This window comes from Chiloscyllium punctatum, chromosome 26, assembly GCF_047496795.1.
Source record: "Chiloscyllium punctatum isolate Juve2018m chromosome 26, sChiPun1.3, whole genome shotgun sequence".
Taxonomy (NCBI): Eukaryota; Metazoa; Chordata; class Chondrichthyes; order Orectolobiformes; family Hemiscylliidae; genus Chiloscyllium; species Chiloscyllium punctatum.
Genome location: NC_092764.1, coordinates 71,710,822 through 71,855,000, shown reverse-complemented (window position 1 = coordinate 71,855,000; position 144,179 = coordinate 71,710,822). Strand labels below are relative to the sequence as shown.

The following is a 144,179-nucleotide window of genomic DNA, read 5'->3' as shown; positions in this document are numbered from 1 at the left end:
TATCTTTAGCAGACAGGGTTAAGGAAAATCCCAAACTCATTTTTTCATACATAAAGAGCAAGAGGGTAACTAGAGAAAGGGTTGGTCCTCTCAAGGAGAAAGGAGGAAAGTTATGCATGTAGTCAGAGAAAATGGGTGGGATTCTTAACGAGTACTTTGCATCGGTATTCACCGAGGAAAGGGACATGACAGATGTTGAGGTAAGGGATAGATCTTTGAATATCCTAGATCAAGTCGCATAAGGAAGGAGGAAGTTTTGGGTATTCTAAAAGGCATTAAGGTAGACAAGTCCCCAGGTCTGGATGGGATCTACCTCCAGTTACTGAGGGAAGCAAGGGAGGTAATAGCTGGGGCTTTAACAGATATTGTTGCAGCATCCTTGAACACGGGTGAGGTCCCAGAGAACTGGAGAATTGCTAATGTTGTCCCCTTGTTTAAGAAGGGGAGCAGGGATGCTCCAGGAAATTATAGGCCAGTGAGCCTGACATCAGTGGTAGGGAAGCTGCTGGAGAAGATACTGAGGGATAGGATCTATCCCCATTTGGAAGAAAATGGTCTTATCGGTAATGGGCAGCATGGTTTTGTGCAGGGAAGGTTATGTCTTACAAAACTAATAGAATCCTTTGAGGAGGTGACAAATTTGATTGATGGGGGGGAAGAGCTGTAGATGTTATATACATGGACTTTAGTAAGGTGTTTAATAAAGTTCCCCATAATAGGCTGATGGAGAAGATGAAGTCGCATGGCATCCAGGGTTTTCTAGCTAGATTGACAGAGAACTGGATGGGCAACAGGAAACAGAGAGTAGTAGAGGAAGTGAGTTTCTCAAAATAGAGACCTGTGACCGATGGTGTTCCACAAGGATCCGTAGTGGAACCACCATCGGTCTGTGATATATATAAAATGATTTGGAGGAAGATATCGGTTGCCTGATTAGCAAGTTTGCAGATGGCACCAAGATTGGTGGAGTAGCAGATAGTGAAGGGGACTGTCAGAAAATACAGCAGAAAATAGATAGCTTGGAGGGATGGGCAGAGAAATGGCAGATGGAGTTCAATCCGGGCAAATGTGAGGTGATGCATTTTGGAAGATCCAATTCTACAGCAAACTGTACAGTAAATGGAGAAGTCCTGGGGAAAATCAACATACAGAGAGATCTGGATGTTCAGGTCCATTGTTCCCTGAAAGTGGCAACGCAGATCAGTAAAGTGGTCAAGAAAACATATGGCATGCTTTCTTTCATTGAACGGGGTATTGAGTACAAGAGCTTGCAGGTCATGTTACAGTTGTATAGGACTTTGGTTTGGCCATGTTTGGAATACTGCGTACAGTTCTGGTCACCACATTATCAAAAGGATGTGGATGTTTTGGAGAGGGTGCAGAGGAGGTTCACCAGGATGTTGCCTGGTATGGAGGGCACTAGCTATAAAGAGAGATGGAGGTTGAGGGGGCACCTGATTGAAGTCTACAAAATCTTGAGAGGTATAGATAGAATGGATAGCAAGAAGCTTTTTCCCAGAGTGCGGAACTCAATTACTAGGGGTCATGAGTTCACAGTGAGAGGTGAAAGGTTTAGGGGAGATATACATTGTAAGTTCTATAGCAGAGGGTGGTGGGCACCTGGAACACGTTGCCAGTGGAGGTGGTGGGACGGGAATGATAACGTCATTTAAGATGTATCTAGACAGATACATGAATGTGCAGGGAGCAGAGGGTTACAAATTTTTAGAAAATAGGCGGCAGGTTTAGATAGAGGATCTACATCGGCACAAGCTTGGAGGGCCGAAGGGTCTATTCCTGTGCTACAATTTTCTTTGTTCTTTGTTCTAACTTATATACATATTATTAATTCATTTGTTTTGGTCTTAATACTGCCTGTATTTAAGAATCATTAATATGGGCTTTTTATCCTTTTTTTCCCTTTGACACTATTTTCTGGGTTTTTTTATGTTTCTGTGCTCTATCCCACTGTGGGATCCATTATCCAAATAGCTGCCCTGCCATAAACTTTTGCTTTGTAAACCTAAATATCAGCTGTCTTTGAACCTACCCACCTCCTCTAGTTTAAAACCCTCTCAATCATCACCTCATTCTCTAATCATCACCTATTGTATCGACTGTCATTTTAGCTATAGACCAAGAATTAAGTGACAGAAGCTATCCCTCCTTTGTACCATATGATGTTAGAACCCTGTCTGAAATAACACTACTAGGCAAAAGTGAGGACTGCAGATGCTGGAAATCAAAGTCTAGATTAGAGTGGTGCTGGAAAATCACAGCCAGTCAGGCAACATACGAGGAGCAAGGAAAATCAACGTTTCGGGCAAAAGCCCTTCATCAGGACTCCTGATGAAGGGCTTTTGCCCGAAACGTCGATTTTCCTTGCTCCTCGGATGTTGCTGACCGGCTGCGATTTTCCAGCACCACTCTAATCTAGACCGAAATAATATTACTCTTTCCCTAACATCTATCTGAACATAATATTATGTCAGTCTTGAATGTGAAAGCATCATACGTTTGCACCCTTCAAGCAGTTGGTAACATTAACTTTTATTAAATGACAGTAAATTAAGGAAAGGACAAATTTTGAAAAAAAGACTGCATTTTCTTTTGGAAATAAACTGGATCTGTTTGTCTTTAGACAAGCTGCAAATTTACAGTTAATGAAATTCACCCAAGATCTCTTGGAGGTGGGATTCAGAAATCCTGTTACATCTGATGCTGCATGACTATCATGGGTAAGATGATATGCCTTCTGTTCAGTGTCCTTATCGTTCTCCTCAGAAGACTACTGCCACTCCCCCAGATATTCAGTGCCCATCACATCCCTTGTTTGCCTATTCCACTTGTGAAAAATATAACATGGAAGGATTAGGTGACAGACTTGGTGCTACACGGCCCCCCCCTAGATCAATCCAAGGATCTGAACTGCCTCTTCAGGAGCCCTATCATCAGCTCCATGATGCCATAATGTAAGATTGGGCACAGCATGCACTTCAGTCATGGGTTACATAACAGAATAATCATGAAGGGGTTAGCCCTTGTCTCCAAATAACCATCTTTATATGGCATCCAGCCCTTGGAATGAAGCAGGAACCTGAGCGTTATCTAGCACATGGGTATCATGACAACTTCAAGTGATGCAGACTTCTAACATGTGGCAGTAATGATCACAGATGACTTGGATAAATCAAGCATGTAATGATATGATGCTGTCAAGAGATGCATGTGCAGTCTACAATGCTCCTGTGCCTCAGGGAAGCCAGGTAAGTAAAGCCTGGATTATGGTATTGACTCATAGGGAAATTAGATGAAGCAGTGAGATCTTGCATAAGTTGCATCAGTAACAGCCTTGATACATTTGTGGGCTAAGGATTGGGAGATTCCACACCTGTCCACAGTGGATCCTTGGAAATTGTCACATAAAAAGTGTGTGCTGCTTTCATCTTGACAGGCACTGGGTTGGGAAGGCCTTTGACAGTACATATCCTAATCAAGCAGATGCTACAATTCTGTAACAAAATCCAGTGACATCCTCAGTTTGGGGCAAAAACTAGGTCAGATCATCTGCAGAAATTAGCACTGAGAATGATGAACTGAACCTCCTCCACCTCATGAGGGGACTTTCTGCTGTGACTTCTTCATGTGGAGGCATCCATTAGATGGTAGTGGTTCTGGGCTTGCTGACATCTTTGTGCCTACTTGATTTCTATACACTGACTGTCTATTGCTGTGACAGCAGGTCTACTCTCTATGTATTCTGTCATAAATTGTTGGGCAATGCATGAACTGTACATGCTGATTGATGTAGTGGCAGATGAGTGTCATTTTGAATCTGACTGCCTGATTAATGCAAATACCCTTGAAGGGGCTCATAGCACTCACGCGGACCATGCTCCATAGACAATTCAAAACAAACTTTCTCCACTCCCCCACACAGCCAGCTATATTGCACAATCAAAATTTCCAGATTATGCACTTGAGAGTAATTTTCTTGCTCTGTCTGTTATTCTCAGTGTCCCCCGAAACCTTCATTTTCCATTCTGTTATAATTGTCGCTATCAACCCCAACAGCTTTGAGTCACCCCATGTTTCCAACCAACCTTTTATTTTACCTATTAATATCTGCAATTTTCCCCTGGTCCAGGCCTACTCAATATCCATGCTCAACATAGTTATCCACTGTTCCCCAATCAAAACCAGGGTGTTTTCCAATACAATACCATCCTGTAATACCTCCCATGCTGTAATGACTCCCACCCTTATACCTGGAGTTGCCCCATAACTTTCAAAGTCATTGTCCCTGTGTGTTTCCGTGTACTGGTTCCAATCCCCATAGTTGGGTTTCCCACTTTCTCCAGCATAGCATGCACTGTACCCTGCAAACACCCCTTGATGTCTACCACCCAAACCCCAGAATTGACCATGGCATACCTACCGGACAGACTTTGGACAACAACCCCAACTCAGGATGACACAACCTCCTGATTGATTCCTGCCCAGCTTCCTGGCTCACTTGCTTGTTATCCCCAGACGGATTGGACTTGACCTACAGGACAGATCGTGGCCCAATCTCCCTAGACTGGAAGTTCCAATGTAGTAGACATGCTCTTAAAGGTATGGTAAAAATGCTGTGAGCATTCAAGTAAATGCAAACTGAGTAAGTGCTAAGAATGCAGACCTTGAGCCTAGGAAGAACAACATGACAGGAGCATTATAGTATAATGAACTCCAAAATGCAGTATTGAAATGCTGAAATGTATTATCAGGTAGTTCAAGATGTGCCATGTTGATGTGGTGCTTTGCCAATGCCATCCTTCACGGATGAAGGGTAAAGTTGTTTGTTGCCCAGCGGGTGTGCCATGAGATGTTGGGGAATGACACAGAGGCCCAAAGTAGATGCCAGCGAGCTGCAACCGCTAAGTATCTGCTCTGACTTACAGTCAGGAATGGTATGATCTAGTTTCTCTCTGGTACCTGGGAATAACAACTTTCATAGAAATTAAGCGAGATTAGCTCATAATGAAATGCAGATGTATGGAAATTGGATCCTAGCAACATCCTGATCTTGCTTTTGAAACTTTAAGGGGAAATCAGACTTTTTTTCTCAACATTGTGAATTTCATATCTTTTCACTGTCGCATTTTTCCCCAAATTTCTCTTCATTACCCACATCATTTATATTCCCATAAAATTTCCAGCATGATACAGACCAATCAGCTCTTTGTCAATATTTATTTTCAACACATGACGTCTCCTGCCTTCTCAGAATACTCTCGTTTTTATCTTGTGTTCATCAAGTTTCCTCTTAAATGCATCATAGTACTTGCCTCTAACCTTTCCTATGATAGAGGATTCCAATTCTCCCCACTCTCTGGATAAATACAATTTTCCTGAACTCTGTATTAGATTTATTTGTGACTACCATAATTTGCTGGCCTTTAGTTGTGCCACTCTAATAGTGGTAGCATTCAATTTATGTCTATCTCATATCAAATCCCTGCATTGTTCATCAAGAACTCCCTCAGTCTTCACTATTTCAAAGATTACAAAAGATAGCAAGTTATGTTTAATCATTTTGAAATGCAGTTTTAGCTTTATCTGATGTGTTGTGTCCTATTCTGGCCACCATATTTTAGAAAGGATGTCAACTGGTGCAGAGGAGATGGTACCATGGGTGAGGGACTTCAGTTAGTGTGGAGAGACTGCATAGCTATTGCAGAAAAGGTTAAGGAGACATTTGATAGATGTATTTATAATTAGGGGGCTTTTTTTAGATTTTCTCTGCGATCTTCCTTATGATCTCTCCCTACAATGCTTCTCCATGCTTTTCCTGCTTTCAGTCATCATGATCTCTCAAACACGAGATCTTCCAATGATCTCTCCCTTCACAATTTCTCCTCAATGATCTAATAATATGATTCCACTCTGTGACCTCTCCCCATGATCTTTCTCCCTCACAATCTCCTTTTATAATCTCTCACCATGTAGCTTAATCTATCTCCATATGGAGACTGTTATTGTAGTATATAGATTTTTCTTGAAGAGAGTATGTCATAAGCAAGGATGTTGTCTGGGATGGAGCTATGAAGAAATGCCTGGGTTATTTTCTTTGGAGCAGAGAAGATTAATGGGGGACTTGATTGAGGTACATAAGATTATGAGGGGCATAAACAAGGTAAATATAAAGCAGCTGTTCCCATTAGTCAAAGGGTCAATAACAAAGGGACATAATTTTAAAGTGAAAATTGAGAGGTTTAGGAGGGATTTGAAGAAAAATTCTTTCATGCAGAGGACGGTGGTGAACTGGAATGTACAGCTGGGAGGGTAATTGAGGCGGGAAATGTCACAACCTTTAAAAAGTATTTAGATAAGCACTTGAAGTGTCAATATTTAAGGCTATGGGCCGAGTGAGGGAATGTGAGACTAGTGTACACAGTATGGGTGCTGGAAAAGCACAGCAGGTCAGGCAGCATTGGAGGAGCAGGAGAATCGATATTTCGGGCATATGCACTTCATTAGGAATCTTGATGAAGGACTTATACCCGAAATGTCAATTCTCCTGCTCCTCGGATGCCGCCTGACCTGCTGTACTTTTCCAGCACCACACTCTCAACTCTGATCTCCAGCATCTGCAGTCCTCATTTTCTACTAGTATACATAGTAGTTTACTTAGGTGGTACAGACTTGATGGGTTGAAGGACCTCTTCTGAGTTCTGAGGAAGGGTCACCAGACTCAAAACCTTAACTCTGATTTCTCTTCACAGTGCTGCCAGACCTGCTGAGCTTTTCCAGCAACTTCTGTTTTTGTTTTTGATTTACAGCTTCTGGAGTTCTTTTGATTTTTGGTAACTGATTGGTGGGCTGCTTTTAAAGTGAATATTTAAGGTATGTTCCTATCAGGAAGGTAGATAGAGAAGAGAAGTCTAAATGCCTCTGATTGATAAAGAGAAAGATTAAAATGAAGCAGTAAAAGATGCCAATGACAGATGCATTAGTCAATAAAATGGAGGATCCACAATGCAGAAGATTCAGAGGGGAATTACAAAAAAAAACTCAGATTCGCATAAAGGGAGTGTGAAAACAGCCAGCATAAAAGGAAATCTGAAAGCCTTCTATTGACACATAAATATTAAAAATAACAGGAAACATGTACCCATTTAGGGACCAAGAGGGTCGTGGTAGGAGGATGGCTGAGATGTTAAAATAACACTTTGCATCTGTATTTTTTTAAGGTAGATTGTACAGTGCAAATCATGGTGAGAAAAGAGATAGCTCATAAAAGGATCTAAAATGGATAAGGAAGAACTATTGGATAGATTGATAAGTCACCAGGACTGGATGCGATTAATACAAGAAAAGGAGGAAAACGTTGGAAATCACAAAAGGCATTGGATATAATTTTCTCATCTTCCTTAGATACAGTGACAGTGCCAGAGGACTTGAGTATTACAAATGCTACACCATTGTTCAAATAAAGGATCCAATGAAAGCAATCTCCCTGAGGTAACAGTGGCTGAAGGGCCTGAACTTAAGGGAATTTCTATTTGCCAGGATTTGGTGTTGGAGAGACTGTTAGGTCTGAAGGTTGATAAGTCTCCGGGACCTGATGGCCTGCATCCCAGGGTACTGAAGGAGGTGGCTCGGGAAATCGTGGATGCGCTGGTGATTATTTTCCAGAGTTCAATAGAATCGGGGTCGGTTCCTGAGGATTGGAGGGCGGCTAATGTTGTGCCACTTTTTAAGAAGGGTGGGCGGGAGAAAGTGGATAAATGTCTGGTTATCCACTTTGGTGGCAAGAACAGGAAGGCAGATTACTACCTCAATGGTATCAAATTAGGTAAAGGGGCTGTTCAGAGAGATCTGGGTGTTCTTGTCCACCAGTCAATGAAGGCAAGCATGCAGGTACAACAGGTCGTGAAGAAGGCTAATAGCATGCTGGCCTTCATAACAAGAGGGATTGAGTATAGAAGCAAAGAGGTGCTTCTGCAGCTGTACAGGGCCCTGGTGAGACCACACCTGGAGTACTGTGTACAGTTCTGGTCTCCAAATTTGAGGAAAGACATTCTGGCTATTGAGGGAGTGCAGCGTAGGTTCACGAGGTCAATTCCTGGAATGGCAGGATTGCCTTACACGGAAAGACTGAAGCGACTGGGCTTGTATACCCTTGAGTTTAGAAGACTGAGAGGGGATCTGATTGAAACGTATAGGATTATGAAAGGACTGGACACTCTGGCAGGAGGGAACATATTTCCGTTGATGGGGGAGTGCCGAACCAGAGGACACAACTTAAAAATACGGGGTAGACCATTTAGGACAGAGATGAGGAGAAACTACTTCACCCAGAGAGTGGTGGCTGTGTGGAATGCTCTGCCCCAGAGGGCAGTGGAGGCCCAGTCTCTGGATTCATTTAAGAAAGAATTGGATAGAGCTCTTAAAGATAGTGGAGTCAAGGGGTATGGAGATAAGGCTGGAACAGGATACTGATTAGGAATGATCAGCCATGATCATATTGAATGGCGGTGCAGGCTCGAAGGGCAGAATGGCCTACTCCTGCATCTATTGTCTATTGTCTATTGTCTATTGAAAAGAGCAGAAACTATAAGTCTGATAGTTTAGCCTCTGCGAATGGGAAAATTTTAGAGACAATAATTCCAGACAAAATGAACAGTCACAATAACGAATGCAGGTTAATTAAGGAAAACAAACAATGCATTGTTAAGCATAAATCATATTTAATTAACTTGCTAGAATTTTTTGGTGAGGTAATAGGAAGGGATGATATGGGGTGTTTATGTGATGCAGTTGGTTTCCTGGATCCTCACATTGAGGAACCAATGAGAAAACAAGCTATCCTAGACTTGGTATTGTGTAATGTGAAAATAATAATTGGCAATCTAGGAATAATTGACAATCTAGCTCTGTGAGGCCCTTTGGAGGGCCCTCTTGTAGTGCAGTGGTAGTGTCCCTACCCCTGAACCAATCCAACCTGGGTTCAAGTCCCACCTGTTCCAGAGGTGTGTGATAACATCTCTAAACAAGTTGATTAGAAAAATACGTTAGCTTCACCCCAGCAGCTGAGAAAAGAGTGTGAGGCCCTTTAGAGAAGAGTGTTCGGGCCCTTTTGTGGCACAGTAGTAGTATTCCTACTCCTGGACTGGGAGGCCTACATTCAAGTCCTTCCTGCTCCAGAGGTGTGTAATAACATCTCTGAACAGGTTGGTTAGAAAAATAAGTTGATGACCTATAAGCCCAGTGCAAACTAGGTTCCTGGTGCCCGAAACATCGATTCTCCTTCTCCTTGGATGCTGCCTGACCTGCTGCGCTTTTCCAGCAACACATTTTTAAACTCCTGGTGAAGAGGATTGTTAATGTGATAGAATTCTTCATTAAAATGGAGAGTGACAGATTTGATTCTGAGATTAGAGTCCTGAATCTAATTAAAGGGAACTATGACATACAGTATGAGGTGTGAGCTGACTTGAGCAATGTTACTTAAAGGGATGATGATGGACTCACAATGGCAAACATTTAAAAAGTGCATGGAGGAAGTGCAACAATTGTTTATTCCTGTCCAGCACAAAAATAAAACAGCAAAGGTGGCTCAACCTTAGCTAATAGGGGAAATTGGGGATAGTACCTGTATTAGATTCAAGGAAGGGACATTCAAATTGGCCCAATAAACCAGCAGACCTGAGGATTGGGGGAACTTTGGATTTCCACAAAGGAGGACAAAGGGTTTGATTAAGCTGGAGAAAATATAGAATGAGAGTAAGATTGTGGGGAACATACAAACTGTTGAGTATGCTAAAAGGGCAGCACGGTGGCACAGTGGTTAGCACTGTTGTCTTGCAGCACTAAAAACCGGGGTTCAATTCCCGCCTCAGGCGACTGACTGTGTGGAGTTTGCACATTCTCCCCGTGTCTGCGTGGGTTTCCTCTGGGTGCTCCGGTTTACTCCCACAGTCCAAAAGTGTGCAGATTAGGTGAATTGGCCATGCTAAATTGCCTGAAGTGTTAGGTGTAGGGGGTGTGGACTTGTTGGGCCTGTTATCCACACTGTTAAGTAATCTAATCTATATAATAAAAAAAAGATTAGTCAAGGCTTATGTAGGCCTCTTACAGTCAGAAACAAGATGAGTTATAATGAGAAACAAAGAGATGGTGGACCAATTAAATGTATATTTTTGGTTTTGTCTTCACAGAGGATGACACAAATAATGTACCAAAAATTTTAATATGCATGTTGAATCTTGGATCTTTAAGTAGTGATGGTAAAAGCTTCAACGTCCATTTCATCATGTCGCAAATCAGGAATCTTTCCTGTTGTTACTGTCTGTCATTGGTGTGTGAGATGTATTTGCAGATTGATTCTTAACCTGTTTGGCTGTATTGAGAATGTACCATCAAGTCCTGGGGTGGGGCTCGAGCCTGAAGCATCTGAATCAAAGGCAGTAGTACTACCCACTGCGTCCGAAGACCTCAAAGAGTTGGAGTAGTGGTATTGATGAAGGAGGACAGCACATTTCTGAAGAGAGATGATATCCTAAAGAGATCAAAAGTAGAATATATTTGGTTAGAGCTAAGGAATCTTTGTGACACCATTACAATATGGGGTGTATTCTAGAAGAAATATAAATTTCTTCCTTGAAATAAATTTGCAAGGGGAATGCAAGAATTTTCTGTTGGTTATAATGAGGGACATTATTCCAATAGATAGCAATAGCAGAAGGTGTAAGTTTGTGGAGTGTATTCTAGAAAATGTTCTAAATTGATGTGTTCCCAATCCAATGAGAAAGGAGGCAATGGGAATGAGGTAGCTCAAGGGAATCAAGTGTTAATCAGGGAAAATTTAGGGGAAATTGATCATACAATCATGAGATTTAGATTAGCTAGGGAGCAATCAGAGTAGCAGTAGTTATTTGAGGGAGGGCCAATCTCAATAGTATGTGAGATTGATTCAAGTTCACCTTGGCTAGATCTAAGGTTGGTAGGCAAAATTGCTGCCTTTAAAAAGAGGTTAGCTGCAGTTGAGATAGATTCTCATAGAGAGGAAAGGTAAGAGAAACAAAGGCTAGGCTGCTTGACTGATGAACAAGATAGACAATAGAATAAAGCAGAAAAAGTGTGTGTGTGTTTGGTAGTTATCAGGTTGGCAATATATGTGAGTATTAGGCTGCATTGAGGCCAAATCCTTTTTAAAAAAGGAAATAAATGAAACCGAGATAGTATGAGATGATGCTTGCAGCTAATATAAAAGGGAATGCAAAAGTCTTCCATAGGCATATAAATAGTAAGTGGCTGATTAAAAGGAGAAGTGGAGCAAATTAGGGACCAAAAAAAAATTTACAGGGGAAAGCAAGGTCATGTCTGAGGTATTAAAATAAAGGCTGCAATTCTAAATGTATTGCAGAAACAACAGAACTTGTGTTCACAACTTGTTGATGATAGCAGATTGAGACAGTGATTAAAATACATAGAGGGTGTCTACTGAGTCCACACTGACTCTCCAAAGAGCAGCTTACCCATGCCATCTTTTCCCTGTACCCTGCATTTCTCATGGCTAATCCACCTAACCTGCACACCTTTGGACTATGGGGGGAAACTGGAGAACCCAGAGGAAAGCTACACAAATATGGGGAGAATGTGCAAACTCCACATAGACAGTCACCCAAAGATGGGTATGGGAATTTTAAACTGGGAGTAGAATACAAGACCAAGCATGTTATGCTGGATCTTTATGAAACACTAGTTTGATCTTGTCAATACCAAGATCTCCAATATTGGGCACCATGCTTTCAGAAGGATGTGAAAGCATTAGAGTTGTTGCAGATAGGATTTACAAAAGTGCTTGCCAGGATGGGGGACTTTCAAGGACAAATTGGAGAAACTAACCTTTTCTCCTATCAGAAAAGGAAGTTGGAAGGAGTCTTAACACAGGTTTTCAACATCATGACATGGAGAGAACTTGTTTCCTTTAGCAGAAGGATTGAGAATGGGAGGGAATTGATTTAAGGTGATTGGAAAAGAACCAAAAACATTTCCATCCAGTGAGTGGTTAGAGTCTGAAATTCACTGTCCAAACAAGTGCAGGCAGTTTAATTGTGACAGGATGTACATATATTTGGAAAGGTAAGGACTGATTAGGGATAGCCAACACGGCTTTGTGCGTGGGAAATCATGTCTCACAAACTTGATTGAGTTTTTTGAGGAAGTAACAAAAAGGATTGATGAGGGCAGAGCGGTAGGTGTGAAAATAATTCCAGTCTTTTTAACCTTTCCTCATAGCCAATATCTGTGTTTACTGTAGAAAAGGACAAGGCAGATATAGAATGTTGGGAAATAGACAGTGACATCTTGAAAAATGTCTATATTATACAGGAGAAGGTGCTGGATGTCTTGAAATGCATATAAGTGGCTAAATGCCCAGGACCTGATCATGTGTACCCTAAAACTCTTTGGGAACCTAGGGAGGTGAGTGCTGACCCCCTTGCTGAGATTTGTATTATCTATAGTCACAAGTGAGGTGCTAGAAGACTGGAGGTTGACTAATATGGTGTCACTATTTAAGAAAGGTGGTGAGGAAAAGCCAGGGAACTATAGATTAGTGAGCCTGACATCAGTGATGGGCAAGTTGTTGGAGGGAATCCTGAGGGACAGGATTTCTATGTATTTGGAAAGGCAAGCAGTAATTAGGGATAGCCAGCATGTCTTTGTACATGGGAAATCATGTCTCATGAACTTGATTGAGTTTTCTGAAGAAGCAACAAAGAGGATTGATGAGGACAGAGTGGTGGATGTGATCTATATGGACTTCAGTAAGGTGTTTGACAAAATTCCTCATAGAAGATGGTTAACAAGGTTAGATCTTATGGAATATAGGGAGAACTAGCCATTTGGATACAGAACTGACTTGATGGCAGAAGACAGAGGGTGGTGGTGGAGGGTTGCTTTTCAGACTGGAGGCCTGTGACCAATGGAGTGTCACAAGGATCCACTACTTTTAGTCAATTGTATAAATGATTTGGATGTGAACATAAGAGATATAGTTAGTAAGTTTGCAGATAACCTCAAAATTGGAGGTGTAGTGGACAGCAAAGAAGGTTACCTCAGAGTACAATGGGATCCAGATCAGATAGGCCAATGGGCTGAGGAATGGCAGATGGAGTTTAATTTAAATAAATGTGATGTGCTGCATTTTGGAAAAGCAAATCAGCATAGGACCTATACACTTAATGGTAGGGTGCTGGGGTGTTCTTGAACAAAGAGACCTTGGAGTGCAGATTCATGGCTTCTTGAAAGTAGAATTGCAGGTAGGTAGGATAGTGAAGAAGGCATTTGGCATGCTTTCCTTTATTGGTCAGAGCATTGAGTATAGGAGTTGGGAGGTCATGTTGCAGTTGTACAGGACATTGGTTAGACCACTGTTGGAATATTGCGTGCAATTTCCATCTCTTTCCTATCTGTGAAACTTGAAAATGTTCAGAAAAATTTACAAGTATGTTGCCAAGGTTGGAGGAATTGAGCTATAGGGAGAGGCTGATTAGGCTGGGGCTGTCTCCCTTGGAGCGTTGGAGGCTGAGGGGTGACGTTATAGAGGTTTATAAATTCATGAGGGGCATGGATAGGATAAATAGACAAGGTCTTTTCTCTTGGGTGGGGGAGTCCAGACGAGAGGACATAGGCTTAGGGTTAGAGGGGAAAGACATAAAAGGGACTTAAAGGTGCAACTTTTTCATTCAGAGAATGGTGTGTGTATGGAATGAGCTGCCAGAGGAAGTGGTGGAGGCTGGTACAATTACAGCATTTAAAAGGCATCTGGATGGGTATATGAATAAGAAGGGTTTAAAGGGATATGGGTCAAATGGTGGCAAATGGGATTCAATTAGGTTAGGATATCTGGTCGGTATGGACGAATTGAACTGAAGGGGTCTGGTTCTGTGCTTTGCATCTCTATGGTGAACCTTCTCTGCATTATCTTCAAAGTTTTCATGTCCTCTTGGTAATGTGGTGACCAAAACTACACACAATATTCCACATGCAACCTAACAAGGGTTTTATGTAGCGGCAACATGGTTTGCCGACTCTTGTATTCCATGCCCTGGACAAGGAATGCTTTTACTGAGCTTTTTTCGTTTTCAAGGACACGTTGTGTGTTCTATAGAAGTGTTAAATTCCAACTTCTTCAGAGTAGTATATCTTTGAGTAACCAATAAGTAACCACACAATTCCACTTCTCTTTGAATTATATAAAGCAAATTCTTCATTCTCTTCAACAAAGCAGCCAGAACTTGAACTTTTTTCCAGTTTATATTTCCAAACAAAATATATGTAGTCCTTACAATGTGTATATTGAATTAGAGTTTGGAGTATATGCATTTTCTAAATATAAAAATAACCTTGGTGATCTGAAGGTTATGGATGACTGCACTGAACTCTGAGAATTTGGTTGTGGTTCTGCATGACCACTTAACAAGGGAGATAGTATCACATTTTGCTCTTTTGAAAATGGAATATATTTTCTTAATGGCTTTTCACATTGTGTCAGTATCCAATTGATAGATATTGGTATCAAGCAACACCTTGAATTGCTTTGTTCCAGCTACACATGTTGAAAACATGTAGTTTTGATTTTTCTTTTTGATGCAAACCCAATCTCCAGCTTCATATCATGGTTTGTTTGCACATGTTCATTTGTCAAAGTATGCTTTGGATTTACCTTTTGACTTCATGATTTCTTCTCTTTTCACTCTCAAATTCCCGTGTTGCAGTTTTTCTCCATTTAAACAATACTCTGTTCTTTTGATTTCCCTTCTAAAAATTGAAATTTTTTTCTTTTAATTAGTAAACCAATTTTGACATTTGTTAAAGAATATGTTATGAAGTTACAATAAGCTGTAATAGTTATTCTGCTGTTAAAGGTGAAAACTGATGTGACTCACGTTTGTCCTGAATAACAGTCAGGCAAATTGATCACCTGCTGGTTTAATTGGGTAGTTACAAATTTATTACTGTGTGTGGAGCAGTGGGACTCAATTATCAGTACATGTTTCCCAACTGTGTCACAACAAAAGTAACACTGGTATTCCCAATCACAGTCCTTTACAAAGTAGAATAACCAAAGGGCTCTTGTGACATAGTGGTAGTGTCCCTACATTTGGACTGAGGGATCTGGGTTCAAGTCCCACCTGCTCCAGAAGTGTGCAATAACATCTCTGAACAAGTTGTTTAGAAAAATAGGTTAAATTGAAAACAAAAGTAAAATATTCAAAATTTGACTGGGCAAGCAAATATAAGGTATTTGATAGGACAGTTCATATGAACAAACACAAACTTGATTAGCTAAATGGTGTGTTTGTACCCTGGAACATCCAGTCATGAGTATTGTTGAAATATCCAGAGTGCACCTAATCTTCACTAAGTAATACAATTCAATAGACCTATATGAAGTAATGTCTGACAATTTTTCAATATTTAAATTAACAATGTTGGCAGAGCATTTTGTGATGCTTTGATTCTGTAATTGTGATTTTTAATGGATAAATTAGACTATAAATTCCCAAAATCAATTATACTGAATAAAATGCAGGAATTTTAACTATAAATATTGATGGAAATATATTTGGCTATTCAATTGTTATTAAAATAAGAAAAACAACTCTGTCTATTAATAGTCCAACCTTGCAAATAATGTCATAGATTCATTTGTCATAAGCATGAATATTTTCCTTCATTGAACATAAAACATAGAAAAGTACAGCACAGTACAGGCCCTTTGGCCCATGATGTTGTGCCGAGATTTAATCCTAATGTAAAATATAATAACAACCTATGCACCCCTCAACTCACTGCTAACCATGTGCATGTCCATCAGTCGCTTAAATGTCCCCAGTGACTCTGCTTCCACCACCACCACTGGTAAAGCATTCCATGCATTCACAACTGTGTAAAGAAAAAACCTACCTCTGACGTTTCCTTTATCCCTTCCTCCTAATATCTTCAAACTATGACTTCTCGTACCAGTCAATCCTGCCCTGGGGAAAAGTCTCTGGCTATTGACTCTATCTATTACACTCATTATTTTGTACACCTTGATCAGGTCTCTGCTCTTCCTCCTTCTCTCCAGAGAGAAAAGTCCAAGCCTATTCAACCTTTCTTCATAAGGAAAGCCCTCCAGTCCAGGCAGCATCCTGTTAAACCTTCTTTGCACCCTCTCCAAAGCCTCTGTATCTTTCCTATAATAGGGTGACCAGAACTGGATACAATATTCCAAGTGTGGTCTCACAAGGGACCTGTAGAGCTGCAGCAAAACCTCATGGCTCTTAAACTCTATCCCCCTGTTAATGAAAGCCAAAATACCATATGCTTTCTTAACAACTCTATCCACTTGTGTGGCAACTTTGAGGAATCTGTGTACTTACACCCAGATTCCTCTGTTCCTCCACACTGCCAAGAATCCTGTCTTTAATCCTATATTCAGCATTCGAGTTCCACCTTCCAAAATGTATCGCTTTGCATTTATCCAGGTTGAACTTCATCTGCCATTTCTCAGCCCAGCTCTGCATTCTGTCTATGTCGCACTGCAGCCTGCAGTAGCCCTCTATACTATCAAGGACACCTCTAACCTTTGTGTCATCTGCAAATTTACTCAACCTCCTCATCCAAGTCATTTATAAAAACTACAATGAACAGAGACCCAAGAACAGAGCCCTGGGGGACCCCACTCAACACTGTCCTCGAGGCAGAATACTTTCCATCTGCAACCACTCTCTGCCTTCTGTCAGCCAGCCAATTCTGAATCCAGATAGTCAAATCTCCCTGTATCCCATACTTTCTCAAGTGTTTTTTTAAATTCATTCATGGGATGAGGGCATCTCTGGCTGAACCAACATTTATTGACATTCCTGAGGAAGAGCTTATGCTTGAAATGTCGACTCTCCTGCTCCTCGGATACAGCCTGACCAGCTGTGCTTTTCCAGCGCCACACATTTTGACTCTGATCTCCAGCATTTGCAGTCCTTGCTTTCTCCTAATTAGTCAGAGGGCAGTCAAGAGTCAGTCACATTACTGTGGGTCTGGAGTCACATGTCAACCAGACCTGGTAAAGATGGCAAATTTCCTTCCCTAAGGGACATCAGTGAACGACAATCAGCAATGGTTTTATGGTCATCATTAAACTCTTACTTCTAGATTATTATTGAATTCAAAGCCAACCATCTGCTATGGTGAGTATTCAAACCCTGGCCCCCAGAGCATTGCCTGGGCCCCTGGATTACTAGCCTAGCAATAGTAGTACTAGGCCATCGCCCAACCCTTTAGATTGTAAACCCCAGGAGTTTAACCTGATATTCCAAGTTAAATAGGGCATCCTTTACATTCACAGCTGGTGTGACAACATTCTGTCATTTCTGGATTTCTTTATGGGCTCCTTCTAATTTTGACTGACCTATAGAAATACTGCGCTCATGAGTGGCAAAAAGAGCTGGTATCAATAATCAAAGGTCATAGGAGGCTCAAGCTTTCCTCCCACAGTCCAAAAAGTATAGCTTAGGTGGATTAGCCATAGGAAAATGCAGAGTCAGGGGTTTATGGTAGGAGGGGTGTGGATCTGAGTGGGATGTCCTTTTGGAGGGTCAGTGTGTACTCAATGGGCTAAATGACCTGCTTCCACACTGTAGGGATCCTATGATTTTTAAAAAGTACATGACCATGAGTTTCTATGGTAACCTCATCACTAGACCATAATAATATGGTGGGTATAAATGTATAGCAACATGTTAATGATGCTGATTGAGGGATAATTACTGGTCAGGACAATGGGGAGACATTACCTCCACTTCAGTGCCATGGGAATTTTCTGTCTACCTGTGAGGGGCTTGATTTAATCTGTCATTTGAAAGATAGCACTAATGCAACTGCATCGCAACATGGAACAGTACAACATAGGAACAGGCCCTTTAGCCCACCATGTCTGTGCCATCCATGATTCTATTGTAAACTAATTCCATCTGCCTGCTTATGATACTCATCCCTCTGTTCTCTGCCTGTTCGTGTGTCTAAATGCCTCTCATACTTTGCTGCTATTTCACCTCCCCCATGTTCCAGAGCGATGCTACCTTCTGTGTGGAAAAACTTTCCACGCACATTTTCTTTAAACTTTCCCCTCTCACCTTAAACATATTCCCCTTAGAATTTAATATTTCCAACTTGGGAAAGAGACTTCAACTATCCATCCTCTCCATACCTTTCATAATTTTATATACTTCTATCAGGTTGCCCCTCACCCTCCAACGCTTTACTGAAAACAATCCAAGTTGTCTAACCTCTCCTTATAGCTAATATACTCCAATCCAGGCAACATCTATTTAAACCTCTTCTGCACCTCTCTAAAGCCTCCACATCCTTCTTTTGGTGCAGCGACCAGAACTGTGCACAGTACTCCAAATGTGCCCCAACCAAAGTCTTATATAGTTGCAACATTACTTGCCAATTATTATACCCATCTGACTGATGGCAAACATTCTTTACCACCTTCTCCACTGTATTTCCACTTTCAGAGAACTATCGATTTGGACTCCAAGATCCCTCTATGTCAAGACTCCCAAGAGTCTAGCCATTCATAGGATACTTTTCCTCCTGCATTAAACTTGCCAAAATGCTCTCAGTTGTCCATTTACCATTTCGCTGCCCAACTTTTCAGCTGATCTACACCAGACTGTATCCTTTGATATCCTTCCTCACCATCCACCATGCCACCAATTTTCATGATGTCTGCAAACTTACTCATCCAAATCATTCATATATATTGCAAAGAACAACAGCACTAGTCACAAACCTTCAGTCAGAAAAGCACCCCTTCACCTTCTGTCTTCTCTGGACAAGTCAATTTTGTATCCACCTTGCCAACTCACTCATGGATCCCATGCGATTTGATCTTCTGGAACAGCCAGTACATGAGGAATTTTCTCAAACGCTTTAGTAATGTTCATTGTTACATTCTCTATGATGATAACGGTGTGAGCAAGAATGCTGTGCTAAACAAGATCAAGCTTCTTACTTGACCACTGAGGTCACAACTTTATTTTAGCTGCCAATTTCAATAAGCAGCAAACCCTTGAACCCATCATCATTGGCTGACCCTTGCAGACAAGGGTCTCTTCCACTCTCAAGGTGAGTCCATAGGTGGTTGTACAGTCCAGTGTGGCTTCCACAGATTCTGCTACACCTGGAGCAGAAGGTGGTCATGGGATGGGATGAGTGGGGCATTGGTGTGACAGCATGCTCCTTCCGCTGTTTTCGCCTGGCTTCTGCTTTTTCCTGACGGCAAGTCTCGAGGTGCATGACACCTTCTCAAATGTGCATCCTCCATTTTGGACAGTTTGGGTCAGTGATTGATGTATCCGTGGGAATGCCACACTTTGCCATTGAGGCCTTGAGGGCATCCCTGAAGCATTTTCTCTGTCCACCTGGGGATCACCTTCCGTTTTGAAGCTGGGAGTAGAGCACATGCTTGGAGTCTCGTCTGTCATATAGTTAAAAACAAGGACTGCAGATGCTGGAAACCAGAGTCTAGATTAGAGTGGTGCTGGAAAAGCACAGCAGGTCAGGCAGCATCCGAGGAGCAGGAAAATTGACGTTTTGGGCAAAAGCCCTTCATCAGGAATAGAGGCAAGGTGCCTGCAGAGTGGAGAGATGCTGCCTGACCTGCTGTGCTTTTCCAGCACCACTCCAGTCTAGACTCTGTCATATGGTGCCCAGCCCGTCGCATGCGATGGTCAGTAATTTGATGCTGAGGAGGTTGGTCTGGTCAAGGACACTGGTTTTGGTGTGTCTGTCTTCCCAGCAGGCAACGTCGGTGGTATGCTCCATATCCTTGAGATCTCTGATGGAGATATTGCTCTGAGACGTGGACTATAGGAGGGTGGGAACTACCACAGCTTTGTATACCATGAGCGTGGGTTTGGATCTGAAGTTGTCCTTGAACACCCATTTCCTCAGGCAGCCCAAGGTGGGGCTGGATCTCTTCAGCAATAACTGCTTTGATCGATAGGAAACTCCTGAGGTCTTGGAATTGGCCAACATTCTCTCAGACCTTCCCGTGGATCTTGTTGATAGGGGGTTACTCCTCAATGCTGGTCCAGGTTGGTGGAGAACCTTTGTCTTGAGATTTCAGCATGAGACCCTGCTCTCATATGCTTATATAAATGTGCAGAAGATGGTCTGGAATTTGTCCTGAGTTTGCACATGCACAAGCATCATCTGCGTACTGTAGCTCAATGACAATGGTTGGGGTGACTTTGGTTTTGGTTGGAAGGCAGCGGAGGTTGAATAATTTCCTGCTGGTTCTGTAGGTAAGCTCTGCCCCAAAAGGGTGCTGCTCAGCAGTGAGCTGAAACAATGTAGCAAGGTAGATCAAGAAGTGTTGGGGCAATTAAAAATCCCTGCTTGACATCAGTCCAAAGGGGGAATGGGTTGGTGTGGAACCATTTGTCATTACCACAACTTCCATGTCATCATGGAGTAGGAAAAGCTGGTGACCAAGTTTGCGGTGCAGCCAAAGTGGAAAAGGACACTTCTTTATGCTTCCTGGTTGATGATGTCAAATGCCTTCATAGGATCTAAGAACGCCATAAGAAGGGGTAGGTTCTTCTCTCTGCATTTCTTATGCAGCTGTCGCCTGCTGAAAACCATGTCCATTGTACCCCTCCGTGGCCAAAAGCCACACTGTGATTCCAGGAGGAGTTCCTCCTCCACAGGGAGGAGACAGTTGAGCAGGACCTTGGTAATGATTTTCCTAAGGGCGACATCAGGGAGCTTCCCCTGTAGTTACCACAGTCAGATTTGTTCCTTTGGTTGAAAATATTCACAACTGTGACAACTGAGTTGTCCCATGATGTTCTCCTCCTTCCAGATAAGGCAGACAAGGATGTGAAAATGCAACAGGAGCTCTGTTTCCTCACTTCAATGCTTCAGAAGGGATACTGTCTGCTCCAGCAGCCTTGTTGTTCATAAGTTGCCAGATGGCCTTCTCTGTTTCACGCAGGGCTGAGGTATTGCTGAGCTTGTGGCATGTAGCCTGCTGTGGAATGTGGTCAATGACACTCAGATCGATGACAGAGCACTGGCTGAGGAGATCTCTGAAGTGCTCCCCCAAGTGTTGTTTATTGGCCTCTTTACCTTTGAGAATCACTCCGTCCTTGGCCAGCGGTGATATTGAGCCTTGGGTGTTTGGTCCATAGTGGTCTAACAGGACAGAAGAACCCGAACATCATGGTTCTTGGCTATTCATTGGGCCTCCAGTGTTTTCTCCACCCACCACCTGTTTTTTATGTCGCAGGATCATTGTTGGACCTCTGCCTTCAGTCACCTGTATGCCTGCCTTTTCTCTTCTGAGTTTGCACTCAGAAATGCCATGTGCTTCTGGCTTATCAGTTTTTGGATCTCCTGATCATTGTCATCAAACCAGTCTTGGTGTGTTTCCAGGTTAAGTGACCGACTTGAGTTTTTGCAGACATTGATAGTGGCCTTTAAAGTGGAGCAGAGGCTGTTGGAATCCTGTGACATGTGTTGTGAGGGTTATTAGGTTTGTGGAGAGGAGCTGGTTGTATGAGGCTATCTTTTCCAGGTCTTTGAGTGCCTCAATGTTGAACTTTTTGCAGCACTACTGCAGTGGGACTTTATTTGATCCTGGCTCAGACAAGGCGATAGTCTGTTCGGCAGTTGTCCGCTTGTGTCATGGACTACGCCTTGAACTACATCTCTTCCCAAGTACCTGCTTAACATTATTGATGGAAGTATTTAACTAAAGACGTCCTGATTAAAACTGGATATGTTTAAACTCCCAGCAACCATTTTGCATCATTTCAGACATTGAGGGAATCACACAATTCTCCCTGAATCAGACATTCAAAATGGCAAAGGCTGAAGTGAAAAGAACAGGACTCGTAACAAAAATCCCAAAGCTTGGAGCTCTGAATAGGCAGGTGGCCAGTGGGCTTCTGCATCGTGGTGGTGTTAATCAAAACGCTACCACCTTTTAGATTAGATTAGTGTGGAAACAGGCCCTTCGGCACAACAAGTCCACACCGACCCGCTGAAGCGCAACCCACCCAAACCCATTCCCCACATATACTCCTTCACTTAACACTACGGGCAATTTAGCATGGCCAATTCACCTAACCTACACATTTTTGGATTGTGGGAGGGAATCAGAGCACCTGGAGAAAACCCACGCAGACATGGGGAGAATGTGCAAACTCCACACAGACATTCACCTGAGGCAGGAATTGAACCTGGGTCTCTGGCGCTGTGAGGCCACAGTGCTAACCACTGTGCCACCCATAAAAGTAACTGATGTTCTGTTAATCCTAATTTATAACACATACTTTCTATGTTAGAGAAGATCATGTCACAGAGTCCTTCAAAGAACCCATTCGGGGACTGTCAAGGATCAATGAAAATCTCTTCAGAGATAGCTGTTTTAATTGGAAGAGCAGCGGTGAATACTCTGGTTCTGAGTCTGGAGCTGCCACAACGCATTCTGGATGAAAGGGTAAGACAAAAGGGACTTCAGTATTGCCCACTGTCACACCTGAACATGTCTCTGCATTACCAAACAAAGATCTTCATGGAAAATAGGAATAGTGTGGATCTTCATAGAATCCCTACAGTGTGGAAACAGGCCATTCGGCCCAACAAGTCCACACCGACCCTCCAAAGAGTATCCCATCCAGACCCATTCCACTACACTATTATTCTATATTTACCCCAGGCTAATGTACCTAACCTACATATCCTTGAACCTATGGATAATTTAGCATGGCCAGTTCACCTAACCTGCACACCTTTAGATTGTGGGAGGAAACCTGAGCACCTGGAGGAAACCCATTCAGACATGGGGAGAATACTTTACTTTGGGCTTAAACTTGGATTTTTTGGGGGGTAAATTCATTGTGCTTTTATTTTTGAAGGTACACACCACAAGGCTGAGTGAGATTTCTCACCTTATCTTACCAAACTTGCCTCATTAAGTATCTACCCTGCCCAGGTGATGCCATCCAACTTATTTTATTTTCCCTCTATCTTATTATGCACCATTTCCAAAAACTTGCTGACAGCGATAGCTGTGAAAAGACTGGCATCCCTTGCACCCAGACTATCTTTAAAAGCTTGTTGTGCGTCTGGACCAGCACCATTGTGTGGAGCTGCACAATTCTTGACATTTTGCCCTGGACATAAGTTAGAGAAATTGGCACCAGTTCTTGTGGACAAAAATCTGGAGGTCCTGCTGAAACAGGCTGGTTGAGATGCAAAACATTGTCTTTCCCCAGGACCTACAGTGAAAGCTGCAGGACCACATCATGCCAGCCTAGTCTGCGGTTTCCACTCAGGTCAGTGTAGTCTCGGTTATCTAGAGAAATGACCAGCAGCGTGGAAAGAAGGTCAATGACCTTCTTCCTTCAGCCAGCCCTCTCTAATACTATATAATCACATTGTCTCTATCTTTGTTAGTGTAACCATCTCCCACCAATCCTCATGTTCTACTATATTCACTATTGCCTGCAACATTTTCCCTACTTGCTGTTACCCATTCAAACCTCTGACATCAGTCTGTCCCTGCCTACTCACTCAGTTCAGGAGACCTCCCTCATCTGCACCAAAGATAACTTTCACTCCTGTAATATCTGCTCTCTTTCTTTCCAGGTTAGAAAGAGTCAAGCTGAGTGGTGGACTGCAGAATATTTGGTTCATCATCGATTATGAGGAGAGGAATCTAACCCTGACCACCCCAAGTGGCTGATTATCCATATCCCAGCTCTTGGTCTGGTATCAGAGGCTGCCAGGCACTTACTGTGCTGGGACCCCTGAACAAAAACTCTAAGACATTGGAGCAGAAATTACTCCATTTAACCCATCGAATCATGGCTGAGAGGTTTTTCCACCTCATTATTTTTCCCCATAACTTTTGATCCCCGTGGCAACGAAGATCTCTATCACTGTTTTAAGTATAATTAATGACCTGGCCTTCACAGCCTTCTGTGGTGATGAATTCCACAGATTCACTGATCTCTGGCTGAAGACGTTTCTCCTTATCTCAGTTCTAAAGGGTCTTCCCTTTACTCTCAATCTTTGCCCTCAGGTCCTCGTCTCTCCTGCCAATGAAGATATCTTGAAAACATCCACTCTGTCTAGGCCATTTAATATTCTGTAAGTTTCAATCAGATCTTCCCCCACCCCTCCCCCCACCCTTCCTTCTGTATTCCATCGAATATAGTCCCAGAATCCTTAAATGTTCCACACATGTTAAGCCTTTCATTCCTGCGATCATTTTTGTGAACTTCCTGTGGATCTGCTCCAGGGCTAGTACATCCTTTGTGGTATGGGTCCAAAATTGCTCACAGTATTCTAAATGTGGTCTGACCAGAGCTTTATAAAGCCTCAGAAGTACATCCCGGCTTTTACATTCTAGTCCTCTTGAGATGAATGACAACATTGTGTTTGCCTTCCTAACTATCGAATCAACCTGCAAGTTTACCTTAAGAGAAACCTGGACCAGGACTCCCAAGTCCCCTTGCACTTCAGGTTTCTGAATTTTCTCCCCGTTTGGAAAATATTCTTCCTACTCAAAGTGCATGACTTCCTACTTTCCCACATGATATTTCAACTGCCACTACTTTTCCCACACTCCTAACCTGACTTAAATCTTTCTAAAGACTCTCTACCTTCTCAATACTACCTGTCCCTCCACCTTTCTTTGTTTCATCTACAAACTTAGCCAGAATGCCCTCAGTTCCTTCATCCAGATCACTAATGTATGAAGTGAAAAGTTGTGGTCCCAACACTGACCCTTGTGGAACACCACAAGCCATCGGCTTCCATCCCAAGAAGGACCGTTTTATCCCCACTTTTGCTTTTTGCCAGACAGCCAATCTTCTATCCGTGCTATACCTTGTCTCTAACACCATGGGCACTTATCTTACTCAATAGCCTCCTGTGTGGCACCCTATCAAAGGCCTTCTGGAAGTGCAGATCGATAACATCTATTGGCTATCCTTGATCTAACCTGCTCGGTACTTCCTCAAAGAATTCTAACAGATTTGTCAGGCATGATTTCCTCTTGATGAAACCATGCTGACTTTGCCCTATTTTACCATGCACTTTCAAGTATTCATAAATCTCATCCTTCACAATGGGCTGAAATCTTACCAATGACTAAGGTCAGGCTAATCGGCCTTAAATTTCCAGTCTGTGGCCTTACATGCTTCTTAAGCAGTGGGGTTAAATTAGTGATTTTTCCCTCCCTGACTCCAATGACTCCTGAAACATCACTAGTAAAGCCTCCACTATCACTTCAGCTATCTCCTTCAGAACTTTGGGGAGTAGCCTATCTGTTGCAGCTAATTTATCCACTTTCAAACCTCTGTTTTTCTCTCACATTCTCCTTGGTGATGGCCACCATACTTATTCCCCCCACCCCCTACCACTGTCTTGAATTTTCTGTATATGAATCGTGTCTTCCATTATGAAGACTGACTGAAAGTACTTATTCAGTTCCTCAGCCATTTCATTGTTCACCATTACTACTTCTCCAGTGTCATTTTCCAGTGATATACTGCCCACTTTTGCCCTTCATTATTTACAGGATCTCTTGCAATCGTTTCTACTATTACTGGCTAGTTTACCCTCCTATTTAATATTCTCCCTCCTTATTTTTTTTTCTGCATTGGTCTTTGTAGGCTTCCCACTGCCCTTTGCCACATTATACGCTTTCTCTTTTGCTTTTATGCTGTTCCTGATTTCCTTGGTCATCTATGGTCCCACTATCTCCACTGACTTTATTGAGAACTTCACACAACAGTCATGCACGGTTACCTTTCCAATGAACTGATCGGTGAACCAATATAGGCAATCCACCTAACCTGTAGATTGTGAAGAAATTAGGAATCTATGGCACAATGTGGAAGGAAGCAAGATATTAGCATATTTTCCCATGTTAATGTTTATATTCAGCAAATGCTTACCACTCTTCTGCAGCAATATCCTAATGTGAATGTCTCATTGCCCAACAGCATCAATATGTCAATTCACATTGACAATATGGTGTGCTTGCTCAATCTGTACCCAATGCTCTTAATACTTCACTTCCTCACCAACCAATTAAATATACTTAGAATTCTGCTGATATATGTTGGCATGCCTTTGATGTGGTTGCTGTGTTCCTTTGCATGTGGTTTGACACCATTCCCTGGTGCACGCTCCAAGCTCAGCCTCTGCCATCGCCCTACCCATTGATTCGGCATACCACATGTTTGTGTGCCACACACATGCTACACTGGCTCTGGTGCACAAGACATGTGCAAATTGTGTGGGTCAGGCCACACTTACCACAAGGCTTCCTTTACCTCCACTACCTTGACTGTTATTACAACTGTCATGGCCCACTCCCACATCTCCAAAAACTGTAATGTTGATGTGCAACCATGATAGTTTCAAATTTCCTTCTGTCATGAAGTAATGCATCAATGCAGTACCCTTCTGTAGAAGGTGTTTTTGAAAGACCTGTTCTGGGGTAAACATGATGACTAGTTCTAGAATCCAGTCTGAAAATTGAATAACCGAAAAGGTGGCAATCCTACGTTTTTGTTTGATACCTTGACATAATTTGGTCAGTGGAATCATCTTGATGCTGATATGTCATTAGCTCTAACCTGTGGAAGTTGATTATTAACTTCAATTGATCTTCCATATCTTATTTGCATCCTTCAGACTCTCACCCATTAATCTTGAATGTGTCAATCCAGTGCTGTCCTTCATGCTCTATTTAAACTAGTTTTGTAGGTTCACTCATTTCTTAATTCAAGAATCACAATTGCAACCATAGATGAAATAATGCAAGTTCTTGTTCTACATCTGCTGACTTCAATAACTCTTCATGAATTGGAAGTGTCATTTTCTTTCAAAGGCTTTCCTTTTACATCAGCCTGCTTTTTCTGTCAGGCTTTTTTCTTCATGGGCTGCAGTTTCTTTTAGAAGCAGTTTTTTTTAAGCTTCCAGTCTTTTAAAAAGTTTTTATAGTGATGCAGCCTCAGCCACATGGCTCTGTGAATCTGCACCCATACTTTCAGAATAAGCTCCACACTCAAAGCAATTGAGCAGAGAAATGGCATATTCAAGTCACTGTACCCCAGTCTCTGATTCACTACTGGATCAATCAACCACGCCAGTCCTGTGGCTCTTTGGCAGTGCGCAACCACCAATCCAGTTGCTGTTTGGCTGTGGTATTCATCAGTTCTTTAGTCCCCCAGGGTCCTGTCTATGGTGGGTTCTTTTAGTAATACTGCTGAAGTATCTTCAGCCAGTCCAGGTAAGCAATCAACACATTGGTTTCACTGGAGAAATTCTGAAAACAAACAGTTGTACGTACTGTTACTCAAAAATCCTCAATGTTATGTAATTTGCTTGTTTATGTATATGACTGATATGAGTCACAAGAATACAAATGAAATACAGAGCCCAGGTATTGCTGTATTGTAACACAGGAATGAATGGAGTACATTTTCCACTCATCTTAACTGTCAACCTACACCTACATCTCTGGTAATGTGAAATCGGGCATCATCTCCTTTGGCTACCTGCTTAGACTCTTAAGCAGGTTCCTCATTGAGTCTAACTAGCACCTCCGTAGGTACATATCGAGTGAACAAGGATGGACTGTACACAGAGCAAGAAGCAGGACATCACAACCTCTATCTTCAAGCAGATGTACTTCTAACTGAACCTGTAAACTACTGCTCAAATTCTGTAATGTGTTAAATAATTTGACATTGTTCCAACTGTCTGAAACCAGACTACAAACACAACCCAATCCAAATGATGGAACTGACCAATATAAGACATTATTCTATGGTCAGGATTCTCAAGGGACTTCAAAACTCAGGTAAGGGGAGATGTTGGGATGTGACACCTCCAAGGAGGTGGAGTATGGGAAGAGACAGTACAGGGAGGGATGGTGTATTAATGTGTCAATTTAGGGCAGGGATTAAAATGGGAATGGGGAGCTGTGGGAGAGCGGAGATGTGGGATTGTTGTGGGCTGTAAGGGGAAGAGGGAGGTGAAGGTATAGTGGAACATCTGAGGTTTGGAATTGGAGTGCAGGGTGTGAGGGAGGGGTAGTGCAGAAGTTGTCTTGGGAGTTAAGGTTGTTGAGAGGGGAATGAGGTTTGCCTTGAATAACAGAGCGCATCCAAACAGTTCTTTTCAGTTTTAGTTAAATGTAATTAAGAGAAGGTTCATCAACAGCAATTTACTTAAATATGAATATTTAAGTAATGATCAAAGTCAAAATAGAAAGGAACATTTATTAAGGAAATAAAAAGAATGAAAAAGAGAGGAAAAAGACAATAAGCCTTACGCCCTTCAGGATCCCCTGTATCTTCTACAGGCCGAGTTTGTTCCTGGCACCATTCACGATCCCGGTCCAATGTGAAGTCCAACGACTTGGAACGAAACAATCTCTCAAACAGCAAGGCCCAGAAAAACACACTGATTTTGCTGGCTTCAGCAAGTATAGCAATGTTCACCGAACTTATTTAAGGTCACACAGCTGTCGAATATTATCAACAAGTCTAGCCCTACAACCCATCCTGAACTATGTTGTTTGAGAAGTGAGGTGGTCTGTATTGGGAGGTGTGGTGAGTGTATGCAGAAGCATTTTGACCAGCTCCTTTTTAACACTCCTATGCCCCACTCTCTGCCATGTCAACTCCTGTGAGAGGAAAACAGAGATAAACATGGAGAAATAATGGTACAACTAATGACTGTTATTAACAGTAGAGCCAGGTTTATAAAGAATGTTCAGGTCTAGTGTGTAGCATATTACAAAATGAACATTTTATGGTAGAGATTAAAAAATAATACCCCAGGTATGGACCAATTTGTAATGAGATAATGCAAAGAATCAGTAGTAAGTTAAGAGGCAAAGGGAATAAACCATAAAAAGAACAACAAGCAAACAATAGATGAAACTCTCCTGGGCTGGAAAGTTTGAATTACAAACAGAGATTGGACAAATTGGGTTTTCCTTAAAGCTGAGGAGATTGGGAGGCACATGATTGAGATATACAAAATCATGAGGGGAATAGATAAGGTAGAAGTTTCCCCTTGATGGAAGGATCAGTGACCAGGGGACATAAATTTAAGGGAAGGGACAGAAGGTTTACAGGAGTTGTGAGGAAAAATGTTTTCTGCCAAGACTGGTGGGAATCTGGAACTGACTGCCTGTCTTAGAGGTAAAAACACTCATAACATTTAAGAAGCATTTAGAGTTACATTTGTGATGCCAAAACATACAGTTATATAGGCTAAGTTCTGGAAAATGGGATTAGAATATTTTAGATTAGATTAATTACAGTGTGGAAACAGGCCCTTCGGCCCAACAAGTCCACACCGACCTGCCGAAGCGTAACCCACCCACACCCATTCACCTAACACTACAGGCAATTTAGTATGACCAATTCACCTGACCTGCACATTTTTGGATTGTGGGAGGAAACCGGAGCACCCGGAGGAAACCCATGCAGACACTGGGAGAATGTGCAAACTCCACACAGAGCCCCCTTTCCCCCTTTCCTGCTGGTGGTTCCTGGCCTGACCTCTTGGTAGCGTGGTGACTCTCAAACTCATGTCTCAGTGGCCCGTGGTGGGTTCCACCTCATCTCTTGCTGGTGCTCAGTCTGGTTGTCTGTTGCTGGTCTCTCAATGGCTCATGACAGTGTCTCAGCTTGGTATGTGAGTGGATCCTACCCAGACATGTAACTTGAGGCACCAAGAGAGGTTGGAGAGGCAGCAGTTTCAGCAGCAGCAGTGGTATCTGCGGCAGTGAGAACAGACAGGGCAGAGGAAGATAAGTGGAGGACTCATCAAGACTTGTAACTTATTCCTTTTATATTCTCAGTTTAACCTATGAAAGACTTTAATGTAAATTATTATGTTCTTTATTTATCTACTATTCTGTGAAATAATGCTCATCTTTCTAACTCTCATTTGTCTTACTACTTTTTACCTGTTTTTTTTGTGCTTTGGTACCTAAGATGGCACTGTGTGTGGTAAAATCATACACTTTTCCCTGTACTTCTGCACTTGAGTATGCATGACAATAAAATCTAAAAATCGAATCCAGTTCCATCTGCCAGCATTTGGTCCATATCCTTCCAAACCCCTCCAATTCATACCCATCCAGATGCCTTTTAGCTGTTATAATTGTTTCAGCATCCACCACTTCCTCTGGCAGTTTATTCTGCGCACATACCACCAACTACATGAAAAGACAGATCTTTAGGTCCCTTCTAAATCTTTCCCCTTAAACCTATGCCCTCTAGTTTTGGACTCCCGTACCCTGGGGAGATTATCCCGAGTACCTATCTAAGCCTCTCATGAATTAATAAACCTCCTACAAGGTCACCTCTCAGCCTCCATTGCTCCAGGGAAGATAACCCCAGCCTATTCAGCCTCCAACCCAGGCAACATCCTTGTAAATCCTTACTGAACCATTTTAACTTTAATAGCATCTTTCCTATAGCAGGGAGACCAGAATTGAACATAGTATTCCAAAAGTGGCCTAACCAATGTCTTGTACAATCACAACATGACCTTCAAACTCCTATATTCAATGCACTGACCAGTAAAGGCAAGCATGCCAAACGCCGCCTTCACTATCTTATCTACCTGCAATTCCACTTTCAAGGAATTATTAACCTGCACTCTTTGTTCAGCAACACTCCCCAGAACTTTATCAATAAGTGTATAAGTCTAACCCTGATTTGCCATTGCAAAACGTAGCACCTTGCGTTTATCTAGTTTAAACGTCATCTGCCACTCCTCAGTATATCTGATCAAGGTCCTGTTGATCTCTGGGGTAACCTTCTTTGCTGTCCACTACTCATTTATAAGTATCTGGAAAGACACTGCTTGATTAGGGACAGCCAGCACGGATTTGTGAGGAGTAGGTCTTGCCTTACAAGTCTTATTGAATTCTTTGAGGAGGTGACCCAAGCAAGTGGATGAGGGTAGAGCAGTGGATGTAGTGTACATGGATTTTAGTAAGGCATTTGATAAGGTTCCCCATGGTAGGCTTATGCGGAAAGTCAGGAGGTGTGGGAAATTTGGCCAGTTGGATAGAGAACTGGCTAACCAGTCGAAGTCAGAGTGGTGGTAGATGGTAAATATTCAGCCTGGAGCCCAGTTACAAGTGGAGTTCCGCAGGGATCAGTTCTGGGTCCTCTGCTATTTGTAATGTTTATTAATGACTTGGAAGAGGGAGTCAAAGGGTGGGTCAGTAAATTTGCAGACGATACGAAGATTGGTGGAGTTGTGGATAGTGAGGAGGGCTGATGTCGGCTGCAAAGGGACTTGGATATGATGCAGAGCTGGGCTGAGGAGTGGCAGATGGAGTTCAACCCTGTCAAGTGTGAGGTTGTCCATTTTGGAAGGACAAATAAGAATGCGGAATATAGAGTTAACGGTATGGTTCTTAGTAAGGTGGAGGAGCAGAGGGATCTTGGGTGGTCTATGTTCATAGATCTTTGAAAGTTACCACTCAGGTGGATAGAGCTTGTAAGAAGGCCTATGGTGTATCAGCATTCATTAGCAGAGGGATTGAATTCAAGAGTCGTGAGGTGATGTTGCAGCTGTACAGGACCTTGGTAAGGCCACATTTGGAGTTCTGTGTGCAGTTCTGGTCGCCTCATTTTAGGAAAGATGTGGAAGCTTTGGAGCGGGTGCAGAGGAGATTTACCAGGATGTTGCCTGGAATGGAGAATAGGTTGTACGAGGATAGGTTGAGAGTGCTAGGCCTTTTCTCATTGGAACGGCGAAGGATGAGGGGTGACTTGATAGAGGTTTATAAGATGATCAGGGGAATAGATAGAGTAGACAGTCAGAGACTTTTTCCCAGGGTACAACAGAGTGTTACAAGGGGACATAAATTTAAGGTGAAGGGTGGAAGGTATAGGGGGGATGTCAGGGGTAGGTCTTTTACCCAGAGAGTGGTGGGGGCATGGAATGCACTGCCTGTGGAAGTGGCAGAGTCAGAATCATTGGCGACCTTTAAGCGGCAATTGGATAGGTACACGGATGGGTGCTTAAGCTAGGACAAATGTTCGGCACAACATTGTGGGCCGAAGGTCTGTTCTGTGCTGTATTGTTCAATGTTCTATGTTCTACCTCTAATTTTGGTGTCATCTGCAAACCTATTGACCGATGGCTCTATTGATACAAAACATTAACTCTCTTTCTCCCTCCACAGATGCTGCCAGGCATTTTGAGTTTCTCCAATACTTATGATTTCATATTTCCAGTACCCACAGAATTTTGCATTGAATTAATCTACAGGTAACATTTCTGTTGTTCACACTGCAGCATTTCATGTTACACTTAGCCACATTGTGCTTCATCTGCCATGCGTTTTGCCACTCCCTCAGTTTGTCTAAATCACCTAAGCACCCTCCACTCAACTCTCAATCCTATCTAGTTTCCTGGGTTCTGGGCTCGTCTTGTCAGGGTTTAGCAAACAGTGCCAACTTTTTCCCCACAAAAACGAGGCTAGAAAGGCACAAAAGGTCAGGCAGCATCTGTGAAGAGAACAGCAGAGTTAATGTTTCAGAGAGACTACCTTTTATCAGAACTGAAGAGAAATGAAAATGAGTTATTGAACCAGTGGAAGCTTACAGTGAAGCTCAACACAAACTTGAGGTACAATACCTTATGTCTTTGACTCTGTAGTCTATAGCCTTTGCAATCAGTAACTTTTAAATTAAAACCTCTGTCTTCATAGTGTTTTATCTTTTTCCTCTTAGTTACTGAGTTGGTCTTGACTTGTTTAGAATCATAGGATCCCTTCAGTGCAGAAACAGGCCATTCGGCCCATTGAGTCCACACCAACCCTCCGAAAATTATTCCATCCAAACCCACTGCACTACAGTATAACCCTGAATTTTCCATGGCCCATTTAGCCTGCACATCCCTTATTATGGGGGCAATTTAGCATGGCCAGTCCACGTAACCTACACACCTTTGGATTGTGGGAGGAAGCAGCCAGAGAAAACCTGCACAGACACAGGGAGAGTGTGCAAACTCCACACAGACAGCCACCCGAGGCTGGGATCGAACCTGGGTCCCTCATGCTGGTAGGCAGTGGTGCTAAACACTGAGCTACTGTGCTGTGCTTTACTTTGTCACCTTTACTCTTCAAACAAAATATCCTCCTTTGAGTTTGTCAGCTGCAATGTGATTGAACTTCCTAAATGTTCAAACTTCAGTCAGGGAATGGGAAATTCAAAGACAGCATGGCCCATAACAGGCTACTGGAAGTAAGTGAAGCAGCGAAGACAGCTGATTGAATTGTCTCCATTTCAGTGTCAAAGAAGCTCCGTGAGCTCCTTGCACTTTTTGTTGGAGGTGAGAAAGGAGGAGACAAGGGAAGTGGCAGGGCGGAGCCCTTTGAAAAGGAAATATTTTGTGTGAGAGATATTAAAAAGTCTCACAGATGTGGGAAAGCACTGGAATGGAACCCATTTGTGTTGCTTTGATAATTTTCAGTGTCTTTTTTTTTATCCCCCAGAATTGCTCACCGGTCCTGTGAGTGAGAGAGAGAAAAAAATTGAAATGTGGTGCCTCGAGCTAAAAGATTGGACAACATTGTGATCCAAAGCTGATTGTTATGCTGAGTATTAGCCCCTGCGACTGGGCTGATATTAGTTAGTTAATTAGGAAAATTGTTCTTTTGATCGTGGTTCAGGTCTGCATGTGATTAACAGCAAAATCCATCCACTGCAATTACTTGTAAACTCAGTAGGGCCAGATGACTGAGTGAATCCCTTCCCACATTCAGTACAGATTAGTGACCTCTATCCGGTGTGAACTCGCTGGTGTACAGTGAGCTGAGATGATCCCTGACCTCAGTTCCACAGTAATTGCACCTGAACAGTGTCTTGTCAGAGTGATGCCCATGTTGATGGGATTTCGGTTCTCCGGAATCTTTGTAGGATTTGCTGCAGTCCAGGCAGTTGAAAGACCTCTCCTCAGTGTAACTTTAGCCATTCATGAAGCATTTCGAATTTTATATGTAATAATATAAGCTTTTTTTAATTCACTATATTCATTGCCACCATTTATTGCTGTTGTCTCATGAATTTTTTTGTGATTTAATAATGTATCCCTAACATGACAACAATGCCTATAATTAAAAGGCAATTGGCACACTGGGGTGTCTTCTGGATGTGAATGGTACTCTAAAAATGCAAATATTTCTTTCTATGTACTAATTTATCATTTTCATGGCCAAAAGAGCAATTACATAATGGAATGCAAGTGTCCCCTCGATTTGAAAATGCTGCCATCAATGTGAGTCACTGGAGCCTGTTTGACTTGTATAAGTCATACTCAATCAACAGAGTAACAAAGGTTCATATCCATCAACAGGTAATTCAGATTTGGCAACTGGGAAGATCTATAATAACAACTTCAATTTTGAATTAATTGACACTTTGAAAGAAATGTTTGCATCATTGTTGATGGTGATCTTTTAAAAGTATGTTACTCTGTAAACATTTCAGTTCGCTCTGAGGCAACAGTAGCCATAGCTTAAGAAACAACAACAAAATCAATCTTAACTATGTGTAAAATTAATCCAAAATCAAACTGCATTTATGTATAGGGGCAAATGTAAAGGGAAGAGAAGAAAAAGGAAGAGGCAGGAAAGAATTTAAACCAATCAACTAGAAAATGTCAGGCAAGTTCAAATGTAAGGAAAATGGCTAAGAATACAGGCAATGTGCATACCAATCAAAAGCAAAACACTTCAGATGCTGGATATCTGAAATGAAAACAAGAACTGCTAGAGGAATTCAGTAGATCTGGCCACTTCAGTAGAGAAACCAGGTTAATATTTCAAGTCCAATCTGACTCTTCTGCAGAAGACTCTAAAGTAGAATCAAACTGGTCTCAAAAACTCTAACCATGTATCTATCTCCACAAATGATTACAGACCTGCATAAAGAATTTTTTTAAGTATGTGCCAAAGCCATTATTGAATGGCGGAGTGGACTCGATGGGCCGAATGGCCTTACTTCCACTCCTATGTCTTATGGTCTTATGGATAAAGTTGGGTTAAATAGACAAAAGGGTTAAAAACCAAATGATCAATTAAACCCATCCCATCTATGCTGTATCTTCATGTGCCACACAGTTTTTCCATTCCCCTATATGTTCCATCCAACAGTCTTGTATCTGTAATCTCACATGAGATTCAAAGCATGAGAACAAAACATATGACCACAAAAGCACTTAAGGAAATCAAAGAGGTTCCATAAAGAAAATGTGATTCTCTTCGCAGACGTGCAGAAAATTGCTTTTCATAAATCTAGTTATACAGAAATTAAAATTTCAAGTTGGCACAGTGCCTCCAGTGGTTAGCACTACAGCCCCAGCATCCGGGTCCTGGGTTCAATTCCAGCCTTGAGTGATTGGGTGGAGTTTGCATGTTCTCTCCTGTCTGTGTGAGTTTCCACCAGGTGCCTCCTGTTTCATTTAGGTAAGTTGGATTGGCCATACTAAATTATTACCTCCAGAGGGGTAAAGGCTGGGTGGATTAGCCCAGGGAGATGGAGGGTTTTGGAAATAGCATAGGAAGCTGAGTGGGATGCTTTTTGGGTATTGTGTCCAGACTCATAACAATGTTTAAGTATTAATTCATTGTTGTCCTTTGCTCTCAGGAACTTGTTTGAGTGATTGCAAGGAATCAATACAAACTGACGCAGATTTAGTAGATCTGTTCCAGAACTCTGTGAAAAAAAACGCTTCCTAAAATCTCCTTGCAACCATTCAATAAGGCCCTAGCTGATCTCCATGAATTCCACTTCTCTGGCTTCCACCTGCCCATAACCTCGACTCGCTTCTGAGTCAAAAATCTGTCTAACTTAGCCTTGAACATATTCAATGTCCCCAGCCTCCAGTGCTCTCTGGGGAAGAGAATTCTAAAAACTAACCACACTCTAACGCAAAATTCCTCCTTGTCTCTGAAATGGGAGCCCATAGATTTGGAAACTGTGTCTCTTTAGTTCTAGATTCTCCAAGAGGGCAGAGCCTGTTCAGCCCTTCCTGCTTCAGAATATAGTTTGAATAAGATCACTTTTCATTTTAGAAAAATGACAATGAGCCTCTCTGAAGTTTTCTGTTTTTAAATCGTTTCATGTCAGCATCATGGAAGTAACAGGCTAGTGTGCACACCTAATATTGTGTTTTTGTTTTACCACCAGGCTACATTGTGGTATTTTCCCAAAGACAGACGTTAAGCTAATGAGCTTATATTTTTCTGCCTCCTGTCTTGCTCTTTTCTTGAATAGTGTTTGCAGTTTTCCAATTAATTGGGACCTATGTAGAATCTAGGGAATTCTAGAAAATTGCATCCATTAAATCGATTAAAGATGGTGGCAGAGTGGGAGGGTTGTGTGTGGGGTCTTAACCAGGGCTTATCTGCTCCAATCTGCTTTCTTTCTATTCTTTCCCCCTTTGCTTTTGCTATTTATCTTTCATTTTTCTTTCCTCTTTTCTCTGTTTGTTTTTCTTTTCTGTGGCGGATTGGTCAGTAGCATCAGTGCAGCAGTGAGACTGAGCTGCGTGCAGAGTGGCATTCACGACTTTTCCCAGTCATTGGAGGCGGTGGCAGTGAGGGTATCTTCCTGACATTTGGGACAGTGCCAAAGGCAGCACACACTTCAAGATGGCAGGGCCAGCAAGGTGACAGCTAGGACTCTTGATGTGGCAGTGGCCTGGCCTGGCAGCAGAACCAAGGACTCCTGGGGTCATCAACGCAGCAGTGGAGCAAGGGGCTCCTGGTTGCGGGGCAAGTGTGGGTTCCGTGGCAACAGCAAGGTGGCCCAGTAGCAAAGAATTGGTGCCTAATGTGTGGTGACTTCTATGCTGTGGGTCCAGCACAGTGGAGATCTCCCTTTCAGTTGCTGGAGGCTAGGTTCAGCCATGGACTGGGTTGAAAAGATTATTATTCTGAACTTTTTATTTCATTATTTTTCTAATTGTTTCCTATGATTTGTAATGCTAGATTTTATTTATTTCTTTACTTTTCCAATTTCTTTTCCTGAAGAAGTTGTCCTTAAGAATCTATACCTAGGTATCTGTGTAAGTAATATGGCTGCTTGTAAACTTTTCACTGTACTCATTTGAGTACATGTGACAATAAAGCTAATTCACATTCTTTGTCTTTGCAATGCTATGACTCATCAGCGTAGTAGGCTGAAAATCAAGGTCCATTTTACCTGGAGTGTCACAAAAGTTTACGTTTTTAAAGGAAATACAAAACAATTTCCACGCCATCAGATTTTCAGACCCAGGTTGATGGAAAGCTCGGGTCAGGTTTCTGAGAGGACATTAGCTGTCATGAGATGTCCAGTGAAGAGCTGCTCGATGTTGAGAGCAAACAGTCCCATTTTGCAATCAAGTATTTGATAGCAAGATGAGATTCTCGCTATTTATATGCATCAATTCCCAATTTCACTCGTTAATATCCAGTTTCCTATTATCTCACCTGCTGGATAGAAACAAGATGCTGAGGATTCCTAGCATGAAAGTCATAGCTGTTACCTGGTGAGTCCAGCTCAACATGTGCATCCCAGACCACTGTCTTGGATAGCACACACTAACACATCAGGGCATGTCTTATATGCAAACCACATCAATAGACTTTTGGATCCAATGTATTCCAGCTTCACTGCATCATCATGGCATATCTTTGAACCACTTACAGTGCACATCTGCAATTCACTTCGGAGTGCACCATTACATTTCACTTCATTGCATGCTGTTGCCAGGACATTTTACATATGAAGGGAAGCACCCAGCTCATGGATTAGACCAGGCTGTATCTTAGGCCTGCTTGCTTGCTCTCTTAGGACTCAGTGCCTTCATTACTCCCAGCTTCCCTATATTGCCCCCATCGGATAATCTTTCTGTGCTGCTTAGTACAGACACAAGGCAGGGTAGTTTGTCATGGTTCTCAGCAATGATGCAGTCAAGAGGTTGGACATGTTGCAGTATGGCACCTTGCCACATCAATTACACACTTCTCTGTTGGAACCTACATCATGTGGCAACAGCCTATGTAGCAAACACATTGCTTGTGCATCAACCAAATGGGCATGTCTCAAGGACTAAGTCATGTAGACCTCAGTCATGTCAAGGGGAGCTGCCATCAGTCAAGGCATCCCATTTCAGTAAGTCAAGGGTATCATTCAATATCAATTCTCATGTTTGGACAAAGTCAGTCAACCATTTGGGGCAGGCATGGCTGGGGTACGTATTGCCACAGTTTGAGGATTAGGCCACAATCAGTCCTCCAGGCTGTCTAAGGAATCTCAGGAAGCTATGCAGAAATCAGTCAGAGGTTGGACCACGGTCAGTCCAAGGGTTCGTCTGAATGAACAAGAGAGTGATCAGGGTAAAATTCTGTGATAGGGAAGTTGGGGGAAACCAATGCAGGGGATGAGAGTCAAGATGTTGGGAGAGTAGCACGACTGCATTTGGGCTTCTGAGCCCGGAGATCATCCACACCCATCTGCTTTTTCTCTTTTTCCTTATCCTTTTGTTCTTTTTCATCTTTTTTGTGAATGCTGCATGAGCACTGAGAGCGTGACCCAATCAGTTCCCTGTCACCCAAGAAGAGCATCCTTGCAGAGTCAACACATGGGTGAATATGTACAGTTCAAGGTGCAAGTACCCCTATGCAGCCTCTGAGATCGTTGTGCAGAGCCTTTTGAGGTGGAGTTATCAGCATCAGCGTGGCAGCAAGAGTGAGCTGTCTGCAGAATGGATTGGAGGCAGCGGAATCCAAGGTGGCACCAGCAGAAATAGTCTTCCCAGCAATTAGAGGTGGCAGCAAAGCTTCTTCGGGTGATTGCAGGTGGTGGCAGCAACCTCTTTAAGAAGGTAACCAAACAGGTGGATGAGGGTAAAGTGGCTGATGTGGTGTATGTGGATTTCTGAAAGGGGTTTGATAATGTTCCCTACGGCAGACTATTGCACAAAATACGGAGGCATGGGATTGAGGGTGATCTAGCAGTTTATATCAGAAATTGGCTAGCTACAGTGAAAAGTGTACAGAGTCACCATTCTCCAGCACCATCAAGGTTACAAAATGAGAATTAAAACAAAAATAAAAAGCAGGAATAAAAGAAACAGGAGACAGAGGGTGAGGGGTTGATGGGAAATATTCATCCTGGAGTTCAGTTACTAGTGGGGTACTGCAAGGATCTGTTTTGGATCCACTGCTGTTTGTCATTTTTATAAATGACCTGGATGAGAGATGGATTATAAATTTGCAGATGCTACTAAAGTCGGTAGAGTTGTGGATAGTGACAAAGGATGTTGTAAGTTACAGAGAGACATAGATATGCTGCAGAGCTGGACTGAGGGGTGGCAAATGGAGTTTAATGTGGAAAAATGTTAGATGATTCAATTTAGAAGGAGTAACCGGAATGCAGAGGACTGGGCTAATGGTAAGATTCTTGGGAGTGTAGCTGAGTAGAGACATCTGTGTCCAGATACACAGATCCTTGAAATTTACCACCCAGGTTGATAGGGTTGTTAAGAAGACGTATGGTGTGTTAGCTTTTATTGGCAGAGGGATCGGGTTTTGGAACCATGAGATCATGCTGCAGCTGTACAAAACTCTGGTGTGGCCACATTTGGAGTATTGCACACTGTTCTGGTCACATTTATAGGAAGGATGGGGAACCTTCAGAGGAGATTTACTAGGATGTTGCCTGGCATGAAGAGAAGGACTTATGAGGAAAGGCTGACAGACTTGAAGCTGTTTTCATTAGAGGAAAGAAGGTTGAGTGGTGACTTAATAGAGACATACAAGATGATCAGAGGGTTACATAGGGTGGACAATGAGAGCCTTTTTCCTCGGATGGTGATGGCTAGCATGAGGAGAGATAGTTTTAGTTGAGAGGTGATAGGTATAGGACAGATGTCAGAGGTAGTTTACTCAGAGTCGTAGGGGCATGGAATGCACTGCCTGTGATTGTAGTAACTTTAAGGGCATTTAAATGGTCATTGGATAGGCATATGGATGGAAATGGAATAGTGTAGGTTAGATGGGCTTCAGATTGGGTCCACAGGTCGGTGCAACATCGAGGGCCTGTATTGCGGTGCTATGTTCTAAAAGAGTACAGGCCGTGGCTAGGCCAGGTTGCCTACATCGGAAGCTGAGTGTTCCATACACCTATATTGAAAAGGGACTTTAAAATCATGATATTTTTGTTTCTTTTTCAGATCTGGACGTTTTTCTTTTGGCTCTGTTTCTTTTATTCCTGCTTTTTATTTTTGTTTTAATTCTCATTTTGTAACCTTGATGGTGCTGGAGAATAGCGACTCTGTACACTTTTCACTGTACTTCCGCATTCCTATACTTGAGTACACTGGACAATAAAATCTAATTCTAATTCTGGAGGTAGCATGCTGGGATGCAATGGGGACAATAATTGTGAAGAGGGCAACTTGACATATTGAAGGGGAGACAATAGTGCATGGGATACTGCTGGGAACAGACACACAGAAAAGCTCACCTCGCCTCGTAATCTGTTAAAGTATGAGTGACAGAGAACTACCCAAATTCCACTATTTAAAGAAAAAGTAACCATTTGTTCATTAACTGCAAAAGAGAACATTAAACAACTATCTACATTGTAAGCCTCCTTTGTCTTAACAATTTATCTACCTCCCAGTATATAACAATATACTGATCCTATAAAGCCCCTATTAAATTTACAAAATATCAAGTTTCAAAACCAGTGAGGTGTCTTGATCCTCCTCTGTAGATTTTTCCTGGGTCGTCTTCGGTCTTCTGCTGTCAAGATGTTTCATATGAAAAAGGTACCTTTCAGAGAGAATGTTTTCGAATAGCAGTCATTCGATGGCAGAAGATGCTGTTTCTCTGGCTAACTATCCAAAATGCCTGCTTTTATCCCCAAAACATCAGATCACCTCATTGGTTTGATGTTGCCGAGACAGTAAAATTCCAATTCAATTGGGATTTAGTATCTTGGGCATAATTAAAACTGGTTGGCTTTGAATGTTTGTGAAAACAACCCATCACCTGAGCTAAATCTCAAATGTTACATCTTTAAATTTTCCAGCATACTCTGAGTGCATTCAGTCAAATGACAGGTGCTTGCTAGCTTTTCAACTTTCACTCTGAATTAAAGATATGTTACATGCCTTCAACTCCACAATGGTACAAACTTGAGGAGGGTTAGTACTGGTGGGTAACCAAGGAGGATCAGGAATGAAAGGACATTGAGGCCTGATTACCATACTGAGCCTGAGACTCACTGCACCAAGATGTGATCTGCATAGCCTTCCATATTCAATCAACCTGAAATGGCAGAGAGTACACTCTGAATAGGTGGAGTCCATTCATTATTCTGGCTGAGCATTTGAGTTCTTCAAATGAGCAATGTGAGTGCCTTCAAGGGCTAATTGCATTGATCAGGCACTTACATAGCACAGGTTGAAGTTATCTCTAATTATAGCATCATGCACATGAGATTCTGCAGTATCCAACTGTGTGGACTACAATGTCTAAAATAATCTTCACCATGTCATTGGTCACTACAGATTGAAGATATTCATTTCTGTAAAGCAGAAGTTATTACAGGCAATTTTAAAATGGCAACCACATGATGCAACACACAATGATCTCACCGGCTGCACAGGAGTGCTTTGATCTTAAATTGTATGTATTCACCAATGTGTTAAAGCAGCCTCCTGGGCTGCTAAAACACGGATTGCTAGCTTGGCCAAACAGCAAGGGATGCTGGGTACATTGGCCAAATAAAACTCTGAAGTCACAAAACCCACACACCAGACACAGTGCAAACATGCACCCAGGTGCTAATGACATAAATGTAATGTAAAAATCAACCGTTATCATGCTTCACAAAGAAACGAATTGTAGCAAGCCATAGAGTCAGAGTCATAGAGATGTGCAGCACGGAAACAGACCTTTTGGTCCAACTTATCCATGCTGACCAGATATCCTAACCTAATCTAGTCTAATTTGCCAGCACTTGACCATATCCCTCTAAACCATTTCTATTCAAATACCCCTTCAGATGCCTTTTAAATGCTGTAATCGTACCAGCCTCCACCATTTCCCCGGCAGCCCATTCCATACACGCACTACCCTCTGTGTGAAAAAGTTGTCCCTTAGGTCCCTTTTAATCTTTCCCCTCTCAGCCTAAACCTGTACCCTCTAGTTCTGGACTCACCCACGCCAGGGAAAAATACTTTGTCTATTTACCCTATCCATGCCCCTCGTGATTTTATAATCTTCTATAAGGTCACCCCTCAGCCTCCGATACTATAGGGAAAACAGCTGCAGCCTATTCAATCTCTCCCTATAGCTCAAACCTCCCAACCTTGGCAACATCCTTGTAAATCCGAAGATTGACAATGTTTCAAACTATTGTGTGTTTCCCTGACTGGCCAGAACTATAGAAAGTTCCAGAAAACCATCCAAAAAGTATAAGAAAAAAGGTTCACCTACAGACCAATCTCTTTTCAATATTCTACAGGTCTTCAGAAATCTCCGGCATGGCAAGAGGCAGAGACCAGCTGACCATCCAGCGAGAGAGAAAGCAGCTTCACAGCCCCAGAGACCTAGCTGCAGAGAGAGAAACTGCATAAATCTACAAGAGATTCAGCAAGTATTGTAAGCTTAAGGGACTAATAGCATTAGAGATAGTATGTTTAGTATTAAAGGTTATTGTAACTCTTTTCCTCATAAAGTTGGGACTCCTTTGCATTGGTACTGCCCTGTGTACATGGTGATTTGACCGCTGCACTATTGCAGGACACCTGGGCAAATTCATTCATAACATTCTGGTCAAAGATGTTGAACTTGTTTAAGGAGGACTTAGAAACAGTATTGACTATGGGGCTATGAGGACAAGGTCTCAGTGCTTATGCAGCACTTACTATCTCTTACTGCACATTTATATCATGACTGGTGTTGCATTCATCCAAATAAGGCCCGCTGTGTCAAAATTCCATACAGAAACATTCCATGGCCCACCATGTTAGAATGCAGCATGTTCCACCATATGGTGATGTATGCAAAACCATCGTTTGTGAATGCTGCAAATTCTAACTGCTCACATTGCTTAGGCTGCTCAACAGCCTGTTCTGTCTTTACATTCCCCACTCAGGTTCATTGTAAGTGTGACTGATGGATCCAGCCCCTGCAGGGGTTATCATCCTCAACAAAGATGTAGACAAATGGAAGAGTTGCATTTGTGCCAACAAACCCAGGGACCAACAGCCACATGGAAAAGGCCACCTCAGGATATGCAAGAGGGGCCAGATTCTATTATTGTCAATGCCATTTTCTCCAGAGAAGCAAGGCTCAAAGTCAGTGTAATCTGAGGATATGCCAGGACACAGTCACAGAACTATGCCAACTGCTGGAATGGGACTTGTGACCTGAAAGACTGGGTGGCCATCTTATCCCAATGGTGATCAAGATGAAAACTACATTGAATTTTTATGTTACTGGCTTCTTCTAATGCAACTTATGTGGGATCTCTCAATGATCAACCCCACTCAAGGCTGTTAACAATGCAATTTGTACCACATTGCACAGCCATGACAAGGTCAATGCTGCAGTCTGGGCAGTAGGCTTTGGCATCATAGCTAGCTTTTCCCCAAGGTACAGAGACATTAGGTTTACAGCCAAATTTCTCATCCTCAAACTGAATGTGAGATTTTATCATGTTATGTGACTCTTGCCTAACTGTGAGTTTATTTGTTAATCTGCTTTAAGTGTAAAATAGCTTGTTCCCTGGTTGGTTCTAGAATAGCAAGTGCTGGAGAAACTCATGGAGTTAAAATTTCAGTTTCAAAACACTGAAGAAGTGACCTTAGACTTGAAATGTTAATTCTGTTCCTTTTTTCCACAGAAGCTGCCAGACATGCTAAGTTTCACTATCATTTTCTGTTAGCATTTCAGATTTGGTACTTGGTAACGAACCGGGACAAGTGATGGGCTTGTTAGTGGGTGAACATTTTGGTGATGGTGACCACAATTCTGTGACTTTCACCTTGGTTATGGAGAGAGAAAGGTGCGTGCAACAGGGTAGGTTTTACAATTGGGGGAAGGAAAAATACGATGCTGTAAGACAGGATTTGAGGAGCATACGTTGGGAGCATAGGCTGTCAGGGAAGGATGTCGTGGAAATGTGGAACGTTTTCAAGGAACAGATACGACGTGCCCTTGATATGTATGTACCTGTCAGGCAGGAAAGAGATGGTCGTGTGAGGGAACCTTGGTTGACGAGGGAGGTTGAATGTCTTTTAAAGAGGAAGAAGGAGGCTTACATAAGGTTGAGGAAAGAAGGTTCAGACAGAGCATTGGAGGGATACAGGGTAGCCAGAAGGGAGCTGAAGAAAGGGATTAGGAGAGCTAAGAGAGGGTATGAAAAATCTTTGGCGGATAGGATCAAGGATAACCCCAAGGCATTTTATGCATATGTGAGAAATATGAGAATGACAAGGATGAGGGTAGGTCCGATCAAGGACAGTAGTGGGAGACTGTGTATTGAGTCAGAAGAGATAGGAGAGGTCTTGAATGAGTACTTTTCTTCAGTATTTACAAACGAGAGGGACCGTATTGTTGAAGGGGAGAGTGTGAAACGGACTGGTAAGCTAGAAGAGATACTTGTTAGGAAGGAAGATGTGTTGGACATTTTGAACAACTTGAGGATAGACAAGTCACCCGGGCCTGACGGGATATATCCTAGGATTATGTGGGAAGCAAGAGAGGAAATTGCAGATCCGTTGGCAATGATCTTTTTGTCTTCACTGTCAACGGGGGTGGTACCAGGGGACTGGAGAGTGGCGAATGTTGTGCCCCTGTTCAAAAAAGGGAATAGGGATAATCCCGGGAATTACAGGCCAGTTAGTCTTACTTCAGTGGTAGGCAAAGTAATGGAAAGGGTACTGAGGGATAGGATTTATGAGTATCTGGAAAGACACTGCTTGATTAGGGACAGCCAGCACGGATTTGTGAAGGGTAGGTCTTGCCTTACAAGTCTTATTGAATTCTTTGAGGAGGTGACCAAGCATGTGGATGAGGGTAGAGCAGTGGATGTAGTGTACATGGACTTTAGTAAGGCATTTGATAAGGTTCCCCATGGTAGGCTTATGCAGAAAGTCAGGAGGCATGGGATAGAGGGAAATTTGGCCAGTTGGATAAAAAACTGGCTAACCGGTCGAAGTCAGAGAGTGGTGGTAGATGGTAAATATTCATCCTGGAGCCCAGGTACAAGTGGAGTTCCGCAGGGATCAGTTCTGGGTCCTTTGCTGTTTGTAATTTTTATTAATGACTTGGAAGAGGGAGTCGAAGGGTGGGTCAGTAAATTTGCAGATGATACGAAGATTGGTGGAGTTGTGGATAGTGAGGGGGGCTGTTGTCGGCTGCAAAGGGACTTAGATATGATGCAGAGCTGGGCTGAGGAGTGGCAGATGGAGTTCAACCCTGTCAAGTGTGAGGTTGTCCATTTTGGAAGGACAAATAAGAATGCGGAATACAGGGTTAACGGTATGGTTCTTAGCAAGGTGGAGGAGCAGAGGGATCTTGGGGTCTATGTTCATAGATCTTTGAAAGTTGCCACTCAGGTGGATAGAGCTAGTAAGAAGGCCTATGGTGTATTAGCGTTCATTAGCAGAGGGATTGAATTCAAGAGTCGTGAGGTGATGTTGCAGCTGTACAGGACCTTGGTAAGGCCACATTTGGAGTTCTGTGTGCAGTTCTGGTCGCCTCACTTTAGGAAAGATGTGGAAGCTTTGGAGCGGGTGCAGAGGAGATTTACCAGGATGTTGCCTGGAATGGAGAGTAGGTCGTACGAGGATAGGTTGAGAGTGCTCGGCCTTTTCTCATTGGAACGGCGAAGGATGAGGGGTGACTTGATAGAGGTTTATAAGATGATCAGAGGAATAGATAGAGTAGACAGTCAGAAACGTTTTCCCCGGGTACAACAGAGTGTTACAAGGGGACACAAATTTAAGGTGAAGGGTGGAAGGTATAGAGGGGATGTCAGGGGTAGGTTCTTTACCCAGAGAGTGGTGGGGGCATGGAATGCGCTGCCTGTGGGAATGGCAGAGTCAGAATCATTGGCGACCTTTAAGCGGCAATTGGATCGGTACACGGATGGGTGCTTAAGCTAGGACAAATGTTCGGCACAACATCGTGGGCCGAAGGGCCTGTTCTGTGCTGTATTGTTCTATGTTCTATCGTCCAAATAGACTGCACAGTTTGTTAAACCAACCACAACTCTGTTCATGAGTTTTTGGAATGTGGCATTGTGTTCTTCATTCCAAAGGGCATCACTTTAAACTGATATAGCCCATTTGGTGTAACAAACGCAGAAATTTCTTTCGCCGTCTCTGATAAAGGTATCTGTCAGTAAACACGCACTCAGTCTAACTAGGTCACGCAACTGGCTTGTCTGACCTTCTCGATACAGTTCACCAGTCTAGGAATTGGATATGAGTCCAACTTTGTAACGGCATTGACCTTCCGATAATCCACGCAGAATCGTTGAGTCCTGTCTGGTTTGGGAACCAAAACAATCGGCGAACTCCACTCGCTCTGGCTTGGTTCGATGATGTCCTCGTCGAGCATGGCCTCCACCTCCATATGGACCTGTCTGGCTTTGAAAGGATTAAGCCGATAGGGGTATTGTTTTATCGGAGCAGTATTCCCTACGTCTACTTCATGTACAATAGCATTAGTCTTCCCCATCTGATTCTTACATATGTCCTTGTACTGCAGTAACAAATCTTTCAGCTGCATTCTATGCTCCTCAGACAGATAGCTTACTAACCTGTCCCACTCCTCAAGGACTTCTTCAGTTTTTAATCTATTTTGAGGCACATCAAAATCCACATCATCTGGATTTGATTCCTCACGGAATCTGCGGGGCAATAACTAACATCTGTTTCTCCAGTTATTTCTCTCTAGTATTATACGATTTCAATATGTTCACATGACATACCTGATACCTTTTTGTTTCTATCTGACATCCGATAGTTCACCTGACTCAGCTTTTTCTGAATTTGATAGGAACCACTAAACCTGGCTTTGAAAGGATCTCCTATCACTGGTAACAGTACTAACACATCATCCCCTCGGGAAAACGTTCGAGCCTGAGAATATTTATCTGCCACCTGCTTCATTCTATACTGTGCCCTCTTTAGGTGCTGTTTAGCTCTCACCTACTCGAGTTAATCTCTCCCACCCCTCCGTTACATAATCTAAGTGTGAGATCTCCAACTTTGGTCCTGCCAATTTTTCTTTAATTAATTTCAAAGGGCATCTCACTTCATGCCTGAATATTAACTCGAAGGGAGTGAACTGAGTAGATTAGTTTGGAGCATCTCTGATGGTAAACAATATGAATAGGTTATCTTTATTCCAATCATTTGGATAATCCTAATAGTATGCTCAAAACATGGTCTTCAATGTCTGATGCCACCTTTCTCAAGCCCTCTGGGATTCAGGATGATAAGCACTGGATTTAGCTGTATACTTAAGCTCCCCATAATCTCCTTAAACAGCCTAGCAGTAAAATTTGACCCTAGGTCCGACTGAATTTCTCTGGGTAAAAAAGCTTCTAACTCCTCTACCACCTTTTTGCCTTGATACTCTGTAATGGAATTGCCTCAGGAAATCTGGTTATGCACATCCATTCTCGTTAACAAGTACTGGTTCCCACTTTGAGATCTCGGGAGGAGACCTCTACAATCAATTATAACACGTGTGAAAGATTCTTCACATGTGGGAATTGGCAACAAAAGTGCTGGTTTTGACTCACCTATCGTTTGGCATGTATCACATACTCAACAAAAATTAACCATATCCTTGTGCATTCCAATCCAATTAAAATGTTTTTGTGCCTTACCCTGAGTCTTTTGTACCCCTAGGTGACCTCCTATATGTAGTTCTGTTTTAATTCTTCAGTTTCTTGGTCTTTCTTGGGCTTCTCCACAACAAAGGATGTCACTCCCACCTTAAATCCTGCCAAATCACTCCAAAGAACAAACTGAATGTCTGGAACTGATACTCTATCAGTCACTCCCACTATAACATCCCCAGTCTTGAGGTGGCACTCCAACCTGATCTTACATAGGGGAACACTAAATTTCTGTCCATCTATCTCACAAATTACCACAGTCTTGGGTAATAGATCAGAAGGAGTGCATATTCGCTCATCCCTTATTATCAGCGCCTATATCTCTCAAAATTATGACTTCTCGTCCTTCTCCTCCATTCTTGCTGAATAAACTTTATCCACAGAAGCGAATTCTTTGTAGAGATCAAGTACGAACTCCATACCCAGCCCCTGCCTAGGCTGTGCACTCTCCAGCAGCTCTTCTTGGGGTCTCCTTTACTATCTTCACTAATACCACTGGCTTAACTTCTTTTACCACAATATTAGAACCTGTGCTTTTTCTCTGATTACCATGCATTGTAAAATTTAGTCTTACTGTATATTAGTCGTAATGATGCCTAACCCTGAAGACTCATTCTTGGCTTTGTCTTTCATTTTGAATTCAGACTCATTGATGTGGCATTAAACCACATATTAAAGAAAAAACTCACTTTGAGCCAGCTAAAGATCACATTTTTGTCAGTCTTTAGCTCAAGTTAGTAAATTGCCACAGAAGCATTGACGAAGATTACATTGCAGGTACCCATGTCTAAATAGGATTGGGTCAAAGAGATTAATAAATATTTGATTAAAACCCATCTTTGAGTACATTGCTTTGCATTCTTGCTTATTTGTTCAATTTAAATTTAGCTGTGATATCAGAAAAGCTTGGTTCTCTGTTGCACCAAGGGTCGAGCTCAAGGCTTGGAGACCACAATCTTTGAATAGCAAACGAGTCAGAACATTATTCCTGCATCAACAATTATGCCGAATCTTTCCTGATGAGAATAAAAACATGGTTGAATCCTATACTGAAAAGAAGATTATTCTTGGACTGAGAAACAAGGCCGGGCAGTGCTGGTGACAATAAATCACGTGGTTGCTGAATGCGTGAGGGGTTTGTAAGAGAAGATATGTGTGTACATGTCGAGTAGATGGGCTAATTTACAATCTGTGCATGGCTGTGTGAGGCTGAACAAATAGAGTTTATTTGATCTTTAACTTTTTGGAAATGCTCAGATTTATTCCATTCTTAATTTGTTGTCAGATTCTCAAATGGGAACTGCTGCATTAGTTCATCATCCAATAAATTAGAATCACTCAACTTCAACTGTTTTGGTTTAGATTTCCCCTGAAAAAACAGTTTGTGGGGGATATATTGTCGTAAATTAACAAAAACATCTTATTTACAAATTCCAAGTTGAAGGATTTAATCATGTAGTCGTTTGTATACAATCTCTGATATTTATAGGACAATATTAGATTAGATTACTTACAGTGTGGAAACAGGCCCTTCGGCCCAACAAGTCCACACCGCCCCGCCGAAGCGCAACCCACCCATACCCCTACATCTACCCCTTACCTAACACTACGGGCAATGTAGTATGGCCAATTCACCTGACCTGCACATCTTTGGAGTGTGGGAGGAAACCGGAGCACCCGGAGGAAACCCACGCAGACACGGGGAGAATGTGCAAACTCCACACAGAGAGTCGCCTGAGGACATAGAACATAAAACAGTACAGCCCAGAACAGGCCCTTCAGCCCACAATGTTGTGCCGACCACTGATCCTCATGTATGCACCCTCAAATTTCTGTGACCATATGCATGTCCAGTAGTCTCTTAAATGTCCCCAATGACCTTGCTTCCACAACTGCTGCTGGCAATGCATTCCATGTTCTCACAACTCTCTGTGTAAAGAACCTGTCTCTGACATCCCTCTATACTTTCCTCCAACCAGCTTAAAACTATGAGCCCTCTGCTAGCCATTTTTGCCCTGGGAAATAGTCTCTGGCTATTGACTCTATCTATGCCTCTCATTATCTTGTATACCTCAATTAGGTCCCATCTCCTCCTCCTTTTCTCCAATGAAAAAAGTCCAAGCTCAGTCAACCTTTCTTCATAAGATAAGCCCTCCAGTCCAGGCAGCATCCTGGTAAACCTCCTCTGAACCCTCTCCAAAGCATCCACATCTTTCCTATAATAGGGCAACCAGAACTGGACGCAGTATTCCAAGTGCGGTCTAACCAAAGTTTTATAGAGCTGCAACAAGATTTCACGACTCTTAAACTCAATCCCCCTGTTAATGAAAGCCAAAACACCATATGCTTTCTTAACAACCCTGTCCACCTGGGTGGCCATTTTAAGGAATCTATGTACCTGCACACCAAGATCCCTCTGTTCCTCCACACTGCCAAGAATTCTATCCTTAATCCTGTACTCAGCTTTCAAATTCGACCTTCCAAGATGCATCACCTCACATTTATCCAGGTTGAACTCCATCTGCCACCTCTCAGCCCATCTCTGCATCCTGTCAATGTCCTGCTGCAGCCTACAACAGCCCTCTATACTGTCAACGACACCTCCAACCTTTGTGTCGTCTGCAAACTTGCTGACCCATCCTTCAATCCCCTCATCCAAGTCATTAATAAAAATTACAAACAGTAGAGGCCCAAGGACAGAGCCCTGTGGAACACCACTCACCACAGCCTTCCAGGCAGAATATTTCCTTCTACTACCACTCGCTGTCTTCTGTTGGCCAGCCAATTCTATATCCAGACAGTTCAGTTCCCCTGTATCCCATTCCTCCTGACCTTCTGAATGAGCCTACCATGGGGAACCTTATCAAATGCCTTGCTGAAGTCCAAATACACCACATCCACAGCTCGACCCTCATCAACTTTTCTAGTCACATCCTCAAAGAACTGTCTCATCTATCTAAAGAAAAGACACCAAAAACAGTCATCATAAATACGTAAGGTAATATTGCTAAGTGATAGCAACATCTAATAAAAGAATTCATGAGAGCCCTGGCGGGAGACTAAAGGAGCACCTGAAAACAGAAATGATGTCTTGGAATGTCCCTGAGCTGAGCCACCTACGTTAGAGACACTGTTCACAGATATGTTGTCCTGAGTCAACTTCCCCTTCTCAAAACTCCTACATCATGCAGGAACTGCATGTCACAGGCTCTGCCTGTGTAGTCATTCTTCTTAAAAATTGCTAAAGTTGAAGTTCATGTTAACTTAAGTTGAAACTGGACCATAAGACTGTAAGACATCGAAGCACATGTAGGCTATTTGGCCCATCAAGTCTGCACCACCATTCAATGAGATAATGGCTGATCTGATAATCCTTAACTCCACTTTCCTACCTTTTCTCAATGACCCTTGATTCCTTTACTGATTAAAAATCTGTGTTTCAGCACTTAACAAACCAGCCTTCATGGCAATCTGCAGTAAAAATACGCAACAGATCCTTTACCGTCTGAGAAAAGTCCTTATCTTGGTCTCAACTGTGCGACCCCTCATTCTGAGATCATGCCCTCTGATTCTAGACTCTTCCATAAGGGAAACAACAACATCTAATAAAAGAACTCGTGAGAGCCCAAGGAAAACTAAAGGAGTACCTGAAAACAGAAAGGTGGCTGCCAAAAAAAAAGCAAGTAGGCCTTGAGAACATCTTACAAAGGGCCCTCAAAAACAAGTGTATTTTAAGCCCCGTAGCAATACTTCTCTCCCTTGTGTGTATGTACCCTGCACACAGTTTAAGAATTACGTTATCATTATTCCAATGTATGGGTAATAAAAATCCAATAGAACCATGAATTGTTACTCTCAGTATGTTTCCTGACTTGTATAAATGTTATTTCCTCTAAATTACTCCTTTTTTCTAATTACAGATTCTGTCATACATCCCATAATGTCACAGCCCCTGTTATCTTTGCTCTTTAATCATATTGACTGCTGGAAGCTCTTTTGTGCTGTTGTCAGTGCCATGAACTTGGTTTGTCCTGAATGTTGACATTCCCCCTCCTTTCTTACCAACCCATCAAACTATTATAATCCTGTTTTAATTTTCCATTCCTGTGCAGTTTGCAGCCAAGTTTCTTAAAGAGCTATTAAATTTATACCTTCCTGGGATATAATTGCTTCCTATTCCTTTTTGTTTTTCATACTGATGCAATAAATGTACTTTATCATTTTTTCATAAAAGGTTCTTAAAGCTTCACTTTTAACCTTGTTGATTTTTTTAAAAATTCCATGCGAATATCTCATGTGTTTACTCAGTCCTTTACCACCTTAAAGCACACATGTTTTATGTTCCTCCTATATTAATCCTGTTTGCTGTTTGAATGTGTATTTTCACCTATTTCTAGCTACTTCCTCTTCCTGATTTTTTAAAAATCTGCCACCTTGTCAGTTTAAATTGCTCATCACTGAATTAGCCTTTTTTTTTGCAAATTCATTAATACTTGTTTGTTCACACATTTTTTCACATTCGTGGAATGGCTTGTCATTTTCCCCGTAATAAGTATTGAAGCATTCTTAAAAGTAAGCCTTCTTCTTCTTACCATCCTTTGAGCCTATGTCAGGCTGTTCATCTTTCCCCATTGCAGTACTAAAATTGCAGAGATTACAGTCCTCTAGTCCTGTTGGTAAGCCTTTCTTTCTCCTGAATAAAAACAGAGAATGCTGGAAAATCTCAGCTGGCAGCATCAGTTCTCCACCAGCGTTTCTCCACTGGGGTCGTTTGACCTCTGGAGACTATTCGCCACCGGATATGTATATATATATATGTACTGATTGTTTTCCCTCCCGCCTGTTCTTTCATACTTCTCAGTCCCCTTTAGTTATACAACTACATACTACACATTGATTAAAAAAAAAGGTAAAATAAATATCATTTTATTGGTTTATATATAAAAATGAGTTACAAACTTTAACCAGAAAAAGGAAATATATTTTAAAAATTTTTATAGTGGCAGTAAAATCTCACATTAATATTAAACAATGAAATTTCAGTTCGTTTGTTAATTATGCATTATTTATCTAAGATATTCCAAACAATCTCTTTCACCGTATTCAAGAACAATTTTTCTAGTTCTATCATCTGCTTCTCATATGTTTTAGCTTTATTTGTGGTGGGTAACCCGCTATCAGCTGTTCCATATATAAATCTCGCCCCTTTTGCACTTCATTAACGTTCCAATAAATTTCCATATTGTTGGGTGGTGAGCTCCGAGTACAAAAACAATTCTCCGGTGAGCGGCTTCAGTGTGATTATTTATGCGATTTTCATCGTTTATTGTTGTCTCATAGACCGACCACTTATCATGGGGAAACAAAGGTGCCCTTCAGCTACTGCCACGTTTATTGTAGAGTCCAATATAATTAAATTCAAACCAATCTAGTATTAGTTGTAGTTCTTGAGACAAAAAATCTGCAAGTGTTTCAAAATATACAACTTTTTGCGGTTGCAAATTGTCTTCAGTGGCCGATGGGCGGTGGCTAAGTGTCCTCGGCGGTCAAAGGGCAGTGGCTAATTGTCGGCGGTGAATTTGCTGTGGCAAATGGTCCCATCCTGCTTAAGACAGCCCCTCCAAACCCTGGATCAGCCAAATTAACCTTGTCTGGATTGCCTGCAATACCATTATAGCTTTCCTCAGAGAAGGGGCCCAAAGGAGTAGCCACTGGCGCCATCTTGGATCTGACCTGACTCTGAGGAAGCCCACCCCACCCCAGGAGGCCCAATCAACCCAGGAACAAGCGACTATACCAATCGTGCCATCTGATCCACAGACCACAATCTGAGAATAGGCAACAACACCTGCTCCACGACAATTATCAACGCTCCACAAGGCTGTGTACTTAGCCCCTTACTATAGTCCATATACATTACATGGCTGTGCGGCCAAATTTCACCCTAACTTCATCTACTAGTTCGCTGATGACATCACTGTTGTAGGCCAGACCTCAACAATGACGGAATAGAATTCAGGAAAGAGATAGGGTGCTTGGTGACGTAGTGTAACGATAACAATCTCTCCCTCAATATCAGCAAAATGAAAGAGTTGGTCATTGACTTCAGGAAGCAAGGTGGAGGGCACGCCCCATCTACATGACTGGGGCTGAGGTGGAAATGTTCCAGAGTGGCAAGTTCCTAGGAGTGACAATCACCAACAATCTGACCTGGTCCACCCATGTTGATGTGATGGTCAAGAAAGTACAACAATGCCTCTACTGCTGCAGGAGGCTAAGAAAATCTGGCACGTCCGTAAAAGCTCTTCCCAATTTTTATAGAAAGCATTCTATCCGATACATCATGGCTTGGTATGGCAACTGCTCTGCCAAGACAATAAAAAACTACAGTGAGTTGTGAACACAGCCGAATCCATCATGTAAGCCAACCTTCCGTATATAATTCCATCTATATATGACTCCATCTACATTTCCTGCCACCTTGAAAAGGCAGCCAACATCATCAAAGACCCCTCCCACCCCGGTTATAATCTCTTGCAACCTCTTCCGTTAGGCAGAAGATACAAGAGCTTAAACCTACATACCAACAGATTCAAAAACAGCTTCTTCCCCACTGTTAATGGACTTCTGAATAGACAGCTTAAATTTTAAATTTAATGTTGATCTTGCTGTTTGTGCCCCTCCTCTGCAGCTGGTAACATTGTATTCCATGCTCTGTTCTATTACCCTAATGCACTTTGTATGGTATGATCTGCCTGTATTGCGCCCAAAACAAAATTTTTCAGAGTACCTCAGTATATGTGACAATAATAAATCAAATAAATGTGTTCACAGGTCCAGCGGTAATCTGAAACTGAAACTGCCCTGTTACAATTACATAGCTCATACCCAGTTTTGTTCAGGGAATTATTCAAGCTGCAGAATTTGAGAAGGGCAGAAGTGGTGATTCCCCAGTGGAATGAGTTACAGGGAACAATTTTTAAAATAACTCTTACTTTTCAGAAAGATGAATAAGAAATTCGACTTACTAAGATGCTAAAGGAAATAGAAAAGGTTAGTCCAGAGGACCACTTAAATTTAAACATAAGGAACGTAATGTGTAAGTCAACAAAGGATAAGTTATGATTAACACGAGGAAGTGCTTTTTCACAAGAATGATTAATGTCTAGTCACAAACATAGGGAGCAGCTGGTTTTATAAGCTGTTGGCCTGGTTCAGCAATGGTTACAATAAGACTGAAAGTTTAAATACCTTAGCAGAATGCTGGTAACAGAGAACGAGATTGAAACCTTTCACTTAGGTGGGCTGAGAGCAGAAGACCGGTCCTTCAAAATAAAATAAATTGATTGAGATAAACCATTAATGAAGGGGGAAAAAAAACAAGTGGAATAAATCAGAAGAAAAGTGTGGTCTACAACTTGTTGACATTTGCTGCAAATGTAGGCTGATATATGACATCCTAATACATTCCAAGGGCCAGACCCACCATCCATAAGTATATTAAAGATAGAATCAACCTTAAAGACAAATGCCACGCCAGGTGACAGGTCAGGAGATCAGACAGAACATTAAAAAAAAGCAAAGAACAGCTACAAAATTAACAAGGATGGTAAAAGTTGAGTACCAGAGAAAACTAGTCAGAAAATACTTAAAGAAGAAACAAGTTCTCTGTGAGCATTGGCTATATATGAAGAGAGTCTGGACAATTTATAATGAGAAGTAACGAGATGGCAGATGAACTAAGGAGGTACTTCTATTTCTACACTATAGAAGAGACAAGTAATATCCCAGAGGGATTTATAAATCAGGAAATGAAAGGGAGGGAGGCACTCAGGAAAATCACAATCACCAGAGATGTGGGACCGAGTAAATTGTTGGAGTTGCAAGCCGACAAGTTCCCAGGTCCTGATGGACTTTATCCTAGAGTCTTAAAAGAAATGGCTTAGAGATAGCTGATGCACTGGTTTTTTGAAACTCTGTTTATTTAGGATCAGTCCCAAGGGATTGGAAGACATCTAGCGTAACTGTTATAGAACATAGAAAAATACAGCGCAGTACAGGCCCTTTGGCCCTTGATGTTGCGCCGATCCAAGCCCACCTAACCTACACTAGCCCACTATCCTCCATATGCCTATCTAATGCCCATTTAAATGCCCATAAAGAGGGAGAGTCAACCACTGCTACTGGCAGGGCATTCCATGAACTCACGACTCGCTGAGTAAAGAATCTACCCCTAACATCTGTCCTATACCTACCACCCCTTGTTATATTCAAAAAAATGGAGGGAGACAGAAAGGAGAAAACTCCAAGCCAGTTAGCTTAACATCTGTTGTAAGGAAAGTGTTAAATGCACTTAAGTAAGTTCAAGATAATAATGAGTCAAGATGGGGCAGCACAGTGGCTCAGTGGTTAGCACTGCTGCTTCACAGCACCAGGGACCCACGTTCGATTCCAGCCTCAGGTGACTGTCTTTGTAGAGTTTGCACATTTTCCCTGTGGGTTTCCTCTGGGCGCTCCGGTTTTCCCCTACAGTCCAAAAATGCCCACCACAATTCAGGTGAATTGGCCATGCTAAATTGCCTTGGTGCATTACTCAGAGGGAAATGGGTCTGGGTGAGTTACCACTGGAGGGTTAGGTGAGTGGGCAAAGATCTGGTAAGTGGAGTATGGAATGGAAAAATGTTATATTGCCCATTTTAATAGGAAGAATAAAAAGGAGGCATCTTATCTATTTGATTTTATAATTATACAATTATGTAAATATATAATTGTGAAAACAAATAGAATGTAATCCTTTGTTGTAAAGGGAATTGAATGCAAAAGTAGAGAGGTTATACTTCAGTTATACAGGGCACTTATAAAACCACAGCTGGAATACTATGTTCAGTATTGATCACCTTATTTCAGGAAGGATGTAAATGAATTGGAAGCAGTTCAGAGAATATTTACCAGATCAATACCTGGAATGATTGGTTGTCACAAGAGGAAAGGTTGGACGGGCTAAGCTTATATGTGCTGGAATGTAAGAGACAACTTGCTTAAAACTTTTAAGATCCTGAGGGGTCTTGATAGAATAGAGGTAAAGAGAATGTTTCCTCTTATGAGAGTATTTAATTTTTATTGTCACGTGCACTCAAGTACAGAAATACATGAGTACAGTGAAAAGTGTATAATGTCATCACATATGGCACCATCTTAGGTATCAAGGTACCTAGGCTCAAAAAAGCTTAGGTACAAAGTAATAAGAGAAACAAGAGTTAAAAGGTTAAGTATTACTTCATAGAATAATAGAAAAATAAAGAAATACGTAATAGTTTACTTTGAAGTTTTTCACAGTTTAAATGAGGAAAACAAAGGAACAAGTTAAAAGTTCAACAATCATTGATCTGTCCTCCGCTGATCTCACTCTGACGTCTGTTGTCTCTGCCTCAGATACCATCACTGCTGCTGTAACTGCCACCTCTTTGATTTCCCCTGGTACCTTGGGAACATGCCTGGACAGGGTCCACTCGCACACCAAGGCAAGACACTGCCATGAGCCACTGAGAGACCAGGCTGACATACCGCTGAGAGACAAGGCCGACATACCGCTGAGAGACAAGGCCGACATACCGCTGAGAGACCAGGCCGACATACTGCTGAGAGACCAGGCTGACATACCGCTGAGAGGCCAGGCTGACGTACCGCTGAGAGGCCAGGCTGACGTACCGCTGAGAGACCAGGCTGACGTACCGCTGAGAGGCCAGGCTGACGTACCGCTGAGAGACCAGGCTGACGTACCGTTGAGAGACCAGGCCGACATACCACTGAGAGACCAGGCCGACATACTGCTGAGAGACCAGGCTGATGTACCACTGAGAGACCAGGATGATATATCCCTAAGAGATGAGGCCGATATACCACTGAGAGACCGGGCCGACATACCGCTGAGAGACCAGGCCAATATTCCACTGAGAGACCAGGCTGATATACCGCTGAGAGGCCAGGCTGACATACTATTGAGATATCAGGCCGACATACCGCTGAGAGACCAGGCCGATATACCGCTGAGAGACCAGGCCGACATACCACTGAGATACCAGGCCAATATACCACTGAGAGATCAGGCCGACATACCACTGAGATACCAGGCCGATATACCGCTGAGAGACCAGGCTGATATTCCACTGAGAGACCAGGCTGATATACCGCTGAGAGGCCAGGCTGACGTACCGCTGAGAGGCCAGGCTGACGTACCGCTGAGAGACCAGGCTGACATACCATTGAGATATCAGGCCGACATACCGCTGAGAGACCAGGCCGATATACCGCTGAGAGACCAGGCCGACATACCGCTGAGAGACCAGGCCGACATACCGCTGAGAGACCAGGCCGACATACCGCTGAGAGACCAGGCTGACATATCACTGAGAGACCAGGCCAATATACCACTGAGAGACCAGGCCGACATAACACTGAGAGACCAGGCCAATATACCACTGAGAGACCAGGCCAATATACCACTGAGAGATCAGGCTGACGTACCGCTGAGAGACCAGGCCGATATACCGCTGAGAGACCAGGCCAATATACCACTGAGAGATCAGGCTGACGTACCGCTGAGAGACCAGGCCGATATACCACTGAGAGACCAGGCCAATATACCACTGAGAGACCAGGCTGACATCCCACTGAGAGACCAGGTCAACATACCGCTGAGAGACCAGGCCGATATACCACTGAGAGACCAGGCCGACATACCACTGAGAGACCAGGCCGATATACCACTGAGAGACCAGGCCAATATACCACTGAGAGACCAGGCCGATATACCGCTGAGAGACCAGGCTGACATCCCACTGAGAGACCAGGCCGATATACCACTGAGAGACCAGGCCGATATACCACTGAGAGACCAGGTCAACATACCACTGAGAGACCAGGCCGATATACCACTGAGAGACCAGGCCGACATACCACTGAGAGACCAGGCCAATATACCACTGAGAGACCAGGCCGACATACCACTGAGAGACCAGGCCAACGTACCACTGAGAGACCAGGCCAATATACCACTGAGAGACCAGGCCAATATACCACTGAGAGATCAGGCTGATATTCCACTGAGAGACCAGGCCAAAATACCACTGAGAGATCAGGCTGACGTACCGCTGAGAGACCAGGCCGATATACCACTGAGAGACCAGGCTGATATACCACTGAGAGACCAGGCCAATATACCACTGAGAGATCAGGCTGACGTACCACTGAGAGACCAGGCTGACGTACTGCTGAGAGACCAGGCCGATATACCGCTGAGAGACCAGGCTGACATCCCACTGAGATACCAGGTCAACATACCGCTGAGAGACCAGGCCGAGAAACCACTGAGAGATCAGGCTGATGCACTGCTGAGAGATCAGGCTGACGTACCACTGAGGGACCAGGCCGACATACTGCTGAGAGACCAGGCCGATATGCCGCTGAGAGACCAGGCCGACATACCGCTGAGAGACCAGGATGACATACCGCTGAGAGACAAGGCTGATATACTGCTGAGAGACCAGGCCGATATACCACTGAGAGATCAGGATGACGTACTGCTGAGAGACCAGGACGACATGCCGTTGAGACACCAGGCTGATATACCGCCAAGAGACCAGGCCAACATACCACTGAGAGACCAGGCCAGGACCAGCCACGCTGCCGAGAGCCTCCACGCAATGGAGAGAATTTAATGAGGCAGAACTTCTGCTGACAAAGGAATGTAAGTCTTTGCATCTCTCTTCCTGAGAAGGTGTTGGAGGCAGACTCTTTCAATATTTTTAAAGCAGAGGAAGATAGATTCTTGGGAAGCAAGGCTGTGAAAGTTCATTGGAGGTAAGAATGAATGGGGTTTGATTACACAATTAGACCAGTCAATTTTATTAAGGGACAGAACAGGTATGAGAGGCCTATTCCTGTTTATTGATCATATTTGTCCTATCTGTTGCACCAACAGTTCCCAATAGTTATCCCTAGTTCACATTTACATTTCTCAAACAGGTCCTGCTTTGACCCCTGAGGAGAAGTACCAATTGACTCAGAATAAATTAGGCAATCATCCTGTGAATTATAATGCAACTAAAGCTTAGTTGCTTAGCCAAATCTTTTATGCAGTGGCACAAGGGATGGTCTCAAATGATTCATGAGGTGGTTTCAAAAATCTTTACCAGCTCTGTCCTATGTAATTTCTCTTTACCGAGAATAACATGACTACCAGCTGACCTAGTCATAGCTTCATTGATGGTGCAGAAGGAGGTGATTCAATGAATCAAATCAATACTGGCTCCCCACAGAGCAATTCAATCAGTCCCATTCCCCAGCAAGTTTATTTCCCCATCCAACTTCTTTTTGAAATCATTGATTGCTTCCATTTCAAACACTCTCATGGGCTGTCGGTTCCAGATACGCAGGAATCTTCTATTTATGTTTTTTTCTCTACTTGGCAAGCCAGCTATCTTGTAACATTTCTGGACCACAGTTCCAAGTGCTACTAGGTCATAATATTCAACAGGATCTTCAATAGGTCACTCAGGGCAGTTTGAAAGACTGAAGCTGAGTTCAAAGATTATAGGTGGAATGCAGATATGAGAGGCAGAAGGAGACTCTGTGTTAGGGGTGCTGCTGTTAGCTGTACTGCTGGGAAGGCAACTGAACAACAAAAACTCTGTTGGGTACTCAGGTGAACAGTCAAAAGCAGCTAGATAGTTCTGTATTGGTAGATCTCATGGCACATTTGTAGGAAGTTAAGTGTCAGGACTCAGGTGAAATCCTGGGGAGCTGAGAAAGCATGAAGGTCACTGTTTCTCTTTTGGGGAATCTGTGAGGAGCTTCGAAACCTGTAAACAGTAATGCTTCCGTGCAACTGGAAGAATAGGTGTTGAAAGGCTTGATGTTTGCTGGATATAATGAACAAGACTAGAGTTCAGGGAAAATCCTAGAAGCAATTATAGTTTAGTGAAGTCAGCTGTCAGTGAAGCGCTGGAGTTATGATTGTAATTGAGCACTGGAGTGCAGTTTCAGAGTCAAAGATAGTGTAGACCAAGAAATAAGCATGATCGATCACAATGCCAACAGTACTTGAGGCAATCCATGACACAGTGGATTTTCGAGGGAGTTTCAAGGCTTAATTGACAAATGCAAAGAATTGTAATCCCTCATGAAGTTTAAGAAGATTCGATGACCTGCTGTTTCTAAGGTGGGGGAGAGTTTTTGAGAAATAGATGGGATCCACCTTGATTGTATTTGCTATTTGATGCACTCAGTAAAATAGAACAAAGAACAAAGAAAATTTACAGCCCAGGAACAGGCCCTTCAGCCATCCAAACCTGAGCTGATCCAAATCCATTGTCGAAACCTATCACCCAATTCCTAAGCATCTGTACCCCTCCACTCCCACCTGCTCATGCATCTGTCCAGACACACCTTAAATGAATCTACTGTGCCTGCCTCTACTACCTCTGCTGGCTGTTCGATCACAACCTATTACCCATATTTGCCACGTTGGTTCAGGATGTCAGAAGTAAATTGTGAATGTATTGTCAATTGTGTTACTGTTCTAATGTCATAATGTTTAGTGGAGAAAAACAAAGTTAATGGTTCCAGTCTGATATTACTTCTTCATAAGTCAAGAGTCAAAACATTAACTGTTTCTCTCTTCACAGGTGCCACCAGCACTTTGCTTTTATTTCAGATTTACAGCGTCTGTAGCATTTTGCTTTTATCATGTTCATTGTTTGTTCAAAACCATGGTATTTTGTTGCTTAGTCATCCCCTGAATATCTCATACTGTCCACTTTAAAATTAAGATCCTGAACCAGACATCAATTTGGTGGTCTGGTCCAGGGAATAGAAGCAGTTCTTACCATTCAGTGTGTGTAAGGAAGTTCTTGCATTCTCTCTGCACCCCTTGCCCAATGTCTTTATTCTGAATCCCCTCATCCTTTTAACAGACTTCTGAGTTCCAATTTATGTTGACTTCCATTCTATTCTCATACTTTGTTTTCAACCTTCCTTGCATCTGGACTTCCCCTCTCAACCTACTGTATTTGACTTAGCTCTCACTTGAGGAATTCACCTGGCATGCATTGCACACTCTTCTGTCTTATTAAATATCTCGCACATAAGGAAGAGATACTTCAGGTAAAGTCATCCTGTTTCAATACGGTATTTCTAGTCAGTCTTTGGTCCCATCTCTTTTCATCTCATTGAAATTGGCTCTCTTCCAATTTAGGTTAATATCCTTCTAAGTTTTGTGGTTAATAAACAAAACTTTATGACATTATTTTACATAAATATTTCCAGCCCCCTTTATTTTAAGATCATCCCAATTAATAATGGGGTAATTAAAGTCCACCATCATTCTGTATTCTGTAATTTCCCTCCAAATATTTTCCTCTATTTCACTTTATTTGAAGGTTTATAAGAGTACCTAATCACGTGATCTGAACCTTTCTCACTTCTCAACAAACAAAACCCTGTCTTTACACCCTTCAGGAGATCGCTTTCCAACATTGTAATGGCATTCATAATCTGTGCTGCTACCCCACCTCCTTTCGTTCCTACTGTCAGAACACCTTATACCTATTTTTCTAACCAACTTGTTCAGAGAGATACTACACACCTGTGGAACCTGGGTCTCTTGGCCCAGAGGTCAGGACACTACTACTGTGCCACAAGAGGGTCCTTGAGAACACTTTATGTCCTCGTATATTAACTGCTCAAAACTGGGGAGAATTAAGTGACGTTTGTATTTTGTCACTACATAGTATTTCCACACACCTATTTTTGCGAGTAGCTCACCAACCATATTCACCACACTTTGACATACACCTTCAAATGCTGACTTTTAAACTGCTTTCCTTTAGTTCACTTCTGATAATATGGCACAATTTTCTTCTCCAGGACTGTTTACATACTCTCCTTATTTCTCTTTTCTACTGATATCCAACCTCTTAACAATTTAGCTTCAACCCTCAATAACCAAACAAGAAAGTCTCCCTTCCTGCAGGTACATTAACCCCTATGCTGTTGAGGTTCAACCCTTGTGAAGTATGCCTTCTATCATAGCTGGGCTCCCAAAGCCCCATGAATCTGAAACCCTTCCTCCTCCTCCATACTTCAAGCCACACATTGTTCCTACCTTCATGGTCTGGCCAGCACGTGATACTTAATCCAAACGTTACCACCTTCCAGGGCTACTTTTTAAAATGTCTTTTCAAAGTCCTCTAAATGTTAGAACACCAGTATCTGCTGTCTGTGTCATCTGGATCAACGTGCACACCTCACTCCCTACACTTACAGAATATTCTGCACTCTCAGTGATATTCTTTACTCGGTCATTGGGGCAACAACATACAGAACTAATTAATTGTTACAGATTTACCAGGTTGTCCCTGCAATCATTTTAAAAATCACCTTATTTAACAAGAAACTGCATTTCTGCACTGAGTTGCTCGCCCGATACAGTTCCTTGCTCATTGACGCCATGGAATGATATCCCTTCAGGATATTGCCGAGTGTCCAGCAGTGGCACACTATCTGAAGACTCCTGCACTTAACTGGCCACCCTCACCACTATTCTGAGCGCCGCTGCACACCACCACAAACATACAGTCCTGAAACACCATCTTCTGTGATGGTCCACAGTGACCCCGGCTATTCCTCAAGCTTGGAAATTCCGAGTTTGGGCTGGAAACACTTTCGACACATGACTCTCTCCAAGAAAACTCTCTGGACGATGAGAAAAATATGTACATTTTCCAAGGTGAAATCATGGCAAGTACCATGAATAATTTGGTGGAGTCATTTTTTTACATAAACAATTTGGATGAAAATGTAGGAAACATAGTTAGTAAGTTTGTGGATAACACCAAAATTGGTGGTACACAGTGAAAGTTATCTAAAAGTACAACAGGACCTTGATCAATTCGGCCAATGCATTTGAGAAATGGCAAATGGAATTTAGTTTAGATAAATGTGAGGTGCTGCAGTTTGGTAAGACAAACCAAGGCAGGACTTACACATGGTGCAGGTACATAGTTCCTTTGAAGTGGCATCACAGGTAGACAAGGTGGTGAAGGCAGCATTTGGCGTGCTTTGATATAGGCCAAATGCTTGCAAATAGGACTAGTTCAGTTCATGAAACTTGTTCGGCATGGATAAGTTGGGCCAAAGTGTCTGTTTCTGTGCTGTATAACTACGACGCTATGCCAGGATGCAATCTTGCTGTCACTCTCATTTGCATCAACTGTTTGGAAAGTCTGAGTTAGCCAAATTTATAAAGATTTTTAAAATGTTAACAGAATAAGAGAGAAATGTATGATGTTCGAAAGAATGAGGAAGCTTAATCATATTTAATCTTAACTTTTAATGCTCTTCCTCATTCATTCAACATCCAATTATATATAAACTGGTTTGATGTTTTTGGTAGCTGACAACATACAAACAGCAACAACTCCATCTTCTGGACCCATCAAATTTAGGTTAATAAGACTTTGCAGTGTTAAATTTTAACAACTCTATTCCTTAAAGTATAGCGGAGAATAATTAACTAACAACTATTTACAACTCCTTCCTCTTAGCTATATTTTACTTTCCCTTCTATCATACTAGTGAAATAAAACTCTTGATTTAGATTTACCAAAATGTTCAAATTTCAAAACCAGCCATGTTTCAAATCTCTTTTTAATCTTCCTCTGTAGATTTGCTATCCAGGTCGGTGATGATGTCTTTTTCTGTGCAAACTCCTTCTCTAGACAGGTACCTCTCAGAGAGTTCTTACTAGCAGCCTACATCTGTTGGTCTTTTGGCAGTTCACTCCCAACTGTTCAATTTTTCCCATTCTTATACCCCCCAAAGTGTTGGCTTGTTTCACTGATTTTTAATATTGTCAATATACCAAATTTTGGGGTATAATTTAAACTGATTGGCCGAATTCAAATTTGTTTTGTTGTCTCCAGGCAACCCAGCTAATCTAGCTGTTCGACCACATGTTACATTGTTACCTTATTCAGAACACTTGGTGCTATACCAGGTAGTCCTGCTGGCTTTTAACTCTCTTAAAGGTACACTACCCCTTACACCATCAAAACAGCCCCCCGTTAACAAAAAAATGAACCATCAAAATGAAAAGATGGCTTTTTTGTTCTACTCTTTACCCTAACATTCACATAATTTTAATCTAAGTTCACCTTAACGTCTTCTCATATACCTGTGTGTATATATATATAAAACATTAAATAAAAATCTCATCTAAACTTTATCCACGATAACGCATCTGCAATTACATTCTTATGAGCCGCAACATGTATGATTTTCAAATTAAAAGTCTGTAACATAAGACTCCAATGAAATAGTCTCATAGTCTTGTCTGTAAAGCATTCTAAGAATGTAAGAGGATTGTGATCTATGTACACAACTGTCTCCGACATATTGTTTGTGACATACACATTAAAATGTTGTAAGGCCAGGACCAAACTCAATAATTCTTTTTCAATCGTGGAGTATTTCCTCTGGTGGACGTTGATCTTCTCCAAAAAGTATCCAACTGGCAGTTCAATCCTATCCTCATCTTCCTGTAGGAGTACAGCTCCAACACCTATGTCACTAGCATCGATGGTGACTTTTAAAGCTTTTGAAACATTTGGTCTAGCTAAAACTAGTTTAGTGGTTAATATTAATTTAAAATGGTCGAATGCCGCCTGGCATTATTCTGTCCACTGAAACTTTGTGCTCTTCTTCAGCAAATCAGTTAACAGTGCCACTACCCTGCTGAAGTTTGGAACAAACTTCCGATAGGACTCAGCGGATTCAAAGAATTGAAGCACCTTTTTCTTTGAGGTTGGTCGTGGAAATTCCTCGATGGCCTTCGTCTTTGCGTTCCGTGCGGTCAACCTTCCATGTTGTGTCCCAAGAACGTCACCTCTGCTTTCGTGAATTCCATTTTATTTATCACCCGTTTTGTTTCTCGTAGTCGTTCAAAGAGCTCTGCCATCTCTACCATGTGATCTTTCCAGGACTTACTAAAAATCAATACATCGTCCAAATAGACTGCACAGTTTGTTAACCCAGCCACAACTCTGGTCATGAGTCTATGGGATGTGGCGGGTGCATTCTTCATTCTAAAGGAGATCACTTTCGACTGATATAGCCCACTTGGGGTTACAAATGCAGAAATTTATTTCGCTGTCTCTGATAGATACCTGCTAGTAACCACACATTAAGTCCAACTTGGTGATGTAATTGCTTTGTCTGACCTTTGTCTTGTCCTCCAATCTAGGAATTGGAGATGAGTCTGATTTTGTAACAGCGTAGACATTCCGATAATTCATGCAGAATCGTTGAGTCCCATCCAGTTTGGGGACTGGGATGATCGGCAAACTCCACTCGCTCTGGCTTGGTTTGAGAACGTCCTTGTCAAGCGTGGCCTCCACCTCCATCAGGACCTGTCTGGCTTTGAAAGAATTAAGCCGATAGGGATGTTGTTTATCGGAGCAGTATTCCCTACATCTACTTCATGTACAGTAGCATTAGTCTTCCCCATCTGATTCTTACATATGTCCTTCAACTGCAGTAACAAATCTTTCAACTACGTTCTATGCTCCTCAGACAGATAGCTTACTAACCTATCCCACTCCTCGAGGACTTCCTCATTTTTTAATCTATTTTGAGGCACATCAAAATCCACATCATCTGGATTTGATTCTTCACTCTGAGGTAGTAACTAACACCTGTTTCTCTAGTTTTTTTTCTCTCTAGTATAATATGGTTTCAACATCTTCACATGACATACCCCAATACTTTTTTTTCTATCTAGCATCTTTACTAGATAGTTCACCTGACTCAACTTTTTTTCAATTTGATAGGGACCACTAAACCTGGCTTTGAAGGGATCTCCTACACTGGTAACAGTACCAACACATCATCCCCTCGGGAAAACCTCGGAATCTCAGAGCTTTTATCTGCCACCTGCTTCATTCTACACTGTGCCCTCTTTAGGTGCCGTTTAGCTAACTCACCTACTTGATTTAGTCTCTCCCTCACCTCCGATACATGATCTAAGTGGGAGATCTCAGACTGTGGTCCTGTCAATTTTTCTTTAACTTCAAAGGACCTCTCACTTCATTCTCGATTATAAACTCAAAGGGAGTGAGTAGATTCATTTGGAGCATCTCTAATGGCAAACAATATGAATGGGATACCTTTATCCCAATCATTAGGTAATCCTGACAGTATGCTGTCAACATGGTCTTCAAGGTCTGATGCCACCTTTCTAAAGCTTCCGGGGATTCAGGATGATATGCACTAGATTTAAAGTGCTGTATAACTAAGCTATCTGTAGCCTCCTTAAACAGCCTAGCAATTAAATTTGAACTTGGTCCAACTGAATCTCTTTGGTAGCCCATACCATGTGAAAGAAGCTACTAACTCCTCTAATACACTTTTTCCACTTTTAGTTCTCAGGAGGGGACCTACACAATCAATAATAACCCGTGTGAAAGGTTCTTTGAATGCAGGAATTAGCAACAAAGGTGTTTTTTTAAAACTGCCTATGGCTCACCTACTATTTGGCATGTATGGCATATTCAGCAAGTTAACCACATCCTTGTGCATTTCAGGCCAATAAAAATATCTTTGTACCTTAGTCTTTCAAACCCCTAGGTGACCTCCTACAGGTAGTTCATGTGCTACCCGTAACACCTCCTGTCTGTATGCTATCGGCAACACAATCTAGTGCACTTCAGCTCATTTCTCCTCTGCACTAACCTGCCATGGTCTCCATTTCCATTTTAGGATTTTATCTTTCAGATAATAGCACTCCGGAATATTCTCTGCCTCCTTTTTGGGGTATGCACCCACATATGTATCTTTCATCATCTTGTCTTGCTGTTGCAAGTCCCTTAGCCTTTCAGGACTAAACACTTCTGTCTGACCCTCTGCCTGTTCAGGTTTTCCCTGCACCATTAACACCAAACAGGCCATCTGCTAACTGAACCCCAACTCCTTCATTGTTCTCTTTCCTTTTCACTTTGTGCTATGATTTATGATAGTGGGATCTGGTTACTACACAGTGTGGGGAAAATACCAGGATATTTCTGTTTCAACTCCTCGGTTTCTTGGTCTTCCCTGGGCTTCTCCACAAGGGTTGTTACTCCCACCTTGGATCCTGCCAAATCATTCCCAAGAACAAGCTAAATTCCTGGAACTGGTGGTCAGTTATAATGGGAGTGATTAACTTTTCCAGTCGAGTTGGTACTCCAACTTGATCTTATATAGGAGAATGCTAATTTTTTGTCCATCTATTCCATAAATTACCACACTGCCAGGTAACATATCAGAAAGAGTGGATATTCGCTCATCTCTTACTATCAGTGACTAGTTAATCCTGGATCTCTCAAAATAACAACTTCTCGTCCTTCTCCCTCTATTCTGAGTAAACTTTATCCACAGAGGCTAATTCTTTGTAGAGATCAGGTTCTAACTCCATACCCAGCACCTGCCTAGGCTGTGCACTCTTGCAGTTCCTTGGCTCTTCTTGGGGTTTCCTTTACTAACTTCACTAATGCCACTGACTTAGCTTCTTTTATGTTTTCCCACAATGCCTTTGACAACCAGCACTGCTCACCTTCCACCCTACCAACCTTCGCATAAACCAAATCATCCGCTGACAGTTCCGCCACCTCCAAACAGACCCCACCAGGAATATATTTCCCTCCCCACCCCTTTCCGCCTTCCGTAAAGACCGTTCCCTCCGTGACTACCTGGTCAGGTCCACACCCCACTACAACCCACCCTCCCATCCTGGCACTTTCCCCTGCCACCGCAGGAACTGTAAAACCTGCGCCCACACCTCCTCCCTCACCTCTATCCAAGGCCCTAAAGGAGCCTTCCACATCCATCAAAGTTTTACTTGCACATCCACTAATATCATTTATTGTATCCATTGCTCCCGATGCGGTCTCCTCTCCATTGGGGCAACTGGGCGCCTCCAAGCAGAGCGCTTTAGGGAACATCCCCGGGACACCCACACCAATCAACCACACCACCCCGTGGCCCAACATTTCAACTCCCCCTCTCACTCTGCCAAGGAGATGGAGGTCCTGGGCCTCCTTCACCGCCGTTCCCTCACCACCAGACGCCTGGAGGAAGAACGCCTCATCTTCCGCCTCGGAACACTTCAACCCCAGGGCATCAATGTGGACTTCAACAGTTTCCTCATTTCCCCCTTCCCCCACCTCACCCTAGTTCCAAATTTCCAGCTCAGCACTGTCCCGATGACTTGTCCTACCTGCCGATCTCCTTTTCCACCTATCCACTCCACCCTCTCCTTCCTGACCTATCACCTTCATCCCCTCCCCCACTGTACCCTACTACTTTCTCCCTACCCCCCACCCTCCTCTAGCTTATCTCTACACGCTTCAGGCTCACTGCCTTTATTCCTGATGAAGGGCTTTTGCCCGAAACATCAATTTTGAAGCTCCTTGGATGCTGCCTGAACTGCTGTGCTCTTCCAGCACCACTAATCCAGAATCTGTGACTTTACATGTGCCACCTTCTGGCAGTGAAAACACCAGAAACTGCAATGTTCTGTGTCCCACTCCATTACAGTGGAAACACCCAAGACCTTTCACCTCCTTGGGCTTCTTTAACAAGTAAATTCTTCCGTGTTCTCTACTAGTTCTTTCATAGTGTAGGATCGCCCCCATCTCCCCTCACAGGATGAAATTCTGGCTGGAAGCTTGTCTTATGCACCAACATGTACTCATCTGCTAATTCTGTTGCCCTCCTCACTTCCTGAACTTTCTGTTCCTCCATGTGAATTCTTACCATCTCTGGAAGTGAGTTTTTAAACTCTTCCAGAAAAATAATCTCTCGTAAAGCCTCAAAGGTCCTATCTATTTTCAAGCACATACCCATCTATCAAAATAACTGTTTAATTCTTTCAAACTCAACGCAGGTCTGACCTGGTTCCTTGTGTACGTTTCTGAACCGCTGACTATATGCTTCTGGTACCAATTCATAAGCACCTAAAATAACCTCTCTTAACCTCTTCTTAATCTCATGACCCCTCATCTGACAGCACAGCAAATACCTCAAAGCTCTACCTATCAGTTTAGTCTGAAATAGCATTACCCATAAATCCTCAGACCACTCCATCTGCCTCGCTGATTTTTTCAAATGAAATAAAGGCTTCAACATCTTTCTCATCAAAATGTGGCATTTTGTCATATTTGTATATATATCACTACCTTCTCTTTTAATCTCCATCCTGTTAACCTGGCTTTGCTGATTAAGTCACCACTTTTCAAGTTCAAATTCTTTTGCTCAGCTAAGAACATCTCTCCCTCTTCTTTTATCCTCTCTCCCTCTTTCTGTTTATCTTTTAAATTACAATTGAGGAAAATGGGAGTTAAGTTTTTCTACCGCTACTGCACTTGTCTGTTTCTCTGACAGACCTAAGTGTTTGAGTAATTCCCTTACAACTTCAGCTTTACTTTTGTCCTTGGTTAAGCCAAAATCCAATTCATTTGCTAATTCTAAAAAGTACGGCCTTTTTCTTTCTTTCTAAATTTTCTTGGCAAATTTGAAAATCATCTTCAAATTCCAGAAGCTCTTCAGCAATTTTAAGAGCCATTTCTCTTTTAATTTAGTCAACCACAAATCACCAAAATTAAACAAATTGTCTCACCTACATTTTATTTAAAGATGTAGGACACTAACCTGCAAGTGTTTAAATCTGCTGAGATTTTTCGTACCCTCAAACCTATTCAAATTTGTCTAAACCAGTTCAAATCCAGACAATGAACCCCCAGACTATTATATCAAGGATAAACCCTCGTGCTTAATTTAAACCAGCAACACAGAAAAGATTTATCCCATACAGTAGTGTGAAAATTTGAGGCCAAGAACTATATTCTCTGTTAAGTAAAACTTTCTTAATGAACTAACAACTATTTACAACTCCTTCCTCTAACCTATTTTCTACGTTCCCTTGTATAATATTAGCCCGATAAAACCCCTGATTAAGATTTACCAAAAAATTCAAATTTCAAAAGGTTTCAAATCTTCTCTTTTTATCTTCCTCCGTAGATTTGCTCTCCAGGTCAGTGTTTATGGTTTTTTCTGTGCAAGCACCTTCTGTACACAGGTACCTCTCAGAGTTCTTACTAGCAGCCTAAATCTGTTAGTCTTTTGGCAGTTGTCTTTCAACTGTTCAATTTTTCCCAGTCTTATACCCCAAAGTGTCAGATAGTATATTGACAATATTAAAAACTAAGGAACCAAAGTTCAAACTTGATTGAAGTTGGGTATTTTGGGGTACAATTTAAACTCATTGGCAGAATTCGAATTTGTTGCCTCCAGGCAACACAGCAAATGTAGCTATTCGACCAAATGTTACCTTATTTAGAATACTTGGCGCTTTTAACCCTTTTAAAAAGGTACAGTACCCCTTACACCATCATAACATAGCTACATTATTATTGTGTGGATGGAGTACTTAATTTACCTGGTGGCTGTCAACGTGAATGTTCTAAATCAGATTTCCAATTAATAGTTGAGGCAGTAGGGAAGGATAACGAGATAAAGAAACGTCAACATTCCTACTGGAACTGTGCTCACTCATACACACGGACGAGCTACTGGTGATTCTCCGAATTACTGATTCGACAGCTTGTACAGTCTACTCTGATAGAACGCAATAGTTCCATTCCAATACAACATTGTGTTATAAGGAGCAGCACCATTTAAACCAATGGGATGGGAATTGCTGTATAGCCAATATGGGTTAGGAAAGTTTGCATTCTACAAATAGTGGCCAAAATTCTTCAATGTTGTTATAGCCAATTTGTGTTGAAGAAATGCACATTACAGAAATGATAATACTGTTAAATATGAATGAGTGGCTAATTAAGTTTATGGAAATAAACTTCTATAAATATGGGTCTTCAATGCTTTAAAAACAAAATCAACAAATGAGTGGCACGTTGTTGCCCTACTGAATATTTGGCTCCTACGTACCTGATGTGCCCCTTCCCAGTATAGAACAAGTGAAGAGTCTAAATGAGCCATGCCTGGCCCAGTGTGTGTCTGATTCCAACTCAGGGAGTAGCCTTCGTTTCACAATTCACCTCGAGACTTGGCTGACGAAGGAGAGACATTGAGTGATTAGGAAGAAAGAAAAAGCCAAGGATGCCTTTTCTTATTGCAATTTAATTAAACTGTGGGGTCACTGAACTAAAGAACTTGCTCTTGAAGATTTCAGGTGATTAAACACGTTCCTACAAATGAAGGATATAAAATATTCAGCATCCTGAAGCTTTTTCTCCTCTCATTATACGTTTGCAGAAATGCTGTGATGGACTTCCAGCTGTGCCAACACAGCTAACATGTCACTTTCCTGTTCAGCACTTCAGACCAGGGAGCTTTGCAATTAGAAATTGATTCGCAGCTTGAAAGAGAGACAAAGGAAACACTAGACTTATTAAAACGAGGACTTTATTCTGCTGTACTCTCAAATGGAAAAGCAACTCTCCTTTTTAAAAAAAGGGTGCTATTCACACAGCAGTGTCTCTCAAAAGCCCCTGCAAAAAATGTTCTATGCATGCCCTAACCCTCCCTTCCAACAAAACCTTTAAACATTTTAATGTACAAAACTATATTTACAAGAGAAAGTTCCAGCCCTTTCAAACAGTGAAAGTTGCTTTTCTGAGTGAACCACACTCTGCTACATGCACTTCCTGGCATTGTGCAATGCCATCATTGCACGTAAAAATGAAGCGCCATATGTTTCCGAGGGACAGATTGTGTACATGCTTCTAAAATGCATAACGTGTTCGGATGTCTTCCAGTTTTTTGGACACCTCAGCAGGTGTTCGGTCCAGTTCCTCTGCCACACTTTTCTGTTTTATGGGATCCATTGAGTTGAACTGTTCACACAGGTCGCCATCAATTACATTCTAGATGAGAAACAAACACATACACAAGTATTAGCTGCCTTGAGCAGTTCCATCTTTATTATGTAAAGACTGTGGACTTGAAAAAGAACACAATTTCATCTGAATTTCTGTTGCAGATTTAAAATTTAAGCCAACGGAAGTTCAACAGTACAAAGAACCAGGAAAGGTCATTCTTTTTCCATTTACACATCACCCGCCTTCCAATGAGTTAGTTCTTGCTAGGAAATGAATGACTCCACATGTGAAGTTGCCCAGTTCTGCTGTCCTAGTTATCTACATCTGTTACACACTGTTCCAATTTAAAATTATGCCACAAGAAAAAAAAAGTCCATAGACACTTGAAAGATTTAGCCAGACACAAAACAGATCGTTAATCCTCAAAGGCACAAACTCCTTTATAAGAAGTGCCTATTCTCATGTGGTCAATTAGTCTGATCCGAATGAAAAAGGGGAATATGGAGGAGGGAAAAGGAAAATCCAATTAGGGGCATCCTTAACTATAATCAAACTACTTATATTGTGACTGTGCCAATACACACGCCACAGTGCTGGCTTCAATCAATTGTCCAACAACAAATCTGTCACAAACTGACAGAATTTGAAACGGATACATTTTCTTTCAATCCTTGCAATTAGAGCTCTCAGCAATTGCAACAATTATACAATGCCCTATGGACAAAACCTGCGCAAGGAGGGGAGGCTCTTCTAGGTATTAATGTTTTCTTAAAAATGAAACATTTGAGTTTTGAATCTTTGTAAAATATATTTTGCACCTGAGAGTGTAGTTTTCCAGCTTGATTGCTCTGTGAATGGTCTCATACCATCTGCTCACTCGTCAATTTATTTGTAGGGGGAAAGCAACCACAACAGGGAGAGAAAAGGTTTTACTGATTATTGTTAAGCGCTGAAGTACATGCACCTAAAAAGCCATTTTCACTGGACAGGCCCACATAGAACCACGCAGTCCTCACTTAGCTAACTAATTGCACATAAGGGATTGGGCTCAGTGTCCCTACATGGAATTGGGCTGGGAACACAGTCACAAAATCCCAAATGGCAAACATACAGATGAATGGATTAAACTCAATCATGATGAATGGATAGACATTAAGCCTGTTAACACAGAAAAACATGACTTCCAGAGGTGATCTAAAGTCAGCAGAAATCAAAACAACAGCAGAAACGCTGACTTCTGTTGTTTCTCCAGTTCCTGTCATGAATATACTTGTGTGTGCCCATACAAGTCTTCAGTGAAGACAGCAAACATGAACCATAATGCAGCAATCAACTCACCATTAGGGGCTGAGTAGGACACAATGCGATAAAACGTTTGCAAAAAAAAGACAATTCAACATAGTTAAATCAAATTACGATGATACAAATGACAGCAATCCATTGAGTTCTTAACTTGTAGGAGGTGCACAATAGATCCACAGAATGAAAATGCTGCAGTGCTAAGTTTCTTAATGGAGCAGAAATTCTTAATACCACCCTATGGTGTGATGATAGACACAGGATCGTTAAATTCCTCAAACTCATACCCCATTTTTGTCCATGTGTATACAGAGTTACTGACCTATACTTTTGTCACACTGAACTGCATCAGTAGACCTTTTATAATGCATATCAACACAAGTATGCACTTGTTGATGTAATCACAAAAATACTAAGATGTGCTTTTCAGGGATTGCAGCAGGTACCTTCAAGGTCCAGCCAATGACTCTCACAGTAGTCTGGCAATTCAGCTGACAAAGTTCTAACAATCCAGTAACATGTGCATTTCTATTTTCTCATCATTGCACTGTGTGGCTTTGATTTTGTATGGGGTTATGGGTTTGCAAAGAGCTATTTTTGACCTTTATTGATGGTTAAATGTTAAAGAAAGATTTTCAGTAAAATCTATGTAAATGAATGAGGACATGTATTTAGTTTCTTGGTCACAAGGTGAACACCTGCACACTTCAGAAAAAAAAACCTGGACATTGGCTTAATTAAGAACCTAATCGGACACTTTACTGCTACACAGCAGATATAGTGTTACTTTAAACTTTTACTGGCAAAAGTTGCTGCAGAATGAAACAGCTGTGTCCTTATTCAATCCAAAGTGAGTACTAACAGCAAAAACACCTACCTTCACGGGGAAGTAGTAACAGCGGAAACTAAGGTGGTCACGACCACACAGTGGAGGGTGTTCTGATCTCATGTGCATCTCCAGGTGTTGGAAGAAATCATGGTCCTGTGGAAAAATAGATAGATCAATCTTAGTTTACAAACAAAAAACACGAAACATGATCTACATCACCAAATGTCCTTCGCTTAATATCAAGGTGGTGTTTTACCATCATTGTAAAAGAAAACAAAACACAACCACCAAAAAGCAATGAGTTATAAGAGTCAGCACGCCAAGTCTACTGCTGAGAGCAGGAGCTGACTCATTCTAAATGGATTTATTTACACATTGAATTTAGCATTTATTTTAACCCACTGCTTGTTACTCAGGTGGTCAAGATAGAGCTGCAGCCTTCAGAGCAGAAGCTCTCACTCAGTTTAATCACAAGATATATCGAAATACAACCCTGGAATCTGATGCATTTAAACAGACCAAAATCAAAAATTAGCAATTTATAATTGGCTACACAGAGAAACTGTGGTTTATTTCCTAACAGGGATATGGAACAGAGAGACACATGCCTGGAAGGTGTCCGGTTTAAGCTGGGTAAGGTAGTCTCATCTAGAGAAGTGGCTTGTGGTACTCCTCAGGTTGGGAGGCAGCCAGCAGCATGATTGTTGCTGACTGCCTTTTAAGAAAAATTTGCTACTGGATGTTGTGTATGCCCAGACAAAACTGCTGAGAATTATTTAACCTTTGTCAACAATTTTACTTGAAACTGTATCCCAGCATTGTCAAGATCAGTAAGTGGACTGAAACCTCAACTTCAAACGAACAATGATCTCCGATGAAAACTCTAAAGAAAAGCAATTGATAACAGTATGATTGATAACGCACCTCATGTGATGTGAATGGAACTAGGATCCCAATGCCTCCAGACAAGGTTGTGTACACAAGCGATTCTGAACCACCAGGAATTAACGTGGTCTTCTGTAATGAAAGGACTGACTCTCCCACATGATAATTAACAATGATCTCAGCCTGAACAAAGAACACAAAATCACAATTACACAAAGACTGCCTCCTCTTACTTGGACACTGATGCCACACTGAAAATTTGCAAGTAACCCATTTTACACCGAGACCAGCCCAAATACTGATTTCTATGATTCCTCATACTGATACTCCAGCTTTTGGTAATTTTCAGAGACTATAATTAATTGAGATAATGGATGAGTTGTCTGCCTTCAGGCAGCCAGTTACTGAAGCAACTCCAAAAACCCAGTCAGCAGGATATCTGTCTAGAAGCATCAAGAAAGAATACAGGTGGATCATAACACATTCACTTCAAAGTATAAGAAAAATCCAGCAGTATAAGAAAAATCCACTTCAAAGTATAAGAAAAATAACCTTCCAAAAGTGGGTCATGATAATGTAGGAATCCTACAGTGATATGAATGATTATAAGTCTATTACTGGTAGCAATAGGACAAAATTGTGCTAACAAATCCACAATCTGAAAAAAGCAGATTGGTACAACACTGAAATTTGGTGGCTTAAGTGATTTGTTTGATTGATTCCAAAATAACAGAAAGGTAACACTCACATTACTGACTTATCCCCCCCCCGAGGGAGTAGCAACAATGGGGAAAGAGAGAATCAAAATTACATCACCAAACACTGTTAAGATCAGTGTATGATACAAGTATCTGGTGCCACATTTCCATGGCTGCACTGTATGCAGCCTCATGATAATTTTCAGTTCACATGCATCTGCATTTGGAGATGGCCTCGTTAATTTTTTTTAATTCATATTTTTATTAGAAATTTAACATTTTTACAAGTTTACAAAAATAAACAAAACTCTCATATACAAACATTGATACACAATTAAATCAAATATACAATAGCCAAAATTTAACAAAAGAAAAAGTACCGAAAAAAAACTCAACTGTCCACTAATCTAACCGACAACTAACCAGAGTGTATATTTAAGTCTCTTACATGCTCGGAATGTGTTAATATCAAATGTAATAAAACCCATATTCGTGCGGGATTCCTCTCCTAAGGGGCCCAGGACCAGTCAGGTTTGTAATCTCACTTAAATAAAAGCCCTTGTTAGGATAGCCGAAATATCTGTATTTATATAATTCAAGAAGGGCTGCCATATTTTATAAAATAATTTGGTCTTTCGGTGCACCATATTTGTAAGGAAGTCAAGGGGAATACATTCCATAATTAATCTGTGCCAATTTGAAAGTCTAGGGGGGCCCTCAGCCACCTAGTTCACCAAAATATTTTTCCTTGCACAGAAAGAGAGAATAGAAAATATTCTATTTGGAATGGAATCCCATGCTCCCACTATCGATGCATAGGGGGATGTTTTATGTGAATTACCCTCATCTTCCTGTACATGTCCAAGGAGGGAAAGTTCGAAAAACCCAAAAGGAGAGATACACAGGGTCCACTTTAATTTCCGTTCCTAAAATTTCTGTCAGGGTACTTGCTACTTTAGTCCAATATCTACGGATCTTATGACAGGTCCATAGGCAATGTACAAGAGTATCCACCTCTATTTTACATTTGGGACACACTGGAGATGCTCCTGTCTTTGATTTTGCCAATCGAACCGGTGCTATATGGGTCCTATGAAGTATCTTCAGCTGGATAGCCTGGGTTCTGTTACAGATAGTGATTCTTCTAGCGTTTTCCCAAATATCATTCCACGTTTCTATAGAGATTTCTAGTCCCAAATCCTGATCCCATGTTTTAAGCAGATTATCCATATCTCCCGATACTTCATCATGTAGTAAATGATAAATAAAACTGATGGAGGATACCCCCACTGGTCGTAGGACATTACATTCTCTACCTGATTTATAAAGACTATCTAATAACGTAGTCTTCTTCTGTATATAGTCTCGAATTTGGAAGTATCGAAAGTGGTCTGCATTAGGTAATCCAAATTTCTGACGCAGCTGTTCAAAAGACATCAGGACCCCATCTTTAAACAGATCCCCTAAACATGAGATACCCCTGGATCTCCAGAGTTTAAAAGTGGCATCTGTAAACCCCGGTTGGAATCCCCATGCTCCCACTATCGGTGCATAGGGGGATGTTTTATGTGAATTACCCTCATTTTGCCGCATTATATTCCAAGCCTTCATTGTATTTAGTATTATAGGGTTTTTACAGTGATCTGTAATGATTTTCTTCTTGTCTGAAAATAAAAGGTTAATAAGTGGGTATTTTACTTGAGAGGCCTCTATGTCCAACCAGATTGATTGTGGATCAGACAAGACCCAATCAGCTATCTAACTTAATAGGGAACTTAACTGATATTTCCTAAAATCTGGGAAGTCCAATCTTCCCCTTGCCTGTGGAAGCTGTAGCTTCTTCAGCTTAATGAGAGGCCGTCTATGATTCCAGATAAAGGAACCCAACCAGCTATATAATTTACGTAGAGCCATCCTCAGCAGCATCACCGGAAGCATTCTCAGAGGATATAGGAGACGGAGCAGGACATTCATTTTAATTAGCGCTATGCTACCCAGCCAGGAAATTGGAAGGTCTCCCCATCGCTGGAGGTCCTGCCTTATCCTTTCCAGTAAATGCACAAAGTTAGCCTTGTATAACTGACCAAATACAGGGGTAATAAAAATGCCTGAATATAAGAAACCCTCCAGGGACCAACGAAAGGGAAAAAGGGATCCGTCCACTAAGTGGGGTATCAAAGCAAGGCCACCCATTGGCATAGCCTCTGATTTTGAAAAATTAATTTTATAGCCTGAGAATGCGCTAAATGTATTAATAACTTGGATTAGGCGAGGTACGGACATCAGAAGATTACTGAGGAATAGAAGAACATCTGCATAAAGGGTAATTTTATGTTTACCTGTACCAATCCTCGGGGCCGTTATATTAGGATCAGCTCGTATAGTTTCTGCTAGTGGTTCAATTATTAGCGTAAATAACAATGGCGAGAGAGGACATCACTGACGGCAGCCCCTACCCACACTGAAGCTATCTGAACATAATCCATTGGTAACCACAACTGCTTTGGGATCACTATACAATGTTGAGACCCATTTGGTAAACACCTGTCCAACGCCAAACCTTTCCAACGTGTAAAACAAATATGACCATTCAACCCTATCAAATGCCTTTTCCGCGTCTAATGAAACTACTACTCCTGGTATCTTTCCCTGATGACAGGCTTGAATCACATTCAAAACCCTTCTAATATTATTGGATGATCCACGGCCCTTAACAAACCCCATCTGATTCTCCTTTATAATATGTGGCAGTACCCTTTCTAGTCTCAGTGCTAACGTTTTAGAAAGAATTTTAAAATCTACATTTAGCAAGAATATTGGTCTGTATGACGTACAATCTTCTGGATCCTTTCCTTTTTTAAGGATAAGAGAGATATTTGCCTCTTTCAGCAAAGGCGGGAGACAGCCCTGACTATATGCATAGTTATACATGTCCATAAGTGGACCAGCCAATATTCCTGTAAATTCTTTATAGAATTCAGCTTGAAAACCATCAGGGCCAGGTGCCTTACCGCTCTGAAGTTGCCTGATTGCGTCAAGTATTTCTTGGACTGTTAGAGGAGCATTTAAGACCGATACCTGTTCCGGAGTTAGGCCCGGAAAGGTCAAATTTTTAAAAAATGACTGCATCCTCCTAGTCCTGTCTTCACAATCCTGCGATTTATATAACTCAGAATAAAATTCTCTAAAGATCGCATTAATCTTTTTATGATCATGAGTCAAAATACCCGTACTTTCCTTGATAGACGTCATAGTCTGAGGGGCCTTTTTTTTCTTGCAAGAAATGCTAACTATCTACCCGGTTTATCGCCATATTCATATAACCTTTGTTTTGCAAATATTTCCCTCTTAGCCGTTTGAGTAAGCGTAGTGTTTAGAGCTGTCCTAAGAGCCGTAATCCTTTACAATTTAATAATAGAAGGTCTATCAGTGTATGCTATTTCAGCCGCTTTTAAGCGAGCTTCAAGCAGATGCTGTTGTTCTCCCTTCAATTTTTTCTGGGTTGCTGAGTAGGAGATGATCAAACCTCCTGCGTAAACTTTGATGGTCTCCCACATCATTGATGCTCGCTGTACCTGAATTAATTTGTAAAAAAATTTTAAATTCTCGAGAGAAGTACTTTACAAATTTACTATCTTTCATTAGGAAGGGGTCCATACTCCAATGCCGAGGGGATGTCCCATTGTTCCTCCCCTTAGTTTCCATATATACAGCAGCGTGGTTGGAAATTGCTATACTACCTATTTTACAGGATGATATGGAATTTTTAAAAATCGAGGGGGCAAGAAACATATCAATTCTGGTATGACATTTATGTGGATTGTAGTAAAAAGAAAAATCTCTGCCCTGTGGAAGAAGACATCTCCATACATCGACTAATCCTAATTCTTTGTTCAGATCCACCAATTGTCTGGATCTGGGAGATACTCCTGCAGTACTCTTGGGAATCCTATCTATTTCCGGATCCATAATACAATTATAGAGGGAGACTTTAATTGTATGATGGACACCAAAAGCCATCAATTTTGAAAATGCTCCCGTTATAAATTTAAAGGGGTGTGCCGGGGGGGGGGGGCAGTACAAATTTAAAATCCCATATTCCTCTCCATTTATAAGGGCTTTAATCAAAATATATCGTCCAGATTCGTCTTTTATCTGATTTAGGATTTTGAAAGGGAAATTCTTCCAAACAAGAATAACAACTCCCCTGCTTTTTGAGCTAAAAGAAAAAGAGGCCTGATCAAATCCACCCTGTCGTAATTTCAAGTGTTCTTTATCCGACAGGTGTGTCTCCTGTAGGAGAGCTATATCAACTCTTTCTTTCTTAAGATTTGATAATATTTTCTTCCTTTTGACTGGCGAATTACCCCCCTTGACATTCCAGGTGCACCACTTAACCGACTGATCAACCATAATCATCTGGGCAAATCAGAGACCCCTCGGGATGGGAAACCCTATCCAGAACATCCCGAGCATACAGCATATAAAATTTACAAAAATAAAAGCTCTCTAATACACTCACAACAGTATAATAAAAAACTATTTCTAAATAATAAAAAAAATATAAAACTTATCTAAGTGCAGATTTTCCCCCTTGTTCCCGGGGGGTGTCACTTCCTCTCCAAAAGTCCATCATATCCTCTCCCAACCAATGCCCCACCCTTGACCCAGGCGCTCCTCAATAAAATGAGGAGAATTCAGATATAATACAAAGCTAGAGTTAACAGTGAGCACCCTACCCCCACCCACACCAACACCTGGATATATTTGGTAATGTTAATACCATATATAAGCATAACTATAAAATTACAACCTCAACAAATAAAAATAAATATAATAATACAAAATAACAAGGGAGAAACAACCCTGCTCCTAAAGAAAGAGGTAAAATAGAATAAGGTAACCACCTCCCCCCAGCACACACACAAAAAAAGAAAACAACCCCAAGGAGGGGGGGGGGGGGGGGGGGGGGGAAGAGAAAAGAGAGAAAAATCAGATCCCTCTCCCCACCATGATAATATTAAACAGTAAGGTAAGAAAAAAGAAAAAAAGGGGAGGGGGGGGGGATATAAACCAAAGCGGGGGAAAGGTAAACCAACATCCATTATCTCTTGCAGTTTATCTAAGATAGTCCAAGAATTCCTTAGCCTTTTCTGGTGATCCGAAGTTATATACGGAGCCTTCATGGGTAAAGCGTAGTGTCGCTGGGTATAGTAAGGAGTACTGAATATTTAAGTCCCTTAAACACTTCTTCGCCTCATCGAATGCCTTCCTCTTTCGGACCAGAACTGGAGAAAAGTCCTGGAATAACATGATCTTGGATCCTTTACAGATCATGGCTTGGGGGTCTTTTCCAAGATTTCTTGAGGCTTCTAGGAGTATCTGCCTCTCCCTATAGCTCTGCAGCCGGAACAGGACCGGGCGTGGGCGCTGGTTCGAGCCGGGCCCGCGTATTGCGACCCAGTAGGCCCATTCCACCCTTACCTGGCCTGATCCAGCCTCCAGATTTAAAAGCTGTGGCAGCCACTGCTCGAGGAACGCTGTAAGCTGGCCTTCCTCTTCCCGTTCGGGAAGGCCCAGCAAATGAATATTTTTTCTGACAACCTCAATAATCGAGGTCGTCAATGTGATTCCCTAAGGTCCGGACTCGCTGTTCTAGATTCCGGACCTGATCCACGGCCAATTATGCTGTAGTTTTGGAGGTTGCGGCCTTTAACGCCGCCCCTCCAACTTGGCGCTTGATTTCCTGGATGTCTCGGTCGTGCTTCTGCAGCGCGGCCGAGAGTGAGTCCCATCGATTTCGGGATTCTTCGATAAAAGCATCGATCTTCGCATCCAGTTTGGAGATGATTTCCACAAGGCTCGCCACCGTAGGTAAATCCCCCGGGGCGGCTGTGGACGCCTCTGCTGCAGCTGGAGAGGGTGGGGGAGGGGGTCCTGCTTGCTGAGAGCTGCGGGCTCCCTTCCCTTTGGTCATTTTTACTAAAGATTAGATTGTTTAAATTTAATACTAAGCAACTAATTAAACAGCTATTATAAATGATTTGATGAGTGTGGTGAGGGTGGGTGACCCACTTTACCCAAGTCTTGGGAGGAGCATTATAGACTCAGACTTGCTGGGTCGCCGCCATCTTGGATCCCCCCGGCCTCGTTAATTTTTAATGTTGACCCAAGCTATTCAATTTAATTCATTTTACTTTTTCCTATTAGCCCAGTTAACAAATAGCGTAGCAAGGAATGTGTTCAAATAAACATCTTGGTCCTTAATCCCCTATCTTATGCTATGGCAAAGTAACCAAGCTCTTTTCACATTTTATACCAATATGGTGCAGTGACCCTGATGCAGGACAGGTGTTCGATTTGAACCCAAGAACTAAGACTGAGTAATTTTATCCTGTAAGTATGAATGTATACAAATACCTATTGCAAATTAAAAGTTATAAGGAGAATTCTCATGAGCAAAAAGGATTTTATCACATCAAACTAATTTCACATGGCTGTCTAAATTGCCTAAGCAGGGCAAAATGTGAATAAGCAGCAAGTCTCCATCGTGTCAGCATGGGTCATAGAAACAATAAGTGGCTTCTTCCCCTTATCCTGTGAGGAATGGGAAACTTTCATTCTGCATCAGAGGTTTCTTCTCTCATTCCACAGCTGCTGTCCAGTGCTTCTTACTCAGACATACTGCTGCAGGCCTATGCCCAGAAATCACTAGATGTAATTGCCTGTATTCTGAATAATATTCTCTTACCTTCTGGGAAGCTCCATTAAGTAGACCTCTATCCCACAATGCTTTGTTCCCAGTGGGATCCTCATCAACATCATCACTGGTGTTTGGAGGCAATCTCACCTGCAACAGTCACAAGATCACCCTCAATAAATGGTTCCTGTATGTTACTATAGCCCTTTATCAAAAAAATAAGGCACAGGACTAGGTATACTGACTGGAACATTTCACAGTTCAGCAAATGTACATAATCTAAGTAAATGTTGTGTTAACTGCAAAAGACGAGTGAACCAGTGACCACCGCCATATGTCATATTGACATTTACTTCCAACTGGTTTAAGTCCCGATTGAGTGAGGGGTGTGGGGGACCCCATGTTTAAAATATTTACCCATTTTCATTAATGTAGCAAAGTTGCTGGTGACACGTTATTTCAAGCAGAAACGTCTGTGTTTATTCACTGTAAAAGTCCTGCAGAAATCACCAACTGTATAAAAATGTGCCTTTCACAAATACGCACATCTGTGCACAGCTCTAGACAAGCCAAAAAGAGATTTGGATTGGAAATCTCAATGATTTCTACAACTGATACAAGTTCAAAAGATTTGTATGGAATTTTAAAGTAAAAATAAGCAAAATAGCAGATTTTTCTGTGCTGAGATTATCACTTATAGACTTTGGATGAGAGTGATAATATTTAGCAACAGAACCATAAAAATGACAAAGCACAGAAGGGGACCATTCAGCCCTTCAGCTATCAGCACTTAAATATACTTTGGTCTAGCATCTTGCAAGAAAAGAACTTTTCCAAAACAACATGCCCAAGCCAAGACAGCCATCCTCAGGTAGAACAATGTACATTTAGATGTGGGAGACAGCTGACATGCTCAAATCACAATAAGCCAGTTGCAAGCCAATAAGCTAACCAGCTGTTTAGTCTAACAGACACCTAACACCTCAGAACCCAAAGGTTTCTGTGGATCGAGAACATTTTTTTTGAATGAAGGAGTTGGATACACGTAACCTCTGCCCTGATAGGAAAGCCCTGGTGCTTTTGTAACAGATCAGGCTAATTAAGGTGTTTTCTTTATTTTTCCCAAAGCACTTAAACAAATTGGTTTCTTAACAGCTGAGCAAGCTAGGCATGGTTCATCATCTACTTGTTCCTTTCAATAATCACAACTCCTGGAAAGTCTCTAGAAAACTCTCGTTATGAGAATGGTAGCAGGGTGGTAATGTTTCTGAACCAGCAGTCCAGAAACTAAACTAATGTTTTGAAGACAGGAATTCAAATCTCACCACAGTATCTAGATACATTTAAACCCAAAATGTTTAATCAATCAGCAATAAATAAAGTGAGCATCAGTAACTGCAGGTTATTAAAATAAAACCTTTCTGATTCACTAACGTCATTCAGGTTAGGAAATCAGCCATCCTGACTGAGTCTCAAAGTAATGCGCTAGCAATATCACTGGATTACCAATCCTGAGACTCAAATTAATATTCTGGGGACACAGTTTCAAAGCCCAACACAGCAGCTGGTGAAATTTAAATTCAATTGTTAACTCTGGAATTGAAAGCTAGTCTCAGTAATGGTAATCACTGACTGTCAAAAAACAAACTATCTATTCACTTATGTTCATTAGGGAAGGAAACTGTTGTCCTTGCTTGGTCTGGTCTATACATGCAGATACACCAGCGATATGCCTCTTAATTGTCCCCTGAAACAGCCTCCCAAATTGCTCAATTCAACAGCAATTTTGCCACTGAAACCCAAAAAACTCAATTAAAAAAAACACCCGACAAAGACAGCATCTTTACTATTAAGCAGACTTGTGCCAGTCCAGTCAAATCAAAGCCTACATTTAATCAAATCATAACTTACAGCCAGTGTCCCAGCCTCCTCTATGAATGGATTAGTACTAAGATGCAGACCTTCTCAGTAATGCTCACCTCCCAAGAATGAATAGTAATAAAAGTTCTTTAACCAGGTCACTCTATTACTATATTTCTCTCCTGTCAGCAGGTCTACCAGAGAATCAAGCCTTAAATATGTCACCGCCAATAACACAGGTTTGCGAGGATAAGTACTTACCACACTGATATTGCCAAATTTATCAGCACCAGCCATTGTTTCATAGTCCAGCAGACAAGCTGTGGTGATCCAGCGGGGTAATGTGTCATCAGCGAAAATAATCAGCTGGTTCTCATTGCGTTTGTAACGAATCCAGAAGAAGCTCTCCTGTACATCGGAGACAATGACTCTGTGTCCAATGGTGTGGATCGCCACTATGAAATTTGGAATATGCTGAAGAAAGTAAACCACAGAAAGTTATAGGGTACATTAATTTCCCAATAAAATTCCATACGCAATTGCAAACAGCTTTGTTATTGCTGCAATGCATTTTTGAGGAATCTCCTGATACCAGTTTTTTCTACTCTCCTGTACACTTTTGACTTGCAATATTGGACAGAAATAATGAGCTTTTTAAGCACACAATCTATATCCATCTTCCTCGGAATCAGAACATTGGATGCATCAAGAATATAGAAAATTTCATTTGGGAGCTAGCAGGAACATTACAGAAAACGATTAAGCTTTGGAATTGTCAGAAAATCTGAAAAGATAGGTGATATACCAACACCCAGGTGTCCCCTTGGAGGTCTGAGCAAGCAGAAGCAACAAATTGCAAGAAAAGCCATTCACATGTTCAAGTCTTATATGCAGAACTCTGCCTCTGCAACTGGATTAATAGATGGAAAAAGGACCCATTCACTGCAAGTTTAGTGGTAGACAATGGCTTGGTCAAACCCATACTCCAATTTTCCAGGTTAGAACATTGCATAGCTGCTTTAAAAAAGAAAGGGCAGGCTGCTGTCTCTGCTGGAACATCCCATTAAAACACAAAACAGCTCTTACTCAAGTTTTTAATCCATCTCATTGAAAATATAATCCTGAACTTGGACCGTGATGCCTGGAAGCTAATTGTAATCACCGCGACCACTCTGCAGAAGGTGATGGGAGGTGGTGCCATAAAATCACACATTAGGACATGTTGCTGAAATCAGGGTTTGCCAGGCCAATCCTGAAACAAATGACTTTTCCCCCAAAGGGAAACAAATCTCCCTAACTGCAGAGGCTAACATTCAGATCCACTGTATTTCCAAAAAGTTGCAGCAAAACTATGTAACTAACTTAATGTAATTTAGGGATGGATTATCCACATTTTTTTTTGCATGTCACCCCTATGTTCAAAAAGGGTTAGTGTTTGCACTGTAAATAATTTCAGATGAAGCAAGGAGTTCTTCACCCAATGTCCACAGTTTCTATCCAGAGACAGAGCAAATCATTCAGTTCCAAACATTTGAGCAGCTTGTGTTACTGTTGGCACTGTTAGACTTTCTTTCCACAAAACCCACTGGTACCTTCTTATACACTGACCAACATATGTGACCTCACGAGGACATGCAGGCAGAAAAGGAAGGAGGCTGCAAGGAGAAGTTACTGTCCAGAAATTCTGCTTCAGCTGCAGTTCCTGACACTTTGCAACATGCCCCACATTCTAAGGGCTTGATGGAAGGTAGACTGCCCATAGTCCCAAATTTGCCAGTGTTTGTGACATCAGTAAGCATCTTCTACATTTTACCATGCAAGTGTTTGAGTGTCTGCAAGTGTCTGGGAACATGCGTTGTTTTCTCTTCCTCCAACACTTGCTCTAGCAATCATGATAGATTGTTCAAATTTCCTCCAGCAATGTCCAAGGTATCACAAATGGAGCATACCTTCTTTTCTATGGTGGAATATTTTCACCTGTGTACTTCCATCACTGTAAGAACAGTACTTAGGTGTACTGCACAATACAGAGGAACCTCGATTATCTGGAGATGGGCGGGCACTATTTCATTCAGATAACTGATTATTCGGTTAACTGATTTCCTCTGGGACTAGGGGTTTTCTGTGAAGTCTATTCCCCGTTCAGGAGGCAAGGCAAAATCTCCTTTCTGCTTGCTCCCAACCCCGTCCAGTCCCACCCCGACCTCCCGCCCACTCCCAACCTGATCTGCCCCTACCTGCCCCAATCCCATCCAACAGCGCCCCCCCCACCCCCCGTCTGCACCTACCCCGCCCAACTCCCGTCTGCCCCCTCCTCTGGGGCAGCCGGACTGGACACCAACAGTAAGACTGCTGCTGCCTTTGTGGGGTAAGTCTCCAAATAGTGCACGCGTGCACACAACTTTTTATTGCAACGTTTTGACAGGTTCCACCTCTGCCCTGTACAGGACAATGTTGGAGAGATTATCTGGGAAAAAAAAAGAGGGGTTTAGGGTTCACCCCCGTATACAACTCCAGGGAAAGTGTGGGGCGGGGACAGAGAGGGCAGGAAGTCAGTCATTTTGAAACAGTGCCTGGACTGTCCTCTGCAGCATTTCAGTGAGCTGAGTTCGTTTTTCATCATTATACCTGTAAACAAATGACGCGATCAGGGCTGAAACAGCTTTGACATTGTTTCTACTGGGACCTTGAGATCCCCTTCGGATAATCCGATATTCGGAAAATTGAGGTTCCTCTGTAATACCATAAACAAGTGACCCAACTGCAACATCAGTTTCAAATGCAAGCGCAAAAACCCATCACCAGCAAAAGCATCAATCACTCTACCTTATTTTCACATTTCCTCAGCAGCTTCTTCTTCCCTAGATCATAGATGCGCAGGAGTTTCCCCAAACCAACCAGAACACGGCCTTGAAAAGGGGCAATGGCTGTTGGAACATCTTCAATGGATGTCTGTTTTTGGAGGGATTTGGCGGTTGGGGTTGGGATTTACAGGAAACAGAGTACAGAAAAAGACAAACAAATTAATGGAATAATCAATTATTCAAGTTGTTTAAATGTCAAATTCTACAGGTTTAAAATGTTTGTCTTGGACTTAAAACATAAATTCCAATAAAGATTCATAAGTTTGGTATATCCTGTGCTTAATGTCAGTGCTATAAAAATTAAATGATAGACTCTGATGCAGTGCAGTGGAACCACAGGCCTCATTTAAGTTTCAGGTCTGGCTTAAATATTCTCTCAAATATATCAGTGTCAGTCACCCCATAATAGTTCTAAGCATTTTGCAATTAGGACCATGTGCATCATGCCCAATATTTAGCAATATCACATAACCTAGGGTTGTGATCTGAACCAGATATTCACTTCTTTCAGTTGTAGTCTTAAAATCACCTATCCCATCTTTCAGTAGGCAGGTTGACAAAATATTTGCTTAAAGATCACACATACAAACACCACTAATCTGCTATATTTCACAGAACGAACAGAGTAACAGGTTATGGCCAGACCCATTGATTACAATCAATACAACTTGGTTCATACTGTAACAAAAAGAACATACTGTGTTTACTGGCATCAGTAGAATCATAGAAGAGGATCACTACAGTGCAGGAAGCGGTCATTCGGCCCATCGAGTTCGATGCGACTCTCCGAAGAGTATCCCAACAAGTCTCCCCCACCATATCCTGTAACCTCAATTCCCATAGCTAATCCACCTAGCCTATACATCTATGGACACTACGGAGCAATTTAGCATGGCCAATCCTCCTAATCTACACATCTTTGGACTGTGGGAGGAAACCCAAGTAGACACGGGAAGCACATGCAAACTCCATGCAGGCAGTTGCCAGAGGCTGGAAGTGAACCCAGGTCCCTGGCACAGTGAGATGAGGCAACAGTGCTAACTACTACCATGTCAGACAAGATGACTAAGTAACTTGTATCTAACTTCCTGCATTCAACCTACTCTAGGCAACATCTCATTCAGGCAGCTTTCTAATTACAAATCTGATTCTCAAAGTATGTTTTTACTTTCCTATGCTCAAAACATGAGGGGAAGGCCCTAGACTAAGAAGCTTGCAGAATATTTAGTATGAAATCCTCAAAGATCAAAACCAGGTAACAAATTGGAAAAGTCACTTTGATGTGTAATTAAAATTAATGATTGTTATTCACTCACTGGTTGTGGGCATCACTGGCTTCTTGAACTGTTGCAGTCCATTTGGTGTATGTAAAACCAGAATGCTGCTGGGGGTGGTCTATATATGTTAGGGACACAGGGGGACTCTGACTCAGTGCCATTGGAAGTACACGCTGCTGCTACTGAGCATTTGTAGTAGAGGGAGTAAACATTTGAGGTTGCAGTGGTAAATGAAATGGGTCCACTTTGTCCTGGATTGTTCAAACTTGAGTGTTGTCAGGGGTCTAACCAACTGCGCAAGTAGGGAGTATTCCAGCATACTCCTGACTTGTGCCATGTAGGAGGACAGGCTTGGTCAATGGATTTAGTAAGTTAATTCCATAATGGTGATGCAATTGCATGTTAAAGAACAATGGTTAGATTCTCTCGTGTTGGGGATGGTTATTGCGTGGCATTTGTCTAGTGCAAATGTTACTTGACATCCTGTCAGCTCAAGCTTGAATATCAGCCAGGCTTTGCTGCGTTTGGGACTGGACTGCTTCACTGTCTGGGAAATTGCCCCAACCATCGAGTAATTATCAGCAAGCATCTCCACTTCTGATATTATGATGGAGGGGAGGTCACTGACAAAGCAGCTGGAAAAGGTGGGGCTGAGGACACAACCCTGAGGAACTCCTATAGAGACATCTTGGAGTTGAGATGACTGTCCTCCAACAACTACAACCATCTTCCTTTGTGCCAGGTATGACTACAATTAGCAGAGCATTTTTCCAGTTCTCAGTTTTACTCGGATTCCTTGATGCTACACTTAGTCAATTGTGTATGATGTCAAAGGCCGTCATCTCACCTCAGACCTTCTAAAATAGATGAACTTACTTTGATTTAAAAACCCAAAACTTAAATGTTGCCCTTTTAAAACTGTGGGATACAGTCAAGTATGGTGGCGTTTATCTGTGCATATCCACTGTAGTGGTTTGTCATCAAGATCCCCATCTTTTTGTTGTACAAATTACTGATTTTGTTTAACACGAGTGTCAATTACCTGGAGTTTAAAAGGAAACCATGAAATTAAAATTAATCAGGGAGGAGAAAGTGAGGACTGCAGATGCTGGAGATCAGAGCTGAAAATGTGTTGCTGAAAAAGCGCAGCAGGTCAGGCAGCATCCAAGGAGCAGGAGAAGGGCTGAAGGGCTCATGCCCGAAACATTGATTCTCCTGCTGGATTCTGAAGAAGGGCTCATGCCCGAAACGTCGATTCTCCTGCTCCTTGGATGCTGCCTGACCGCTGCGCTTTTCCAGCAACACATTTTCAGCTCAAATAAAATTAATCAGCCAGGTTAGCAGGAACCAAAGGAGATCTAATGGGAGTGGCGTAGCTCACCACCTGAAAGGCAAGCTTTAGTGCAACCACAGACCACAAGTCTGATTTGCCCATGTAATTAGTTGATTTCATGCAGCTCGCAGTAGGTGGTGCTACAACTGGCTTCCTGATCTACATTATCAGCCAGGAGTAAGACAATGCAGAGATTTAGGCTCAGTTGTGAAAGTTGCAATCCCCATTCGTGTGATCTACACAAATTAGACTTGCACATTAAGAATTACCACTGAGTGAGTTACGATATGGAGACAAAGGGGAGTAAGTTGAAAAACCTCTACAAAAACCAAATACATTGGAAGAGACAGTGGCAGCTTTTGCAGCTGTGTTCAGATCACTGTACATGCACACAGGAAACCAGGAAAAAATATGAAATGTTTCAGCAATTCAAAATCAGCCAACTCTCCTAAAAGGTTCCAATACTCACTTTGTGCACGAATTCTAGCTTCTCTCCGCTGTTTATAAGTTTGTAGGTGTAAATATATCCGCCTCCAACTGAGCGAGGATTGAGAATTAGGTCCTTGCCAACCCCTACCAGCACGTACCAATCATCACCACCATTCCCAAACTTACAAACAGCAATACTGGAAACACAATACATCCATGTTAGTACAGCCTAACGACTTCAACAAATGCCCTACACATAAACTGTTCAAACAAGCATGCAAGTAAGTACAAGCTACATTCGAGAATAAGTCAAAATATTCAAACACCACACCAGTTTTACCCCACCACATTTGTTGTGAAAATGTGTTTCTTGTATCAATGTTACACGCTTCCCTAATGATTGACTCTGTGTCAGAGGCTTAGGAAATGGTTCAGGAGGCTCATATTTTATGAAATGCCTTGCCGTTAATAAACTTGCGAGCGACTGATGCCCAAGGATGCAAAGGTTTATATTAAGACAAACTGATTTTCACACAGATCACAGTCTATGTCATTCAGTACAATTCACTGCTATGGATGGATATTAACCTAGTGGAATTGAAAATTCTTGATTTTGTTAAATAAAATGCCATAGGTCTCAGAACTTAAAAGCATTTGCAGTTTATCATTATAGGTCTTCTGCTAAAACATGTCCTACCTGAATGCTGCTTCGTTTTGTTCCAACTGGATCTGATCATACACATTGCCTTGGATGGGGTTCATTATTCGAACAACAGATGCCCATTGCCCACTCCCTGCCTTTGGGGATCCAAAAATGGATTCAGGCAAGTTCTCGTTCAGGAAGGCAGCTGCCATCTCTGCTGCCAATTCTCGCTCGTCCTCTCCAGCTGCTTCCACCATTTCCTTAACAACAGATAAAAGTGAAACATTAATATCGTAATGGCGTGTCGATTTTGCTAACCTATCGATGTTAAAAGGTGCACACACCCAGCGATTTTTTTCCCCACACTGACACGTCAACGTGTAGTTACATTCCAAGTACTCTTAAACTACCACATTGTTGTAAGAAGAACACAAGTCACATACACAGAAGAGGGGCAACGTTCTTGTTGACATTAGCATCAGGTTACACCTCTCTGCACATGCCATGTAATAAAAATTAGCATTTCAATTTGGTTTTTGTGTTTTATGGCATTCCCTTTGCAGTCATATCAGTGTCTAACAAGTTACCTCAGCCATCTGCTGTTTACGCTGGGCTTTGGTGGCTTCTGTGTAGGCGTTATGATCAGTCTCAATGGCGATGATGTTGTTGCTTTCTGGGTGAATAACAAACTTCCTCGGGGTATACTGCAGAGGGAAGGAAACTTGATTGAATACCGCTCCCAGCTTCTCAAGGGCTAAGATTCTGGAAAGAAATTAAAAAAAAGGAAACCTTGCAGCTCATTAATCCACTTTTATGCCATTACAACTAGACATCAACTTAAAAGCCCTCGAAGAAGGGTTAAGCTGATTTACGGAGTTGCACCAAAACACTGAAAATTAATCTTACTTTAAGGAATCTGATTTTTGCACCATTCTGTCGATGAATAAGCATGTAAATAAACTAATGTTGCCACAAGTATGAGCCATGTGGGAAATAAAGTAGATGACCTTTAGATTCACTGTTAAAAGGGACAGGCAATCACAACACGCTTCTGGAGAAGTGTATCGGGTCTAACAAATATGATTTGATTTGAGTGAATGTGGGAGACATTGTCTATCTGTATTTTCAGGGGATCTTTGATAAAACTCCTCACACTAGGACATAGCATCGTATGTGCTGAGCAGTCAGGTGAGAATGGGGATTGGTTTTAAGTGTAGCTCAGCCACAACTTGCTGGACATGGCCAAAACCTACATGGTCAATGAAACAAAATCAAGAACAGAACAGAAATTTGCCAACTTTTAATCAGAAACATTGCAGTAATCACAAGATATCAGGTGAAACACGGACTAAGTATCATCATGTTAAAAGTCATGCATATTTCGTTCTGTGCTGATACGATACCAAAACCAAATATCACCTGCCATTTCTCTTCACATCTAAATCACTGCATTTGATTGCACTCCTCCTATCCTAACCTGTCCACAGACTCCCGATCATCATGTGGCAAAAGACTGGCCATTGATCTGAATGCAATTATCTAGGACATTATTAAAAAAAAAATAGGTGAGGGAGCAATCCCTGAGATTCAACTAACAGATGCTTCCAAGTTGATCCATTCCTTCAAGAAATTTTTGGCAATGGAAATGCTGCCAATTCCTAATACAGCTTCTTAAATTGCTACTGGTTCAAGGCATCCACCTTACTAAATAATCTAGTGCATTAGTACAGGTAAAAGCTACTTCAGCATGTATCAGACATTCATAATATATAACATGATTGTTACAGACATGCACTCACAGTCAGAACATCTAAACTTGCCAGTTTTTCTTTGATGAGCTACAGTTATCACTGACAAGTCAAGCACTTTTTGCCTTGCCTTAACGTGTTTCTACCACATGCAGTTTTGGTCTCCCTAACTAAGAAAGGATAGACCTGCCAGAGTAAAAGTGCAGCAGAGATGCACTAAGTTGAGACTGGGGCAGCAGGACTAAGAGTACAACTGGGCAGCAGTACAACTGGGCCTGTATTCACTCGAGTTTAGAAGGATAAAAGAGGATTTGATTAAAACAAAAGAAATTCTAATAGGGTTGAACAGATTAGATGCAGGGAAAATGTTTCTCCTGGTTGGAGATTCTGGAACCACTCCCAGGATAGAGGGTAAGCCTGAACTTGTGGTATTCTTGACCACATAAGACTGTGAAGACCAAGACACTGAATATACTCAAAGGGTGTGTGGTGAAAGCAGGATTATGGCACAGAGATAGAAGTTCAGCCATACTAAATAGCAGAGCAGACTCGAAGGGTCAGGTGGTTAACAGAGAAGGAAATCTTCTTACGTTACAGGAACATATCCACAGGTTGGTCAGATGCACAAATTGAATTTAACCCTGAAAAGTGACAGAATGCACTTTGGAAGAAGTATCAAAAGAATACTCAATGAATGGCAGGACACTCGAAGTTCAGAGTAACAGAGGGATCCTGATGGCTTGTTCACAGATCCCCAAAAATGGCACGACAAGTAAACACAGCAATTCAGGTGGAATACAGGACAGCTGCCTTTATCAGTTGTGGCAGATTATAAGAGCAGTTGGGAGCTTTACAAATCTTTGGTTAGGCCACAGCTGGAGCACAACGTGTTGTTCTGGTTGTCTCACTATGGAAAGAATCTAATTGCATTGGAGTGGGTGCAGAGGAGATTCACGAGGATGTCTCCTGGCATGGAGCATTTTAGCTCTGAAGAGAAGCTGGATCGGCTCAGGTGGTTTTCTTTCGAGTAGAGAAGGCGGAGGGAAGACCCAATTGGGTGTGTGGGGGAGATGTGTTATAACTCTCACAGCCATTTCGTTAGATATTAAAAGCCTGGAATCCATTTTATTTTCATATTAGTGTCTGCTTGTATGTTCCCAGGCTCCGTGAGATGGCCGACCTTGTAGCTGTACTAGCACCTATTACTGAACTCTTTCCCAGCATGGCAATGCTCTTCTTTTACAGGAATCTATTGTTATACTAACATTGCTTATCAAATACTAACCAGTATTGTCCAGATAGCTACATGACTGGGGCTAGTGACCGGGCCGATAGCCAACTTACTCACTATGGTTCAATTAATAGTTTGCTAACTGTTAAATGATTGTAACCTGTATAACCACGCAACTCTCTGTATCTCGTTGGAGTGACTTGTGACCATCGTGGTCACCTTATCTCTTCCAGTGAGCTCATGAAATAAACAGTCAATAACTCAAGGCTTGTGTGGCAGAAGTCATTTTCTTTAATTCAGATCGATAACAGCAAATATTTTCATCCCAATCCTCAACAGTGTGTAAGGCTATGATGGACATGGACAAAAATCAGCTGTTCCCCTTAGATAAGGGTCAATAAAAAAAAGAGGCATAATTTAAGGTGGAAGGCAGGAGATTCAAAGGGGATGTGAGGAAAAAAAAACTGTTCAACCAGAATGTTGTGGGAATCTAGAATGCACTGCCTGTGAGGTGGTGGGAAACCTCACAATCTTTTTAGTGGTGCATGGATGGGCACTTGAAATGTCAAAACATTCAGGGCTATGGTCAGGTGCTGGAAAGTGGAATTTGTGTAGATAGATCAGCGCAGACTTGGTGTGCTGAGGAGCTTCTTCTGTGCTGTATGACTTCTGGCTGATCTGGTTATATTCCCAGCTCTTCCCTGTCTACTCTCCACAAAACCTGTGACTCTCATCTATAAAAATTCAACTTACTCAGCCTGAATAAACTTAAAGATCCAGTCTCCTTTCTCCCAGGAATAATCAAGTGAATGCCTTCTGAACTGCCTTTTTTAAAATCTGTTCAAGGGATATGGGCACGTCTGGCTCGGTCAGCATTTATTGCCCATCATTAATTGCCATGGGAAAGGTGATGGTGAGCTACCTTCTTGAAAGATTGCAGCCAATACCAATGCAAATACATTGTTTTTACAAATAGGAGTCCCCAAAACTGTACATCAGACGTGATTTTGCATACCCTGAAGTGCTTAAGAACTCCCCTGGTTTTACATCCTATTTCCTCGTGATGAATGACAATGCCTTCCTAATCACTTGCTGCACCTGCAAGCAGATTCATGTACCAGGAACCCAGATCCTTTTGACCCTGCAATTTCTACTAAAGTCCTGCAATTTCTATTTAAATAGGAAAGACTTTGAATTCTTAGTGCCACAATTTACTCCATCTCCAAACCTTTGCTCATTCACTTAACCTGGCAAGCAGAGCCAACATCCTGACTTTCTTAGTATTCTATTGTAATCTTAACTAATCTTTATGTCAAGTGACTGGCGGATCGTTTGGTACCTACAGCTTGTTCTGCAGTCTGATACCTCTCTCTAACAAACTGTCTCCAACTTCTAGCTTATAAACCACTGTGGAATTGTGCTGAAATACCTACCTCAGTGTGTTGGTGGAGATTGCCACAATACCCTCAGGACACTGCTCCGAGGCAAAGCCAGATGCATACTCGAGAGTTTCATAGGACAGAGGTGTCAGGTGGAAACGAGACTGGTATGAGTAGCTCAACCAGGACCTACTTGACATGGCCAAAACCTACATGGGTAAAGGAAGCAAGTATAGAATTTAAACTAACAAATACCAATGACAAAGCATTGCTCCAAATCAGCAACAAAGCAAACTTTAAATCAGAAACATTGTAGTAATCATGTTTTCATGTGAAACACGGACAAAATGCATCATCATTTTAAAGTTCACTTTTGAAGATTGAAGGTTAATGCCATCGTTGGACTTGAAACTGCAATATCTCTGGAGATTCTGTAACATTACTACGGTTTCTGCACTTTACCGTGATAAGAATTTAAGATTACATACTTCAGAATTGTTCCTGGGACCCAAATTTAGTAAAATTGTCTTTCTGGCCTGCAAATTTAAGAGCAAAAGCAAATCTAGACAAAGGTACATCAGGGAGTACAGAAATTACTTTCCAAGGGCACGTGGATAAGTAAGTGATGCTTTCAGCTGCTGGCGCATTCAAAACAGTAGGGTACCTTGGATATAGGAGGAAACTCTTAAAGTAATGCAAAGGAAAAGTGACAGAAGTAAAGAAAGTGAACACAATCAAATTTTGTGGAAAGTTTGATCCAAAGGAAAATCCTGAGGAAGAAACAGTGATGCAGGTGATAAAAGTCAATTTTCCCACTCAATCCAAGCAACTTCCTTCCAGCTGCAAGATCCACAAATTAGATTTTTGACAATACTTAAGAAAAGTTTTAAGGTTACACCACCAGTGATACCTCTGGCAGGGATGTTGGCAGGCAACACTAGCAGTTTCATCTTGTTACTGTCCAACTCATTAGTTTGTGAAGATTGGAAATGTAACTGTATCCACTCACCGCTTCTTGTCCCTGCATCCTAACCCTGAAAAGCTTGACAGGTCGCGATCCGAGATATCGGGTCCTTGTATCTGACAAGTCTCCAGTGACTGGGTCCAATACTGTCCTTAATAATACTCCGTTCTGAAATGACCACAGGAAAATCTTAAAAACTATACCACACCAGGAAACCAAGCATAGCTAGGAACAAGTCACACAAAAATGCAGCAGCATGCCTGGAAATCGTATCTCAGTTTTGTATTGGTGCAACTTGCATAACTGAAGCAGACCCTTCCTTGACAAGCGTTAAGCTGCAGTGAATCCTGTCACAGTGCAATATAAACCAGGTACACAGACCAGACACTTAAGATAGTGTGGCCCTGATTTCAATCATATCATACCCCCATGGAGCAAATGCCAGGGATTTGGTCCACAGTTGAGAAGAGGGATAATCCAAGAGTCAATAAAACATTCTTAGATTAGATTTAGATTACTTAGATTACTTACAGTGTGGAAACAGGCCCTTCGGCCCAACAAGTCCACACCGCCCCGCCGAAGCGTAACCCACCCATACCCCTACATCTACATCTACCCCTTACCTAACACTACGGGCAATTTAGCATGGCCAATTCACCTGACCTGCACATCTTTGGACTGTGGGAGGAAACCGGAGCACCCGGAGGAAACCCACGCAGACACGGGGAGAACGTGCAAACTCCACACAGGCAGTCGCCTGAGGCGGGAATTGAACCCGGGTCTCACGTGGATTTCTGGTACTAGTCCACAATTTAATTAAGGAGTTGAATACCCCTAAATTCAGTGGATTTTTTTTTTGTATTGTTTGAATCTGCAGAGCAGAACCTTGCACAGAATTAACAATACAGGAACATTCCATTTGGCACAAGTGGTCAACCCATATTTATCCACAATAGAGTTCTCCACTTCCGTGCACCCTCTCAACGTATCCTTGAATTCCTTTGTCACACATTCACTTACCTGGACTTGTTGGGCCGAAGGGCCTGTTTCCACACTATCTAATCTAAACTAGCCACCTCAATTACTTCGCGTAATACAGGATTCACCACATGAATTAAAAGCTGTCCTCATCAATTCCTTGCAGGAATTACTTGTGCTTTTTATATTTAAGATCCATAGTTTTGGATGCCCTAGAAGTGGAAACATCGTCTTTCCAATTAACCTATCACATTTCCTCAGTCTTCCTTTATCTCAGAATAGCCTTTAAGTGTTAAATTATTGGAAACTGGATTCACATCTTGGGTCTTTTTTGTTGGTAGCAGCAATCACTGAGACTAGAAGACTTCTCTTAACATCAGCATATCAAGATCTCTTAGTGAATGATAAACTACGATGAATATAATCACACATTGAGGATTGAATACAACCTTGGATTACATACCAAAACCTGTTCCTAGGGGTTCTCAAACTGAGAATGTTACATAATCATGCAAAGTAACATTCTGTGACCCACATACCTATTGGTCTTACTCACCTGTAGACCAATGTTTAAGTACAAAAAACCGATGGAACCCTTTTCTCCCAGTTCATCCTGTTTCTCTGCACCCCCCATCTCAACTATACAGAGAGATTCAGGCTGTGCGGGAAGAGCTTGCATACTGAGAGGCTGCAGGCAGTCCTGAGAATGACAAGAATACAAGGGATAATTGGCATGGTATTAGCAACATGGAACAGAAAAGACTCAGATTCAATCCCTGGTCTGTGGAATCAGGACTGTAAAATATTACTTACATTTGGAAAGTTTCTGATACATTATAAACTGGCTGTTTGTGCAAATGTTTTAACTTCAGAGAGAGACTGAATGCAACATTACAGGCTAACGGGATAAGTGGCAAATCTTTCATTTTCTTTGTTGTGCACAGTTCATTTGTTGCACTGCATGATCCTTTTATTACTGTATGCGAGGGCACACGCACATCTTACTGGAAATGTCTGTTGTGTGCAGCCTGTCTGTTGCACAAAACAGCCTCGAGGACACAATGGTGACTAGGCACAATGACAGAAGAGAGGTGAAACACAACAGTTCACTAGATCGTTGATGTTCTCACCTTCAGGTACACAACAACACTAAAATGCGCACCAAGCTCAGTGAAGAGAGCAGAAAATTAATTCAAAATATTGCTTGACAGATCTATTTAAGAAATCATGATGGAAGGTCAAAGCTGGACAGTAGTGACCAGAAGGTATTAATTAGAAGGTTTTTGGTGCACCAATACATCAGACGATAATAAGTAAATTAACTGTTCTCTCAAGGAAAACCAAGATGAGCAGTGTAGTTTGTTTCCAGATATCTAGAATTTTGATATTTAGTGGCAGAAATACAGTACTGTAAATGAAAGCTCGAAGTAGAACCCTGCCCTGCTACAGCAATCATTCTGACTCTCGTAGGGTTATTAGTCAATTTGCAGATTCAAAATCTGCAGGCTGACTGAAGTGCTAAACCTACAGACTGGAAGAAATCACTCCAGATCAGCTTACTGGAAAGCATACCACACTCATCAGACTTCAACCTGGACACTTTTATTCCTTGCAACTTCTCAAGCTCAACATTTCACAAAATACCAGATTCAACTTTGACAGTTGATCATTTTTCTTGGCCTCAATCAAAGGTAAGCTTGAATGAAGCACTTTCCAACCATACAAACGCTAACATTTAGACAAGGACAGCAAGTGAATGGGAAAACTAGCATCCCTCCAAGCTACACATCATTCTGACCTGGATGATGTTGCAATCCTTTGTCACTGGATCATAATCCAGAACTCCCTCCCAAAGAGCATTGCCTGTAACCTACACCACTTGAGCTACAGCAATTTAAGTAGGAAGCTCATTACCATCTTCCCAAGGAAAATTAAAAGCTGGCTTTGCTGGTAACGATCACAAAACTTAGAAATATGGAAGGAGTTAGTAACATTGCAATAATGACTACTATCCAATACATCTAACCAGGTTTACCAAAAAAGCAACTGGGCAAAAGAAACTTACCGAAGGGTCCAGAGAAATGATTCTGACAGTGTTGTCTACGAGCCCAACAGCCAGAAATCGAGAACGCTGCTCCCCTGGAGGTACATTTGCTAAACTCATGCAGACCACATCAGTTGACATCTCTTTCCGTTCAGTGTACTCATTCAGTTGTCCAGACTACAAACAAAATTTTGCAAATATTAACATCAGAAAGATCTGATGCATAATCCTATGCAAGGAGAGGTTAGTATAGCAGCATACTGCAGGAACATAACTATGGTTGTAAAATTAACTCTCAAATCCTAAAATAAATTACCAAATACTAAAACGACTATTCAGATAGAATTTAATCTGAAAATGTAGAGAGTCATACAGCACAGAAACAGATCCTTTGATTCAACTCGTCCATGCTGATCAGGTTTCCCAAATTAAACTAGTTACATTTGCCTGCATTTGGCCCATATCCTTTCAAACCTCTTATTCATTTATTTGCCTAGATATCTTTTAACTGTTGTAACTGTATCTGCATCTACCACATACGAACATCTGTGTGGAGAAAAAACTGATCCTCCAGCTCCCTTTAAATCTTTTCCCTTTCACTTTAAATCTATGTTCTATACTTTTGAACTCCCTTACCCCAGGGAAAACGCCTTTGTTATTAACCTTGTCTGTCTCTCATGATTTTATTCACCTTTAAAGGCTATCCCTCTACCTCCTACACTCCAGAGGTAAACAAAACTCCCAGTCTACCCAGCCTTTCTTTATAATTCAAATTCTCCAGTCCAGTAACATCCTTGTAAACTTTTTTGAGTTAATAGTATCATTCCCATGGCAGGAAGACCAGAATTGTATACAGGACTCCCAAAGTGGCCTCATTCTTGCCCTGTATGGCTGCAACATGTCATCCCAACTCCTATACTCAATGCTCTGAGTAATGCAGTCAAGTGTGCCAAACACCTTCTTCACTACCCTTGTCTACCTGCATCACCACATAGAAAGAAACTATGAACCTACACGCCTAGGTCTCTCTGTTCAACAACACTCCCCAATGCCCCACCATTAACTATGCATGTCCTGCCCCAATTTTTCAACCAAAACATAACAGGTCACATTTATCCAAATTAAACTCCATCTGCCACTCCTGAGCCCATTGGTCTAGCTGATCAAGATCCCGTTGTACTCGCTGTCCACTACACCACCAAATGTGGTGTCATCCACAAACTTACTAACCATGATTAAATTCTGCTCACCCACCTCCTCCTTCCATCATCTTCTTCTGTCTGCAAAATTAAATTTGTCTTATTGTCTAATATAATCCAAATCAATGCTTTGCAAGCATTCTGCCTTTCCAAAAAGGGATCTTGAAATCACTAGAAGCCAGATTTGAATAGTGCCAGTTTGTTTCAGGTCAACAAGAATCCCAGATCAATGAGTTGAGTCTCTGGAACCTTCTATGGGGCATTGGGGAAGCACTTACATCAACCTGTAAGGAGGTCACACACTTCAAAAGGGATAACATCTAAAAGAAAATAAGATGTTCACGGAGACACCATTCAAGAAAAAACAAAACTTCCAACTCTATTTGACTCTATGCCTATTAACTCCTTACTCACCGGATCCATCTCAAAGTAGACCAGTTCTCCGCCTGTCAGAGCAATCACCACCTGGCGCTGATTCACAGCACATTTCACAATTGTCTTTTTACCAGGGGTCTTCCACTCATTGACTCTCTTATCAGCACGGATATGACGGATCCCATCAGGATACACCTAAAAATTACAAACAGAGCCAGGGTTTTTCTTGGACTACATTACAACACATATGTTTACTCTCAGTTTAATCTAAACCCCCAAATTTATAAAAGCCTTGGGACCTAAACTGCAGTAAATTTATACAATAAGAAATGTATTCTTAACCCTTCTAGCTCCTCTGTTGGACAAGCAATCACAGCAAGGTAGTTCTTGAACGTAATCGTTGCGTTCTTGCACAACCCCACATTATAGAATAATCATGCTTTAGAAACAGCGCTTATAGTATTCAGACTTCTCAAAATAAAGGCAAACATTCCATTAGCGGTTACACTACATAATGCTCAGTATGTCCTCCAATTATGACACAGAGCATCACACATTTCAGCAAAATACCCGAACAGCACTGTGAAGCTACAATTCCACCACAGGGTAAACCTTTAGTACCCACAGCACCATGAATATAATACTTGTATAGTGAAGACTTTAGAACCAAACAAAAATTGCCACAATTTTGGGTTGTCAACCACTAGTGGTTACTTGGTTAGTCAGTGCTGGCAGAAAAGAGAGGAACAATTTGAGATGACCGATGAAATGATTAGATTAGATTACATTAGATTAGATTACATTACAGTGTGGGAACAGGCCTTCGGCCCAACAAGTCCACACCGCCCCGCCGAAGCGCAACCCACCCAGACCCCCTACATTTACCCCTTACCTAGCACTACGGGCAATTTAGTGTGGCCAATTCACCTTAACCTGCACACCTTTGGGCTGTGGGAGGAAACCGGAGCACCCGGAGGAAACCCATGCAGACACGGGGAGAACGTGCAAACTCCACACAGTCAGTCACCTGAGGCGGGAATTGAACCCGGGTCTCTGGCGCTGTGAGGCAGCAGTGCTAACCACTGTGCCACCCAAGAAGATCTCTCAAGAAGTTTTCTTCGTTGAGACTTCTCCTTAAAACAGCATCTTTGCACCTCCTGGTGCTATTTTCAAAGAATAACTGCCCAAATAAATTACATATTAAATGCTTCAAGAGACAAACTGCAAAGCTGATCTAAAATAAAGGCAGATAAGTATGCAAAATTTAAATTGCACAAGCTATTGAAGTCATCAAGTAACTATTGTGAACTGAAATTGTGCCAGTGTTCAGGTCACAACTAGCTACTAAAGACTTAGAAAAAAAATGTACTGTGTACACAAGTTTTACAAATTGGTGCAGCCATTACATTCAACTTATCACAGCAATAAAGGAATTCTTTCAGGAATCCAAGCAGTACATTAACAAGACTGCCTTTACAGGCAAGAGAAGAAATTTAAACACTGTAAGCAGTGAGAGCTCAAATATAGCTTAATGTGGTATTTCAATGAATCAATCAATTTCTATCCCCCTACCTGGACCAGTGCATCCTCACCAAGCAAGGAACAGGACAGTGTGGGGGTTGTACCCAGAAATCCAGAGTCTGTCACTTCCTCTACGGTCTCACCAATAGACAGTACCAGCGTGGCGTTCACGAAAGACACAATGATGTATGCATCATACTCATCTAAACACACACAAAAAAGGTGCAAAATACACTTGCAGGTTAACATTCAGTGCTGTTATAAAGTGCATTATTGGCATGAGTTTTTAAAGAGTTTAAAAGCCTTGAATGGCCATTACAGAACACAGGTTTCCATTCAGACCAAAAGTTCAAAATAGATCTCTATACAGCAATTCCGTCAATCCCATTCCTCACTCCACCCTCAGCCCTGCAAATGTATTGCCTTCAAGTACCTATCTGATTTCCTTTTGAAATCATGCATGGTCTCCAATTCCACCACCCTTAAGAGAAGTGAATGCAGGTCATTACCATTTGCTGCATAAAATAAGTTCTTCCTCACTTTCCCCCAGCATCTCTTATCCAAAACGTTAAATCTGTGCCCCAGTCCTTGTATCATCAGATAACAGGAACAGCTTTTGTCGATCTTATCCTAACCAATCACTACCTTGTTCACCTCTATCAAATCTCCCTTCACTCTCTTTTGCTCGATAGGAGGTTTCTCTAACCTAAACTTGTAGCTAAATTCCTTTATCCCTAGAACCATTCTGGTACATCTTTGCTGCAACCTCACAAGAAACATCACATTCTTCTTTAAGTAGGATGATGATAACTGGACTCATTAAGGGCCTGGCTCCATACTGTAGGAATTCTAATCTAATTTAGTTGAGGCCCACTCAGAGCTTGACAAAAGATCAACATAAATTTTGCAATCCAAGATTCAATAATGCCTTCTCACTTTCAAAGCTCTATACTCATGAGACCTCAGGTCTTTCCCCCCCCCCCCCATGTATACTATTTATAACTGTGCCATTAACTCTAGTACGACTTCCTATCTCTTCTGCTAAAATTCATCACCTCACATTACCATGTATGAAATTACATGTCATTTGTCTGCCAATTCTGCTAGCTATCTATGCCCTGTTGCAACTAATTGGTATTATTCTCACTCAATGCCAGTATCATACGGGGCAGCACTGGGACCCAGGTTCGATTCCAGCCTTTGGTGACAGTCTTGTGTGGAGTTGCATTCTCCCAGTGTCTGTGCGGGTTTGCTCCAGTTTCCTCCCACAACCCAAAGATGTGTAGGTTAGGTGATCTGGCCATTCTAAATCACCCATAGTGTTCATGGATGTGCAAGTCAGGTGCGTTAGTCACGGGTAAATGTAGAGTAATAGGGAATGGGTTTGGGTGGGATACTGTTCAGAGGATTGGGGTGGACCTTTTGGACCAAAGGGCCTGTTTCCACACAGTAGGGATTCTATGATAAAATTTGGTTTCAAAGGCAGACCTTGAAAGATATCTGGTATCTTAAAATCATAAAAGCCTAGCACTGACACAAGAAACAACAGTCTACCACCTTTCTAGTTTGAAAAATAACCAATTATTTTAAACCCACGATGACACACATCCCTTTGATTCTACGAGCCCCAATTTTATTAACCAGTTTTCACATTTTATTCCACATTGTTTGCTTGAATGTAACCAAGTCATCAACTCCCTTGGACATTCTCACCAAAACATTTCAGTAAATTTGTCAAATATAATCTGGCTTTTATAAATTAACTCAATAACTGTTTTTAAGTTCCCATTTATTGTGTCTAAAACTGTACCCACCACTGACAGTAAACGGACATGCCAGAAGTTACAAAGCATAGCCTTAAGCCTTTTTTTTTGGCCCCAGTGAACATTTGCTACTCTCCAATCCTCTGGGACTTCCCTCTCATCTAAGGAGCTCTGGGAAATTACATTAAGTCCTCCATCTAAACCCATATCTAGTTGTTAATGCAACTTGGGATACAAACCCTCTGTATCAATGGAATTCTTAAGCACACCCAGCCCTTCCAGAACCCCCACCTATAAATTTCACATTTAATCTTTAATTCCCCTAATATCCATCCAACAAAAGCAACTTTAAATTGCAATTCATCATGGATTTATCTCACTTTAATTCCTTTACAAAGACATACTTCCATCCCACCTCAAAGAAAAGTGCTTGCACAAGGTGAAAGCTACTTAAAATACTCTCACTTCTAATGAATTAAATAGCCTTTTCTGTACTTAGTTCCTTTCCTTACTCCTCTAAGGGATGATGACAAGGGATGGGAACATAATGAAAAAGCACGAGGTTTTGCAACAAAAAGAACACTATAAAAATCCTAGTTAATACTTGTGAAATGAAACAACCCTTAATACCATCAATACTCAAGTAGTAAGTTATTTTCACCCAGAATACCACCAACACTTAAATGTGCAACCATTAGCCACATGGCCAAAAAGAAGGGACACAGGCAAACATCACAGAAATCATCATAATTAGAGACTCGCAAGCAAAGGGCTAGTACTGGAAAGTTTCTGACTCAAGATCTGGAAGTATTTTCACACCTAACAAATTGACCCTTCAACTGACAATTAAACTAAGAGATTCCTACAGTGATCACCCTACAGGTTAAAGCCTCGCTGATCTGAAGCTCCCAACTAAACCTATACTAAATTTTACGATTCCTTGTTCCTTCTTGGGAAATTCTGCAAAATCTATATTTTACATCTCACACCATCTCATAATTAGCATGCACGTTTTTACATATCCAAAAAGTGCCTTCACATAACTAATGCACTGCCCTTTACCAACGTGCCCAAAAAACCCCAATAACGGAAACAAATCCCCCAGAACGAATGCGAACAAATATCCTGTTGTATATATGAACGTTAAAACACAAGCCTGCCCTTCACTCCTGTCTTCAAATTTAAGTGTTGTCACTAAAGATTTCAAATGTAATTATTGTCAAAATGAATGCACACTCCAACTTAAACTCTAGTCACAGAATAAATCCTCCCTTTTCTAAACTTTATTCATATCTGGAATAGGCAGCATATTACGTTAAAGTTCTGGTGGTTCTAAGTGGTGATTGCAATTTGTGATGATGAGAACATTCATAAGAACTGAAGATTGCATCACAGGGCATATTTTTCTATCTTAATATAATAAACTATATAAGCCTAATGACAACACATGTACTCTTCAATGCTGACTCTTGCAATATTCTACAGTTGGGGTGGAAGGGGTATATCACAATTTTCCAGTCAACATCCTTTTGTGTAGAATATCTGCATCAGTAGTACTTTTGCTTCACGTAATCACTGGTTAGGACTGTTCTTTACAATGTCTGCCCTAAACCAGTATCCAAGAGGCCCTACCAGCAGGTACGCACCTAGAGTGAGTAGCACCTTCCCCGGCCACCTGTGGGAGAGAAACAGAGGCTTGGTATTGGTAGAGATTAAGCCACCACATACCAGCCTTGGTTAGTACTGCTCTTTCAAGATTGAGGACAACCAGGGTATAAACTGCAATAAATATATCATTCAGGCTAGACAAAAGCTGTATTGCCATACCCACTCATCAAGCCAGCGTAGGAAAGTATCCCAGGCAAAATCAATACTAGCAAAGTAACCACTTTCGTATACTTATGAGCAACCCACCACCCAATCTAGTACGTGTGACATTGCAGCTCAGCATCATTTTCTCAAGGGCAATTACTGGTGGGAAACAAATACACTCATATGCCATATTCTTATTCTTTCATGGGAGTCTAAAGTGGACAATAAAACAATATTCAATAAGAAACATGCATAAAGAGCACAATCATGTCCAATTTGAAAAGTGATTTAATTCTCATTACCAGGTCATCACTGCAGCTTTTCCATTGAGATAATATCGGTTAGCATTAGGATTACTGTAGAACGTTTAGCGCACTCCCAACCAAATCCTAGCAAATTTACGTGTATTGCAAAAATATTCTTCTACTGAACGTTTTCTCACTATTTCTGGATTATGGTATGGAATCAGTGATTATCAATTATTGTAATTTGTAAATTATAACCAGAGGCACTCAGCTTTTACAGAGGCCACAACTTCTATAAGGTTTGATCATTTACAGGATGTGCCCAGCCCAATAAATCATTATTGCAGTTTTCACATTTGTACATCATTCACAAACTATAAGAAATACAATAAAAGAAACTACAAAGAATTTGCACTCAGTTGCTTAACCTCAGTCTAGATAACTGTAGAGTATACAGCCACCTGGTTAAATCTACTGGGCTAGTGAGAAATTCTTTCAATAGTCACTCACTCTCGCCACATAGTGGCAGATGCAAAAAAGTGCAAGTGCATAAATTCTGGATAAACGCAGGAGGATCACGTCAGTACCACAATACCATACTGCGCAGTACTGTTGATAACTATCTAACTGGTACACGAATAAAGGCCATTTGGCAAGAGTGGAGTACTGTCAGTGCCTGAGGAACTGAACCAAACTCTAATTGGAGACAGCACTATGAAGAAAGAGGTGAGAAAAACGTGGGGGAGAAAACCCCACTGAAATCAAAATCAATGCAAACTTTAACGAGTGGAAATGAATACATTTAAATAAAAAAGTTTATTTTAATAAGTAATTCATTATCCCCTTCAAAACTGCAAGACTTTTGATGGAAGAAAATCTGACTTGAAATGTGTTTTGGTGTCAGATCAAATTACTTGGGTTAATCCACCCATAAAATTTCAAAAATGTAACAGCCCATATGTTTTTGACATCTACTGATTTGAACTGTATTGCAGTTTAGAAGTGTTTAATTCTTCAGTTCTCAATCAATTTTGGAACCAGGTCATGGCTATCAAAATACGCAATGTGAGGTAATGCAAGCAAGTAAAAGAACAGTAAACAGTGAACAATCCTTCATACATGCAAGCTGCTTTTTCTACTTTTTAGCTATTTCTGTGCTTATTTGATGTATTTTATTTAGATTGCTGTACATAGTTCTACTTAAATAAGAATAAAATTTAAAAACTAAACCTGCAACACCTATGGATTGTGGTTCAATGAGTTAAACAGAGTTCATGCTCAATGATGCAACATGGCAATTTGTGAGAACAGATTTACTGCTTTCTTCAAAAAAATTCTCATAGCAATTACATGAATTTTATCTAGTACAATGCACTTGTTGGACATGATTTGGAGATGCCGGTGTTGGACTGGGGTGTACAAAGTTAAAAATCACAACACCAGGTTATAGTCCAACAGGTTTAATTGGAAGCACACGAGCTTTCGGAGCGACGATCCTTCATCAGGTGATTGTCAATAGGAGCGTCGCTCCGAAAGCTCGTGTGCTTCCAATTAAACCTGTTGGACTATAACCTGGTGTTGTGTGATTTTTAACCTTGTTGGACATGACTGTGTGAACATTTCTTAATGTGGCCAAAAGAATTTCTGCTCTATGCATTATTCAGGTCATACCTTCCACATGTCTTCTCACAGTCCATACAGCATTTGGGTTACCGGGCAGCTCTGAAACAGCCATTTCTGATACCTGTCAATGAGGGTTTGGGGAGAAAAATCAGCATGAGTCCTCCATCTTACTGCAAAACAAAGAACTGCAGATGCTGGAAATCAAACAAAAACAGAACGTGTTGCAGAAACTCACCAGTCTGGCCACATCTGTGGAGAGAAAGCAGTGTTAACAGAGTCCAGTGACCCATCTTCAGTGTTCTGCGCTTGAAATGTTAACTCTGCTTTCTTTCCACAGTGCTGCCAGACCTGTTGAGTTTCCGCAGCAAGTTCTGTTTTTCATCAATATCAGTGCCTGCTTCAAAGGAGGGTTCAAACAACTTATACTGGTTAAAAAGAGGTGCTATATGACAAAATGGAGCATTACTGGGAAATAGAGATTCGGTTTTCCCAACACAGTTGACAAATTAAATTTTTTGGAAAGCTCATGGTCTGCTGAATCAGAGATTCTAAAATATTCCCCATATATTTTTCGGAGAAGAGACATGAATCACATCATTTAATCAGCAGCACCTGGAGCCTTTCCTGACTAGATATTTATATACAGGTAGCAGAGCTGTCATCTGGAGTGGAAACCTTAATCAACTTTTCTTCACTGTCCCTCCCCTGTAGCTTATTGCAGCTCCTCAACTGAGCTAAGTGAACCAAACAGCACAGATGAAACCTGGGACCTTAAAGTCAGAATGATTCAAATACAGGATGTTTCTATCAATGTATGAATCAGCAAACATCATAATGGCTCCTTAAAAGATAGTCACTGGCCTCCTACAAAAAAATAATTTCATACACATCATACCTCAAGACCATGCCTCAAGACTCTCAATGACGACCGCGGCCCTCTCCCACAGGCAACATATAGCTGAGGTGTGTCTTCATTAGCCAGATCAGCAATCTGCAGATGAAAATATAAGCAACAGCGAAACATTGGTGACAAACATAACTGGCATGACAACTTCACGACAGCTGATTAAGAAATTAAGACTTTCCTCAAATACTTTTCAGAAAAGAAACATGAATTCACATTAATTTAGTCAGCGTATACACATTGGTTGTATCAACAGAAACAACTAAAAACTCAACCTACAGAATCCATATGATTAGTTGGTGAAATAAACATTGTTCAGCTCCAGTAAAGAATCTGGAACTATGTTTTCATACCTGACATGTTAAAATTGGTGAAAGGCTGTCCAACTCATCCACCAATACCAGATTCTTGAGAGGTCGTGGCTGAAAGAAAAATGTATCTCCCTCCTCTAAGGGCATTGCTGAAGAGAACTCTGGTTCATCATCATCATCTCCAAGATGTGCAATCTGATAAAGGTAACTAGAATATAAAAAAGACATGACTTAGCTTTCTGAAGACTAACATTCTTTTATTTTAAAAAACAATTATTATTTACACTAACTGCACATCAGTTATCAGGCCAACATCAAGCCACTGATAATTCCACTACAAAATCCCAAGATATGCTTTACATATACTGTAGAACCTGTTTTGAGAATTAATAGAATATGACAACCTGATTTCTTAACAAAAAACAATACTATCCAAGCCACAGACACCACAAATGTTATTAAAATAAGCTAGCAAATCAAGTGGCAACGTGCACTGGTCAAGAGTACCTCAGATTATTTACATTGGAGGGATAATAGGGAAAATTGCAGAAAGTGAACACAAAAATATATTGAAGAGATTAAAAATGATGTGCTGTACACTTTAAATTGCTTGCAGACAAAGGAGTTTTATAGGCAGTGGGACAAAAGTAATACTGCTATTGTGATTAGTAATCAAACTTAGAAGGACTAAGTAAAATAAAAATTGGATGTTGCGTCAACAAAAAGTGTAAGACTGGGATTGATGAATTGGTGTTTAGTAAGCGTGTTGCAAGATACAGTGCAAAGGTTAGCAAATGGAATTGAAGTATCAGTGAGCCATATACGTTCGAGTGGCAAACAGATTAGAAGAAGTGAACAACCTACTCTTCTTGGTAACACACAAAAGAAATAGCCACAAACTAATAATTGTAAAGATACTCCAAAGTAAATGTCAGAAAGGCTACTCGAAGGAAAAAAAATTAGACAGTGAGTTATAACAATCATAAATGCATAGCCTGGCGGGACAGTGGAAGCAAATTCAGTAATAACTCAAATAAAGTGAAACTGAACATATTTGAACAGGAAACATTTACTAAGTCAAGGGACATGGTGACAATGTGAGGCTAACTGGATAGCTCTTTCAAAGATGGAACAATGACCCAAAAGGTCCATCCCACATTTGCACTGTATCATTTAATGCTGGGAATACATTTATAAGCCACAAAGCTAACTTCTTTAGTCACTGCATCAAAACAGACCGCTGTGCTGGCTAAGGCCCAAAGATCTCATGATCAAATCTCAGGCCACTTGCTCTACTTTATGCACAATACAAATTGATGGGAAGCTGGCTTAACCTTTAAGAGCGCACCTCAGGGCTCCTTAATACACAATGAAGTCCAAATGACTTGTGAAATCGACAGTCTCCACAGAATGTGAACAGTCAGCTGCTTTCGTTAGCCAGTAACAGAGCACCACTGTCAAATATCTTCAAGTAACTACTTAGTCATCATTTTGGCCATAAGATGCAGGAGACAGACGTATGAAATACAAACAAAATTGCTGTTTAATCCCAGCAAAATCTAATGTGATAAACAGTAAAACAGTCCACACTCACTGATTGCCAAATTCTGATGCGACAAAGAGGAACCCAGTCTTCAGTACACACATGGCAGTTGACACAGGGACAGTGTCAAAATACTTCAACCTGATTTCAGTCACCTGCAAATATACAAACATTTTATAAAACAAGACATCAATTATAAAAGACAGGAAAGGGAGGATCATGGAAGAGAGTGAAAATTATAACTAGACAATTTTGGGTTTCTAAACGCTGTCTCAACAGTTGGAGGTACAAAGAAAACCTACCTAATATCTGAGCAATATTTCAAGTCTTTATAGAACCACTTTTCAAACAGGTTTTCAGCAAGAAAACAGAAATAAGGCTGTAAGATTAAAAAGATTGAAAGTACGCATCATTCCTTTCAAGAAACATGTACTGACAAAAGCTTGCTCATGTTTTGTAATTCATGAACAATGAGAAGTCACCAACTTATATTTCCAAAAGAAATGCCAATTTTCAGCAAACAGCAGTTTGTTTTCTAACCAAAAGCTTGATCCTTTTCTGATTAGCTGCCATGAGAACAAGTTTTGGGCCCCTTATCTAAGGAAGAATGTGTTGACCTTGGAGGGGCTCAGGAGATTGACAAGAATGATCCCAGGGATGAAGGCTTTTCATATGAGAAGTGGTTAAGGACTCTGCGTCTGTAATTGATGGGAGTTTAGAAGGATGATGAGGGGAAATCTGGTTGAAAATTACAGAATACAGAGGGGCCTGGATACAGTGGACTGTGGAGAAGATGTTTCCACTAATGGGAGAGACTAGGAGCAGAGAAGACTCGATGCCGGATGGGCCTAGTTCTGCTCCAATGCCTTACAGATAAGATATACAGCACACCACTAAAATTGTTCAGTACACATTCAAGACCTTAACTGTGTTATTAAAATGGGAAAAGACATGGTAGTTTAGTTACCCATCATGTGTACACACCAAGAAAAAAAACACAAAACAGTTCACAAATTAATTTGCCTGCAAAACTTTTGATTACAATTGGCGAGTCACCAAACTGGGATTTCTAACCTGCAGTCCTCCTTACCATGTCCTCATCTGTTTCCAGTGTAATTTTGAAGATGTCGCCTTGTTCAGTCTGTGCCAGGAAGAAGAACATGGACTTTGTTTTATGCGTAGCAGAGCAGACAAAAATCATTCCTCGTTCAGGATCATCCAGGTCATTCTGGAAGAGAAAATGCCTGTATTTGTGTAATGCATTTTGCTACAGGACACAGATACAAGTCAAAAACAAAACTTGCCCCCATGCATGTGCTTCCATTAGGGATCACTACATAGTGATCAAGTATAGAAAACTCAGGTAATTTTAAACCTCCAAGCTCAGGGAACTGAAAGCTAAATGAAACTGACTGGGGGACTGAACTTTGCAATTTTAATGGTTTGCTTGGGGAATATTTAGGAAAATGGAAGAAGTTAAAAATACTAAAAATCTAAACTATATTAACATGATATTTAGCCACTGCCTCCCTCAACAAAGATCATGGATTAGATGGTGCTGGAAAAGCACAGCAGTTCACGCAGCATCCAAGGAGCAGGAAAATCGACATTTTGGGCAAAAGCCCTTTATCAGGAATAGAGGCAGAGTGCCTGCAGGGTGGATCCCACCCTTCAGGCTCTCTGCCTCTATTCCTGATGAAGTGCTTTTGCCCAAAACGTCGATTTTCCTGCTCCTCGGATGCTGCCTGAACTGCTGTGCTTCTCCAGCACCACTCTAATCCAGAATCTAGCTTCCAGCAACTGCAGTCATTGTTTTTACCTCAACAAAGATCGCGGCTGACCAAAATTAAATAACCAAACCAAATACTCTACATGTTACAAATCACCCTATAATTGTGCACAAGGTTGATCAAAATCCTCAGTGTGGCTCAATGTTGAGAATCCAAGCCCTACCTGAGGAGCAAAAAAAATGGTAATTCAATATATACAGCAATGTTACAGATTTGGACAAAATATGAAACATTTTCCCATTGAAGCAGATGCAAAAGAATCAATGCAATGTTTTCTGACCAGCAGTCCCCCTTGGTCCTTTGCCAAAAAATACCATCTGTCCATTAACCTCACCTACAGGTGGAAAAGCTTCGGGCACAAATGTCAAATTGAAGTGATTATTGTTCAGTAAGCTCAGAAATGCTCAACTCATCCTCAGAATATGAGAACCGTTACAGACAATACAAATTATTTTGGGATCATCAGCTCATTTTCAATATTTGAGTAAAATTGAAATATCGAAGTCTTAAGTAGGTGTTATATTTCTGCATATCGACGTACTGCAAGTTTACATTAAGCTCATAAACTTCTTACCCTCCTCCTGGGGATGGGGCATCGGATGTCTGGCTGGTCTCCAAAGTTTTTATAAGTGATATAGTTTTCGGAACAGATTAGTACACCACTCGGCCCATCTGAGCCTCCTGGAACTGAAGTAGAGAAAGATTTCAACTTCAATATTTCAAATCAAGGATAGAGTCATAGAGACATAGAGCATGGAAACAGACCATTCGGTCCAACCCGTCCATGCCGACCAGCTATCCCAACCCAATCTAATCCCACCTGCCAAGTCTGAAAAATAACCCTCCATTACCACCCTCTGTCTTCTACCTTTGAGCCAGTTTTGTATCCAAATGGCTAGTTTTCCCTGTATTCCATGAGATCTAACCTTGCTAATCAGTCTCCCATGGGGAACCCGAGTCCCCTTTTCCAATTTTAAAAATATGCATAAGGAGGTTTTGCTCTCTCAAGTTGCACCATTTATTTAAATAAAGAAATAAATTTAAGAGAAATGGACAAGAAATTAACATAGAAACATGGGAGAAATACACAGCAGCCCCTTTAGTATCCAAAAGGAAAGGTTAGCACATTGAACACTGACCATGGGTCAGAGTTGCTAAGTTACCTTGTCTGAAACACAATTTTTTATGAATGCCCTTATGCCATTAGGTCAAGCATTTCCTTATATTTTCCATTTTTAAATTGTGAAGTTGAATACAACTTTGAGCTGAACCATATTGTTCTCACTTTGAATTAACCTGTGAGTACTGATTAACACATGAAAACCTGGCAGCAAGGAGCAACTATCCCAAAATCTCAAAATAGTTGAAGACAAAAACAGTCTGTGATCTGCAATCGTTCAATTCTATTTCTGAACTTCAATTCCTAAAGATTTATACATCCCCATGACATTTCAGCGTGGCCAAGATACTGCTTTTTTATTAAACAACTGAGGGGATGGGGAGGCCACTATAGCACAATGATTAGCACTGTTGCCTCACAGCACCATTTCAATTCCAACCTCGGGTGACTGTCTGTGTGGAGTTTGCACATTCTCCCCGAGTCTGCATGGGTTTCCTCTGGGTATTCCGGTTTCCTCTCAGTCCAAAGACATGCAGGGTTGGCTATGCGAAATTGCCCTAGTGTCTAAGGATATGCAGGTTTGGTGGGTTAGTCACTGGTAATGTATGGTTACAGGAGTAGGATAGTTGGGGTGGGTCTGGTTGGAATGCTCTTCAGAGGGTTGGTGTGGACTCAATGGTCCGAATGCCCTGCTTCCACACTGAAGGGATTCCACAACAAGTAATGAATGACTTGCAAATGAATATGGAAATTTAATGTCAATGTTATAAGTGTTGAGGAGCGAAATGGGGAAATGTAGTGTTGCCACTGTTCAGGAACACTGTATCAACTGTTTAAATCTGAGAAGCGATAGCTTTGTGTCAATGCGATGGAAAAACATGACCTGCTGAACGCTCTGACTTTACCAGTTTCAGAAAGTATTCTGGAGTGATGGTTTTGTGTGTGAAGAAGTGTGCATCAGTTATTTTGACAATGTTTATTATTGACTTACCTCTGTTGTCCTATGACAATTTAAATTCCATAGCCTTGAGGAAATTAATGCTTTCCTTGTGGGTCGAATGGAGTTTATAAATATTTAATCTTATTGCCAAATTTTCCTTATTTTGCTTCCATACAAGAGCAAATGCACTATACATCAACATAAATACAGAAGCTAATTTTTCTGCCTGACTGCATCACAAAATAAAGGAGGTAATGAGAAGGAACAGGCAACTTTTGAGAGGAGTCATTGTAAACTAAAAACGTTTTAAAACCTAACTCCAGTCTGTATTTTACCAAGAGTGGACTTGTAAACCATATACCTGTAATTAGGAAGTTGCCATGCTCCTCCAGAGGTTCACTGTACTTTCTCACAACATGGTTCAGACCCAGATCCAACTCGTAGAATGTCAATGTCTGTTGAGTGTTAGCAGCTGCTTCACCAGTAGGATCACTGTCTGCCTCCTACAAATAGAAGGAAACGGTCAAGCATGAAATGGAGGCTCAAAGTAATGCTTAATTCACTTTTGATTTTCATAATCTTAATACTGAAGATACAAAGAATATTTTCTCATTGCAGCTATTAACCTACTGAAATCTGAACATTACTGGAATACTACCATTGAGGGAAGATATACTCGCCTCCTTTGTTGGAGAAAGATAGTGGCCATCGTTTACCTTTGCATGTACTTTAACAAGCTGAAATGCACACACAGACATTCTCCACCCTATGGTGGTTACTAGGCAGCTATCAGGAACGGACAAATCAAATTAGAAATGTTTTCAGCAATGACATCAACACGGGAGTCCTCAGTAAATGATTTTGTATCTGTGACCATCTTGAATTTCCTTAATGGCAAGGTTGGCAAAAAAAAACACTCATGTGACAAATGGTTAGTATCTTGAATGCATTGTCAGAGTGTCTGATGCAAACAGCTCATTGGATGTATTCAAAAGCTATCTACTTTCAACTAACAATTTAAAGTTGCTCATTTTCTGAATCAACAAGCGAGTTAAGACAATTAATGAGATGCTATCCTTTATTAAAAGAGAAACTGAACATAAAATAAAGAATATTACGCTTCAGTTATATACAGCATTTAAGGCTCATCATTATACAATTCAGATAATAAAAAAATTATGTTGGGTGACTTGGGGAACATTCTGCCTCAGATGATGGAGGTAGGGAGTGGCTACATTCCTTTGCCTAACAAGAATCTAAGGCTTTGGGATAGATGCAAGTGTGGAATTCAAACATACATAAAGTAGCCATGATCTTATTGAATGGCAGAGCAGGCTCAAGATACTGAATGTGTAGTGCCACAGGGAGAAGTTTGTAGTATTACAGGAGTGGAAAGAGAGAGAATGACAGCAAGTCCACAGCTCCTACAGAGATCTGGTGCTGACACAATGGGTTGAATGGCTTCCATCTATGCTGTATTAATTCTGCATCTGGTTATTTTTAATTTGCCTTCACCCTGTGTGCACAGTTGACCACAATATCCTACTTCATCATGCTGCTGGATGGGAGAACTTTGCTTGATTTCATTCTTATAAGTCATCAGTAGTCTTTTCCCACTCCATTGCCCCAACAGTGATCTGAAGATTCTTGTCCCTATCCAATTTCACATTCACAGGCGATAGGTGACAGCGCTTTTTAGAAGTAATTGATCTGGGACAAAACTACCAATTATTTAAACAAATATGCATTAGCCTTAACAGTGCAATAGTTGCCATTCTGCCCAGCTCTCTGTAGAGAAATCCAAACAGCCCCCCATCTCAATAAACTTGTAGTTTACATCCATTAAATGCCCATCCAATTTCCTTGTAAAATGGTCATCCCCACTTTCACCACACGCATAAGCAGTGAGTTGCTTAACCAGGACCCAGAGTGGGTTAGCAAGCACAAGGCTGAAGGGGAACAGGACTAGTTTATCAATGAAGATGAATCATAGAGTTTTAGCTTATAAATTCCAAATTATAGTTGCAGAAAATAGGAGGAAGGCTCAAAGCAACTTGGAATTGGCAAGTCTAGAAATAACAAAGACAGACGAAGGTTTCAATGGCAGATGAAATAATGTAAGGGCAGAGTCAAGCAATATATTGGACGGAAACAGGCAGTGTTGTTGATGGGGGCAAATGTGGATGGAAGCTCATCTTGAAGCCAATTTTGTTTCTAATGCTGTAAACAGACTGGTTTGACATTTTCCAGTTATCAGGTAAAGGGATTGAGTCAATTTCTAGAGAATAGTTTGTAGTTGGGACTGAAGACTTTAATTCAGAATTCTAATGCTTAATTGGAGTAATATTCTGCCATTCAGTTCTTAATGCCAAAACAAGTAGCCTGATTATTTTGAAGCACTATATGAATGCAAGCTCTTACACAATTTTATAATGTTTACAGTGGGAATAAAGAGCTAGTTTTCATGTATTCTTTAATGGGCTATGACCATTGTTGAAAAAACCCCAGCGTTGCTGTACCCCTAAACACCCTTGAACAGAATGGCTTGCTCGTATATTACAGATCAAAGCTGAGAGTTAATCACAGTGTTGTGGGTCTGAGGTCACACTCAGGACAGACCCGGTTAAGGATGGCAGATTTCCTTCACAAAAGGACCTTTGTAATTCACACGACTTATTCATTAAAACTGACCTTTTTATGGTTACCATTACTGAGATTAGTTGTCTTCAGATAAAAAAAAAACATGGTTTTGAAGTTACATTGCAATGGTTAATCAAAACAGTATTTTATTTCCATGTAACACAGCACTGTTGATCATCCTGCACAGAAACTGGACAGTGCCCCTGAAAACGTATTCAGCTTTGCTTTAAAATTTGCATTATTTGCCCTCCAGATAATTTAAGGCTGCAAAATCTTAGCTAAACACATTATATAAGTGCTGGCCGTAATTAATGAGAGTAAAAGGTAACAGTGGCCAGGAATCATTTTTTTTTACTTCTCATCGCATCATGCAGAGAACGTTTCACTGTTGTAGGAACATCTGACGCAGTAAATTCGGGCAAAATTACAATATACTCATCACAAACACCATAATCCATCAACAAGAACAGCTAGTATTTATACAGCAGCTTTGACAGAGAAATGTGTCAAGCAAGTGGAAAGCTCATGGACTGCTGAATCAGAGAAACAAAACTTTCCCCAAATATTTTTCGGAGAAGAGACATGATTCACATCATTTTATCAGCAGTAAAACCAAACTTTATCCTTTCCTCACTAGGCACCCCGACACAGGGCACAGCAGAGATCAATTAACTGCTATCAGGAGTAGAAACCTTGACCAAATGAGTATAGAGAGTTAAAGGTTTGGTTGAGAGTTAGAGGAAGCGGGTAATGTTAATTCAAGTAGAGTACTGACATAATCAGAGAGTTGGTGCTGTTGGAATCTGCTAATTGCATTAGATTAAAAACTACAAGCAATAGCTTCTTGAGCAAAAATACCTAATTTGATGCTGAAACAAACTATTAACCTTAGGTTCAATTTAAGTTTATTGTGAGATAGCTCAACCAGGACCATTCATTTGTGATAATGCCTCAGACTCTTGGTCCAAAGAACTCCAAAACAGTTTCACCACCTGACATTAGATGTTTCTAGTATATTTAAAGCTCATTTTAGAGTGTTACACTAGCTACTTCCAATAACACAAATGCTCCAAACCTAGGAATTTACCTCATAGTCCATCTCAAGACAAGCAAACATAGGATTTTCAAACCCCACGTCCACACCAACGACATGATACACCAACGTATTTGCTTTGTGCGCTTCTAAAGGGGAGGAGATGGTGAGGCGAGCAGCAGCATCCCTGTTCAGAATGTAGACCAACTTTTGCTTCTCAATAGCACCTGAAAGAAATCATGACAGATATGGCACCAGAGTGCACAATAGTTTAGATTAGATTAATTAGATTCCGTACAGTGTGGAAACAGACCCTTCGGCCCAACAATTCCACACCAACCCTCCGAAGAATAACCCACCCAAACCCATTTCCCTCTGACTAATGCACGTAACACATTATGGGCAACTTAGCATAGCTGATTCACCTGAGTTGCACATCTTTGGACTATGGGAGGAAACCGGAGCACCCAGAGGAAACCCATGTAGACGTGGAGAGACTCCACACAGACAGTCACCTAAGGCTGGAATCGAACCTGGGACCCTGGTGTTGTGAGGCAGCAGTGCTAACCACTGAGTCACCGTGCCACCCCAATATAATAGCTTCCCAAAGGGAAGGCTGAGCTACATGTACTGTATCTGTTCTATACCATTACACACTGTAGTCCATCTCATTAATCAAGCAATTGACTTGCAGTGGGTAGGTGAAATTTAATATTTTGTAAATAACGATGATTGCAAATAAAAGTTAGAGAGTCAATTAGCACAAATACTGGGTTACATTGGGCATAAGGGACAGTACAGCAGCAACTTAAGAGTAGTAACATGCGATGTAGAAGATGACACCTGTGGCGTCTGATGGTTTGGGAACAGTTGGGGTAAAGGAATGCAGATGTAGGTTTGAGGAAATGTCATACGCGAAATTTACGTACTATGAGCTGTGCGTATTTGTGACTGCTGCTCCACTATTTTGTCACTTGGTCAAATGTTCAACTGGATTTAAAGATTGTGTAAGCAAAATTGATGCTGACCCATCCTGGGATTCTCCCGTGTTCTCTGGCTATAGCAAGTCGAATTGGGGTAGTATTGGACAGGAGTGGCACTACTAGGATGGTGGTAGGTAGTTAGTTAATCAGGCAAGTTTGGAATGATGGTGTGAGAAAACTCACTAGATTTTGCACAGAGAAACTTTTCATGAAACTCAACAGAACTGATCATGTTAAGATTCAGTTTTACATATCCAATGCATGCGTAGAGACTGAAGGAAATGAATTAACCAGCATTAACATATTGTTCTGTGTTAAAAATAAGTCATTAATTCAATGTATATCAGGTCTTTATGTAACTTGCAACTGCCAATGATAAACCAACAAACATTTGAAAGATATGAGAAAGGGGATATTTGGAGTACACTAGCTGACTTGCTCATTACAATCATGTGACCTCTCCCTGTGTTGTATGTGCCTTTGTGTGAAAGTAATGAAAGCCATTAAACACACACCACTCTGAACAATGACCACTTTGCAGAACACCTCCATTTAGACCATAAGAATGAGGTGGAGTTCAGGAAGAGAAATCAGAGTTAACATTTTGGGTCTTTCTGGTGACACATTCTCTGAACTGATGGCAGCTAGGAAAATGTTGATTTACTTGCAGAAGATGGTGGAGGGTGGGTAAGGACTAAATGATAAGTTTGGGATGGAGCCCAAAAAGAGAGAAGACAGTTGAACAAAGGAGTGGATAATGATCTTGCTGAGAGAGTGAATGGCTGTTAATGGAGACTGTTGGTAGCTAACAACAGGTACTGTGTAATGGCAGACTATGTGATAAAAAGGCTGATGTGTGGGGGTGGGTCATGAGGACATAGGGAGAGCTCAGGCCCTAAAATTGAGCTCAATATCAAGTCTGGAGAGCTGCAGGGTCCCCAAGCATAAAATGAGGTGTCTTTCTTCAGTTTGTGCTGAATTTTGCTAGAACGCTGCAACAAGCCTGACAGAGGTGTTGGCAAGTGAGAGGGTGGTATGCTAAAGTGACAGGCAACTGGAAGTTCATGGTTTTATTTTTGCAGGCTGAACATCGACGCTCTGTGAAAGTCTCCCAGTCTCTGCTTCATTCCCCCAACGTAGAGGAGACCACATTGTGATCAGCCAATGCAGTATACTAGACTGTGTGAAGTGCAGGTAAAGTGCTGCTTCACCTGGAAAGTGTGTTTGGGCCCTTGGATGCTGAAGAGGGAGGAGGCAAATGAGCAAGTGCTACACATGTGGCAGGTACAGGAGAAGGTGCCACGGGGCTGTGAGAGGTGGTGTTGGGAGTGAAAGAAGCATGGACCAGGGCGTCCTGGAGGTGGCATCTTGCTGGATGCGGATGCTGGTGGGATGGTAGGTAAGGACAAGGGAAACCCTGTTGCTGTTGTTCCAACGAGGTGAACTTCGACAAGGGAGCCTCTGAAACGTCCACATTCTTCCTCAACCGAAGACTCCCCAACACCGTTTTTGTCAAGGTCTTCAACTGGGTCTGACACATTTCTCGTACTTCAGCACTCACCTCGTCTTCTCTCCTGCAACAGTGATAGGATTCCCCTTGTCCTTACCTACCAACCAACCAACCAGCCAGCCACCATTTCCACACAGATAAGAAGACCGAGTTTCCAGTTGCCTGCCACTTTAACACTCCACCCTATTCCCTGGCCAACATCTCTATCTCAAGCTTGCTACAGTGTTTCAGCAAGGCCCAGTGCAAGGTGGAACAACACCTCATTTTCCGTTTGGGGATCCTGCAACACTTCAACCTGAATATTGAATTCAATAATTTTAGGGGCTGAACTCTCCCATGCCCTAGCAGTGTGCTCCCTCCCTATTCCATCCACCTCTGCCAACCTGCTGCAGTGTTCCAGCATACCTTAATGCAAGCACAGTAAAGAATCTATTTGCTTCCCCAAAGACATGATGGATACATACACATCTGGAACAGTTTTAAGCCACATCTGCTACAAGCTGTGGGTATCTGTTCGGCACCATTAGTCATCTCATCAAGGATTATTGATGGTGTCTTCAATGTCCCCAAATTTATCAAGAGAAGGGAAGAGAAATTGATCAGGATCAGGGAGGTGAACAAAAATTATCTCGGCTTCCCAAGTCTGATTGCTGCACCTTGCTGCAAAGGGCTCATGTGCAGTGACAGTGCAACTACTTCAAAGCCTGGAGACCTGGCTCAAATCCCACCTGCTCCAGAATCATAGAGATGAGCTTCGGAGGCGAAGGGGTGATCTTCTGGAAGTTTATAAAATCATGAGGGGCATAGAAAGGGTAAACAAAATATTTTCCCTGGGGTGGGGGAGTCCAGAATTAGAGGGCAAAGCTTTAGGGTGAGAGGAGAAAGACATAAAAAGGGAACTAAGGGGCAACCTTTTCACAAAGAGGGTGATGTGTGTATGGATTGAGCTGCCAGAGGAAGTGGAGGAGGCTGGTACAATTGCAGCAGTTAAAAGGCATCTGGATGGGTACATGAATAGGAAGGGTTTAGAGGGATATGGGACAAGTGCTGGCAAATGGGACTAGATTAGGTTAGGATATCTGGTCAGCATGGACGAGTTGGACTGAATGGTCCGTTTCCGTGTTGGTGTATAATAACGTCTCTGAGCAGGTCGATTAGAAAATATAGATATCTTTGGTCAATTAAACAGATTGCTGTTCACATTTAACTCATTTATCCAAGGGTCTCGACAGATATGGGATTTAAGAGAGTTAATTAGGAGCTTAAAAAATAGATGAGTCATAATCTAACTTAAGGGTGAATAAGCCTCGAGTCAGTGAATGTGTGCTCCTTTTCTTCTGTAAAATTATATTTACACTACTACTCACCGATCATAACAGCACGACCTTTTGGGTCAACTGCCAGGTACTGTCCAGGTACAATACGCCGACATCCGCTCTTCCCAAAGGTTTCCTGATGGACCTTATCAAAAATATTCTTGGATGGTTGATACTCCAGGATAACAATCCTACCAGAGTCACTACCCACTACTATGTAATCTGTGGAGAGAGAGAGAAAAAAAAAATCAACAATTGCTTGGTGAGTTTAAGCAGATAAACTGAAATGATTAATTGAGAGAAATTTACATTGCAGTTATAGAATCCCTAGAGTGCAGAAAGAGGCCATTCATCCCATCAAGTCTGCACCAATCCTCCAAACAGCATTCCACCCAGACATAGCCCCCCACTCTAACCTTGTAACCCCACATTTACCAAGACTAAGCGCCTGAACCTGCATTTCCCTGGACACTTGTTACCCAAGGAGATTTGATCCTTCCATAAGGCGTACTGGTAATGCTACAGGACTGGCAATCCAGAGAGTTGGACTCTTGTACAATACTTCAAAATCCCATTGCAACAGCTTCAGAACACAAGTTCTATTATAATAATCTCTTTTTAAAAAAGAAATCACTGAAAAGTGGCCCCAAAGCTTTCGGATAAAAGACAAATTGATTCAGGAAAGGAAACAGATTTGACCAGAAAAATAATAAAAATAGGGAGATGATAAACTTTTGAGGGCATTATCAGGCATTTACAAGTGTAATGTTAAAAGATTAAATTGCACTGTCTCTCAGGACCTTCATGTGACATTTCTCAAAAGAAGCTGAACATTCTGGAAGTGGATTGGGGGCAACATTCTGTCTCACAGACAGCATGCAGGAATTTGGATGACTATCCATTGTAATCCACACTTAATTTAGGCAGCCATTTACGACTACTCTACTATGACCAAATTAATTTCTCATTCAGTCCCTTCCATTCAGAAATGCTTTCATAGCCACCCACCAGCCAATCAAATTCATTTGCGTGATCATCCCCAATACTGAAGCATATCACACCAGCATGACCTTGGGGAATCAGTGAGTCAGGAAATCGTTTGCATAATGATTCCCCTCGATTAGAGCATTTACATTATCTCCAAGGCTGACCTCATCTTTGCATTGTACCTGGGGTAACATGGGGTTATGAGGGCAGGGAGGGCTGTGTAAAGGGCATGTGTTTTCTATGTTTGGGGCCTGACTCCACTTTGCACACCTGCAAGGAGTGTCAAAAGTGGGTCACTGAGCTTGCACAGGCTTTAATAAACTTTAACTGTTTGCAGAAGTTGGTGTGTGAGAGAAACCTCAGGAAAAAGAACCTAATACAAGTACAGGTAGACAATCCTTTAACCGAAAAGCTCCAAAGCCCGAAGGTTTTTTCGTGAAGTTTTTTCTCATTAACAAAGTTGTTTAGCATGCAAACAGTTAACTCAAGTTGATACCCATTCCATGCGTGTCATTCAGATACAACGTGTGGGAGCGTGGCCTAGCACTGGCAGGCCTCAATTTTCTCTCAAGGCACATTTTACTGAGCGAGTCTGCTCCCCCAGTAAGATTTTTTTTTAAATTTCACCAAACTGTTACTTTTTCTGAAATTCAAAAAATTGTGAATTCCAAAAACCAGCTGATCCTGAGCATTTCAGATAAAGGATTGTGCACCTGAAAATGTCAAGACATACTGCAAGAGTTTCTTCAAACATCTAAAAAGAAAGAAACCAAAGTGAACACAGGCCTGTTAAGAGACAGGGCTGTGGAAACATTAATGGCAGGAGTTGAATCAATACTTTGCAATCTTCAGAGTAGAAGACATTAAGAGCATTCCAAAATTACTAAATAATCAAGGGGCAGAAGGAGGAATTAAACATAATCACTAGCACTACAGAAAAATGGGATAGACTGTAATGTTCCCTGGACCTGATGGAATGAATACAAGGATGATAATGGGTGCGCTAGTAGTCATCTTCCAGGAATCCTCAGTTTCTGGAAAAGTATCAAAAGATTGGAAAAAAGCCAAAAGGGGAAAAAACAAGAAACAGGCAACTATAGGAAATTATCATATGTTAGGAGGAAAACTTCACCGTCAATTATAAAGGATGCAATAATGAAGCATTTAGAAATGCACAAAAATCAAGCAATGTCTCTATGGCTTCATGCATGAAGGGGAAATTACACCTGAAAAAATTTACTAGAATTCTTTGAGGAGGCAAGCAGGATAAATAAAAGGAGAAGCAGTGGATGTAATACTTTCGGATTTGATAAGGTACCACATGTTAGGCTACTCAATAAAACAAGATGTCATGACTTTGGGAGGTGGTATAGCAGCATGGATAGAGGATTGGCTAACTAAGAGTCCGCAGAGGGATATAAACAGATGAAGTAAAATGCCCAAAACTGTTCAAGAGTATTCCAGTTGTGGTCTGACTAAGAGTCTTGTATAGTTTTAGCAAAACCTCCTTATTTTTATCATCCATTGAAATAAAGGCCAACATTCCATTTGCCTTCTCTATTAATCGCCGCACTTGGATGCAAGCATTTTGTTCAGACTCCAAAATCCCTCTTTTCTGTAGTTTTCTGCCGTCTTTCTCCATTTAGATATTCAGTTCCTTTACTCTTTCTGCTTCCTCCTATAGCTTTCCACAAAAAAAATCCATCTGCCACATTTTTGACCACTTAAGCTATCTATAACCTCTCTGCAGACTGTCCTCCTCATCACCTTTCCACCTAATTTTGTCATCTACAAAGTTAGCTATAGCTCATTCACTTTGGTCATCTATGTATTAACATATAAATAACTGCCCATCACTGAGCCCTGTGACTCTTGTCTTCTATTCATTGAGACAAATTTTTATCTAGCCTAACATATACTCCCAACACTATATACATAATATCTTATAGAACCTTTTGGAAATGCAAATATATTACAACCACTGATAGCCCTTTATCTGACCGATATGTTACCTCCTCAAAAAACTGTAATAAATGCTTCAAGCATGATTTCCCCTTCAAGAAGGCATATTGACTCTACTTTATTATCTAGATCTAAGAACTGAGTTTACAATATTTATAACAGACAACTTTTTCCCAATAACAGATATCTCCCTCACTTTTTTAATAAAAGGTGATACATTGCTGTTTTCCAATCCTTTGGAACGTTCCCAGAATCTGAAGATTCTTGCAAGTTGACTTATTGATGCAGCCCAGCAGGTTCAGGGGACTTATCAATCTTTTGTTGCATTCATTTCCTTTTACTCTACTATTTGTTATTGTGTACATTTCCACATCCACCCTGTCCCACCCCACCCTTTATCTCCTTGAATTTCAGTATTTTTCGAATGCCAGTGTCTTCTTCTATGAAGATTAATAAAGCAGTTATTCAACTCTTCTGCCATTGCCTGGTTCCCTATTATTCCCCGGCCTCATTCTCTAAGGGGCCCATGTCCACTGATACCTCTCTCTTCCTTTTTATATCTAAAAAAGTTCTTACTGCCTGTTTTATATTACTTGAACATTTGCCCTCAGTTCATTTTCTCCCTTTTTTGCTTTGGTTCATCTTTTGTTGGCCTTTAAAACTTTCCCAATCCTGAGGTTTAGCACTAAACTTTGTCCCAGTGATAGTTCTTCCTTTCAGTTTGACATTATCCCTAACTTGTCTGTTTAACCACATCCCTGAATCGTCCTTTCTCAAATGGGCTCTCTCTTTGCTGTGAGTCAGGATTTTAAAAAGAGTGTCAGCCATTGTTCAAACATCTTTTTTGCATAACTCAATTTGCAGTCCACTTCAGCCAACTCTGCACTCATTCCAATATAATTTCCCTTTGCATCTGACCCAAGTCTCTCACCCTGAATGCTACATGCTGCCATGTTAGGTCATTGTTCTCTCAGGTACCTCGTTATGTGTTCAATTAAGTTTGATTCCTGGTTGAATCCAAAACATACTGTACTTGGAAACTATCCCAAATGCATATTATGAATTCTTATGAGTGGCTAACTCTGCCAATTTGTTTTCCTAATCTATATGAAGTTTAAGGTGACCTATGATTAATGCACTGCCTTTGTTAAAAATGCCCTCTCAATGGCCGTATTCTTTGTCCTACAGAACAGCCACCGGGGGGCCTTCAAGACAACTTCCACCTGTGTCTTCTGTGATTCATCCTTATGTTATTTCTTACTTCCACTCATATGGATTCTACATATGTGATCCAAATTAAAGTTCCTGGTAACATACTAATTCCATTTCATACTAACAAAGTCACACCATCACACTTCCCTTATTGTCTACACTTTCAAATGTCACATACTCTTGAATGTTCAGTTTTCTAAACGCTCCTATTGTAATCTGAATCTGAATGCAGGAAACTAATGAGCAGGATATTCAGAATGGCTGCTGAAATGCTAAAACCAATCTAAATAAGGACAAGGTTATATATTAAAACTCACCAAGAGAAAGACTAACAATATCATGTACCTGTCATGAAATGATTCTGGACTGTAACATGATTACAGTGTTTTGAATAATGGACATGATTTGGAGATGCTGGAGTTGGACTGGGGTGTACAAATTAAGAAATCATACAACACCAGGTTGTAATCCAACAGGTTTATTTGGAAGCACTAGCGTTCAGAGCGCCGCTCCTCCATCAGGTCTCCACAATCAGCTATCAATTTTATTGCCGAGTAATTAATTGATTGAAATAATTGGGAGCCTGGTGCACAGCTTGTAGTTGAATTTCCATAAGCCACACCCACGATAATGATTTGCTATCACAGATCAAGTTTTCATGCACACTCAAAGAGGATATCAACCATGATCACAATGAATGGTGGGTCAGGCACGAAAAACTGAATGGCCCAATCCGCTCCTATTTTCTATGTTTCTATCAAAAATGCCTTTTGTTTGTGTAATTGTAAATGCACGAAGCCAGAATCAACACCTAATTGCTGATTTTGGTCAACCACAATCTGTGGACACAGTCCTGCACATAACACTCTCAATTCACAAAACACACATGACAAAAATTCAGTTTAGCCATAAACTACACAAGAGCAACAGAAATCTAATTCCAAGCCCTGAACCAGAACAGAATTAACTGACACCAATCAGATCACGCACATGAACTCCACCAGTCTGGGATTAGGAATAATATCTTAACAAGTGTTCTTGCTCCTAATGTAGGAAAAGCATTTGCCAAAGACGACCAAATCAAGTGGAGATGTGATGCTGTTCATGGATAAACAGCCTCCTGCCATATGCTGTCGAGGACTGCATGTAACAAATAGCCACGTGGGGAGGCACAAAGGGCCACATTTGTTGGGATAAATACCCTAGGGCAGTTTTGATATTTGGGTGGATTGTGTCATTTTAATTTGCTGAAATACCTAACATAGCTGGACCCACATTTATAAAGATTCTTACCTTTGGTGCCTCCAGTTAAACGGAAGGCCATCAAAGAACGAATTATCCCAAAGGCCTCCACCGTCAGCAACGTATGTACTTTTCCAGTATTTGCATCTGGACGGAGCAACTCCAAGATCTTTCCCCTAGACACAACAATCTCTTGCATTTTGGTGCCTATAGTAAATGCGTAAACATCAAATCAGAAGGACATTTAAAAACCCAATGACTTTGCCCTTTCCATGAAATTGTTACAGGTTTGTAAGTAGCAACAATTTTAAACAACAATTCATGGCACTGGAAATCATATTTATTTTACATTAAATATAAAAAAAATACAGGCAAAGAGTTTATGCTAATTCTCTGCAAATCAACTGGAATAGAGCATCCTATTATGGGTTGCACATTTTAGGGAGGTCTACTAGTACTGCTGTTGCTGCTTCAAATTTGCTTTTGCTTGCTTTGAGAAGCCTCATCGACTTCCTGTTTTCAGAGTGATCAGGATGCCCTGGTCTTGTGCCTTTTTTAGGCCCAAAAGCCAAGTGCCTACCATAGCTCACCATTAGCCAAGAAAATAGTACCGAGAAAATAGACAAGTATTTGAAGAAGAAAACTTTGCATGACTTCTGGAAAAGGACAAGTCACGTGGAACTTATCACAAGGCTTTATCAAAAGACAAACAGACCAAACAGCTTACTTTTCTAGATTCTGGTCACCATGCAAAGAGTGATAATTTTACATCTCAAACAGTAATTTGTGGTTTTAGCTCCCCTTCCTTTGAGATACTCTGGCTTGTGTACTTCTACCACCAGAGATGCAGAGAAAAGATTGCAAACTATCTTTTTCTGAGAACATGGGGAGAAAAGTCTTTTACAAGAAAAAAAGTTTATCAAGCATTTCCTTTAAATTCTAAAATGGATACCGGGTAAATAGGATCTGAGTCATCAGTCTGAAGTTATTCCAAATTATTTAGCAAGCATTAAGTGTCAACATCTGCTAAGAACATGCTACATGGATTTGCTTGATGCACAGGTCCAATATATACAATAGCCAATAAGAACAATTGTCTTTCAAAAATCTCTAATCTAGCAGACAGACTCAACCAGGACATCTTAAAGTGATAGGAGTCAGCTTCAGCTCAGTGGTCTTATTTCTCTTCATGTCAGATTCAAGATCCACTCAGTATTTAAGTACATAAACGAGATTAGCATTTTGGGGAGATTGAGGAAATGCTGAAACTGCTTTGTTTTGGACAAGATATTAAACGATGGCCCCATCTGATTTCTCACCCTACATCACTAAAACAACTGACTAATTATTGTCACACTATTCATGCAAACTTGTTGTATGCCGATTTCCTACAACTGTGTAAACTGCAGGACTACAAGAGACGTTTGTGACAGATTTCCTAATGCCAGTCTACTGGGACAGATTGACCTAACTAACTGGGAGAAGGGTCAGCTCATAGGGCTTGCCACAGCCTACTGACCCTTGAAGAGAAATGGTTAAGTCTAGTACGTAGAGGAGAAAACAGAAGAAGATTGACAGGAAACATAGCACTATGAAATTCCGAATGGACTTTAGTTTCAGAAAGTTAAGTGAAACAATTAACACCAGAAGCCAAATGAAAATGTGCCAACTGCAGGTCCTCACCTGAAAAGTTTCCATGAATGGCATGTGATATGCCAGTTGCTCTCTGGAGAGTCAGGTTATACAAAAACATGATTGCATTAGTTCTGTAATCTCAGAGTATAAAATGTCACGTCCAACTTCTAGGATTAAAAAGATTGGCTGCAGAGATAAAAAGAAAAAAAAACCAAGTGATCACCTGTGTAAATTCTGAAGTTCATAAAATCAACTGAAACTTAACAAGACAGAAACAAAAGGCAACTGAGATATCTGAGCGAGACTTCTTTTAAAATTTTGTCTTCATTCCAAATCCACACTTATTGATCAGCCAATATATATTTTTGCAACTAACTGCAAGACTATAGTTTGGCTCTCACACCGTAACTTCAAGCGATAGCAAACCGACTATCGTGAACACATTCATGTTTAAAAAGAAACTGTCACATTAATTCCCTGTTTGGGAACAACTTTCATCCATGAAAATACCACCCTAAAATATACTAAGAAAACGTTAAAGAGATAAAATAAGCCATCACCACAAAAATATAGGATGAACACAGAAATTCAGAGCACAGCTATAGTGCTGCACCTGTGCAAAATTGGCTGACCCTAACTACAGCGGTAAACAAGGTGTAATGGCCAATCATGGTTGTCCTGGGTATGAACAGGAAAATACACCTGTCTTCACACTACCACTTCTTATTTAAAATCATCCCTACTTGAAAAAAGGTCAGGTGACAGAAACAGTAGGACAATGCAACATGTTGACTCCCTCAAAAGCACATGTGACGAATGGCCACCTGAGTGGAGAATAGGCATGGAGCAACATACAAACATGAAACAAGTTCAGGCAAGATTTGTAAATGTCAATGGGAGAGTTTGGGTTAGGAGACCGACTTGAATTACCAGTCTTACATTTGTTTATAGACCGACACTCCACAAATAAACAGATTCTGTACACCACATATCCAACTCCACCATAAGGCCAGGACAAATATGCAACAAAGACAAAACCAAACATATACTTGAACAAAAAGCCAAGAATTCTAGTTATCAAACTAAACTCTCAAGAAAATAATTGTAGCTGCATGTCAGTCATGTCAGCAAAACTCACTGTTCTGCAGATTCCAAACCTCTTTCAACATAAACAGGCCTGCCATTAAAGCCTGCTTCAAAAAAGCACTACTAAGAAACACACCGTCTCTCCTTTGTGGATGCCTATCGGAACTCAAAAATCCAAATGTTTCAACAAAATTGTTCTTGTGGTTATGTATAAAAAGTTTAATTGCACATACAAAGAGAAAAGCTACTAGCTATATTATATCCTGTGGAAAATCAGATGTCTTTAATCATTGTTACTGCAATTTTAATTAAATCTGCACAAAGTGAACAGTTGTGAGAATTTAAGGTTAACACAACGCAAGCACATATCTCACGGTCTAAATGCAATGCGCACAAGGTCTAAAATATTATGTTAACACAATTACAGAAATCAAAGGGAAATCTGCATTTGATCCTAAATTTCCATTTATCTGTCTACAAATTTATTACAGCCCATAACTAATCTGCATTATAAAGGTCTCACATTGCACAAAACACAAATTCTGCCAAGTCTTCAACAGATCCAATGTTTTATTCTAACCTTCAAGTAGCAATACTGATGACAAAAAGATCATATATTTTATTTGAAGATTGCTTTATTTTAGTACTTGGCATGGTTCCCTTCAAGTTTAGTAAAATAAGAGCTTGAATTAAAATATAGAATTCAGATGTGGCTTGATGGGGAGACAGGAAGCTCATGTTTCTGCTCGATGGACAATCTAGAACACAAAGTCAGTCTCAGAATGAAGAGAAATTACTTCACTGAGGGCTAAGGATCTTTAGAAATCTTTGTTCTAGAACTTGGATGCCAAGATGCTGAGTGTATCCAAAAGATCAATAGACTTTTGGGTATGAGGAGAATTAAGGGACATGGAGATAGTGTGGTGGGGGTCAGTTGTTAAATCATACACAATGAATAGCAGAGCTGGCGTGAAGGGTCCAAAGGCCTGCTAATTTCCCTATTCATATTCTTATACAAATTCTACTTTATGTTAAATTCAAGGAACCTGACTTTGGAGCTAGCTCAGCATCCATAATGCTGATCTCAAGCACCCTGACTCCAATAGCAGATTTATCAATCAGAACTTTTTTCTGGCAAAAATCTCCAAATCCAAACCGAAAGAACTTGGATACATAGACAACTTAAACCTGGTCATCCTCTGTTCCCCAGGATCAGCCAGAGTCCAAGGATTGTTAGCAAGGGCTGACTGTTCTTCCTATCAACCCATCTTATTGGGATAGGTACATGGATGGGTGCTTAAGCTAGGACAAATGTTCGGCACAACATCGTGGGCCGAAGGGCCTGTTCTGTGCTGGATTGTTCTATGTTCAATCAGCTGAACAGTGGATATAGAAAAAAGGGGATTAACATATGAAGTCAGAGCCATCCTTCTCCAATTTAAGGGGATTAATTGAGGAAGGGGTCAGATGCAAAAGGATTCATTTTATGGCGATATCAAAGATGCACATCTGACAGATTATGGCTCACAATGGGCACCGGGTTGGCAAAAGCCACTTCCTACCATTTCACAAATCCACATGCTCCAACTTTCTTCAGCGATAAGGATGCTCAGCACAAACAGTAGATAATGGGTGAAGCCCATACATTACATGACGTTTCACAGTAAACTGAGGATGCAATTCCACTCATATTTTAGAGTCTAATTGTGCTCGGGCAGGTTTTGCTACAGTTCCAACTCTGGTTACAGATTTAACACAGCTAGCTGGGTAGCGCATGCGCATGGCAGGAGCCAATTTAAGAGAATACGTTTTAAAAAGAAATTGCCGCCACGAACGCCAAACTGTAGCTGCTGCTTCAAGTTTACTTTCCCCCTCTTTCGGGAGGCCTCGCCAACTTCCCGCCTTCGTGAAGCGAGCAGGATGCCGAGAACCCGCGCCTTTTTTAGGCCCAAAAGCCAGCCTGACCTCCGTGGCTCAACAAACGGCCGCGAAAAACCATCGATCGGCAATATTGAAATAATCAGCACTGCCCGAGCTCTCGGAGTCAGGAAAATCCGCGGTACCTGCTATGGGACACAGGATGCCGCCGATATCGCCTCAGATTATACGCTCCATCCTCTTCGACATTACCGACCCTACAGCTCCCAGCTAGGGGTCCTTGCTGCCTGAATAGGTGGCCAGCCTGGGGGCCTGTGCCTAGGTGCGCATGTCCAGTGTGTTGAGGGAAAAGAATCCGACACTTGACATCCAACTTTAAAATATATATATTTTTTATGTATGTATTTAATAACTACTTTCACAAATACAATTACAAGACAGATTGATGAATAACATATTTTCAGGCACCCGGTTAGACAGTGCCCCAGAGCCCTAAATTGCTTACTCTACAACAGAGATAAAATAGATAATAGATAATAGGTGCAGGAGTAGGCCATTCAGCCCTTTGAGCCTGCACCGCCATTCAATATGTTCATGGCTGATCATTCCTAATCAGTATCCTGTTCCAGCCTTATCTCCATAACCCTTGACTCCACTATCTTTAAGAGCTCGATCCAACTCTTTCTTAAATGAATCCAGAGACTGGGCCTCCACTGCCCTCTGGGGCAGAGCATTCCACACAGCCACCACTCTCTGGGTGAAGAAGTTTCTCCTCATTTCTGTCCTAAATGGTCTACCCCGTATTTTTAAGCTGTGTCCTCTGGTTCGGCACTCACCCATCAGCGGATACATGTTTCCTGCTACCAGAGTGTCCAATCCTTACATAATCTTATACGTCTCAATCAGATCCCCTCTCAGTCTTCTAAACTCAAGGGTATACAAGCCCAGTCGCTTCAGTCTTTCAGTTTAAGGTAATCCCGCCATTCCAGGAATTGACCTCGTGAACCTACGTTGCACTCCCTCAATAGCCAGAATGTCTTTCCTCAAATTTGGAGACCAGAACTGCACACAGTACTCCAGGTGTGGTCTCACCAGGGCCCTGTACATCTGCAGAAGCACCTCTTTGCTTCTATACTCAATCCCTCTTGTTATGAAGGCCAGCATGCTATTAGCCTTCTTCACTACCTGCTGTACCTGCATGCTTGCCTTCATTGACTAGTGTACAAGAAACCCAGATCTCTCTGTACTGCCCCTTTACCTAAATTGATTCCATTTAGGTAGTAATCTGCCTTCCTGTTCTTGCCACCAAGTGGATAACCAGACATTTATCCACATTAAACTGCATCTGTCATGCATCTGCCCACTCACCTAACTTGTCCAGGTCACCCTGTAATCTCCTAACATCCTCATCATATTTCACCCTGTCACCCAGCTTTGTATCATCAGCAAATTTGCTCATGTTACTGATGATACCATCTTCTATATGATTAACATATATCGTAAAAAGCCGCGGTCCCAGCACGGATCCCTGTGGTACCCCACTGGTCACTGCCTGCCATTCCGAAATGGAGCCGTTTAGCACTACCCTTTGTTTCCTATCAGCCAATCAATTTTCAATCCAATCTAGTACTTTGCCCCCAATTCCATGCGCCCTAATTTTACTCACTAACCTCCTGTGTGGGACTTTATCAAAAGCTTTCTGAAAGTTCAGGTATACTACATCTACTGGATCTCCCTCGTCCATCTTCAGAGTTACATCCTCAAAAAATTCAAGAAGATTAGTCAAGCATGATTTCCCCTTCATAAATCCATGCTCACTCTGTCCTATCCTGTTACTACTATCCAGATGTGCCGTAATTTCATCCTTTATAATAGACTCCAGCATCTTTCCCACCACTGAGGTCAGATTAACTGGTCTATAATTTCCTACTTTCTCTCTCCCACCTTTCTTGAAAAGTGGTATAATATTAGCCACCCTCCAATCCTCAGGAACTGACCCCGAATCTATCGAACTCTGGAAAACAGTCACCAACGCATCCACGATTTCCCGAGCCACCTCCTTCAATACCCTGGGATGTAGACCATCAGGCCCCGGAGACTTATCAGCTTTCAGACCTAACAGTCTCTCCAACACCAAATCCTGGCAAATATAAATTCCATTAAGTTCAGGTCCTTCAGCCACTGTTACCTCAGGGAGATTGCTTGTGTCTTCTCCAGTGAACACAGATCTGAAGTACCCATTTAATTCTTCTGCCATTTCTTTGTTCCCCATAATATATTCCCCTGTTTTTGTCTTCAAGGGCCCAATTTTAGTCCTAACTATTTTTTTGCCTTGCACATACCTAAAAAAACTTTTACTATCCTCCTTTATATTATTGGCCAGTTTACCTTCGTACCTCATTTTCCCTCTGCCTATTTCCTTCTTAGTAATCCTCTTTTGCTTTTTAAAAGCTTCCCAATCCTCAGTTTTCCCATTTATCTTTGCTATGTTATACTTTTTCTCATTTAACTTCATATGTTTCTTAACTTCCCTCGTCAGCCATGGCCACCCATGCCTCCTCCTGGGATCTTTCTTCCTTTTAGGAATGAACTGATCCTGCAACTTCTGCATTATACACAGAAATATCTGCCATTGTTCCTCTACAGTCATCCCTGCTAAGGTATTGCACCATTGAACTTTGGCCAGCTCCTCCCTCATTCCTGAAGAAGGGCTTATGCTCGAAACGTCGATTCTCCTGTTCCTTGGATGCTGCCTGACCTGCTGCACTTTTCCAGCAACACATTTTCAGCTCTGATCTCCAGCATCTGCAGTCCTCACTTTCTCCTCCCTCATAGCTCCATAGTTCCCTTTATTCAACAGAAGTACTGTCACTTCCCTCTCAAATTGCAGATTGAAGCTTAATGTATTTTGGTCACTACTTCCCAATGGATCCTTCACTTCGAGGTCTCTGACCAATTCTGGTTCGTTACACAATACCAGGTCCAGAATTGCATTCTCCCTGGTCGGCTCCAGCACCAGCTGCTCTAAGAATCCATCTCTGAGGCACTCCACAAAGTCTCTTTCTTGAGGTCCAATACCATCCTGATTCTCCCAGTCTACCTGCATGTTAAAATCCCCCATAACAACTGTAGTGACATCTTTGCGACAGGCCAATTTCAGCTCCTGATTCAACTTACATCCGACATCCAGACTACTGTTTGGGGGCCTGTAGATGACTCCCAAGAGGGTCTTTTTACCCTTAGTATTTCGCAGCTCTATCCACACTGACTCTACATCCCCTGACTCTAGGTCCCCCCACGCAAGGGACTGAATATCCTCCCTTACCAACAAGGCCACCCCACCCCCTCTGCCCGTCAGTCTATCCTTACAATAGCACATGTAGCCTTGAATATTCATTTCCCAGGCCCTGTCCACTTGAAGCCACGTCTCAGTTATCCCCACAATATCGTATCTGCCAATTTCCAAAAGAGCCTCAAGCTCATCCATCTTATGTCTAATGCTTCGTGCATTCATGTATAGTATTTATAATTTGTTACTGCCCTCACCCTTCCCATCAACCCTATTTCACTCAACCTTACAGCATGATCCCTTTCCAAGTTTTCTGCCTCATTGATAGTTGTCTTTCTTGACTTCTCTTGTTCTAATTTCCCCTTCAATTTCCTTTTTAAACATCCAATTTGTCTTCTCCCCCCCGCTACTTAGTTTATATGAAGCGGTGTTGCAGTGGAAAACCTGCCTGCCAGAATGCTGGTCCCTAACCTATTAAGGTGCAAACCGTCTCTCTTGTAGAATTTATGCTTACCACAAAATATACCCCAGTGATCCAAGAACTTAAATCCTTGCTTCCTGCACCAGTTCCCCAGCCACACGTTCAAGTCCATTATCTCCCTGTTTCTGGCCACACCAGCCTGAGGAACTGGAAGCAAACCGGAGATAACCACTTTGGACGTCCTGCTTTTCAGCCTTCTTCCTAGTTCTCTGAAGTCCCGCTGTAGCATGTTCCTCCTCTTCTTCCCGACATCATTTGTACCGACATATACCATCACCTCTGGCTCTTCACCCTCATCCTTGAGGATTTCCTGCACTCTGTCCACGATGTCTTTCACCCTGGCACCAGGAAGGCAACATACCATCCTTAAATCCCGTCTGCTGCCACAAAAACCCCGGTCAGTTCCTCTCATGATGGAGTCCCCTATTACCACAGCTCTTTGCGATGTCCGACTCTTCCACTCTGCCTCTGCGCCAACTTTTGATTTGATTTAAAACTCTAATAGCAATCACTTACCTTCCCGACCGGCTTTGCGCTCCGCCTGAACTTCCGCCCAACTACCGCCGCTTTCTGCTGCAAAAAGACACCAGGTTATAGTCATAATTTGGAGATGCCGGTGTTGGACTGGGGTGTACAAAGTTAAAAATCACACAACGCCAGGTTATAGTCCAACAGGTTTAATTGGAAGCACACTAGCTTTTGGAGTACTGCTCCGTCATCAGGTGATAGTGGAGGGCTCAATCCTAACACACAGAATTTATAGCAAAAATTTACAGTGTGATGTAACCGAAATTATACATTGAAAAATTGATTGTCTGTTAAGCCTTTCATCTGTTCGAATACAGTGATAGTTTCACTTCTTTCATGTGTAAATCACAAAACCTTTTTTTTTAACAAGTTACATTCTCGGGTTAGCTGTTAACAATGGTGATAGCTAGACAATGTGTTGAAGGTGTTGGCCCCCTGTGTTCTCTGACTATGCCATGAGGTTTAGATTGATTCTAATCTAAAAAGTGAGATAACGGAGTTTTACATAAATTCATGCAGTTTCTGAGCTCAGAGTTCTACATGAATGCATGCAGTTTTTGAGCAAAGTACAATGTAACCCTGAAAGTACAAATTCACCCCACAAAATATATGCGTGCATGTGGGTCTTTGTCTGTCTGTGTGTGTGTCTGGGATGGGGGTTGTGAGTGTGAGAAAGTGTATGTGTGTGTGTAGTGAGTGCAGAGTGTCATAAGTCTGTGAGGGGGTGCATGTGTGAGTGTGGGAGTGTGTGTGTCTGTAAGGGTGTGTGTGTGTCCATGTGTATGTGTGTAGGAGTGCCTCTGTGTGTGTGTGTGTGTGTGTGTAGGAGTATCTGTGTGTGTGTGTAGTGCAATGGTGGTCACCTGTAATGTGACGTGAACCCAAGGTCCCGGTTGAGGTCCTCCCTATGGGTACCGAACGTAGCTATCAGCCTCTGCTTGGCCACTTTTCTCTGCTGCCTGTCCCGAAGTCCACCTTGGAGGATGGTCACCCGAAGGTCCGAGGCTGAATGTCCTGGACCACTGAAGTGTTCCCCAACTGGGAAGGATCCCTCCTGTCTGTTGATTGTTATGCGGTGCCCATTCATCCGTTGTCGTAGCCTTTGCTTGGTTTCCCCAATGTACCATGCCTCCGGGCATCCTTGCCTGCAACTTATAGGATAGACAATGTTGGCTGAGTCACATGAGGTTCTAGTCCAATGGGTTTATTTGGAAGCACTTGCTTTCGAAATGCTGCCTCTTCATCAGGTGGTTGTGGATCTGGACCATAAGATACAGAATTTATAGCAAAAGTGTCATGCGGCTGAAATTAAACAAACCTAGATTAAGTCTTTCATCTTCTCGAATGGATTTCCTAGCTTTAGTTTGTTAATGTGTAAATTCCAGAACTCCTTTTAAGACTCGCTCTTAAAATAATTTTGGAATTTCTGACAAAAGGTATTATCTCAGCTCAGACAATGCATTAAATGTGTGAGGTTAAAGTCTGACTGTGTCCCAACCTTGAGTCAGCCTGTCCTATTTCTAAGTGGGATTTACAAAATCTTACATGGATTGACTGTAGGTTGTGCATTTTTTTAGCAAAATAAAATACAATTCTGCAAATACAACTTCACCCCATAAACGTATATGTGTGCGCATGCAGGAGAGACAGTGAGTGTGTGCATATGAGAGAGTGTGTGTATGTGTGTAAGTGTGATGGGGAATAAGTCTGTGAGAGGGTGCGTGCAGCAGTGTTAGTGTGGGGGATATATGTGTGTGTGTGTGTGAGCGAGAGTGTATACTGCAGTGGGGTCACCTGCAGTGTGACATGAACCCAAGGTCCCGGTTGAGGCCATCCTCATGATTACCAAACTTGGCTATCAGCCTCTGCTCAGCCACTTTGCATTGTTGTTTGTCCTGAAGTCCGTTTTGGAAGATGGTCACCTGAAGGTCCAAGGCCGAAAGTCCCGGACTGTTGAAGTGTTCTCCAACTGGGAGGGAACACCCTTGCCTGGTGATTGTTGTGCGGTATCCATTCATCCATTGTTGTAGTGTTTGCTTGATCTCACCAATGTACAATGTCTCAGGGCAACCTTGCCTGCAGCGTATGAGATAGACAATGTTGGCCGAGTTACATGAGTACCTGCCACATACATGGTGGGAGGCGTCCCCATGTATAATGGCGGTATTCATGTCAACACTCTAACACGCCTTGTAGTGGTTGCCATGACAGGGTTGTACGGTGTTGTGGTTGATGTCTTGAAGGCTGGGCAGTTTGCTGTGAACAATCATCAGTTTAAGGTTTGGTGGTTATTTAAGGGCTATAGGTGGAGGCATGGGGAAGGTCTTGGCGAGGTGTTCATCCTCAACAACAATGTGTTGCAGGCACAAAGAACATGGTATAGTTTTTCGACTTCCGGGAGAGTACCCTATCAGTTGCAACCCATGTCTGTCTCCTGAGGAGGTTATTATGGTTCTTCAACTGGTACGTTGGAACGAGCAGTCGATGAGTTGAACATCATCTTATGAGGGCATTCTTGAGCCCCTTCAAGTGTCCGTCACTTTCCTCCTCATCTGAACAGATCCTGTATATGATAGTAACCTTAAACAGATCAACACAACTTTCATAAATTGTTATGCAATATAGCTGTAAAAATACTAGTTTAAATCCTGTAAGTCAAGAGAAGGATTTTTAAAAAACTACTTGGCAAATAGCTATGATAGGAGAAAGTGAGGACTGCAGTTGCTGGAGATCAGAGTTGAAGAGTGTGGTGCTGGAAAAGCACTGCTGGTCAGGCAGCATCCGAAGAGCAGAAAAATCCATGTTTCAGGCATAAGCCCTTCATCAGGGATCAATTCTTCATTTCTAATGAAGGGCTTATGCCTGAAAGGTCGAAACTCCTGACCCTCGGATGCTGCCTGACCAGCCGTGCTTTTCCAGTACCACACATTTCGACCCAAATAGCTATGATTTGCAACAATGGAAGATCTGTACTTCTGTCTTCGTCAGGAAGTGCAAGATGCTCAGGAGTAATTTGATTTCATTTAATTTAGTATATCACATATACCTAAACACAGCAAAAAGCATTGTTTTGCAAGCAGTACAGACAGATTATGACAAACAAGGGCAAAGTGATCATAAGGTTTTTAAACAAAAGAGGCATACAAGATTATGGCTACACAGAAGATGCATAAACCATCTGGTGCATCTTTACGCATCTCTCCGAGGTCGTAGTCACCTAGAGATTTTCTTGTTTGTGTTTGACCTGATGCCATGAGCTGTCATGGGGTCTGGAGTAAATATTCGTAACTCCCTTCTGACTGTATATCACTGTTTGCAATCTGGAGGGTCTGCCAGTGAAACAGACAATGACCTAAAATGTGGTGTCTGGACACCATAAGGTATACTATAGGTATAAGTGTCGAAAAGTGTGGTGCTGGAAAAGCACAGCAGGTCACGCAGCATCTGAGGAGTAGGAGAATCGACATTTCGGGCATGAGCCCTTCATCAGGAATGTTGTGTGTACAGAATCACTCCAGATGAAGAGCTTATGCCCAAAACAATGAACCTCCTGCTCCTTGGATGCTACCTGATCTGCTGTGCTTTTCCAGTGCCACACTTTTCAACACTGATCTCCAGCATCTGCAGTCCTCACTTTCTCTGTGCCAAAGGTATAAGTCAATGACAGGCTATTGCTTGACTAGCAAATATGAACTTGGTCACCAAACCTAGTGTAGCACTTGAAAAATATACTGCCAGGGAAATTTACTAGAGCTGCTCAGGAGGATTTAAACAAGGACAGAGAGATCATAAGGTGCATACCAGGTTATGGCTATGCAGAAGATGCATAAAACATCTGGTGGAGGGGGTGGGACCCAGGGAGATAGTGAGGAAAGAGATCAATCTGAGACTGGTACAGTTGAGAACAGAAGCGAGTCAAACAGTCAGGGCAGACAGGGACAAGGTAGGACTAATAAATTAAACTGCATTTATTTCAATGCAAGGGGCCTAACAGGGAAGGCAGATGAACTCAGGGCATGGTTAGGAACATGGGACTGCGATATCTTAGCAAATACAGAAACATGGCTCAGGGATGGGCAGGATGGGCAGCTTAATGTTTCAGGATACAAATGCTACAGGAAGGATAGAAAGGGAGACAAGAGAGGAGGGGGAGTGGCAATTTTGATAGGGGAGAGAATGTGCTGTGGGAGGATATTCCCAGAAATACATCCAGGGAAGTTATTTGTGTGGAACTGAGAAATAAGAAAGGGATGATTGCCTTATTGGGATTGTATTATAGACCCCCTAATAGTCAGAGGAAAATTGAGAAACAAACTTGTTGGGAGATCTCTGTTATCTGTATGAATAATAGGGCAGTTATGGTAGGGGATTTTAACCTTCCAAACATAGACTGGGACTGCCATAGTTTTAACGGTTTAGATGGAGAGTGCATACAAGACAATTTTCTGATTCATTATGTCGATGTACCTACTAGAGAAGGTGCAAACCTTGACCTACTCTTGGGAAATAAGGCAGGGCAGGTGACTGAGGTGTCAGTGGGGGAGCACTTTGGGGCCAGCGACCATAATTCTATTCGTTTTAAAATAGTGATGAAAAAGGATAGACCAGATCTAAAAGTTGGAGTTCTAACTTGGAGAAAGGCCAATTTTGACGGTATTAGGCAAGAACTTTCGAAAGCTGATTGGGGGCAGATGTTTGTAGGTAAAGGTACGGCTGGAAAATGGGAAGCCTTCAGAAATGAGATAACGAGAATCCAGAGAAAGTATATTCCTGTTAGGGTGAAAGGAAAGGCTGGTAGGTATAGGGAATACTGGATGACTAAAGAAATTGAGGGCTTGGTTAAGAAAAAGAGGAAAACATATGTAGGGTACAGACAGGATAGATCGAATGAATCCTTAGAAGAGTATAAAGGGCAAAAAGGGAACATGAAATAGCTTTGGCAAATAGAGTTAAGGAGAATCCAAAGGGTTGTTATAAGTACATTAAGGATAAAAGGGTAACTAGGGAGAGAATAGGGCCCCTCAAATATCAGCAAGGTGGCCTTTGTGAAGAGCTGCAGAAAATGGGGGAGGTACTAAGTGAGTATTTTGCATCAGTATTTACTGTGAAAAAGGATATGGAAGATATAGACTATAGGGAATAGTTGGTGACATCTTGCAAAATGTCCATATTACAGAGGAGGATGTCTTGAAACAGGTAAAAGTGGATAAATCCCCAGGGCCTGATCAGGTGTACCCTAGGACTCTGTGGGAAGCTAGAGAAGTGATTGCTGGGCCTCTTGCTGAGATATTTGTATCATCGATAGTCACAGGTGAGGTACCGGAAGACTGGAGGTTGGCAAACGTGGTGCCACTGTTGAAGAAGAGTGGTAAGGACAAGTCAGGGAACTATAGACCAGTGAGCCTGACCTCGGTGGTCGGCAAGTTGTTGGAGGGAATCCTGAAAGACAGGATGTACATGTATTTGGAAAGGCAAGGACTGATTAGGGATCGTCAACATGGCTTTGTGCATGGGAAATCATGACTCACAAACTTGATTGAATTTTTTGATGAAGTAACAAAGAGGATTGATGAGGGCAGAGCGGTAGATGTGATCTATATGGACTTCAGTAAGGCATTCAACAAAGTTCCCCATGGGAGACTGATTAGCAAGGTTAGATCTCATGGAATACAGGGAGAATTAGCCATTTGGATACAGAACTGGCTCAAAGGTAGAAGACAGAGAGTGGTGGTGGAGGGTTGTTTTTCAGACTGGAGGCCTGTGACCAGTGGAGTACCACAAGGATCGGTGCTGGGTCCTTTACTTTTTGTCATTTACATAAATGATTTGGACGTGAGCATAAGAAGTACAGTTAGTAAGTTTGCAGATTACACCAAAATTGGAGGTGTAGTGGACAGCGAAGAGTGTTACCTCACATTACATCAGGATCTCGACCAGATGGGCCAGTGGGCAGATGGAGTTTAATTCAGTTAAATGCAAGGTGCTGCATTTTGGGAAAGCAAATCTTAGCAGGACTTATACACTTAATGGTAAAGTCCTATTGAGTGTTGCTGAACAAAGAGACCTTGGAGTGCAGGTTCATAGCTCCTTGAAAGTGGAGTCGCAGGTAGATAGGATAGTGAAGAAGGCGTTTGGTATGCTTTCCTTTATTGGTCAGATAATTGAGTACAGGAGTTAGGAGGTCATGTTGCGGCTGTACAGGACATTGGTTAGGCCACTGTTGGAATATTGCTTGTAATTCTGGTCTCCTTCCTATGGGAAAGATGTTGTGAAACTTGGAAGGGTTCAGAAAAGATTTACAAAGATTGTGCCAGGGTTGGAGGATTTGAGCTGTAGGGAGAGGCTAAACAGGCTGGGGCTGTTTTCACTGGAGTGTCGGAGGCTGAGGAGTGACCTTATAGAGGTTTACAAAATTATGAGGGTCATGGATAGGGTGAATAGACAAAGTCTTTTCCCTAGGGTTGGTGAGTCCAGAACTAGAGGCATAGGCTTAGGGTGAGAGGGGAAAGATATAAAAAAGACCTACGGAGCAACTTTTTCACGCAGAGGGTGGTACGTGTATGGAATGAGCTGCTAGAGGAAGTGGTGGAGGCTGGTACAATTGCAACATTTAAGAGGCATTTGGATGGGTATATGAATAGAAAGGGTTTGGAGGGATATGGGCCGGGTGGGACTAGATTGGGTTGGGATGTCTGGTCGGCATAGACCGAAGGGTCTGTTTCCCTGCTGTACATCTCTATGACTCTATGACTGGGTAGCTTCTGATTCAGAGGGAGGGATGCTATCTCTGAACCACAAGGCCTCATACTGGGCGATTAGTGGGGTTAAAAACACCACTCTTGGCAATGCTGACATTACTGATTTAATCCTGGTTGGGTTCATTAGGTTGTGTCAGTTTGAATGACCTTCTTCCTCACAGAGTGGACTTGGCTCGTATAGAGTCAACGGGCCCAGTTGCATTTAAACTAATTAGCTTGACTGAGTGTTGTCGGTTTTTCAATGGTATTGTTGATTTGTGAAGTGCCAGTGGGTCCAGTTTGAGGGGGTGCAGTGGAACACCATCTCCCTGGCGCCGTTCTGTTCACTGCGGGGCCTTCAGGCAGGCAGAGGG

The 144,179-nt window shown here is 41.6% G+C and overlaps 1 protein-coding gene across 2 annotated transcripts; it reads right to left on the bottom strand.

Annotated features, from left to right (window-relative positions):
* Window positions 1-72,546: 72,546 nt before the first annotated feature.
* sf3b3 (splicing factor 3b, subunit 3) lies at window positions 72,547-133,075 on the bottom strand. Of its 2 annotated transcripts, XM_072547628.1 has the most exons (28): window positions 132,956-133,075; window positions 129,855-129,992; window positions 128,223-128,378; window positions 122,820-122,990; window positions 119,014-119,186; window positions 115,648-115,789; window positions 113,801-113,913; window positions 112,527-112,664; window positions 111,488-111,591; window positions 109,936-110,101; window positions 109,574-109,669; window positions 108,727-108,799; window positions 103,287-103,438; window positions 101,754-101,909; window positions 100,162-100,317; window positions 98,653-98,796; window positions 97,164-97,286; window positions 96,209-96,363; window positions 92,384-92,558; window positions 91,851-92,056; window positions 91,194-91,350; window positions 88,077-88,202; window positions 85,512-85,724; window positions 83,442-83,540; window positions 76,032-76,175; window positions 75,156-75,260; window positions 73,798-73,848; window positions 72,878-73,024 (listed from the first exon to the last, which is right to left on the bottom strand). In XM_072547628.1, exons 2-27 carry the CDS (start codon window positions 129,922-129,924, stop codon window positions 73,840-73,842), a joined length of 3,522 nt encoding a protein of 1,173 aa, XP_072403729.1. In that variant the 5' UTR covers window positions 129,925-129,992; window positions 132,956-133,075; the 3' UTR covers window positions 72,878-73,024; window positions 73,798-73,839. The 2 variants fall into 2 exon arrangements, with proteins under 2 accessions (XP_072403728.1, XP_072403729.1); XM_072547627.1 differs by lacking the exon at window positions 73,798-73,848 and having other exon boundaries at window positions 72,547-73,024.
* Between the last annotated feature and the right edge of the window lie 11,104 nt (window positions 133,076-144,179).

Coding starts and splice junctions, on each gene's coding strand:
- sf3b3 (XM_072547627.1), bottom strand. CDS start 129,924: ATGTTTTTGTATAACCTGACTCTCCAGAGAGCAACTGGCATATCACAT. Junction 109,670..109,935: donor CACCAATTTTAACATGTCAG/GTATGAAAACAT, acceptor TTTCATCTGCAG/ATTGCTGATCTGGCTAATGA. Junction 85,725..88,076: donor TGAGGAAATGTGAAAATAAG/GTAGAGTGATTG, acceptor TACTTTCTTCAG/CATATTCCAAATTTCATAGT.